Source organism: Anopheles marshallii, chromosome 2 (genome assembly GCF_943734725.1).
Source record: "Anopheles marshallii chromosome 2, idAnoMarsDA_429_01, whole genome shotgun sequence".
Classification (NCBI taxonomy): domain Eukaryota; kingdom Metazoa; phylum Arthropoda; class Insecta; order Diptera; family Culicidae; genus Anopheles; species Anopheles marshallii.
The window spans coordinates 79,831,538-79,956,364 of record NC_071326.1 but is presented as its reverse complement, the minus strand read 5'-3'; the positions used below and the strand labels follow the sequence as shown (position 1 = coordinate 79,956,364).

General features: G+C 43.8%; 1 protein-coding gene across 3 annotated transcripts; it reads right to left on the bottom strand.

Moving 5' to 3' along the window:
- Window positions 1–3,600: 3,600 nt before the first annotated feature.
- On the bottom strand, window positions 3,601–107,534 carry LOC128710217 (dystonin). Of its 3 annotated transcripts, XM_053805262.1 has the most exons (26): window positions 107,455–107,534; window positions 107,030–107,067; window positions 100,563–100,624; window positions 83,081–83,170; window positions 82,841–83,011; window positions 61,761–62,040; window positions 60,315–61,023; window positions 60,038–60,242; window positions 59,598–59,966; window positions 58,058–58,973; window positions 56,545–57,175; window positions 56,336–56,471; window positions 27,425–27,571; window positions 19,859–27,357; window positions 17,191–19,370; window positions 16,922–17,108; window positions 15,968–16,012; window positions 15,112–15,189; window positions 14,542–14,831; window positions 14,234–14,463; window positions 14,039–14,156; window positions 8,963–9,120; window positions 5,538–5,692; window positions 5,173–5,466; window positions 4,749–4,808; window positions 3,601–3,754 (listed from the first exon to the last, which is right to left on the bottom strand). In XM_053805262.1, the coding sequence occupies exons 1-26, from the start codon at window positions 107,532–107,534 to the stop codon at window positions 3,601–3,603; spliced, it is 15,282 nt and encodes a 5,093-aa protein (XP_053661237.1). The 3 variants fall into 3 exon arrangements, with proteins under 3 accessions (XP_053661237.1, XP_053661238.1, XP_053661239.1); XM_053805263.1 differs by lacking the exons at window positions 82,841–83,011; window positions 83,081–83,170; window positions 100,563–100,624; window positions 107,030–107,067; window positions 107,455–107,534 and adding an exon at window positions 66,094–66,462; XM_053805264.1 differs by lacking the exons at window positions 8,963–9,120; window positions 82,841–83,011; window positions 83,081–83,170; ... (1 more) ...; window positions 107,030–107,067; window positions 107,455–107,534 and adding exons at window positions 6,165–6,340; window positions 66,094–66,462.
- Window positions 107,535–124,827: the final 17,293 nt, after the last annotated feature.

Sequence of the window (124,827 nt, the reverse complement as noted above, 5' to 3'; positions counted from 1 at the left end):
TTGAATGTAAGCAGAGTAGATGTAGTAAAACAGCGTTATAAATTATGTTTCTGGTGGCGGAAGGATCGAAACGAAGGATGTTTCAGCGATACCAGAAGCACCAGCCGAAAAGAGATATGCTTCAAGTGGTCGAACAGTGGCCGTAAAACTGAAAGTCGAAAAAGAGCAGCATACAAAATAATAAATATACGAGAGAAATATCAAACCATAACACACGCTGGTCGTTGTTTTGTTTCAATACAAAAAGAAAGAAAAATAGTTAATAAAAAACTTATGGGAATATTAGTATGGGGAGTCCTATAATAGTCCTACAGAAATAGCTTATTTGAGCCGTCTGTTCGGAGCCGGTTCCAATCACTAGTAAACGCATTAGTGATGTGCACGATTATGCAGAATCGTTCTAGGGAGTGGGTTGATTCCATTCTTTAACTCTTTGCGATTTAACAAAGAATTAAAACATTCAAAATAATTATGATTTAACTCTCCACGGCGTCCTTCAACCCACGATTTAAATCGCGATTTAATTAACTCACGATTCAAATCGCGAGAAAACTCCCACAGGGTTTAAATCCTTGAATTAAAGAATTAAATTTCCCATCTCTACTACAGATAACAGTCCGATAAGAGCCCTTTAACAGTTCGAATACATGCTCGATAATTGCCCTACCACACATGCGGGTCAATATCTCCTTCATTACATCTGTTAACGATAAAAGTGTTTCGTTCCTGCTCCTGCGATTCTTAATCGTAGCAACCGAGGGAGGTTGTGATTGAAAAAAATTGTGTTGTCAAAGGAGACGAAAACGAAACTCCGCTCAACTGCAGCGTGTTGTATAAGCAGAAGACCATCATCCAAAGGGAATTTTTAAGTCTTATGGTTTTACAAAATTTGATAAAAAACAACCCCTTAAACCTCTAATGCAGTAAATAAAGAAAACACTATTTAAGTTTGATTAATAACTGTTGTTTCGTCTTTATTAATTTTTTTAGAACAGTTTGTCTTGCTGCAAACCTCTCTTCTTCGTTCGGGTTCGGTTTTCCTGGCCGATATTTTCCTTCCATTGTGAATTTTGTTTTCCCTGTTCTTCTGTTCAGAGTAATCGTTCCAGTTCATGCGCACTGTCGCTTTTTTCATTATTATTTGTTTCTATTGGAGAAGGGGGGCGAAAAAAACGAGTGTTTGTGTGTGCTGTTTATAATAGTTCAGTGCAAGTATCGTAATGAAGCAACCACGAAAACTATCCTACATAGCGCTTAACAGTCACAAAACGGAGAAGATTGTACCGGCACAAATAGAATTGAAACCCGTCGAATGAAGCTCGTGTTATTGCTAGCTGCTACTTCTGCTTCACACATTCGCATACTCTCACTCTCTCCATTTCTCGTCCATTTTCTCGCTATCTTTTCCTTAAATTCTGTTATTAATTAGTTACAAGTTACAAATAAGCTAGAGTTAATCGTTAATTAATTACCCCAATAATGCGGGGCCGCGCTTATCTCCTGCGGTATTTCTTCCGCCTCCTTTTTTTTTTGTCTAACTTTGTTTTTCATTCGTTTTATTAAAAAAAAACACCCTACTGATCTAGAAACTGAACAATGCCGCAAAAAACTAAGAGATTATCTACGACTTTTTTGTTGTTGTTATTAAATGTTTTGCCTTGTTTGTCTTGCTGCTTTTTTTGTTGTTGTTTTGTGTGTTTTATCATTGTTTTTTTTTACGTGTAGCTTTTATATTTATAATAATTACAATGGGCAAAACGTACGGGGCAACCCTTTTTACTTCCTTTTCCTCCATGTTTCATTTTTTTTTGTATGTTTTCAGCCCTGAATTTTAGTCTAGCAGGAATTATTGTATTAGCGCAAGAGATGACAACAATACACGTGGTATGTTTAGAAATATATATATAATAAATGAAGAAAAAAACAAATTAACTTGTAGAAGAACCAAAAACAAACAAAAAAAACGATCGATTTGCCACTAATATTGCTTCCCTTTCGCTCTTTTCTTCTTATCACTTATCGTTGTTCACTTCCTAGGCAAAACAAAAAGCGTCAAAAATAATATTCGAACACGACACGACGACGGGGGAGCTATTATTATGTGTGTGTGTGTGTTTTAATCGTTAATTCTTGCGCTAGTGTTCATCGTTCAAATCAAACGCTCCCCCGTTTATTTTGCTTAGACACTAAATGACTTTTTTCTCATCGTTTGTTTTGTTTTTGAAAGCGTTTTTATGCATAATTCAATTGGCAAAACAAAAAATAAACAGTATGCATGTGCTTCTCCGCACACCGTAACAACAAACTGACAAATTAAACGATACACCTGTTCAAAAACGTAAAAAGCGTTGTTGTAATTGTGAAATTTACGTTTTACACTTCCCTTAACGCACATTTTTCTGTGTGTGTGTGTGTGTGTGTGTGATTGTTTCGATAACAAACACACCGCGGGGTAAGGGTGGCTTTTTCCATAGAGATATGGAGATGTCTGTCCCGCACGGTAGCCCTTTCCCACCAAAACGTGCTAAAAGAAATATCAAGAAAGCAAAACTGGCGATTTTTCCCTTCCCTAACTTCTTGTCGCATTTTGTTTGCGTAGGAAAAAAAGCTACCGGCGAAAGAGAACATCTCGTGAATACTTTTCCGTTTTTTTTTTCATTCTTCACACACGCATGGTAGAATAGATGGTGATTGAATGGAAGGAAGTAAAAGCTGGCGATCTTTCACTACCACTCCATCTTCCACCTGGAAACAATGTTTAATTCGTTGTAAGTGACGAAAAAAAAACATAAATATATTAACAGAAAAAAAAGAAAGCGTGCTTGAAGAAGACGGTGATAATAAATAATATGTTAATCGATAAGAATATTGTAAAACTGAAGAGAACAAAGAAGAAAGTTCAATTTAAAGTGAAGATAAACTATAACAAAAGGAAGAAAAAAAACTCCCCATTTCTTCGAAAATAATTATAATAATCAACAAAAAGACACAAAAACAAAACGCAAGAAAGCACACAGATGGAGTGGTGCTTTCTATTTCCTATTGTTTGGACTTACTGCATGAAAAACCACTGTAAGGAAAAGGAGATAAAACTGGCGATTTTTATCCTCTTTCTTGCAGGTTTTTTTTTTTTTTTTGTAGTTCACAATTCATCATCGAATTCATAATTCTATTCGAGAGTTGTCCGTGATGTTTTATATGATTTGCATTTGGGGGTTTGCTGTCCCGTTTCCTTAACTTTTTCGCTTTAGCTCGACATCATTGTTCACTGGTGACAATTAATTCAATCGTTTTGCATCCATTCTAATTGCTGCTTAGAACGTTTTAACCTTTTCTTGGCTTTATCTTACAATTCTTTTGCTGTTGTTCATCCAAATACTTAATTCCTCTCTGTCGTTCTTATGCTGTTGATTCCCTTTTTTCTTGTCGAAAGTGTTTCGTATCGGTGTTTCGCTTTTTTTTCAAATGATGATTCGTTTCGTTTTGCTTACAGCAGCTTCGATTGGATAGCGAAACCTAATACGCGTGCTGCTCTTGCTGGTACACTTTCTGGCACTGGTTGCTCGCTCGCTCACGTAATATCACACAAACAACAACCGCCTACAGCCGGAACGGTGCCCGCTTTTCACTCGGCGTAGTGCCACGGGAATTGCGGCTTTCCGGGCGTTGCGGGACGGTACCGGGCGTGCCCGGCTCTACCGAGGTACGGCGCGGTGTCTGCATACCGGATGGTGTGGATGCACCGCTGGTTTTTCTGTTGTTTCGGGCGAATAGGAAAAAAACACACAATAAGTAAAAGGGTAATGATAACAATGAAAGCAAAACTATGCACAAACACACACGCACGCGTAGTGAAAAAAAAAAACAAACAAAACTGCTGTGGGTAAAAGAGTTGTAGAAAGTGAAAACGAATGTAAGCGGAACAGTGAAAATTTAAAAATAAACAGTAAATAAATTTTAAAAAGAAGTAAAACCATGCAGGCAAATTAAGGCAATAAATTTAAAACATGAAACAAACACAAAGAATCCAATATTTTAACAAGTATGATCAAACAAGTGAATTAAAAAAGTAGAAAAATCCAATTTCAATTAATAAGACAATAAGTTAGACTTAAAGAAATGATCCAATTTGACTATAAAGTAGGGAAAAATTTGAAAAAATAATAAAAAACGAATCCAATTCGTTGTAAGCGACGTTCATCAAGCGACATTAACACAGAAATCTACAAACTATTCTAAACTGGTGCTAGTACAAGTCTCAATTCCTGCTTTTGTTGCAAGCAGATCGAACAATTGAAACATAAAACCTTCACGCCGTAACGTTCACGACGCACAACAAGAACAAAAAAAAAAACACCGGTTTCAGTGTGTTTCATTTACCCCGTCGCTGATGAAGAGTTCGATACATTGGAAGTTTGACGGACGGGAATCCGTGAGCGAGGTTGGCTATAACAAGTTGCCCCATTCGGTTGGTTGAGGGGGGCGCGAGAGCATATTTGTGCATTTGCATTGTTTGTTGGTTTAACATTAGAAGTAGCGCAGTTAGTTAGTTTCGTGAACAGTTGGTGTTTGGTGTGAAAGGAAGAAAATAAAGTAGAATAGATATATTAATAGATGTTGTACAGGGGAGGAACATTTCCGAAGGTGGAAAAGCACCAATTGTCCCACTCCGAGTATGCATTCCTCCCACATCCATTTGCGTATTAAAGGTGCACCATTAGCAAAGCATGCACACCGCCGATATTTACCTGCTATTTGGTAATCCTATTAGTGTTGGTATGCTGGATGATCGACTCATGCCACCGTTTCTGTTCCACAAAAAGCCAGCCGGTTAGCGGTGTGATTATATTGGTTTGGTTGTGTAAGCGAGATGCAGTTGTTAAGGGTGGTTGCAATATATCGAGAGCAGGCGATTATAATTCAACGATGCAATATTTTCCGAACCGAATTTGTAGCAAACAATAATTCGAGTGAGTTTGTTGCAGTGTTTAATAATTATGATTATTTTGCAGGCATTGTTCATTGTTGGGTGTGAGAGAGAAAAAAAGAAGAGAGAATAAATATAAGTATGCATTAATATGTTCCTCTTGCATCATTATACTCTTGAAGGTGCACTATATCTGTTAAAGTTAGAGCGTTTAGTCGGGAAAGGTAAATGAAAAGATCGCTAACCTCGTCGGAGCAGGTGATGCTGCACCGGAAGCCGTTCGCGATGACACACCGTTGGTGGTGGTGGCGGTGGTTCCCGTTCGGCCGGAAACGGATCCGACTGACAGGCGCGATGGCCGCGGTGTCGATGTTTGCGTAAGCCGACGGGTAGGAATGCGCGATGGTGTCGCGTCGTCCGTGCTGTCCAGCGACAGTGTCGATCCGTGCCGGGACGGTGGTTTCGATCCGGCCCGGCTAGCCGGCCGTGAACTGGGTCGCGAGTTTGCCCTCGAACCGCCCGGTGTCATCTGAGATCGACTGTGAATTGAAGCGTGAGAGAATCATGTTGAAATCGGGAGTAGGAGACGAAAAAAACCACCACAACTTACCTGACTGGCACTGAAGATTTGCGGCTGGGCGTCTGGAAACGTCCGGGCGTTCCAATTCCGCTCTCATTATCGCTGAGTGAATCCGGTGTCGATGCGGACAGGGACGAGCGCGATGGTCTCGACATCGAAATTGACTTTGCCGAACGTTCGCGTACCTAAATTATTTGTTTTTTTTTTGGCATTCACACATTGATGACAGATGACAAAAATATATTAGTTGTTACGTACAGTAAAATTTATATCCAGAGGGAATGCTTGTTTTGCAAGCATCCAGAGGGTATGATTGATGGTAAATGAAAAAGATTATTTCCATACAGGCTGACTTCGGGATTGAGGAGAAAACCTTACAAATGTTTCATTAGAGGGGGAAAACAAAAACAGTGGCGCCATCTAGCCGCCAGTTTTCTCGATTTTCATTCAAAGCACAAACCACATTTAAATCTCGATCACTTGCATGATTAAGTTCACATGTAGATGGCGCTAACTAACCATCGCAAACAAACGACCCTCCAGAAGGAGGAGTACAACACCGGCCAGTAATTGTTTGCAACGAAATAAAAAAAACACACACACAGAAACAACGATGCACACCGGAAACAGAGGAACTGGAGAAAACGTTTCACTTACCCAATGCGTCGAGGGATGACAGTGAGGGGCATGCGGACTGAGCGGAGTGGAACGGGAACCGCCACGAATAAAGGCAGTCCCGCTGGAGGTGACGTGCAGCGGGTATGTGCAAGGGAGATTACCCTGCGCACGCAACTGCTCAAAGATTGGCATCAGTTCGGCCAAATGTTCGTCGGCTGGAAAATAAGTGAGGGCGGGGTTGCGGATAGTGGGAGATTCGTTGATGAAAATTTTAGCGACAAAAAAGGGGGGGGGGGGGGGCAGATAATCTTTTGTTTGCGTTGGTTCCCTATAGTTAGCTCGTTCCTTTCCGAAGTCTATAACAACTTTAGCTATTCGTTTTTTTTTGTTTAATTCTTTGTCTCACTATTTTATCTGCCTTCAGTGGTCGGTGGTTGGGGCAAAATTTTAATCGCTACTTCTGTAATGCTGCCACACACAGTACCCCAGCAGTTGTTTGAGATCGTTCTGTTTATTAACAAACCACATTTCGCCCTCTTTAGCGCTTTTTAAACGGGCTGTTATGTAGCGGCAGAAGAGAAAGTTCATACAATTGAGAAGACGGAATGTTTGTGCTTTCCACAATGCAACGGAAAATGCTTTCAGCATGAGCAGTAGGATTTAGTATTACAGTAATATACACATTCGTGCTGCGCAATCCGGTGTTCGATAATGAAAAACAGTGAAAGCAAAACACAAGACACGGACACACTACTTATGCGCGCCAGGGATGAATGATGCAGCCTGGTTGTCAGTATCACGTATCTCATAAGATGCACAGTGTGTTAGAGAGTTGAGCCCAACATTACGGCGAGCTTCCACCCGCCTGGTCTCGCCCGAGATGAAGTACACACATATATATATACCCGAGCCAAGAGGAGATGGAATGACACTCCCAGGATGAAGAAACAAAACAAAAAAAGTGGTAAAATGTTTCCATAGTACTATGAACGATGCGTGACAAAACATTCTTAAACTTATTCAAAAATAGATGAAAACACATGCAGTAAAACGAAAAATCAAAATTAAAGGGCAATAAAAACACGCATAAACATAAGAGAGGAAAAAGAATTAATAAAAAAACACATCCATTCTGACATTATCCTAAATACTACAAACAAAGTAAACACACACATTCATTAAAGGGAGAAACAAACAAAGTGGTATATCGTGAAACAGGCAAACAACTTAACAAAAAAAACACATTCTCTGCAAACACACACACACATTCGATAGTAGCAAACCGTCCCCACAAATAGGGCGGGCTAATAGTAAACAAATCAGAAAAGAAAAGAGGATACAACATCACAGCTCAATACTATCAAGAAACACATCGATTCAACACGTCTTTACCGCTACACGACAAATCATTTTGTGTACAGCGAAGGGGATCAATCAAGCACACATACGTACCTCTCTTGTCGCGAAGGTGGGTGGGGCTTGAGAGATAAAGGGGAGAATGAGGATTTTGGACAGAAAGGAATTCACAGTGGTACTGGTAACCGGATGAGATGATGCTTTTGGGCGGGAGGAAACCTTTGGAAAACCTGATTAATCTCTTCAAATTTCTCCCAAATAATCACTTAAAAACGATTTTGTTTTTTTTTTTGGGAATGGTTGTGTCGGCACATTTAATAAACGCCATTTTTAAAAAAAGGAATTCCAACATTAAAGTTTCAGGGAGCACATATTTCATGCCCGGTATAAGACAATTGACAAGGAAGAAATGCCTTGAGGAATTTTTACTCTCCGCAGTCAATATATGACTGATAATACGGTTAGGAGCCGTTATAATTGTATTAAATAAATATTTCAATACTCATCAAATTAGCTCGACGAGTAAGTTTGTTGAGATGTAAAGACATATAATTGAGAAACGATAGTAAAACCACATTGCGAAGAGAGAACCCCGTTTGCTACAATCGGTTAGGAAATAAAGGAAAAAATATTGATATTTACACTAGTCGGACCCCGAAAAAAACCAAACACTGGTACATTAGTGTCGTCATCCAGGGTTCCTTATGATACAAATGAGAAGAGCCAAGAACAGAAATAAAACAAAAAAAAACAAAACCCACACCAAAATGAGATCCAAGTGTTCCTGACGGTGGTGCAGACTCTCTCATTCGCTAAACCCCGTCCCCGTTTGAGAGATTCTAAACTATTGTTTTGCACACAAGTGATCGTGATCTAGAGTGGTATGCTATATATTGCGCTCTATAATGGTATAATAGGCTTTTTTCCAACTACGTAAACACAAAATTTACACACATCATGGGAAGTTGTAAACAGAAGTGTCCGAAAAAGGAGCTTCCTTCCCGTGAAGATAGGAAAGAAAAGGATGGAGAAGAGAAAGCAAATGGTTGAACAGTGAGTTCAGAGAAAGAAGTGGTCACACCATGGACTACTTAAACGTTAGGAGAAGATGATGGAGGTAGAGAGAAGAAACTTGTTCTAAACTATTTTTCATCTTCAGTGTAGTTTCTATATGGAAAGTTGGGAATTAAAGGATGTGGGAAATTGAATAAAAATCAATACTAACACACTTACATTCGGTCGCATGACACAAGAGGGAAATAGGAAAACAAAAGGACTGTAATAAAACTGTAGTATGATAACAGTTTTATCTTCACGGGAGGTAACAAAAAAAAAACCAGAGTAAAAATGAAAGTGAAAAAGTAAAACAAGAGACAGCCTGATAGAAAAGGGGAACACCGCTTAGGGGAAACAATAATGGGATGAAAGAATGTGAAGGAGGATGATAGAGAGAGAGAGAGATAGTGTTGGGAAATATTTACCTTCACAATAGGACCTTGTGTTGGTATCGGCGAGCTGGTTTGATTCGATCCGGAACCGGCCGAGCCAGACATACGCGGCTTAAAGGCGGCCATCGACTGCGACACACCGTCGGCCAGTATGAACTGCTCACGTAGTTCGATGTTTGTGCGTCCCTTGGCTGTGTGGTTTGATTTTTTTCCATCGTTTTGTTTTTTTTTTATAAATGATTGCAATTGTTCATTTTGTTACGAGGCAGGTGAAATTAATGCGTAATGCGTGAATTGTGAAAAGGGGGATGGGGGGGTCGTACGGAGAAAGGTTGTAGATTTTTGTAATGGAATGTGTGTGTGATGGTGTATGTTGATTTTGATAGAAAAAAAAAACACGTCATTAAGATGATGACACAGCACCAAAAAAACACACACACATTGTTCGTGTTCGATAGGGATGTGTCAATAAGGGTCAGTTTTTAATTGTATGATTTATATAGTTGGTGTTAAGGTCCATGTCAAAACCATCGGTCGTAGTGATGGAGAATTGATAAAAATGATGTAAAAGAAATAAAAAAAATGGTTTTGGTGGTGGTTTGGTAGAAAAGAAAACAAAGGAAGAAGAAGAAAAGAAATTTCGATTTGTGAAAGATTTTGAAAAGAGTTGAGGGGAATTGAAATTATAAATAAAGTTGATCAAATTCAAGGTAATAAAACCAAAAACCGAAAGTAAAAAAGTAACCCATCACCAAAAAACCGAATTGCATATAAATATTTTAAGTGTAATATGAATGCGAATCAAACCCAAGTATATTTTTTTTTTTGGAAAAGCAATGGGAAGAGGGAAATGATACATTGTGGTGGGGAAAAATGGAAGTTTTGGTGTACAAAAATAAAACATTTGAAAGAAAAAAAAAAACAAACAAACAAACAAATATAAAATGAAATACGTAAACCAAATGATACAAAACAAACTAAATCAAACTGTCAAACAACACTGAACTTAATGCTAAAATATAGAAAACATTGATGAAAAGTAGTACACAACACTGCTACATTGTCTAAATCGTTAGCAGTTCTGATATACGTTTCATCAACTGTTACACAATCTTAATTAAAATACCAAAACCAAACTTATACAAAAAGTAAAACTAATCAAAGCAAACAGTTTAGATGCGCAATAAATTTAAAAATTATGTGCTTTCCCAATCGGTGACAATCCGCGGACGATAATTGGACGAAACATAACGGGCTGCATGTAAATGGCCTTAACTTATAAACCAAACACATATAAAGTGCAGTACGATTGTTTTTGTTTAGCGTTTTGTCCATTCGTTTCTTCACTCTTTGGTTCACTATCGAATGCGAACGAAGTCGTATTTGTGTGTGTTAAATTGCCGTAAAAGAATGATGCTTTGTGTGAAAGCAGGGATGAAATTTCTTGTTTCGCTTCGCTTTTTGATTTGTTCTAACGGTGGAGAGCTTTCGCGCAAAATATTTGTTTCTTTTTTTCCAATTTTGTGTACGAGCCGAAGCGAAAATAATACGATAAGAAGGCTCACACGTTTCGTAAAACAAAAAACTAAATTAAATTTATGCAACGAAAGGTTAAAACGTAAAACAAAAGCACATAATTCCTAAGTTTCATAGAACGAATTATAACAAAATACACACTTGACAAAGTTGTGCTGTACAATCAATTGGGTTTCTAAATAAAGTGGCAAACTCTAAACAAAAAAGAAAAACAATCTTAACACACTAGCATAAATTAAAACTAATCGGAAAAGGAAAAACAAAAACAACAGCTACATATACAACCAAGATAAACAAAGTAAAACATCACGCAATAAAAATGAAAGTCAGATGCCAACAGCGATAAACGTAAAATAGCAAAACGTATTATGATAAGGGACGATTCAATAGTACAAAAAAAAAAACATAAACTTAATCTTACGACACATAACACAATAGAAAGATTGTGACAAATTGTTGGACGGACACTTGAGGCCACTTCGGCGTTCCCTTGTTAGTAGTTAGTAGTAGCTGTATTAGTGAGCTGAGACGGAAGTTGAAGTTGAGCGATTGATTGATGTGCGAGTTGAGAGGTTGTGATGCATAATGTAGAACAAGTGAACAGTGTACGATAGATGATTGGGTTGAAACAGTGTATGAAGAAGGCAGGTGCATATCCGCCAAACGTGAAATATGTGTGCCAGTAGTAGTGGTGGAAGTGATCGGAAGAAATTCTGAAGTAGAAGACAGTGCGACTTAAATTTGTCAAAAACATTTCTAAAACATTCAACACACATTCAAAGTACGGATCGCTTTTAACGATAACATTTACGATGTTAATAAAAAGACTGATATTGCATTTAATGGGAAAGTTAACTTTAAATATAAAAGCAAATGTTTAAAACGCACAATCAAGATACGATTAAATCAACAAGATTACAAACAGGGTACACTAAGCAAAAGGCATACTTTCTCAACTTTATTTGTTTGGTAGAGCTACAATTATTTATCATCGTATTCATGTACAAAACGAAATATTAATCAACATTCTCAGTACGACATTCCACGAATTTCAAAGTTTTAAATAATTCTAACTAAAGCATACCATCAAAAGATCTATAAACAATTTTGAAACAACGCAAAAATATTGAAACATAACCTAAAACAAAAACATTCATGTTCCCAAAAGAAAAGAAAAACAATTACACAACAAAGATATTCGAAGAAAACATCAGAATTGTGTAAGCCGAAAATGTAAATCATAATACGACAACGTGATAAGGATAGAAGATCTTAGTTAAAAAAAAACACGCACACAATAAACACACACAGAGAGAATGGTTTCAAAATCCTCGGCCCGCCATACACAACATTGGATTGAAGAAACAAATTGTTCCACAACGTAGCAGAACCCCTTTGTCGTCCCGGTCTCTGTGAGTAGGCGGCACTTTCAGTGGCCCTTTTCGTTGAGGAAAATGTAACGCGGCCCGCCACCGTGGTCGGCGAACTGAAATTTCTTCCTCTGCCACAGCAGCAACTGCCGTAGGCTAAGTAGCTCCGGTTGCTTACACAATGGACAGCACGCTTCGTGCTGGCGCGGATCGTTCGGGTTCGGTAGTGGTAAAACTAAGGCCACTGTTTATCAGGGTTATAGCATCATCGAGATCCATCAGAAAAAAAACCCAGTTGAACAAAACGTACCATTTTAATCAATCGAACAACATAACATAACGGATAAACCAAATCATCGAATGGCGTTTTAGAGTACCAAGCGTTTGATACAATGAGGTTTAGAAGGAAATTGTTCCGTACCAACAATTGGATCCCACGTTTCGCACGGAAAAGATGGTGGTCCCCACCCACGATCGGGTAAATCAGATAAACGATATGGGAATGGAATGTCACCCAAACGATCCAGAGATGATCGATTTGCATATGTGTGTGTGTGTAATGATGATGATGACGATGATGATGTTGATGACGTTGATGATGAGTTACCATCGGTGATTGTATGTAACGACAAGTGTACCCATGTGGAGATTGATGCACGATGTGTGTGTGTGTTTTGTTTTAATGTTGGGTTGATATGCGCGCACAACACACGCGATAGCGAAATGCGGACAGAACGGAATTTGTTTTTTGGGGTTTCAGTTTGTTAACGATTATCGTTTATGTTAGCGTTTAAAAAGAAAGAAAGAAGAAGGAAGAAATTGATTGATTAGTTTGTTAGAAATTACCACGGACGGATGGCGTACGAAACACAGCATGATGGTACACACGCAACGGCACAAAAACACACACGCAGAGAGGCACAACGTAGTGCCAAAACGTACACACACGCACAATAAATGGTAGGCACGGAAGGGGGTATTAAATGGAGGAAAAAGCAGCACCGGAAAACGACCGAACACGGACGATTACGGATTGCAACTCCCGCACAGCAAAGCGATTATGAACAGTGGGGATGGGAGAATGCATTGCGAAAGAACGAATTGCGCTGACGTTTGGGTGTGAGATGTGCAGTATTTTTAAAAACGAACATCGGTTTGTTTTTGCAGCATTGAAGCGCTTTCCAAGTAACATAAAGGCACAGTGAAGCATAGCCGCTTGCATTGAATCTATAAACCCCGAATCATTCAAAACACCAAGCACTTCATTGGGAAGCATTCTAAGAACGATAGCAACTCGTTAGATCTCGTTAGTTTTTTTTCTTCTAGTTTCTCAAACCAAAAAAGGGGAAATGGTAATATAAGCTCTCGCCCTATGTTATGTGACCAAGTAGTGACGTAATCAAGTATTTGTTAGTGTTTAACAAGGCATTCAAAAAGGAACCTTCCGGGAGAACACAGTTTCCAGCAGTATAGAGCATACTCGCATTCGAGGACACTTGTTGCGAAGTTGTTATTCAGTAAGAAAAGGCATGCATTTTGCTCACAAAATCATCGAAAACGGAGGGTGGCATTGTTAATAAACAGAAATTAGCATCTAGTTTTGGGGTACGGAATTGTTTGCGTGTTGTTTGCTTTAGCGGCAATATTAAGGTGGCCCACCGTATTAAAACTTTGCCCATTTGCACCGAAATTAATAGTCTTTGCTGAGTGTGTGGTAGCAACATACTGCCACACCATATTATCACTGCTTTACGTTATAATAATCTGGGGTTATAATAGTCTGGTTTTAATAACTTTAAAATAGCGAAGTGGCGCGCGCGAAAGAGTTAGAACAGTTCACCATTATCAATTGCTGTGTTTAGATTGGTATTACAAAACTGTTCACCTAGCAGCAGTCGGCAGGATTATAGTTAGATTTGGGACTATTGAAAAAAAAAAAAACCAGGTGAGAGCGTAAGAGTTTTGAACCTATTATTGGCAATCTTGCGATGGTTGAAACGTTGCTATCCTAGTTCAACGGCTTATGTATCCTATGCTTGCGCAAATGAAGAAAGCGAAGTTTCGTTGAACGGTTCTTGACATTTTTTTACCATTTATCTTTACTAAGCTTACTATTCGCTACACCTTACACTAACCTAACGGAACGGTAACGTAACGTATAGTAGATAGAGATTGGACAAATAGTAGGAAAAATAGTACATACCTCTGCAAGGATCGTTCTTGACCAGGAATTCGTCAAGTGCTACCCATCCACCTCCGACACGCACCATGACTGTGCTTCTCAAAATACGCACCAAGCGTAGCTTCTGAGAGTCACCGAACTGTACGTTGAGAAATGGTAAAAACATACATCAGTACCAAATATGCAAGCAACAGCCAGCTCATCAACTATACTTACCCGATATTTTCCTTCGCCGACCTGGAACACGCGGAACTTCTGTCGACACGTACACAGCATCACCAACCGTTTGACCTCGTCGTGTATCTTGTCCGCTTCAGTCTTCGGTTTGCGGTCCTGCCAGTCGGGTCGTAGCGCCGCGATGAACTCTTGCCAATCGATCAACCCTTCACCGTTGCGATCGAACAGATCGGCCACGGCGCTCATTTCCAGCTTGGACGTATCGAACTCTACGGAAACGGAACGTAAAACACAAAGCAATGAAAGCACCGTTCAAACGCCACGCAAGAGCAGTGGTTTGTGTGTACTTGTGCCAATAATTCCATCGATGAATACTTCGCGCGGTATCAGACCGTTGTTGTCCTTGTCCATCTTGCGGAACAGATCCGTCAGGCGCGATTTCTTGTGGTTCATGAACTTGAGGAAACGCTTACGCCACTCCTCCCAGCTGAACTGCCGGACGCGCTCCACATCCTGCAGGTAGAGCATGTGGTCGTGCAGACGGCGCTGACGTTCCCACGCCATCATCCACACGTAGCGCCACTTCTCCCACAGCAGTTTGGCACGTGGCGATCGGAGCTCCGTATCCGCTTGATTGCTACGAGAGAAGAAATTTAAACCAGCTAATTAGTTGCGTGTTCCTACAATGAGAGGTTGATTGTGTGCGGGTGCATTATGATACAAAATGTGTGGTGATATGGTAGTGTTTATGGTACAAAAACTCGATGATGATCGAAGTTTCTATTTCTACTACTACTGTTGATGCTCGATGATGATGATCGATGACTGATCGTGTGTCCGCATGAGCTGGTGTTAATGGGCGGGTACCGATAACACGGTGGCGTTCTAAAATGTGGTACAAAACCAAACTACAATACCTTGGCGAAAACCGTGGCCCATAATGTGGCAACCGATCACGTTCCGGTGTTTGCGTTTCACGTCCAGGACTCACGCGGCTGCTGGTTTGCGGTAGTTGATGTAGTAGTGGTGCGAAATATCGTACGAATGTGCGCATGAAGCAATGAAGAGGAATAACATTTCACGCAATGGAGATTTTATGGTTTTCGAAATTCATCATTTTATCAATTGGATAGTCCGATTCGCATATGCATGTAATGGTGCAGGAACGATGATGATGATAAGGCCAGGATACATAACGCAATATACACGGAAGGAAACATATACATATACACAGAGCCACACACATTGCGAGCATCGTGGTATGCGGGACGGTTGAAACGAATTGATACAGATGATAGCGCAACGTATGAACATAAATACAACCAAACAGCAACAGAGACCACACAGGCACAGCCGACCGGAATACATGAGAAAAGAAAAGAAAAATAACCAAAACAAAGATATATATAACCAGCATGCACAAACGATCACTACATATGAACATACAATTAACTCAAACAAACCGACGACAATTGCCCAAAAGGAATGTGAACAAAAAAGAACACAAATGGTGCAAATAGCTATACATGTAATGCTACCATTTCCATAATGAAACCATGTAAAATGTATTTTTTTTTAATGAATGGCACATTCATAGTTGGTTGTTTTCACATTTGTATTGAGGTGTGAAAACGTTTAATGATTTTAAAGTTTACAAAATATCAATGAACGGATGTATAACCTTTTTAATTATAAACCTTTATCACAGTCGAGACTTTTAAAAATGACACATGAAAAGTTGGAAAATTATAAGAACCGATAACCAATACACACCTTGTGCGACGTGAATTCAGGCCTTGATCACGCGATCCCTTAAAGCTGCACGTATTGCAAACAGTGACACAATAGAAAGCAAGAAAGAAAGATAACAGACACAAACACACATAATGAAGCATGGAACCAGAACACATAAATATGATGAAATGAAGAGAAAAAAGAATATATGTTTATGAGCATAGTTGTAAAACATCCATATCGGTCATGAACATTTCGTTTGGTTAGTGATGTGATAAAACAAAACATATGAAAGTAAGTATCTCTTGCAAACTAATGGGTATTGTGTTTTAGAGATTTTTGCTTATAATTGTTTTTTTTTTAATTATTAGGAAATCTCCAAAACAATCATCCATGTTAAATGTCAACAAAACAAACAAAGAAACAAATAAACAAATGATATGAAATAATAAAATAATATCAAAAAATATAACAAACCTCTGCTTGCGTCCTAAAGTGCCGTAGTCGGGTGAGTGCTCACGTAGATCGGCCTGAGATCCTTTACTGTTATTTGGACAATAGGGTAATGATGTGCGCGAGAGATGTTTGGTATTTTTTTTAACGACGGCCGACACAAACGTGAAACAAAAAAATGTTGGGTGAATAACAAAAGTATTAAACAGAAGTTAGAAATGTAATCGAAATGAATAAAACACACATTAACTGCACGTGCTGGGTAAGTTCATTGATGCTTGTTGTGTGTTGTGAATGTATTAAGTGAAACTAAAATTAACACGTATTGCAAAAACAGAAATGAAATAATATTGTTTGAAACAACACAAACGTTCGAAAACTCGTAACTATTCTAATGTGTACAGGTTTGGTTAAAATTAATCAAACAGAACGTCTAACAAACTGTGAAACACACGCACACACAGGACTTGATCCTTTGGAATAACTGCTCACAAACAATGCGATCTATGTTGGGTGTAAAAAGGTGTTGACAATACTTACATTGGTGTCTTTAGTACACCGCGGGAAGGTTTACGTGTTTCTTTGAGGCCTGGGGGTGGTTGTCGTGGTTTGCAAGCACGATCAACCTCACCCTGGCGGCGTGCAGTATTTTCCATGAATTCCTTGTGGTCCGCAATCAGCACCTCCAGTGGTGGAATTTCATCTGGCAGTGGTTCCGCTTCGAGATCTACAAAAGAAAGAAGGTGAAACGTATTAAAAACAATATGCTAAATCGAAATTTTTTTAACATAATAAGAAAAAAGGCTTACTTAGCAGCGTTGCTTCCAATCCAGCCAACCAAGCCAGCAACTCTTCGATCGAATCGTCCAAATCTTGGAGATCCTTCAAATGTTGCTCCAGCTTGGTCTGTCGACTGATGGCCCATTGAGAGATTTCGTCCCAGCGTGACTGTATGATGGAAATCCAGTTCTTGATGATGGGTATCGCATCGGGATGAGCCTTTCCCAGGATACTGTTGGCCAGCCCAATCGTATCCTCTTTGTCGTATTCTTTCTCGCGGAGTTCCTTCATGAACTTGGCATGGATATCGAGCAGATCCTTCGCCTGTGACTCATCATCCGGTGCGGCGGCTGCAAACCGAAGCTTCTGCTCCGCTTCCGACAGCCACTCTAGCAGCATGTGCACAGACTTGTGTAGTCGTTCCGCTTCCTTCAGAGCTACATCCAACCTGCTCTTGCGCCGGCTGCTCAGATCCTGTACGTCATCCCATAGTCGTTGCATTTCCTTAAGATTTTTGCTAGTTTCTCGTGACTCATCGGACCGTTCCAGCTCCAACCCAGTCTTCATCACACTTTGCATCTGCGCCGAACGTTTGTCCAGGTCTGATTCCAGTTGACGATGGTGCTCAACAAGCGTAGTTACTGTGTCGAGATCTCCGTGCACCGGTCCATCTTCGGCCAGGCGCGCTTTTGTCTTGCGCAACCAGTCGAGAAGGGCCTGCAGCGCATCGGCAAACTGTCCGGAAAGCAGCAGTGCCTCCTCAAACTTGCGCTGCCGCTCAACACTCTTCTGGCATACGCGCTTCCACGAATCCTTCAGCTCGCTCATCATCTTCGACAGCACCGGTTCGTCCGATTTCGGTGCACGATCCATCAAACCCTTACCGTTGCGCATCGTGCTATCGTAGAAGCTTTCCTTCGACTGCAAATTGCGCTGGATCTCACGAAGCTTCTCAAGATGCTTCTTGATTTTCACTGCATCGTTGCTTGTTTCCTCGGCCAGCGTGTCGAGAGTTTTCTCCGTCTCCTTCAACCAGCCGGTCAGCTGTACCCAAGCATCGTGGAACTCACGGGCCTCTTTGTAGCCATGGTCGAGCGCACGCGTACGCTCGGCGGCCTTTGCAACTACGCGCTCCCAGCGATGTTGTACGGAAACGAGCAAATTCTTGATCAGAATGACGTCCTGCTTCTGACTGAAGTACTTCAAATGAGTGCCCTTCTTGTCCAGCAGCAGCATCGATTCCCGGTGGATGGACACATCTTTCTGCAGCACCTTGTGCTCCTCCATCTGCTGTTGAATCATTTCCAAAACGCGCGAAACTGCCGAAGCGCTCGACAGTTGCTTCTCGGCCTGTGTCAACCATTCGACGAACGCTTGCAAAGCGTCGTGGAATTCGGTTGCTTCTTTGAGTGCAATTTCCAGCTTGATCTTCTTGTCTGATGCACGCGAAACAACTGCATCCCAACGTTGCTTCAATGTACGCAGCGTATGTTGCAGATTGCTGGCAGATACTTGCAGCTGCGTCTGCTTGCGCACGTACTCTTGTCCCTGAGCGATCAGCGTTTCCACCTTGGCACGGTTTTCTTCCAGCTCGTTGTAAACTTCCATGAATCGTTCGAGCTGCTCGGACGCTGTCTCCGGCAAACCACCAACCGGTTTGCTCGCACTGATCACGGCATCAACGTCACCCAGCCATCCCAGCAGATCCTGAATCTCGGCCGTAAACGCCTGCGCTTCACGCAATGATTCCTCCAGCTCGTGCTGGCGGTCGGCTGCCTTTTGCAGCAAATCGCGCCATTGCTTGTTCAGCTGCTGAAGTTTATCCTGTGTAGTGGATGCCTCCTGCGAACCACGATCGTTCTCGATCAGCTTGCGTCCCGCATCGTTCAGCGTGTCCACCGAACTCTGGTGAGCATGAATGTCATTTGCCAACACCTTCAGCTTCGCAAGCTCAACTTCCAAAAGTTGCGGATCGCCTGGAATCGGTTTCAACTCGTCCAAGTTTGCGTCGGTTTTGTTGATCCACACGAGCAGCTCATTCAACGCATGTTGGAACTGTCCGAGATGTAGCAGGGCATGTTCCAGCTGCTTCTGACGCTCGACCATACCGCGCAGGAGATTCTCCCATCGTCGATTGACGGCATTCAGTGGCTCACGTATGGCACCGGCCTGCTCGGCAGAAGTACGTTCCGTCAGCTCCACCGCTTGTCTGCAAGTGAACGAACAGTGGATTAATTCCATGGGGCAGTAACATTGGGTTAAACACATAAAAAGCGATACTCATGCGATCAGCTAGCTACATTTTTGGGAACATTAAATAATTTATCTAGATGATAAATGTTGCCCTCTTAAGGGTTTGGCAATAAAATATCTATTGGAGAAACATTTTAAACAACACAGAAGGCAACACTTTTCATCCCCATATCCGAATTAAATGCCAATATGGTCCCATTCGGTCTTCTCATGTTGCAGCATTCCGAGTGGAAGAAAGCTGTAAGCTACATAGACATTGCTAATAAAACTAGCAATTGTTAATGCTTTTTCATTCTTGCCTGTTTAGAGCTCTACACATAACCCATCCAATAAGACAGCATGAAAACGAGAGAAAAACAATGTTATATCATTCTGTTTCACTACCTTACACGGCGACGGTAAAGTACGTCTTAAAGTAGTTGATGAATAAATCCATCTACTCACCGGTTCAATGCCTCAACTTCCACCATGTGGGGATCGACGTCGTCCTTGAAGTGCTTCAGCTGTTCGATCTGCTTCTTCACAGCTTCAATGTCCGAACCGAGCGGTCCAAGTTTCTGGAACCGATCTTCGGCACGGGCCAAGAAGTTCAGCAGGTTCTGCAGTGTCTCGTGGAACTCCATTGCCTTCTCCATGGCATCGATAAGGTTCTCCTCGCGCTTAGCGTACAGCGCCGTAATGTTGTCCCACGCATGGTCCAAGTCCTCGATGTGTTTCTTTACCTCCGGCTTGTCCGGTTCACCGCACAGCGACATAAGATTGCTGCCCGTACGACGCACCTGCTCGACCTCCGGTTTGGTTTGGTCGATCTCCTGCCGTATCTCCTGCAGTGCAACCTGCTGCTTCTGGATGGCCTGCGGTTGTGCCGCTGGTGGTTCCTGCGTTTGGAGTGCATCCTGCAGTTCCTTCAACGTCTCCATCACAGCTTGCATTTCCTTCCAGAACTTCTCGGCGACGGCGAGCGTGTCGTTCAATGCAGCACCCCGTTTCGACGTCGTCTTCTGCAGATCGCCCCACAGAGCGTTCAACTTGTCCAGCTTCTTCTTGATATCGCGCACCGCTGGATCGGACTGATTGGTAGCCTTCGAGATGACATCACTAGCGGCACGTTGCACTGCGGCAAATGCTTCACCACGTTTATCGATGTCCTGTACCAGGGCAACATTTTCGTCGATTTGATCGCGTATCTTGGGCGGATGGGCAGAGATCGGATCGGCCTGGTTGGCCTGTTCGGCCGTGTTCTGTAGCGCACGTAACATACCTTCCAGCTTGTCCGAGAATTGGCTTGATTCCTGCAGCGCTTGATCGAGCGCGTTTTGTCGATCACGCAGCTCGGTTCGAAGGGCGGCATATCTGGCGTTATCTGAGTCCAAAATCTCGCCAATCTTGGCCGCATCATCATCGGCTACCAGTGCCATCAATGCCTCTCCAGTTTTGTTCAGCTTATCCAGCAACGGCTTATGCTCAGCGATCGACTGTGTTAACCGTTCGTTCTTATCCTGCTGAATAGCGATCTGATCCGGACGCAATGCTGGCATCGATAGCATCGAGATTTGATGTTCCATGTCGTTTAACCATGTCGCGAGTCCAGTGTGCGAGTCGGCAAAGTGTTCCGACAGAGGCAAGGCTTGCTCGAGCACCGAGAGACGGTTCGCGCATAGAGCAGCCACCGTTTCGACCACCTCCTTCAGATCCTCTAGTTTCTCGCGCAATGCAATCGTGTTGTCATTGGGTTGCGATTCGCGCAGGACCTTCTTAGCCGCTGCGGTAACATCACGCACACGACCCTTCTGGCTGGAGATATCGTCGTTGATCGAACGGTGCTCTTGTAGTTGGGTTCGCACCAGCTTCGGAGTCATTGCAGGAGGATCTGCATCACGCAGCGTGGCATCCATGTCGCGGAACCATTCCAACAGTTCATCGATGTCGGCCGTTACCTCGTTCGAGCGTTGTTTGCTCAGATGCAAGCGCTCTGCTTTACGTTGAATCTGTTCGACGATTGCCTCAAAGCGACGGTTATCTCTTGTCACGATACCTTCAATTGTGGACGCACCCTCTCCAGGCGAAATCTGACAAAGCTGAGGTCCGATCGAGTTCACCTGTTCCAGGAGCGGGCGAATGTCGGTCAGTTCGGCTTCCAGCCTGGCAATGTCATTCTCGTTAGCATCGCCCGTAGCGAGAGAGGATTCAGCAGCCTGCATCCAGTTGACCAAACGCATATGGCTGTCGTGGAATTGTTGCACCAGCGGAAGCGCATCCTGAGCGTGCTTGAGCAGATCTCCACCCTTCGTTGTTAGTTCGCCGTAGCGACGCTGGAGCGAATCGAGCTTATCCTTCAATTGCAAGGCTTCGTCTGAGGAAATGTGCTTCATCAACTCCGACCCAGCCTCTACCGTCGATTCAACGTTCGGTGAGCGGCTAGCAATTTCTTCGTTCAGCACCACCAACGCATCCATCTGTTCGAGCAATTTCTCCGTGTGAACCGGAATGATCTTGAAACGTTGCAACTTGTTTTCGGTCTTCTCCATCCACGAAACTAGATCCTGATAAGTGAGCACCAGGTGGCGCAATCCCTGTCGAGACTCGTTCAGTATGTGACCAATGTTTTCACTAGCCACCACCAGATCCGTGTACCGGTCGGTAGTATTTTTCACCTTTTCGCTCAGTGTAACCGCTTCATCGTCACCCACCAACTCCATCAACTGGGCGGCAATATCCGCCAACTCGGTAAAGTCGGGTTTCTTCGATAGAATTTCATCGTGCAACTGCTCATGTTCCCGGATGCGCGCCTGGATCTTCTCCTCATCTGTGGGCACCAATTCCATCGCTTTGACGGCACGTTCTGCACCATCCAACCACTTCGTCAACGGTATCAGCTGATCCTGGAATTGTTTCGCCACATGCATTGCCTGCTCCAGATCGTGTGTACGACGCTGGGCAGCATCGGTAAGATCGTCCAAACGACGCATCAATTCCTTCAGCTGCCGTTCGATGGCGGCCTTCTCGGATGCATCACATCCAGCGGCTACTTCCTGTCCGAGCTCGAACAATGAAGCCATCGTTTCTTGACGGTCGGACAGCATCTTCATGAGGAACGGCTGGTCTGCAAGTTGTGCTTTTACAACCTTATAGTCAGCTGACGGCGGTTTCTGGTTGGCAACCATCTCTTCCGTGACCTTCAACCACTCCGACAGACCATCGAGTGCTTCTTGGAACTTTCCAGACTGCAACAAACCTACGTCGAGACGACGTTCGCGTTCGTTTAGCTTTTCCTTCAGTTCGTTCCAGCGATCGTTGATCTTCTCTAGGTCCTTTTCAAGAGCGGTGGTTGGTACACCACCCTGAGCTGAGCGAATCAAGTCTTGTCCCAAGCGGTTCAGTTCCTCAATCTTGCCCGTTAGTGGTTCTACCACGCGTTGCCGGAATCGACGTAAGTCTTCCTGCTGATGGCGAATCTGTTCCAGCTCCGAACTGACTGGCTTCATCTTCTTCAACTGGTCACCTACTTCACCAAGATCTTCCTGAGTGTGCTGATGCAGGTCGTAGAATTTCTCCAAGGCTTTCAAAGCGCGTTGAAGAGCGTCATCATGGTCGCGAGCACGATTCTCCAAACGACCGAGCTGTTTGCGCAGCGTTCCGATCTGATCACGCGTTTGGGCAGTATCGGGAGCAAAGCCACAGTCCACGAGCTGCTCACCGGCACGCTCCACTTCGCTGACGTGCGACGCTACACGATCGATCTTGTTGAGAATACCGGTAACCTCATCCAATTGATTCAACACGACCTTGATCTCGCGTGCGGGTGGATGTAGCGAATCAACCTGTTGCTCCAGATCATTCAAATCAACACCAAGCAGTTTCACCTTATCGTTGAACTGTGACACTGCAGTAGCTGCCGATTGCAGCTCACCACACCGATCGTCCAGCCGTGCATGAAGATCTTCGATTCGATCCGAAATACCGTCCACTTCCGATTTTAGATGATCAGCATCTCCTCCAGCGGCACGCGCTTCTCCTGCAATTTCGCCGGCCAATTTGCGCACCGATTGAAGGGGTTTGCGAAGCGTGGTAGCATCATCCTTGATGGCACGTACGCGTTCCAATAGTTTCGGATCTTTGGCTGCGCCGCCCAGTGCGTCGTGCGCTGCAAGACGATCCTCACAGCGACCGACAGCGTGATCGAGATCGCGCAACTCTTCATTGAAGTCACCCAACCGTTTGGCACATGTTTCCAAGGTTTGTGCGCGGGCCAGCAGCTCATTGTTCAACCGTTCCCAGCGATCCTTCATATCCTGGAGCTCTGCTTTGATTGCCTCCTTATCGACATCACATGCACCAATGAACGTTTCACCAAGGGTGCGGCAAGTCTCATATTCTCCGGAGCGCTTCCACACGTCACTGCGGAAAGTCTGCAGGTCGCGTAGCTGCTGATCAAGCTGCTGCTTCTTCAACAGACCAGGTTTGAGCATGGACAGTTTGTCCTCTGCACCGCGCAACCACGACAAGAATGTTTCCGATGCCGCAGCATGCTTCTTGCAGTGCTCCATGCACGTCTGTAGACGCGAATGACGATCGACTGCCGCCGAACGAAGTCGGTCCCACTGCTGCGCAATCTTCTCCAAGTCGCGTTGCATAGCGCGATCGGTTGTCTGGCCAGGCTTATCCTGCAGGTCACGTCCCTTGTTTAATAGCATGATAACTTCATGCTCTCGGCCCATCACCTCACGATACACGGGTTCGTGCGTATCGATCTGATGTTGCAGCGTTGGTCGGTGTGCCGAAACAAGTAAGCGATCAGTCAAGTTGCCCAACTCTCCCGACAACCATCCCAACGTCTTAGCGCAAGTCTCAGCAAACTGGCGTCCGTCGCGTAGTGCCGCATCTGTCTCAGCCTTGCGCATATCGAGCTTCTTCTGCAGAGTCTGATACTGCTTACCGACCGCTGATACACGTGCATTAACGTCCGCACGTGACACCGGATCGCTCAGCACACGGCAAAGCGTTTCGGCTGCCGCTTCCGAATCGGCCAAAAGCGGTCGCTGACCCTCTAGCTGACGCTCGAGGTTCTCGATCTTACGCAACGTCTCTTGATGGTCACGATCCGTTGGCAATGCATCGAGATTATCGCTTATCGTTTGCAATGCCTCGCGCAAGCGGTTCAATCCGGCATCGAACTCCTTCGAACTGTCCGCAGCAGCACCAAGGCTTTGAGCTCGCTCGTCTAATCGGGCCACGAGTTCATCCCATTTCTTCTGAACGTTACGCAGCTTCGTTGAGACGGCCTGTCCTTCGGGCGATGATTCGCGCAATTGCTCCAACACGGCGCTTCCGACCTCTTGCAAGTGGTTAAGCTGAGGCTGTTGTCCACGGAACTCTTCACGCAGTACCTGCACTTGCTGAACCTGACTCTGCACCATACGTGGATCCGATGAGATCGGGCCAAGCACGGTCAACATACGTTCCTTCGCGGCCAGCCAAGTGTTTAGGTTGTCATGGGTATCGAGGAAATCACGCAGATGTTCGGAGAAAGTAATACGATCCTTGCACAGATCGTTCAGGTTCTTCCAGCGATCAGCAACCGCATCCAACTCAGAACGCAGGCGCTCAGCCCCCTGCACGTCCGGTTTACGCTTCAACAGATCCTTCACTTGCGCCTTCGTCGAGTCGAGCAGGCTTTGCCTCTCATACATTTCCTCGAGAATTTTACGAGCCTGCTTGTTACAGCGATCGGCTTCCTCTTTGTTTCCGATAACATCACGTGGCACCTGCCGATGGATTTTATCGAGGAAGCTAGCCAGTGTCTTCAGGTTATCCTGATGCTTGCGAACCTCGTCGCGCACCGAATCCAACTCATTTTGCCGATCATTCAGTCGAGCTCCAACCAAACTATAGCGGTTGTTGATTTCCGTAAGCTGCTGTTGAATCGGTGTCAGATCGGTTAGCTGGAAACCGTCTTGCGACGATCGCCGACTACCAAATCCGCTCGATCCGCTCGCGGGCGATAGTGGTGATGGTCCACCCTTGGTTGGGCTTGGAGAGCGTGCATCTCCCGAAAGTCGTCGCATCGGGCTAACGTTAGAACGCTTAATGGGACTGTACACCGAACGCTTGCGCGTTGGACTGTCCGGACGGATCAACGCATCATACTGTGCACCAAGATCGTTCACACGATCAATTGTTGCACCGTATTCACGATGCTCCTTGACAAGTGGACGAACTTCCTCGATCTGGTATTTGATCGCATCCACATCTACAGCGACCGGTGCGAGATTGTTCGTTCTCGTTTCGATGCTCGAAAGCCACACGAGCACTTGATCCTTCAAATTTTCGTAAGCATGCAACTGTTCGGCCTTCTGCTTTGACAACTTTAACTTCTCATCCAGCTTCGTGTCCATTGTCTTCCAGAGGTTCTCCAGTACCTTCACCAGATCGCGTACTACTCCCGTATCGGTCACGTCGCGCTTAGCGATGAGATCCTTGCCGAGCCGGACAGTAGCTTCGTATTGCGGACGTAGATCTTCCTTCAGGCGTGATAATTCCACCATACGCTGGGCAAGTACTTCTGCCGGAAGCGATACAAGTTCACGTCCTTCTAGCGCATCGTTCAGGGCCGTCAATTCTTGTTCCAGGTTGGACGAATCGTTCAAGAATTTCGACAGCTGCGATAGAGTGTCCTCAAGGAATTCACCGCGCTTCAGTGCCTTATCGAGCAGCTTCTCGAAGCGTCCCGTTACATCGCTAAGGTTGCTCTCGATGCGCTTGGCAAGACGCGTATTTGATGGGGTAGCCATCAACTCTTGCGCCGAAAGGGTTACACTTTCCAGACTCGTACGATGCGATTCCAAATCGTTTAATAGTCCGCGATGTTCGCGCACCTGCTCGTTCAGGCGATCCTTTATCAAGGATGCTGGTCGGTTCTGCAGCTTGAATTTCTCTTCCGATTGATTAATCCATACCGCAAGACCATCCAAGGCGTCCTGTACACCTTGCGATTGCACCAAAGCGGTATCCAACAGCTTCGAACGATCGCCCAGAGCTTCCAACAGTTGGCTGTATTTATCCTTCACCTCCTCTACCGGAATCTCTAGAGCAGACACTTCGGATGGGCTCAACCGTCCGGCCAATGACTTCAGCAGGGCATCTAGACAGTGCTGCACGTTATCGAGCAATCGTCCTTGCGAGAGGAACTCACTCTGCAGTGCCTTTGTCTGATTCATTTGATCCTGTACGGATTGCGGATCGGCGGCGATTGGATCCGAAAGCACACTGCTCACGCGTGGCTGTACATCACGCAACCAACTGCGCACCTTTTCCAACGACTCCTGATAGTCCCGTTGACGGTTGCCAAGCCCAGCCAGACGATCCAACAGGGCATTGGCACGGTTCAACAAATCGCGATACTGTGCCGTCACGAGCGAAACCTCCTGACGTATCGGGCTATCCGAGCTTGATATTTGCTCAATGTGTGGCAAACGGTCCGGTAGCGTAGTACGGAAATCATTCAGCACACCCAGATAGTCCTTGCACTCGTCGACAAACTTCTGCGCCGACATCGTGATGAAGCGTAGATCGGCTTGGTGTGCGATCACGTCACTGTGGAACTCCTTCACCGTGTCTGCCTGCGACGGTAAGTTGTGCAAATCGGACAGGGTGCTCTCCTTATCCTCCAGTGTGCGGCGCGACGACTGCAACCAGCTGGAGAAGGTATCCAATTCGGTGCGCAGTTTACCGAGCTCATCACGAGCAGCTCCCAAGCGACGCAACAATTTGCCGGTACGATCCTGCGCCTTATCGACACGTGCGCGAAGCTCACGGCCAGACGTCTCGAGAGCGGCTACCTCGGGTGCACTTAGCACATCCCCACCGGTCAGTACAAGCTGACGGACTTGATCCAAGCAGGAAGCAACTGGACGGCTCTGTCCATCGATGTCTTCCTTGATTTGCTGTAACAAAAGGAATTTGTGATTAACAAAATGTCCCAAATACAGTAAAGTCACCCCCGTTACACACCTTCAGCGAGTTGATCTGATTGCGCAGATCGTCGACACGTTCTTTGGGTCCTCCCACAGCGGCAATGTCTTGCTCGACACGAGTTATCCATTCCAGGAGCTTGGCCAGGTGGTCCTCACAGAGAGCGAATTTCTCGATCACTGCTTGCTGTAGTTGATTCGTTCGACGTAAACGAAATCGTGCCGTAAAGAGGGGAGGAAAGCAAACACAAAACGAACAGTTAATAGAGCTTTTGAAGCGAACACTATCAATACCTGTATGGTTTATCATCGTTTACAAACGAGATTACATGTTATGAATGTACACAAATGCAGTTCTTTTTTTTTGCTGTTTCATTACTTTAAAATATGATACACAAAATAGGAATAAAATTCATCAAACACAAGCCGATAAAACAGAAATCAATTGAAATAGCTGAAATATTAATGATGATGATAATTCACACGGTCAGAAAATAAGAAACATACAGCGGGAGAAGATGGAAGAGTATATATATATAGGTAGTACATACAAACGAACCAAACAGAAAACAAAACAAAACCAAAGTCATAATACAAAAAAAACACAAGTAGCATGTAAAAGAACGAATGAGAAGAGGGAAAAAAACAAAACAAACACACCGGCGAAATAAATCATATGCTGGAAAGAGGTGTACATTAGAATAAATGATACATATAACAGGATGGGGGTTTGCTTATGCACAATAGGAATGGAAACACCGGAAGTTCAATACACAGGTGAATAGATATATAGGGATAGGTACAAATCACAAACACACGCAAACGAAAGGAAACAATAACAATCAAACAACAGCAAAAACCAGGCAAACACAACAGAGAAAATGAAGCAATCAGAAAAAATCAGTCTCAAGATTCAGCCAAAAAGGTAAGATCCAAGCAATTTGGTCAATAGCAAGTGTTCCTGTTTGTGTCAAAAAATGTCCGCTTTAGTGCGGAGTTGTTTTTTTTTTAAATATCTGATACATGTGACAGATAACATGGAACATTGACACTAACGACTACTATCGTTACCCCACACCGAGCTAGCGTATTGGTTAGTGCGACTATCTACGGGTGTTGTATACAGCTAGAGACATTTAGTGTGGTATGTGTTAGTGGAGTTAGTGGATTCAATTCTTTTCTTCGTGACAAGGGTGAATATACGGTGGTGTGTTAGTACGCTTTGCTATTATTGTTTGCTCCGCATTGGATTAAACTAATTTGCTCGCTCTAAGTAACGGAATAGAAAACTATTTACAATCCTGAAAAATAGAATAGATAAGTTTGATTGGATAACACTTAATCTAACAAAGGATAAAAAAAAACTACTCAGTAAAGCAGTACGGCCAGGTCGTATTGCATCGAGTGTGAACGTAAACTAACTTAAACTATACAAAATTGGAAGAAAAAGTATTGAAGATTTTTGTCGCATATCTGGTAGCAGCGTATTTTGTTCATCCCTACTCTATAAATCATAACACCTGGAAGCTAGCTCTTGTTTCACAAACAATTGTGCTGCCTTGCTAAACCCTACTATCACTGAAAGCTTCTAACTTCTAACTGCTCTGTATCAATTTGTTTGTTTTTCAGAGTTTTTTTCTAATTACCTTTAAGTCTCCTAACGTATTCTTTAATGGCCCTACTGCACTAAATCAATCGTACATACAGAAGCACACACACACACACGCGCACACACACACACATGGTATTGATTTTGCAGTTTTATAGCTTATCCCCCACAAGGCACAGCGCATTCGCCTTTCCATTCCGCTTTTGTTCCATGCATGCAAATGTTTGTTGTTGTTTTTTTTTATGTTGTAGGTGTCATCACTCAGCGCAAACAATGCATGTGTAGTTTTGATTCGAGCGTATTGTATGTTATACACCACGATGTATGTAATGCCGATTGTGTCCAATGATAGAAAGAAAATATTCATGATGATTATATATGATCGGGTTGCTATAAACTTGTTGACAATCTAAATACCAACAAGGCTACACGGGTGGATGAGTTCGTGTATTTTGGGTGTACGGCTAAGGTTTTGTAACGTGTGATCTCTAGGCACGCAAATCAGACGCTCAGTGATTGAGGTGACCAGTCAACAGTTTGAATATTCTATGAACCAAATTCCGCATGCTCCATGAGCAATACTAATCGTTCAACGCGCAACCCACGTCCTTTGGAGGGTGTGCTGGCACAATGGAAAAGATTTCTAAACTCTTCCCGACAAACAGTAGAACCACCAGCATTGAGACAGTTAAGCAAACAAACAATTTCATACGGCAAAGTATAGACTAACGAAGCTAACAGAAAGGAAGTACAGTACAGGCTTATGAGTATGGGTTATGGCCATGTAATAAGTTATTAGTCATTACTTGATACAACAAAGAAAAGAAGTTCCTCTAATTTTGCATTTTGCAGACTTCAAAACACAAAAAATAAAACAAACAACAAAATTGAAAATTTAATTAAAAACAGTATAGAGAAAGAAAAAAGCATTGTCTTCTAAATGATGAACGACATTCTATAGAACACGAAACAAGAATTAGGATAAAAGGAACAGTTGAAGAGATTAGTAAGAGAAAGAATATTTGAAGAATGCTCGATATATTGAATTTGTATGTAGATACCAGAATTCAGAAAGCTAAAGGTTTAAATTGACATAATTTTTAATTATAGTAGCTTGTAAGATTCTAATTGTCTTGTTCCTTAAGGGATTTGCTTTAAGTATTTTTATCTTTAAAGTACCAATATTAGGGAATATTTGAGTCAAGTGCAATTGTATAAAATTATATTTTATTTAGTTTAATTAAATGCGCATATTGCTATTTTGACTAAAGTTATTAGTTGAATACAATCTAACTTGTGAAATTTATTTGCTTTGCTTAACCTGCTAAAAACTGGTCTATCAACATTCCAAGCTGAACTTATTCATTCAAGCTGAAACACATAAAAAATGAAAAAAAAAATACTGTTTCATTAGCAAAATGAAATGCAAAACAAGATTCATTCCAAATTTTGAAATTTTGCATGAACCAAACAGTTTCTTTCTGCCATAAAGTGCTATAAATTATTATTTTGCACTTATAACACAGTATGACAGAATTGATGAAAATTTGCAATACAAAACTGTTAGAGATAAAGCACAAAAAACATTTGTTTTAAAGATTTTAAGTAAAGTTAAACAAAAGAAGTAAAAGAAAACAATCAAGCGAAAATTACTGTTACACCGTTTTTTGGAGATTGAAGTATTCCAAAATAGGAAATAAGAAATGAGGTAATAACAAACATGAAATGAAGGAAAAAACATGAACATCCCGTCATAAGTTGGTTTTTTTAAACGATGATAAAAAGAAGGAAAAAAACAAAATAACTAAAACAGAAACACGAAACGCCCCACAGCAAGTGCCTAAAAGGGTCAGAGGGAGCGCGCGCAAGAGTTTAGGAACGGGGAGACAAGTGTGATTGTGTGAGAGCAGGAAAAAAAAACAGATGATCGTGCAGCACGGTCACTTACCCGTTGCTCCGCTAGCAATAGATATCCCTTCTCACGTGCCTGCACGAGATCGATCGGTTCGCGATCGTCCGCGTTGTAACGGCCGCGGGTGGCATCGACCAGCCCGCTACTGATGGCGGACGTGAGCGGCACTATTGCACTACCTTTACCAACACTGTCGCGCACGACCGTTGTCGACGGATCGACCAGGCCGGCCTCGATGGTTGCCGTTAGTGTACGGGCCGGTGCCGTATGGTGGAACGGATCGCGGAAGTTGCCCTCGGCTGGCATATACAGCTGATAGTCGAGCGCTTCGAACAGCCCGAACGAACGACGCGGGGTCGTGAGCAGCCCGGACTCGACGGCCGCCTGCAGCGGGACCAGCTTCGAGCTGGCCGTATCGAGTACGTTCGATTTTTCCGGCTCAATCAAACCCTTCCGGAAGGCTTCCGGCAGGTGCAGCAACTTGTGCTTTGCACCGTCCTTCAGTAGCACCGACTCGGGATCGATAAGACCCTGTACGATGGCGTCGCGTAGTGTGATGGCTGGCGGCAGGTTATCTCGATCGAGCGGGGTGGTGGATGACGGTGGCACGAACCGGCCGGTCGATAGGTCCAGCAGCTGCAACTCGACGGCACGATCGAAGCTGAGCGGTTCACGCACGTAAACCACACAATCGTTGCCGAAGGTGAAGAATAGAAGTTTTGGATCGATGGTAGCACGGGCACTGTCCTGCAGGACATCGTCGTGTAGCGCTTGTCGCAATGGCACAAACAACCCCGTACGTGGATCACGTACCACCGACATTTCGAGCGACAGCAGATCGTGCCGCAATGCATCCTGCAAGCTCATCTCTTTCGGGCCCTTGCCTACCGGTGACTCCTGGAGTAGGTTATCAATCGATTCCTTGCGCTCCAAGATTTTGCCCGTAATTGGACGATTGATAGTCACCAGCAGACCCTTGCTGAACGCTACATCAAAGTTGTACGCACGATCGTTCTTACGGTCGAGTACTTTCCCCTTGTCCACGTCTATATCGGCGTGATCCATAGCTGCCCGCAGGGGCTTGTCCTGCCCAGTCACTGCATCCTTGTACACGGTCGTCTCAAAATCGAGCAGACCAGCGTCAAGAGCTTCCTGCAGATTCAACAAATCGTCCGCGCTCGGGTCCACAAAACCACCAGCATCGGCTCGGTAAAGACCCATCTTGATGGCTTTCTCTAGCGATAGTAGCTTCTGGTTTGTTACTATTAAACCCCTGCGACGAGCTTCCTGCAGGTCGATCTTCCCATCCGAGAGTATGTACGTTCCTGCCTGGGCATCTATAACGCCCTGTTCGATTGCTTCGTCCAAACGCACGTATCGGCCCGTTTTCGCGAGCTTCACTATCGATGCTGCTGGACTAACGATATCCTCCGCGCAAGCCTCTTCGAGCGATATCTGCCTGCCTGTAATCGGATGAAGTATCTGTCCCGTTTGGGGACGGTAGAAACCCATGGCAAGCGTTTCGTACAGTCCAAAGCCTGCACTTTCAATGTCCACGATCAGCCCCAGTGCGAGCGCTTCACTGAGCGGGATAAACACCTCACTGCCCGGTTCACGGAACACTCCTTCCCGGCGATCAATTAGCTTCGCCCGACATGCCTCGAACAGGTTGAGCATGGTTTCGTCACGCTCGTTAAAGTAGCAGGGAAGCTGCGGGTTGATAATGAACTTACGCGTTGCTTCCTGCAACGTTATCTTACGGCCGGTGGACGGCTCTATAAACTTGCCCGTCTTATCGTCGTAGATGCCCTGATGGATTGCGCGTTGCAGGCTTACCGGTGCCTTCCGATCGTACAGCAAACCAATGTCAAATGCGTGCTTCAGCGTAATCCAACCCTCGCCGTGTTGTACCTTCGAGTTCTCCCCATCGATAAACTGTGTTCCAATGGCTTCGTTCAGATCCAAATCCTTATAGTACCCGGTAGTCGAATCGCGCACCTGTACCGAGTGCGGATCGATCAGCTTTCCAGCGATCGCTTGATGCAGGGTGAGCTTTTTACCCGTCTTCGGTTCGACAAATTTCCCATTACCCTCCCGATAGATACCCTTGAGCACGGCTTCACTCAGCCCGATCGGTTTGCGAACCTCCACCAGCAAACCACGATCGAACGCTTCACGGAAATCGATCCGTACCCCTTCGTCGTCGCGAATCGTTCCGCGACGCACATCCACGGTACCGTTCTCGATCGCAAGTTCGAACGGCACAATTTTCCCACCGACGGTCACGATCGTGGACTCCGGGTCTAATAAGCCACGGCGTATCGCTCGCTCCGTAGACATCCGCTCCGGTGTAGTGGTACTGCTGAACTGACCTGACTTGGGATCGTACAGCCCACGGTATACTGCGTCTGGTAGACTGCAGCGCCGTTTCGATGCCACGATCAGTCCCCGATCCATTGCTTCCCCAAGACCCATGCTCAAACCAGAGGCGGAGTCTACCACCGAACCCGCGCTAGGATCCACCAGCTCACTGCGAATTGCCTCAGCGAGACTAATCACTGTGCCACTCTTTGGATCGCGTACGATTAAATCGCTCGTAGATATTTCACCCTTCGCAATCGCTTGCTCGAGTGTAACGGGTGTGGTGGTATCTTCCAGCAACAATTTTCCTGTCGCAGGATCGTAAAAGCCACGCAACAGCGCATCGGCTAGAGAGATTGGTTTCTTGTTGCTGAGCACGTAACCCTTCTGGTAGGCGCGGTCCAGCGTAAGCTCTGGCCGAGTTAAAACGCCCCTTACGTCATCCACCAAACCACTAGCAATAGCATCCCGACACTTCACCACACTTTCGCGGGACTCGTCTCGAATCAGCACACTGTCGATCTCCACCAGCTGGGTATTGATCGCATCCTTCAGGTTGCTTTCATCACCATTGGCCGGGTCGAGAATTTTGCCAGTTGCCGGATTGTAGAACTCGCGGCTCAGCACATCAATCAAACTGTGCGTTACGTGCTTGGTGTCCATTAGGTTCTTTTCCACCGCCACGTCTAGCGGTACAAGCTCATCGGTGGCAGTGTCCTTTAGCTTGCCCGACTCTGCGTCGATCAGTTTCTTATCTAGCGCATCCTGCAACGGTACAAGCGTATTCTCCTTTGTATCCTTAACGTTGGAGATTTTCGGATCCACTATACCCTTATCCACGGATTGCTGTACGTCGACCATCTCCTCTGTGATCGTGTCGAGTATCAGACCCGACTCGGGATTGTACAAACCCTTGAGCACCGCTGCCTCCAAGGATATTGGTTTTCGCTTACCCTCAAGCATGTAACCCTTGACGTACGCTTCGTTCAGGTCGATCTCTTCCTGCGTGTCTTTGTTGAACAGTACACCGAGTTTCAGGTCGATGATGCCCTTTTCAATTGCTACCGCCAGCGGTACGATCTGCCCATCTGTAGGATCTCTCACAGAAAGTGAGTCGTTATCAATGAACCCAGCACGCAACGCTTCTGCGATGGGTATGCTCTCGTTGTTTTGTATAAACTCACCCGTCTGCGGGTTGATCTGACCTGCGTCAATTACCTCAGCCAGCGTTGGCGAAAGATCTTCATCGCCGGCTGGTTCACGCTGCACAATCCAACCGCGGCGACAACATTCGACAAACTTTACCTTCTTTCCCGTCTTATTGTCGAGCATGTGGCCTGTGTGCTTATCGATCAGATGCTTCTTCAACGCAGTATCCAACCGCTCAAAGCGATTTCTACCGAGATCCTTCACAAATATCGTACTCGGATCGATTAACGCGCCCGCATTGTAGATGAAGTCACGGAACGATACAGGCTCCCCGGTGGTTGGGTCGAGGAAGTACCCCTTCTCTACATCATACACACCCAACTCACCCAGACGCTGTTCGGTTAGTGCGGCGTCCAGCACGAGTGTATCGTCGCCTTCTTCACCTTCCACGAAGGAAATGCGGTCCTTCGATAGTACATCGACCACATCGTAAATGCGCACGTTCCCTTTGTTCAAACCCTCCTCCACGGTGTACGGCATCAGCTTGTCGTCTACCATGATGCGGCAGTGCTTGGGATCAATTTTACCCTGCGAAATCGCTTCACCTAAAGTCATTCGTTCGGGTCGCTCTGCTGGACGATCAACGAACGTGACATGACGTTCTGATGCTTCCGCGCCAGAAGTTGTAGCTTCATTGCCGGCAGCTGGTTGCTTATCAGACTTCAATGCATCCACCACTGCTTTTCCAGCTAGCAAAGGTGCACCCACGACAGCCATGAGACCCAGCTTGGCTGCATCCATTATTTTACTACCGGCACCACTGGTTGAAGAAGCGCCAGTAGTATTGAGAGCCTCATTAATCTGCTGACCGTTGAACGGTACATCCGTCATTGAGCGTGAAACAGTTTCTCCTACTGGAACACCTATTGGCACGTTGGAGGAATTAGCTATCACAGTATTCCCAATTTCTGAACTACTCTTTGTTGGATCTGACGTATTGTTTGATCCTAGCACATTCTCCGAAGAATCTGTGCTTGCAGCGGAGGCTTGAGAGCTCTGCTGATTGTCTTTTTCCAATGTTTTTGATGTTATTTCATCAGCCCTTGCACCGTCAACTTTTACCGGAGCGTCGGTAACTGATGTGAGTGTTTCCCCTTCGCTTTTAGCAATAGGAGTCTCAATATTTGAGCCAATATCCTTTTCCATTAGAGTTGCCGTTGCAGGTTGCTGCATAGGAATTGTTTCATCTACCATATCAGTGGATTTTTTAGCATCCTCAGCATACACCTGCTGCTTTGGTGTTTGTTGCAATTCGGCAAGCGAGTCACCAGGGAGTATAGTTTGAGCGGGTTTATCCGAAATTGATGCTACGCAAACATTAGCAGAAGCTCCATGTTCTGCCTTCGATAGCGTTTCTGCTTGATTAGTAGAATCTTCCAGCACCTGAGGTGCTTGAGGTACTAACGAAACAGATTTTTCTGATTCTAAAAATTGGCTCAACTTGTCTTTTTCTGCTTTCAGTTCTTTCTTTTCTCCCAGCAGTTGGTCTTCTGCGCTTGGAGTTACATTGTCTAAAGTAACCTGTTTATCGGTTTTGATGATATGCTCTTCCGATGGAATAGGTTTTGAAGCAGGCATATCTACTTTCTCAACAACCGATTGTTCATTGTTTTTGTTGGGTGGATCGAATGCTTCTAACGCCTCTGGTGCTTTCTCCGTTACGAGCTCAACGTCAACTTTAAGTGTACTATCTGACTTATGGGGCTGAGGTCTTTGGCCTACATCAGGAAGTGGCTCTACAATAGTGTCCGTTGCGAGATTGACAAACGGAACCGTTGGTTCCTCTATATTTCCTACAACTTCAAACCCTGCAGCACTAGCCGAATCATCCTTTTCTTTTTTCTCGAAAGCTTTCTTTACCGCACCAGCTATGGCCATACCGCCAAGTACCGGTGCACCAACGACCGCCATCAGTCCTAGTTTTGCTGCATCCTTGATATTGCTTCCAATATTACTTCCACCGCTTGGAACATTCGAACTGTTCGCCACGGACAAAGGTGCAATAGTTCCAATGTCTTTACGCTCTAGCATCTCAGCTACGGAAGGCTGTGACACTGACTTCGTTTCATTATTTGTCAGCTTTTTAGGCGAATCGGAAGGTGTGCTTTCGGACACTTCCAATTTCCCGATGGCTTTGTGGGACATCTCTGGGGATCGATTGAGTGTTTCCTCGCTTGAAGAGTGGGATCCAATGAAACCACGATCAACAGCGACAGAAATCGACATCACTTCACCAGTACTGGGATGGATAAAGGTACCCTTCGTTACATCTAACAGTCCTCGAAGTAAAGCCTCATTCAACCCAATTTTTACTTCTTGCTGCATGTGTTCTTCGCGCGTTTCTTCGGGCTTTGATATGATACCCTGCTTGTATGCCTCTTCAACAGACATGATTGCTCCGGTTTGCAAATCTTGCACCTCATTAACTGAGATCAACGCATAGCCGGATTGAATTTCAACCGTCTTTGTCGTGATGGTATGGAATGCTGCCACTGTTTCCTGTACCGATGTAACGGCATGGTTGGCTTGCAAATTTTGAATCAACTTTGGCAAAGGTTTAACGATGAGTTTTCCCGAATCGATTGCTTCTCGCAGAGGTATATCTACAACATCGGTCGTGCCCTTAAGAGGTGCTCTAAACGTGCCTTTAGTCGTATCAATTCGGCCTTGATCGATAGCGGCCGAGAGTGGTACTCCATCCACGTCCGGAGTGTAAGGAGTCGCCATGATGAAATCATTTTTCAATGCCACCTCCAATGCCATCGGCACGCGTGATATTGGATGCGTAACTTCTTTCTTCTCGATGTCTAGCAAACCACGTTCGACAACAACTGGCAGTGTCATTCCGATCGGAGGTATCTTAGACTCGTAGTTCGTACTGTGACACAGTCCTCGATCGATAGCATCAGTAATTTTCAAGTCACCAGCAACTGTGCACCGATCCTCATTAACCAAACCGGCAGCGATCGCTTGCTCCAGAGGCATCGAACGCTCAGCGATTGCTACTTCAGCTAAAGGATCGACGATTTCACACAACAACGCTTCACGGAGCGTTAATAATTGTCCAGATTCGGGATGGTATATTCTAGAGTCGGACGGATTCAGTAGGCCCTGTGTCTCCAGAGCTGGCAAACTGAGACAACGAGCGATAGGAATAAAGATCATGTTTGTACCGTGCAAATCAAGCATACCTCTCTGTATCGCTTGGTTCAAATTCAACACATGACCCCTTTGAGGATCGACTATTTTACCACCTTCGCCATTCAGCTGTCCAGTTTTTAGGACATCGGCGAGCGTAGTGTTAGGTTTTGAAAAGAGTGTTGGATCTTCTAACCTCTTTGCCGTTTCCTGATCAATTATGCCCTGATCGGCCGCATCCTTCGGTCGAAGGACACATTTGCGCATCTTTTGCAATTTTCTCGGTACCTGATCGTAGTCTTGCGGACCAGCTTTTGTCACCACTGTCGTTATACCTTCAGAAGACCGTCTGCTCTCAACGCTAGGCTTTTTCTTTAGCAACGCAGCCCGCTCGGGGCTTGGCAGCTGGCTGCGTGTAATTAACCCTCTTTCATAGGCTAATTCTATGGGCATTTCCTCACCCGTAATCGGATCGGTAAACAATTTCAGTGAGTCTATTGCGCCTGCGGCCGCAACTAATGGAACACCCGCTACTAACAATATACCGTTCCGAATGGCTTCGATCATACTAATCGGACCATTGGCAGTGCGTATTTCACCCGTCTGTTCATCGATAAGGCCACGCTGTATTGCATCCGCAATAGATAGTTTCTCTCCATGCACATTGCTAGGGTCAACTAGCTGTACCAAATTGGGATCGATCTTGCCACTAGCCACCGCACCCACTATGCTATCCGAGCGTCCCGTTTCAGCGAATATTACAAGCGCCGTACTGGGATCGTAAATAATGCCCGGCGCAAGTTGAAGCGGTTCCGGACTCAACAGCTCCGGAGTTGGAGCAATCTTTACCTCTACCATGCTAGAATTTTTGGCCGAAGAGGTGGAAATTTCCACTCGATCCGGTTGCCCTGTTTGCTTCGTGATCTGTATCGTACGATTATCCGACCCATCGGAAACCGTCGACGAACCAGGTAGGCACTGTTCAAAGATTATGTATTCCTGCTCTATTGCTTGCCGCATCGTTAACGGCTCTGCACCCTTACGCATGCAATATCGTCCAACGGGATCTAGTATCTTCTTGTCTAGCGCTCTATCGATTGTAACGCGACGTTCCGGATTTTTCGGATCGGACACAAATGCCGACTGCCGATTAATGATTTGTAACTTTATACACTCCTCGAAACTAACCATCCGATCCGTTCCAGGGATAACAAGCAACCCCGTATCCGGATTCAACAAATGACGATCGATTGCTTCGTTTAGCGGCCATCCATTAGCAGGCAGCTCAAACGTTTGCTTCTCGGCATCTGCCCGTTCAAGATATTCGGTCGTAATGTTAAGACTACCTCTGTTCGCTCCCTTTACTACCCGTGTTTCAAACTGGACCAACGGAATACCACCTGCGGTAGTAGCTTCCGAGTTGTTGGGCACTGCTTCCGTATCCGGTAGAAGTAACCCATGATTCAGTGCTTGCTGAATTGAGTAAAGGTTACCCGTTGCCGGATCTCGATAGGTACGCGTTTGCTCGTCAATCAAACCCTGTCGTACTGCCTCCGTAAACGAAAGCAATACCTGCGGTTGGCTTTCCGGTGCCTCCCCTGTGTGCGTTATAGTAACGTACCGCTTTATCGTCTTGGTAACTGTTTCGGTCGTGAGCGTAATATTGAGCAAACTGATCAAGAGCAATGCTCCTTCCGGTGTGATAAACTTCTGTTCGATTGCCGGTTCGAGAGGAAGTACTCGTCGAGCAGCGTCATGCAGAAAGCCCGTTTTTGGATCGATGTGATCGCGGCACACCAGTTCCAGTAACGTTAGTTCCCTTCCGGGGGTAGTTTCATCCTGTACACCTATTGCACGGTTAAACATCTCGTATACCTCGGGCCTTACCAGCCCTTGGCCCAACGCTTCGTCTAGCGATATGAAAACACCCTTACCACTATCTAACATAAACTGCCCATCGCGCTTGCGCAACACATTCTTCGCGAGTGCCATATTGAACGATACGAACTCTCCGCTGTGTGGATCCTTAAATCCGTGAATGTTGAATATTGATCGTATCGAAACGGATGATATAAGACCCCGATCAACCGCTTCCGGAATGGTCATCAGTTCACCTGTTTCGTAATGTTTGTAGCGATTCTCGAACGGAAGTATTATGGCCTGATCCATTGCCTCGGCTAGCGTGAGCAGTTCCGCTCCGCTCGATTTAAAGACCGATCGTACATGTTCCCCATCGAGTACCCCCAAACTGATCGCCCCGGGAATGTTGACGCGTTCGCGACGCGTCGGCGACGCGATACGCTCGTTCTGATCGTACAGCTGCAGATCGCACACGTCCTTTAGCGTGAGCGGTTTGCCGATCAGTTGCCGTTGCCGAGCTTCGGCAAACGTCAGCTTCTCCTTCGTCTGCGGGTTCATGTAGCGACCCGTGCGCGCATTGATGATGCCCTGCTCCAGTGCCTGTGCTACCGTTACCTTTGTGTCATGTTTTGTGTCCACTATTTCGCGTACATGCGGATCGATCAGCTGCCGCTCGATGGCCGAGTCCAGGCGGAACGTATCGCCAGTGTTACGGTCCGTCACCCAGCCACCGGTATCGACCAAACCCTGCGCCAGCGCATCGGCCAGACAGAGTGTGTGTGGTGCTATTTTGATCGCTTCGCTCCTAACCAAATACCCGCACTCGTACGCTTCGGCCAGCGAAAGCTCCCGGCCCGACGGCGTACGGTATAGCCCACCGCCGCCGGCCGTCGCATCCACCAGGCCCTGCTTGATTGCATCGACAATACTTTTTGCTTCCTTAGTGTTATACTTTACAGCGCGCTGCTGCGACGATGAGGAGGAGGACGCCGCCGCCGCAGCACCACCACTACCACCACCGCCACCATCATCGAACGCTGTTCTACTGTAACTGCTGCCGCTACGGTGCTGCTCGTTGATGCCTTCGGTCGTTACCTTTATGCGCTTCTCCGTACTTTCGTACGATCCACCGTTCTCGGCCTCGAGAATCTCTTTCTGAATCACCTCCAGCAGGCTCATCGGCCGTCCGTCCCGATCGACGGCTGCTCCCGGTCGCAATAGCTTTCCCACCAGCTCTGGATCGATCAGCTTCCGTAGCGCGGCTTCCTCCAGGCTAATGCGCTCACCGGTTGTGCTTACATTGAGCAGCCCGCTGCGTACGTCCAGCACACGCAACCGGATCGCCTCACCGACTGTTAACGTCCGACCGGTGGTCGGATCGATTATACCGGGCGTGTTCAGTATGTTATCGCCGCCGATTTCATCCTCGTCGGGACCATTGTTCGTACCGACCGCTTCGCTCGTGCGCTGAATTCGCTTCAGGCTGCGAATCTCCGTGAACTGCACCGAGGAAGCACCGTTGGTCGGGTAGCTGCCATCGGTGGGCTTTGCTTTGATGGGCGATCCGTTTTCGCGCGGCTGTGACGCAGTCGTCGGCTTGCCCACACCATTGTTATCGATGGTATCATAGATCAGCTTGTTGTTCGTGATCTTCGTTATCCTGGTAAAGACAAAATCATTCCATCAGTACAGATGCCCAATCATATCAAATATCGGTTCCTCTATACTTACTGCGATGTGCTATATGTTGAGGTGTAAATGTCCTCCTCGACCTCCTGGTGGCTCTCAGTGCCACCGTTTGTCGGGCGACCGAGATTGAACTCGACCCGATAGGTTCGAAGCGGTTTTTGAAGGCTTTCTGCGTAGCGCTGCATCAGTACGAAAGAGAATACATAACAAATTGTTATTAATAATTTGAATTGTAATTAGGAAAACAAAACATATACAGTACAGCAGTAAGTTTCTTTACAACGAATAATTGCTTTACCCGAAATTCGTACGAGAAGTCATACTCGTAAATATGTTCATCGATCTCTCGTAAACGCTTCGTCACGCTTGACGTGGATGATGCGGACGATGTGGTGGTAGTGGTGGCAGACGCAACCGATGCATTGCTGAAGATACCGGAATCTTTCCGTTTGGTTCTGGATTTGGATTTTTTCCCCGTTTTATGCTGTTGGTGGCTCATTTTCTTTGCATTTACCACACGCTCAGTTTAAAATCTGCAGCTTTTTTATCTCTCTCTCTGTCCCACGGTGGGAAAATTGTATTCCTTGATTTTACGCAACGACGTGCACGTGTTCATTCATCAAATCAATCACTAAATGCTCTAATGTACAATAAATTAAAATGTAAGTCTCGATTCAACAGGACTGTGGACAATGTTCCCTCTCATGCGGGGTGTAATGTTCCGTCAGAAGCTACAGATCTACCTTCCAAGTGGCCGCAAATTCATCCATGCATGTGAATAATCATCACCATATATCGCGCACCAATCAAACACGCGAACATCTAAATGGCGTTTTGGCACGCCAACGTATGTTTTCCTTCCTCCCCTTGGGCAATCGCATGGTTCGTAAATGAAGCATTTCGTTGCGATGAAATTGAAAATGGCATAACTAATTTAAACTCAGATATCGCAACGCACGCGGAGTGGCAATTGCTTAAAGTGTAGTTTGTGGTAAATTAATTAATTTCTTTTCGTTATAAAATCGCTGGTCCTGAGGTTGTCAGAATCCAAATGCTAGCATATAGTCCTTAAACGCGTTACGAAAACGATCAAACAATAACAACAAAACCCATGTTCTATGTGTTGAAAACAACATTGTGCTGAGATGCGCATAAAAATACGACAAATGCCATACAATCCCGCCCGCTGTCGCATTTTCTTCTCTACAAACGCGAGTTTATTTTAGGGAAGCCACGTTACGCTGCAAACGAAAGTGAAAATATACACCAAACGCACACGCTTTATTCATCGCCTGACAAAAAGAGGCGGTGGCGGCCACATCCACCATTGCCCTTTTTCCACCCGCTACCGGGAAAGGAGTGCGAAACAAAAAAAAAAAAAACGCACACCAAATGATGAAGTAATGAAACCATTTTCGCAACCATTACATAATCGTGACGGAAATATCAAAACCGTGCGAAAGCGCACGCAAATAAAATAAATTCTCTGCCGGCACCATCATCGGCACGCTGCAGACATTTCCATTACGCACGGTCAACTGTACGTCAACGACTGGGCGCCTCCATTCTTTGTTTTCCCAAGGAAATCTCTCCATTCCATATGGTTCCTTGCCCCCGTTTGATACAATGCAGACAGACATCGCCTGCAAAGTGCTCTTGCAGCCAACGGAATGGAATGTGGCCGCACACTTGCCGATATTATATCGATACGTTTATTTGCAGACAAATAATCAATGCCTTTTCCCACAGACACTTTAAACAATCTTTTCTCGCGGACGTTAATGGGTGGTGCATAAATCACAAATCTGCACTTGCTTGAACGGCTCCGGTCTGGTGCTTTGCCACAGATTTAACTGCAAACCAACATCTGCAGGCAATGCACTTATTGCACTTTGATACATCCGCAACCCTTAGAGGGCATTCCACTTAAAATCCAATATAGGTCCGTAATGCTTTTCGCGCATCCGAGGAGCACGCCCGTACGATGACTTGCTCGATTTGCTCCGGTTCCGGTTTACACGTAGGCATGTGACATGTGGCAATGTCGATGTCACATTCCGCCGGTAAAAACAGACCACCTTGCGCTTTGACAGTTCGACACACGAACACCAGCGAACGGAACAGCAGCTGCGCTACGAGCGGAAGACAACTCTCTTTATAAAATAAAGGTCTTTTTTGTTGCTTTCGCTTGTTGTGACACATGGGAAAGAATATAAACAACTTGTGCTCGTGAGTTCCGGAAAAGAGAACAGCTGAATCAGGTGACCCAAATTCAGAGCAATATGGCGATAACACTCATCTTCTCATCAATGATAACTGAGTGAAGATGGTATCATCAGCTGTTAAAGTGAGTTCTAAAAGAATATAAACGATTTCTTCAAGCAAAACCGCACTTACAAATACTGCATTATAATCAATCGCAAAAAATGTATCATTTTAATGGTTATGGTGAGAGGAAATTTTAATTTACAACTCAATATCGACTTGAAAAATCTTTTTTTGTATATCGCTGCTCTGGAGCAGCTTCATCAATTCTCAAATTTTAAGGAATTTCAAGGACCTTTTCTAACTTAAAAAAAATGGATCGATCATCCCCTATTCATCCACGAAATTTATCAAGGACAGCTTGTACGGTAATACTTCCCCCCTATGTTTTGACACGAACTTTAATCGCAACACAGAGTCACTCACTTTCACTTCCCCCGGTGGCGTCACCTGGCGGCAAAAACCTATTTTTAACGTGAACCCAACTCGATCATCATCCTCAACCGACTATAGTGACGATGATATCGATAGATGTAGACTCTTCCGTTGGCATCAACGATCAGCGAAGCTGCAGTGGCAAAGGTTGAACCGTCGCTTGGCTTGTAACAATACATGGCGCCGTTATGTTGTATCATTTACGAAATTTGCCCTCTCTTTGTGGTCTTGAGTTAATGGCATTTTCGGCGCAAAAAGTGACAGAGTAACACACTGCTCAGCATGACCTCCCGGTGCGGATATAAAGTCATAAACACTGGGCAAAAATGGCAGAGTACATTGGTACACAGCAGCAACAAAACAGTCCCAAACCTGTCGCAATCACAACCGACACTACCCCCCCAGGGTAAGACGATCTCGTGAGAATGTGAGAGCATTTTACGGTTAGACGCGTTGGCTGACCTCGGCGAAGGGCATCCATAAACAACCGTGACCGATCGCAGACATTACATGGCTACCGGGACGTGAAGCCGATAGCCGCACAGAACGCCGCTCGGCGAATGCGTCATCACTTACGGAGGGGTCGCCGAGAGACCAAGTTCTAACGATCGCACACGTAGCGCGATGCCTCTCCAAGTCCTCTTAACAACGTCCGTTAAGAAATTTACACAACCGAAACCACTCCACACAACCGGACCGGCTCGAAATGTGATACGCCGGACCAAAATGGAAGTGTAACATCCCCGTTCTGAGTCAAGCGTTGTGGGTAAGCAACACTGTTCGGTGCACAGCCCCAAAAGAAACAACAAACAACAAAAAAACACACCAAAGTAAAGTAAAAGCAGAGCCATAACAACCAGACGGAACAGTGCGGGACCGGCGTACTCGCACTCCGGGGAAAGGAACCATCAAGTCCGGGTGTGTGTTTCCGTGATAATTGAAATAGCACACAAGCCACCCATGTTACATAGGGGGGGGTCGTCATATATATATTTTTCATTGAGCGTAGACTGCCGGGGGAATTGTAGCAAAGCGAAAAGGCAACAGCGCAGCGCCACCGGCACGAAGAGAACGCAGTTAATCCAATTTGTTCTTACGCTTCGCTGGCAGTCTTGGCCGTCGAACGAAAAAATAGGCTGCCGAACTTTTGTCGGTACGATCGGGGTGTAAACAAGACAAGAGGCTTTTTTTTGTGTTTATGGCGGGGGTTTTTTTCCACATTTTGCTGTACACCTGTACGTGTAGTCGGCAGAATATTTTAAATCATCTTTAGCATACCAATGAGGGTGTTGTGCACCAATCTAAGGCTACAGCATAATGGCAAGCGGATCTTCATACAGCGGTTAGTGCGCACGAGAAGTAATCTCATGACCATAACCTCAAAACGACGGAAGATCCATGGAACTACTGGAACTCACTTCATGGCCTCTAGACAAACAATCGATCATTGTAACACACCGACAATTTGCTTGGGTTACAGTGTCACAGAGCCATTTTAATGGTTTGTACGTTGTTTGCGTTTATTATGATTATCATTTCGCGAAAATAATAGACCCTGGGGGGTGTACTACTGACACCATTTGCAGAGGAGTCGGCATCGCCGTTTATCACCTCAGACGACCTTTCTTCAAAGAAAGATCATCAGATATTAAAAGGGGAACTGGGTGGGTAACAATACTCGTCACCTTTGAAGTAGATGGAGTCATTTTTAATGTGCACTGCACGTGCAGCATTACAAATGACAATGAGATCAGCATTTGTGAGTTATCATCATCAACAGCGACTTCTTCCCATACAGACAACACTATAAACAGGCTCGTTAGAACGTGCGAAACAGTGTTTCCCAATCGTTATCTCATCAGTGGAGTTCATTGATGCAAAAAAACAAACGCCAATTCCAAGCTAAAATTAGTCAGCAAAACTGGAACTCTCACACATGTTCCGGTACGTTTTTATAGCTACACCGCACTAGAGTTCCATGTGCGGTGCTATAATAATCACTTGCGCGCGGCTACAAATCTGGACCCTTTCCATTATCAGCACCCATTCTGCATGAGCTCATCCTCCTTCGATAGCGACACGGCACATACACTTACGGACGAGAACGAGAGCTGCTAATGCAAGCGTAGAGCAATAATTGGCATAAATGGTCAACTCGCTCGGTCCACTTTACACGATTTGTTTACATTCCGTCGATAGCTTGTTGCGGTTGGGCAAGATTGTCGAGCCGCTGTTTCCAATCTTATCAACGAATGTGACTCTTCAGTTCCCTTGCGGTTTATTGGTTTCGGGCCCATCGTGGTCGGATGTGGCTTTATGGGTGATCTTAAATATCACAAACATATCTGCTCGTAAAGATACAGTTTTGTGGTTTAATTACATAAGGGATCAATATTTTGTTCACTAAACCGAGTTGTGAGTGAAGTTTGTAAGACATCGGACTAACTTCAAGCTAGTCTTGGTGGGGGACTCACATTGTCTGTTTGTTGTAGTATGAGTTTTTTACCACGCAGTCAGTAAAATAAAACATTTGACTTCATAGGAGACGATAACGCCCCATAGCAGTCGTTGAAAAATATTACTTTTTTCAGTTTACGACCTTACTGATAGTGTGACACAAAACACGTAACGTGCTTTTTTGAGCAACGGAACACCACTGCCCAGCGATGGATAAATAAAACAACTGTTCAATGTGATACATGTCCAATAAATGCTACATTTTCGACTTGAAATAAATGTGGTTCAATAAATAAGATCTTAACCACGAATAAAACTTCTCTTTACTCCCAAAAACGTGCTTCCTTGCATTCATGCTTAACTGATCTAGCGTGAAATTTACCAACGCATCAAAGTATGGCTGCTGCAAAGATTTATCATACAGCTAGAATTTCATTCCCGGCACATTTTTCCCATCCTACCGCGCGTGTCTTCAAATCGCATACAGCCAAAAAAAACCACAACCCCAAACAAACGACAGCACAGCAGATGGAGGAAGGTTGAATTAAATATTGTCGCCTTTCAAAATTGTCTACCACATACAAATCGGGTTTCTTTGTCAGCTGGTTGTGCTCTTCTTTATCACGCCCATGCGATATTAGAGCCACACTCGTCAAGCCGAGTGGGCCGGCACCCCACAATGCACGGAGATCAGAACCGGGGGTCTGGGTTTATGCAGATGTTTGATGCTTGATTAATTTATGATCATGCTGTTGACCAACGCCGTCCCATTGTGTGCGAAAGGTCACCGCAAAAGGAGACGAAAAAGACTGATTGGATCACATCGACGCACGGAAGAATGTTGATAGTATGTAAAAGAAGCTAAACAAAAGCGAAACGAAAACGTAAACTTTGCAAGAAATATCGTAAATTCGATATCGCCCACGGTCAGCTTGATTGTGTCATCGAAAGATCATCCTAAAATTCGTCCGCTTCCTTCTATTGCAAAAACAAAATTGCTTTGCAAAATACACACAGTTTGCACATCGACCAAACAACTTAAGCTCAACGAGCGAATAATTTCATCCAAGGTAAAGCATGGATCAATAACTACAGTGATGGGGCCTGACGCATATCAAACCCGATCTAGAAATAATATTCTCTCACCGGTGTAAAAACTAATCTTGACACTGACATTAATAAAGTGGCGAAGCATTAAAAAGAGGTGCTAAAACGGAACAGCACCCCATCAAACGTAGCGCGCACTGCCTATTGGCACATGCGATCATCCTCCCGCCATGGGGTGGGTAGCTGTGTTTTTATACGCGGGTGGAGCCGACACCAACGTTGCTTTTTACATATGTTTTTTTACATAAGGTTGATTAATGAAGACGTGTAAGATGAAGCAATGCTACATTTCACTGCTGCCGATCCATCGTGACCTTGCGTAAGTGTCATACTTCGCCCTTAAAAGTGTCACTCTTTCTCTATCTTTCTCTGTCGTGTTTCTTTTGGAGAAGATCCAAAACAGACGAAATAGGAACATCCGTTTACCATGCGGATAAGAGCACCACCCTTCCAAGAATAGCTCAAATTTGGGACACCCAACACACGATGTGATGGTGACATAAACAAATACCACCACCCCGCTCTCAAAGGTCGCTAGAGAACGCGTTTGTGGGGTGCGATGTTTGAAATGGTTAAATATTTTCTTCCACTATCATCTGGCGCAACGGCTAGTTGGCTTCCGTTCCAAATACTTAAGTGAAAATGAAAATTCACTTCAAACACTCATAATCCAGCTGATAAATCCAAGTTTGTGCTTGTTGGCGGTACAACAAGCGTTAGTAGCAGGTTATCGGCAATTTTCGATGCTCGTTGCAAGTTTGACCTTGATCGATTGTTTTCGTTTTCAATTTCCAACCGTATAAGTGCCCACTGTTGGTTGCGATAATGCGCCTGGTGACTTTTGTGGAGTCAAACGAGCTCGTACAATCTTTTCGGGGGCTTATTTCAATTTGTTTGAAGTGGAGAGTTTGACTTTCTTTACTGATGTTTGCACTCCAGGGCCTAAATTTATGACCGGAAATATGTACAGACAGTCCCCGAGATACGGTTATTGGAAATTTGACAGCTAAGTACATTGATAGCACAAAATCTAAGCAAAACAGGTGATATTAAACATTTGTTTTTTAATTGTTATTAATGTTTTCTATTACAAAATCGCTGGAATTGCTGAATGAATGAAGTGCAGAGAAAGAAAACAACTCTGTAACTTTGAAGTATAAACGATTTTACATCATTATTCGACATTAGCGGATCTTTTCCGGATTATAGCGGACTGCTATAATAACAGCGTATCTCGGGGACTGCCTGTACATGGCATTTACTCTATTCAGAGAATCAGCACCTCAGGAGAAGTTTGCCTTCCTCGTTTGCTGGATATTACAGACATTGTTAAATAAGTAAAATTGCATGAGAGAAAACAACGTTCCGGAATGGGATTTGATATCGTAACTGTCTTGTGATGATCGGCGGCACTGTCGTTGCGCCATCGAGCAGGTCCAGAGTTACACCGCTCAGTATGTAATATAATGAGAATTCCGGTGCTACAACAAAGACTTTCCAATAATGGCAACATAAAACAATTCTATTACACAAATTTCTATCTTTGGCTATTACAAATTGTTATAATTCACATCATTAAATCAAAAGTTAATATTCTAAAGTGCATTATCACACCGAAACATAAAACAAATCAGTTCCTCTTCCGCTCGAAATGCTACAATACACTGACAGAGCCGTGATCAACACGATAACAAATGTTATTCCAAAACGCATTTATTCATCGTTCCCGAGCCCGTTTACCAACGCAAATAGGGTTTTGAACAAAACTTTGTTTACATTCACCCAAACGATTGCAGAAACAGTGTGGTTCTCCCCTTTACTACTGTTTAGTGGTGGTTTGTACCGTCACAGCTAATACGCTTAATGCACCGACTACGCCGCTGTCGGTATGCGCTTGTCGGGGTGCAAGGTACAAAAATACGGCTTACTATCTCTGCTGCACTTCGTCAGACACGTAAAGCTGCTTGATGATGCCGAATGAAGTTGGAAGAAAAGCAAAATGAAACTATTTTTGCCCCAATTACTACACCTTTGCGTCGGGTTAGAGGGCTAAAATGATAATGTTTTTGTACAGGCCTGAACTATAGTGCAATACACCACCGGTCTGAAAGTATTGATTAGATTTCATGGACGAACGGGTCATGATATGGGTTCAAATATTTATATTTTCCGCTGTCTTTTTCTTCTTTACCAGTCACACTTCCCCTTATCTTTTGTGGCTGCTAAATGTCTACTTGAGTGGATTTAGGCTCAAACAGGGATTAAATTAAAAACATAAACGAAAACGAGGCTCCTCAAGGGCGATTGGAATCGATTTTGTTGGCTCCACACAGGGAGCAATGGTAGGTATTTTGTTACGTTTGTATCTGGCTTCTGACGGGAACATTCCACCCCGATTATGTTTGATAATGTTGATCGATTTTTGCGCTCCATTTTTTAAAAGCGCTCCTGTGTGATAGTCGTTTTTAATTTCCTTCTTTTCTCCAAGCTTGTTAAAGCACTTTGCTAGCCGAAATATGCTCTACCAACGATGCGAACAGTCGGGAAATAAGCACGTGCCCGTATCGAATCGACTGCATTCGCATAAAACACAAACAACCGAAACGTTTTGCACTCGAAGGAACAAACACTGCCAGCCGCCAGCGTGTGCGCGCACCAACCGAATTGCGAATATTCGAGCACGGCAGGCCACCAAATGGTGACTTGTCGGTCGTCTAGAATCACACTTTTCTTATGCCGCAAATGCTTCCGCCGCACTATTCGCTAGTCGAGGAGATCTAGGTAATTTATTTAGATTCTCTTTTTTGTGCACAATACGCGAAACAAGCCGCCACGGTTGGTGACCTTCACCGAAAATATATTCCATTTGGATGAAACGCTACACACCGTACTCGGTAACACCGGGTATTGGAGCTCTCGGTATCCTCATCACATCACAAAACACACGCAAGGTGGTGCGGGAAGATGACACAACGGGGCGGCCCCTGCTATGGCGGTGACTCTAGACATTTGAATAATTTTCTTCGAGACGTTCCACCCCACCGCGCTCTTTATTGATTGCCGAAAAGGATTAAGCCCACGAGGAGCACACGGCACACTAGATCACAAACTCATCACAGATACCTTTCGATTTTACTTGTGATCTTCGATCACTTTCTTTGCGTGTTAAAATCACGATCTTCACGACTTCTTCTGAACATTTCTTTACTAATGCGGTAAAAAAAATCACAAAAATCACTTCTCCGAGCAAAACTGAATGAGCAATAATATTCCGCGAGCGAGCACGCGCGCACGTCCAATCAGTTTCACTATCCCGACTAAAACTGAATGAACGAAACCGAACGGACCACGCGCTGAATGATGGTCAGTGTTCGCAACTCGTGAGTGCCCGAGCGGATGTGGCCGGTTAGCAGGGTAGTTTGGCGAGAACTCGCGAGAGATACCGACCCGGGTGGATGCGTTTGTACATGTGCACTAAGCGAAGAGAGTGTGCAACGGCAAACCACCCCTTTGCCTCGCTCTCACCATGGGCGAGCGTCATGGTTCGAGTGGACCCATGCCTATGACATCACAGTTGGCACCGCGCACCGGAGACCGGTTACAGTGCTGCCCGTAAAAAAAAAACCTTGAACAACAAACACAAATCTCCTTGCAAAAATTGCCTTTTCAACTATCGAGAGGCGGTTGAGCCTTTTTTTAACTCTTTTCTCAAAAAAAAAAAACCCATTTAATTCCACAAAAAAAGAGATAAAATTTTATGAATCGCAAAGCACTCAGCAGGAATGTGGCGGGTAAACAAATGGTCCGCCTGTTTTGCGATTCTTTGCCGGTTCCGAAGAAGTTCAGAGCGATCGTACCACACGGTGGAACCTTCCTTTAAGCTGACTGACCGTCCTTCGGCGGCATATGATGTCATGCCACTATAAATACACTTTATGCTTCGGTGCGCTTTTGAGCTTTTTAGGGTGTGTGGGACGATAGCGACACAGTGAGCTTTCGCTACGCACTCTGAAATTATAAAAACTTTCGGTTTTTTTTTCTCGTTCGACTCCCATTCATTCATGTACATTAGCTGATTGGTGTGTTGAGCTTCTTCCGATTGCTTAACAGATTGTGGAGAGTTATGTTTCTTACTTATGTTTTAATTAATTAAGTTAAGAGTTCTTTAATGTATCCTACCACATTAAACATCTCTTAACAGTGCTTCTGAACAGTTGGAAATAACTCTCAGAAATTGAAGTTAAACTTTCTGGTCTGGCGACCTATTAGGTCATGTCTGTCCAGGTAGCTAGTAACCTTCAAATTAGTATACATAAGCAGACTGAGCAACTCTAGCAAACTTACGTAACTTCTACAATCAAGGTACGTATGATTAAACCATAAACTATTGTTACTGACAGTTGGAGGTGAACTCGGGAAGATGTCGCACTTGGTTGTCAGTGTCGTCGGAGACTCGTTTTGAGAACTTCCAATAACGTCATGTTTTATAATAGCACCTACAACCGTCCTTACGAACCCACTTCGTGGTCAAGACAGGTGATGACGCAAGGCTCAATAAAATCCGAAATGAAACTCAACGTAATTGACTTCCGGACATTCATTCCTGCAATGTCTCCACCTCAGTGAGCCGGCTTGCACGATCCTACAGTACCTGTTTCTGCCGTCCATCTCAGTTTATGCTTCACTACACCTTAACGGACCATGCCAATTTGAACAGATTTGTCGTTTTCCACGCCAACAAGATAATAAACAGAAAATTGGACCCACTTTAGCTGGCGTGGCACATAGGCACGATGCTAATGAGGCTAAGCAGAAATTCATTGAGCCCGTCATCTTCGGGAGTAAAACCAGGAATTGAACAACTCGTCGATCACTCGTCGAATGTTGATTTTGCACTGGTGTTTATTGACGTAGAGTAGACAAAAATCGGCTTAAGTGTTACCGTGACAATTGCAAAGCCAAACATCGAGTTTAAGGAGCGCAGACGCCATCAACATACAATTTTAACACTTCAGCGACAGAGTATGTGAAGAAATGAGCAAAAAAAGCAACCGTTCAACAACCCGTGATGATTGGTTCCATTCAAGAGAAGCGTATCAAAACATTCGTACATCATCCATCTGCTGAGCCTTTGTGTACGGTAGCCACGCGTCGAAAGACAACTGACATCGAACCGAACGGTAATCACCTTTAGAAATAGCCGATGACGGAATGTCGCCTGGACTGGTGGTGCAGTGATCGCTATTTATGCGAAACGGTGCGTACCAGAATCAAATCGGACAAAAGGTAACGCGATGATGTCAGCACACCGTTGCACAGACAAAAATCACCCAATCTGGAGCTTTTTTTTGTTGCTGTTAGAGTCATTCAAAACAGGAATTTAGCTTGAAACTCGCACCGCAACGATCGACAATCACAGCAAGGTGGCATACCACACATTGTAGAATTATTTCCTTTAGCTGTTCGATGATCGAACAGAGATTTATTAGCTGAGAAATGGTCGAATACCCTACAACTTTGAAGAATAATATCACTTAGGTCTAAACAAAAATATAACTAACGATCGCCAGCAAATCACCAACTATGACTTTTCGTACGATTTTCGGGTATCATGTTACTTCTCTACCGTACGTATAGTAAATGCGATATATAGACAATTATTTTACTTACCAATCCGTCCGCGCCATTCACCTCAATAGCCGTCTTTAGCCGCTGGGTCAGCAGTTCAAGGAGCGTCTCGAAGCGACCGTTGAGCGTGTCGAGCCGCTTCGAGTACACTTCCGTCGCACCGGGATCGGCATTCGCCGGCCGGAGATCCTGCCGAGGAGGCGAAAAGCTGGGCCGCACTTCGCTCAACCAATCGATATAATGGACACATTTACCATCGTAGATCTGCGATACCGTAGCCCATCATAACAAGGTGATTTTTTTTTTGCATAAATAAGTTGTTATTTGTTTTATGGTTCGTTGCATTGTTCCGTTGATCCGTTGATGAACACCATTGGAAATTAGTGGACGTTGAGATAGAAGAGAACGCGCAACATCCGGCATGTTTTTTTTTTGTTTTTCGCCGAACGCAAGCAGATTTTGAATTCGATTTGATGTTACCGATGAGAAGATGTTACCATTTCGCCAACATGATGGGGTGACATCGTTGGTTCGGGACACAAATGTTACATTTTCGAAGGCGCAGGTAAGGTGCGTAAGAAGGTGTGGAAATCGTTTATGATGCGTTGCATATGTTGTTTAATTGTATAAAGTGTGTAAGAGTGTTTTCGTGTTGTTGAAATTGAAGTTATTATATTTGATTAGTATTCGCAATAAGTCGATACGCATTATAGATCGGGAATTGGATAACGTGGGGGGGTTCAATTTATTGATAAGTAGCGAGCACAGCTGGAGTTCGAAATGTGTGTTTAATTATTTTAATATTTCCAACATGGCCAATACCGTTTGTTCGCAATACAATTTTTACTCTCACCACTTATCAACGCGAAACGCTACAGGGACTCAGTAGGGAAATCGTTCAAAAATGTAAGATAGCACAAGTACAATAGGTGTGGCAGGAATTGGAATCGGAGGTAAGTGGATTTGCTCCCCTTTCGTAACAAATCTCACTCTCTGTACCACACGGAAATGGTGCTTCGCTACCGTACGGTTAGTCAATTCCGAGCTTAAACTTCATATCATCCGAGTGCGTCGAGTTGTCAATTGGGTGCTACTTGTTTTTGGGATTAATCACAACTACCGAATTAAGTTCCAGCGTGGTCGCAGAGAGTAAAACGAATTAAGTTAGCATGATGTTGAAGAAGAGCGATCAATTTCAAGAAGGTTGTTTTTGGTTGCACGCTGTAAAGCAAAACTGACTGAGCGGAGCTTTAATAGCAATCGTTTCTCTTCCAGTGCAGGAAGGTAGCGAAACAAAAAAAAATAAATAACGTACCAACACCAGGCGTGGTAGGTAGGTAGAAAGGAGAAAGGAAGAAATTGAACAGTGATGCCAAATTTGCTAATTTTAATGGATTAAGCTTTCCTTAAGCCTAAGGGAAAATGAAGTTCGAGTATAACCATTCACCAGCCAGGAATCTGCATGTGTATCGGAAGCTCGATACAATCCACACACACACATACATTCGTCAGGACACGCACTCGCACATATTCGAAAATACACACATTCCCAGCAACGACGCACACGACAAGGAGCTATAGTAACAGCAGCAATCGATGAAGCATATCTCATTTTCATACAATCGATTCACACATCGCATGGGAGGTGAAACAATTCACCACAAAATGTACAACGACAGGACACACACACAGCGAGACAACTCAACTTCAAAACGAAGAAAAACAAAAGAAAAATCCTTTTACCAGCAGAAACAGTAAGCTTGGAACGAAACACCGAAACAAACCGTGATAGCGACAGGAACAGACGGAGACGTAGAAATATATTCACACATTTCCTGCCAGGAAGCACCAGCGGCAGTCCACGGGGAAATATTGCACAGTGCGGACGCACACAGAAGGACTAGTTTCTTACACTTTTGTAGATTACAACGGGAGTGTTGGAAGGAAGTGTAAAACGATCGCGAATGATCTTTCGCTTCGGGAGCAGAAGGACGAAAAAGGACGAAACCACACACGCAATATTTTACGTACCTTAGCTTCACGGATCAAGCGGCCACCGGTGAGATTAACCTGTTCAACCTTCGGAATGCGTTCCACCGTTTCGCCGAGCATCGACTGTAGAAACGCATCCAACCGAAAATCGTTACAACCGTATTGGATACGACACGCACGTAAAAGGGCGACGAGAGAGAAGATAGTAATCGTGGCGTGTGGATAGGTGGTGTATTGTTGTTGTTGTTGTTTCGTGGTGGTGGTGATATTGTTGTTGTTGTGGTGGTGGGTTCACGGAGTAGTTTGCGATTGTTTTTTTTGTTGGTGTGTAAAATTTACGCAGGAATCAAATGGAGGGAAGGAGAAAGATAAATAAATTAATGCATTAGTATGTGGGTTATACACTGGAGACTAGCGATGCGAGCATCGCTAGCCCTTCGTGGGGTGCATTAAGGAAGCTACGGTGAGATATATGTATAGAATCTACAAAATTAACGGGTGCTACGCGACAATAACGCTACTGTCTAACGGCTACTACTGTGTTCTATTATACTGTGTTTAGCTACGATCGTGTCTACGGCACATATGACTCCTCTATACCTCAACCTTTGAATTCTGATAGCAAAAAGATGCATATCGTTATATTATGTTAAATGCTTTTTTCAGATACTAAATGGTAAAACGCTTTTCCACTGTGACCCTTTTCCATAGGCATGCAATGTGTCATTTGTTGTTAGAATTTATTTCTGAGTACTAGTGCTCAATGTTTCCATTGTAAAGAGTACACTTCTACTTCTGCTAACATTTTCTCATCACTATGATGTGCAGTTAGTCAATGGTAGTAGTTAAACCTCTTTATACTGCCTGTTCCTTTATGGTAGTTACGTTAACATAGTCTAGCTGGATGTGTATGTTTGTTTATTTGAAAAGAAACCTGATTATCCTGCTTCTCTCTGTGTTTGACAAAGTGTTTTTGGTTTGTTTTGTGTGTAACAGATATACACCACCGAGTGACTCTCGATCAGTGGGAAACGACGACGGATTGTTTCCTTTTCAGGGCAGAGTACCTTCCTATCGGAACCGTTTATCACAATTTCGTTTGTATGTATCATTCAATTTGCTGCTTGATTATCATCATCATTACTAAATACCGTATCACACGATGTCATTTCTGTACAGCTTCCTATACATTCTGGTCGATCGATATGATATTCTTTTGTTTTGCTATTCAAAGCTACTAAAAAAACAAAGGGCACTGCAAAGGAAATTATTGGTTAGCTGGTACTTACATCGAGCTCTCGCGCGGAAGTTGCCGTCGGAAGAGCCTGCAGCTTCTCCGTCTGTTTCTCCACCCAAGTCTCCTCCACGACAATGCTGGTTTGCAGGTTTTTCATCAATCCGATTGCCGTCTCAACACTGCGCATGCTGTAAAGTCGATAAACCGACAATAAAGCTAATGATTGCTGCATTGGTCTTTAATAACGCAAAATATATTTACCGCTCTGCCAATTGTCCGCAGATGTTGTTCCATCGCGAGTTCAACCGTTCCACGTTGGAGTGTAGGCGTTTTAGGTCGCCTAGCACTTTCGTTGGTACGCCCATACGGCCAAGCTGGTCCGCCGAATCATTCATTTTGTCCATTTCGGGTTGTTGGCTTGAAATAGTTTCCTGAATAGCGGTCAACCGTTTGTACACTTCATACAGCCCTTCCTGCGTTGATGGAAGTTCTAACTGACGAGACAGTTTGCTTTCCAAATCGGAAATAACCTGCTCATTGTCTTCCAGACCAGCTAGAGCACCTTCAAGAAGCTTCAATCGATCGCCATGCAGACCCGCTTGAGTGTTCAACTCCTTCCACAGGTCCATCAGATTGTCAAGGCTCTTTTTCAGTGCCGGTGTCTTCAACGTAATGGTGCGGAACGTTTCCTGCAGATGCTTTAGATCGGGTTCCAGTCCACCAAGGCGACGCTTGTAGTCTTCCAGTATCTGGACTGTATGTTCGAGCGAGTCTAGATCGCGTGGCATCGGTGACAGGATGATATGGTCCAGCTCGCGGGCCATCTCCTCCAGGCGTGTCTTCAGCGAAATGCATTGTTCAGTAAAGATACGGCTTGCCTGTTTACTCTCCTCTGTAGGATACATTATAAATAACACATCGTCACAACATTAGTAATTTTTCACAGTGACTATTTCTTAAAATCACAGTTCTCACTATTGCACACTACATAGAGAATGTCAAACCTTACCACGAAAAGAACGAAAGCGAAAGACGCCTTTCATTTTTCAAAAATTCTTTGTAAAAACTCAATTCTTCAAACAGGAAAACTCGAATATAATCACTTTTCAATATCAATAATATGTTTGCAAAAAGTAATCTATTCACTTCCTTTATCGATCCGCTTCGTACCAGAGCACAACTTCAACTGATCTGCAGCACGCCTGCAAGCGTCTAAGCTCATAGTGTGCTCACGCAACGAGCAGCTACTTCAACCAACATAAACCAAACGTATCTCAACACCTACTGTCGGTGATCTTAATAAATGTCACCTTCTTTGGAACAACAATTGGAAAATTAATATCTCGCTCGTGCAAACAATGGATAAAAAGTCCAATAGAGAGCATAAACTTGGTCGACCACTAACTAAAAAATGTTACTAAAATACCCAAAAATTTAAGCCTTCCAGTGTAACTACGTGAGCGCCTTTTATTTTGGACATTCGATTCCGTATTAATGCTTTACGCGAGGGCGATAATAGCCCAATCTATAATCGCTAACCTTCACGGGCATCCAAAACGGGTATTTCCAGTCGGGAATGAAGCGATCGACCAGTGATCACCCAATTATCCAATTATATTGCTGCACATGGTCTTCGTTTGGTGAGACTGTTATTTAATCGTTTTCAATTTATGATGCCAAGACACAGGTTAAGTGAAAGATTTCGCATTTTCCATAAACGGGATTTTCCATACAATTCGATGCTATGGTTGGCTATTGGCGATTGTGAACATACCTTCTGCTCTGGCACGTTTCTCGAATTCATCAAACAGCCGATTCACTTCGTCCATCTCGCGACGCAATCGACGAAGTTGTGGATCAGCTGGATCACCTTCCGCTAGCAACTTATCCGCATCATCGTTCAGTGCTCGTCGGATGGCCGTCCGCTGTTCAGCACCCATCGCGAGGAACTGTTCAAAGTCCCAACCCTTCACGACCTTGATTGTGGCGAAGATCATGTTTTGCCGTAGGCGGAGCTGCTTCTTCTGCCACAGGGCCACCGAGCGGTCAAACAATCGCTTCAGCCGTTCGGCCGCTTCAATCGCTTCCTGATCTGGTGGCGGTAACAGTAGGCACACACCATGGACGGAACCTTCGACGCCTTTAGATGTTTTCACACGCCATTTCACGCGTCCCGACGTATCCAGCAGGGTGCAGCTTTCGTTTTTGTCTAGGGAAATGTTACCCTGCTTGTACGAGCAGATCGATTGCACCGTGCACTGCCGGTTGACTGGTTGTTTGCGCTGTTTCAATGGCACGATCGCGGTTGCTTGGTGTTGCAGCTGAGCAATCGTTTCACCGAACGCGTTCAGCTCCTCGCGGATATCCTGCATGCCTCGCAGCAGTGATTCGCCCTGATCGAGCGTGAACTCTGACTGCGAGTACTTGCTGTTCAGAATTTCATCACGCTTAGTCAGCCAGTTCTCCGCTTCGCGTACCTCGTCGAAGAACGAATGGTAATCGGTAGCATGCTTCAGATGCACTTCCAGGCAGAGTGTTAGCTGCAATAGCCACGACCACTGCGACTGCAGCGCCTGCAGATGACCCTCAATACACTTGGACGCAGGATGCGACTGGACGAGCAGCGCTTCCCCACGGTCCAGGATGGTGGCGAAGTGCATTTCGCGTTTCTCCAGCTCGGACATGAGGTTCTGTGGAAAGGTTAAAACGTAAATTAATTTTTCATTTTTCCTCCAGAAAACTTATAACGAAAATTGCTATCTAAAGACATCTACTACAAATTCAACGCATAGCTATGAAACCTTTTATTACAAAATCAACTTTCAAGCGATGGAAATACGAAGACAAATTAACAACACAAACATAAATAATGGACAAAAGAGCAAATCAGGGGAATGGAATATTGTAACACTAGTCACAACAGAACACAAAACTAGTTATAATTCAATGCACAAGAAAAACAAATACAGTAGCAAACAGTACCACACAAAACGTTGAACAACGAAATACTTTTTCAACACGGAGTCGAAGAAAGAAATGAATATCGGTTACTTACTTCCTCACCATTTCCATACGTACGCTTGTAAGTAGACTTTTTTATTAGTATTGTGGCACAAGGACAGGTTAGAGTGTATTATAAACACATCAAAAAGTACCGAAACAAATGAAGAAAGAAAACACAAGAATGAGAATCGAAGAATGAAACGTACTTTGTTTGTTAAGAATAAAAAAAAACATAAAAGCACTTGCTACCATCATGTAAAGGCGAGTTACGTAACGTTTCCGTATTTCATTTCATCACATCATACACTTACCTCATAGTACCGATGGACCGCCGATAGGTCTAGGTTTTTATCTGCCCAATCGCGACTAACTTCGATCTGTTCGCGATCGTTCAACCAGCTCAGTTCAGCCGTAGCGGTAGCCAGGAAATCCACGAGCGCATCAAGATCTGACAATCGCTTGGTTGAGGTGCTCAGCAGCTCGGCATACACCTTCTGCAGCTGGCTCAATCGCTGCCGGTACAGCTGTAGCTCCTCACCCGTGAAGTTTGACGCGTGCCGTTCGCACTGTGCTATTTTAGAGTGGAACTGGTCGATCACTTTGTGCTCGTGCTGATGGCGCTCTAGTTCCACTTTAGCGGACGGAAGGTCAGAACCGTAGTCGGAGGTATGCAGTTGTTTCTAAGAAGAGCAACAAAAGATTGTTGTTTTGTAAGTTGAAAGTCTTTCAACGGAGTACAATCAAATCTTACCAGTTTCGATTGGCACCATTCAGTGTATTCTTGCACATCCCGGAAGTAAGGATTGGTACCGATCTGTCGCGTTTCCGTTACGACGCGCGTTTGCTTCGTTATCGTCGTCTCTTGCACCGGATAGCTCAGACCGGACAGTTTTTGTACTAGGCTAGTATGGAATGTAGTCCTTAGCTGGGACCAACGTTGGTGTAGCTTGGTGACTCTGGAATAAAGAAACGTCATGTTACGTAAGCGACATTTTCCATTTCGCTTTCAACCAACTTTCAAAACTTACTTCTTGTGAAGATCGCTGGCCTGCGGATAGCGACCATCCTTCAGGTTGTGACAATCATCATTCATCTCCTGCAACGGTTGTTCTAAATGCCGAATGTCCCCATCGAGCCCCTCGACGATGTTCTTCGCCTCGACCGGATGCAAGCGTTCGATGCGGCGACTTTCCTCTGAGATTCGCGTTTCGATCTTCGTGATAATCGTCTCCGTATGCTTGTACTCGCGCTGCACCTTTTCGGCAATCTTCTGCAGCCGCTCGAGCCGCTGCACTTCCTGCTGCAGTATCATGTCCCGATCGGCCAGCGCCGACATCAACCGATGCCAGGCCTTTTCGAGCGCTTCTGGACGGAGCTCAGTTTCTACATCCACCTCACCGATCGATTCGAAATACTTCTCCAGCTCCTTGTAGATCGAGAACAGGTGCTGCTTGTCACGCTGCCGCGGTGGTACCTCTTCGGTGCGGAATCGATTCAGGTCGGTGAGCAATCGTTTCAGCTCGATCAGCGTGGTCGGAAAGGCGCGCTCCTGAAGGAGTGAGGTCTTTTCGCGGCACCAGTACAGTAGCTGCTGGGCCTGTTCGCGATACTCCTGCACGCGTCGCTGTGAATCCATGTCGAACAGTGGATGCATCTGTGGCGGTTCCGGGAACACATCGTACAATGAGCTCAAGTAGGTTATCATGGACTTCTCATCCGGCTCGTTTGTGTCGACGTCTGTTGGAGGAGGGAAAAGAATCGAGGTATTATTATTCCATGGTTTAATTTATAGTTTCTTTTCCAAATTTTTTATCATTTTGCAACATTTTATAGCTTAACTAAAGAAGTGTTTGTAAAACAGACCTAAAGAAACAACAACAACTTCAAAATCAGTTATTCGCCAATTAAGGAAGAATATTTTTATCATTATTTTATGGCCATTTCTGTCATAAAACAGTGTTTTAGCAAACAAAAAAAAAACGCACAAAACAAATATATTTAAACGATTCTGTGCAACCATGTTAAGATTCCAGGTGAATGAAGCATCACACCGCTTACAGATAAAGCGTGAAAAATTGCCCCTAAGGGCACCCGCAGTAACGATGACATTTGAACGTCGTAAGCGTACCCCGTCCGCATTCTATCGAACCTTTTCCTTTTTCGGGCTAAACCTACACAGCGTGTCATCTAGCGTGTAAGTAGCCATGTTTGGGCGGTGTGTATCTGTACGCACAGTTGAGCTACTCTTTGATCCTACCGCCATACTGTTAGATACTCTGTCCAAATAGTTTTACTGCTGATCTGTTAGTATCGGGTCTGCAAAGGCTCATGTTTAATTGAGCCGAGCGTTAAAAGAGTCACCTGCAACGCTACGTTTTTCGGCCTTCTCTCACAACTTGCTCGTACGACTCAATCAATCACACTGCGGTGCAGAAGTCCACTCCGCAATGGCAACTCCCCACTGAGGGTCTTACCTTCGGGATCCAGCAACCGCGTTACGCCGTACTCCTTTTCGACCACGTGGAAAGCAACCTCGAGCCGTTCCCTCGGTCGACGCGATCGTGATTCTCGCCAGTCGATCAGATCGGGTCGATTCCGGTGGATGAGCGCTGAGAATGCTAAACCGTCGCGCCATGATGCGGTGAAGTCGTTTACCCGTACGCCCGGGTATTTGGCTGTCGAACGGCGGGCCCAACGGAGCAGTGCCTCTCGGGCGGTAAGATTGTCCTCTTGTCCAACGACAATGTCGGAAATCTGAAAGATGATAAAGCAAACGTATTGGATATAGGTCAAATTAGTTGTTAAAAATTATAAAACAGTTGTAAAACTTTCTTTATCATTGCAACCGGTATGATGTATAATTTCTGTAATGTTTTATGTACTGCAATATAGATAAAACCACTATCCGCCAGTCATATTTTATGTAAATGCACACGATATTATAAATCATTTATCGTAAGTTTTTATTTATTTCTATTAAACTACCAAAAAAACATGCACTACACAGTGAAAGCTTAACCATGAAAGCGGGTATAAAGGCATTTGGACAACGGAATAAATTTGAAATTCTTTTCCCATGACAAGAGTGGCATTGAAGAAAAAAAATTGAATCTGACAGCGAACCACATGGCCGGAACAAGCGTAGTACGCGCAGCCAGCTGTAACAATGTTGCATAAAAATGGCACATTTTATTCAGCACAAAACCGGTGCAAAGACGGAGATTGCACTGCAACAAAACACGGTGGCCGGACAATATCCAGCCATCGCACAATGTCGGGCCAATGTGGTTGCGCGCAGGTATTGTTCCCTGATTTGACTATGGCGTGACATTTTACCTTTCAATGCCATCCGCACACAAACACCGCGCATAATGCTTCATCGCATCGCAGAGCGTACGCAAATCGCAAATCACGGCTCATACGCGACGAGGCGCATCATCCCGTGTGCTGCTGTGTGTCGGAGCACATCGGGGCACAAATCGAGTTCACAATTAAGCTTTGCCTTCTGGTGTTGCCGCCGCCTAATGATTGGCAAAACATATGTGCCCTTTTGCTTTCCGTGCCACGATCAATCAATTGAAAGAGTTTGCTAATAGATACCACACAGGTCTCGTACAACTGGGAACCTGCGAATTTATCGCTGGCCAATAAACATTCAATAAGACTTATGTTTAAAATTGCCGCAATATACGCTCGGAATGGCCGGCTTTTAATTGAATTAGGGAAAACTAATTAATTCATTTTACCGTCAATCATGGCTTTCCACCATTCCATCGGGCGCCTTTTCGGGTGCGAGGCTTTCGTTAATCATCCCGTAAACGATTTATTTTCCTTCTTTGGGCAACTGTCTGTGTGTCCGTCTTGCGTCTGAGTCTTTCAGTCTTTCCCCACGGTAAAAACCCATTTATAATATCGGTTCGAGACAGGTAAGAAAATGTGCCACATCATGATCGTTTAATGTTGAACCCTATCGATCCAGTGCACCGTCATTTGTGCCAGTAAATAGTGGCTGCAATGCAAGGCAAGGCAAATCAGTTGCTTTGATTATGAATGGAGTTTACATTGTAGCCGTTTAAAACTCGACTTTAATAGACTTTAAACAGGTGTATTGTCCACCGATCGATAAGGATCTTCGGCGGGAATGTTGAGAAAATTGATTTTTAGTTTAAAGATTTTTGTTTCTTTTAATAAGAATTCCAAATGCAATTTCAAAGAACAAAATACCCCCCCAAAACCTCCTGCTCGGTGGTTCATTAGTGTAACGGATAGCCTTGCCACTACTACAACCTGCCATAGATTTTCTCGGACGCTTCGGAGCTGTCGCACCAAAAAGGGAAAAACACGAACAAAAACTAAACAAACAAACAAATGGTCGCGGCTTGGGCATAGAGCTCTACGATTCCTTAACCTCCCAGACAGTCGGGGTCAAATGTAATGTAATCAGTGGTGCCAAAGAAACACAAATATGAACCCCTCCGCGCTGAGATTGATGAAAGCGTCGATCACGAAAGGAATCAAACCGTTGCAAGACGAAAGCGATACAGCGGCTAATAGTTTGCTTTATTTTTTTGGGGGGGTGCTCGTTTGGTCAAGGATTTACATCCAATAAAACGCAGCCACCAGCTTGGAACCTAACCGAGCGCATATGATTGACAACATAACTCCGACTCATAATTATTAACGCCACCACGTTCGGGAGGGTTAATAAATCAATATGCATCACGCGCGCGGTCTTGGCGTGTGTGAGATGGCGTTAAGTCGATTTCAGTAGTTGGCAGGCGCCTTACACACCACCCGATACGTCGTTTAGCGTCCGTGTGCGTTTGTGATGATGGATTAGCCGTCCAAATGGTTACGGGTCCGAATGGTCCGTAATCAACACATGAGAGAAGGTGTGCATAACTCCCGCTCGGTAGGGAGTGCTGCTAAACAAACATCTTTATTTTTGGGAATATCTACACCCAGCCGTCATAAAGGGTCATAAAAGGGTGTCTGTTTACTTTATTCGAGCCCTTAGGCGATCTCAAAAAAGGGTATGCTAACATTCACACACCGCAAATTATATACGTCACCTACTTTATGCAAACAAAGGTTCTTCGCAGGTTTTCTTGCTGCTTACGATATGGAAATGTTTATGTTGTCCATTTCCCTAAAAAAAAATCATAACACCTATAGAACTGTTACCTCAAAATAAATACGCAGTAAAAGATTCTGCAAAACCAAATAAAAAATCATCAACCTCCATCTGATCTGCAAGGCGGAGTGGTGTGCTGTGTGTAGGCTACAATAATGCTTCGCCTCTCATCGGTATTTAACACTGTTTTATTAAGTCACTCCAAAAACGGCAACGGCAAGAGTGGGCGCCATCCGATTCCGGCATTTGTTGACCGAAGCGATTAATGAAGCTGGAATGGGAATTCTTTGGAGAACATAAAGAACCTTTTAAACATTCAATTATGGCATTCCTTCCGTGGCAACTCAACTGAACATTGCTTCCCGTCCAGCGCTATGGAATGTGCATTAAGAAATCGAACAAATCCTTGTTTTGGCCACCGGATTCATGGATTTATAATTGATTTTTCATCTGCGCTGTTGATTGGTTATAGACGAGCGATAAAAATTCAACGTTTTCCAGGAGAAAAACGACATTTTTCTCACAGCTGTTTCATCGACCGTCATCCATTGAGACACTGTTGGTTGGTTGGCTACTGATGTCGATTTTCAATTGAATCACCCCCAACACACTACCGACCGAGCACGGTGCACGGAGTACAAACAGCAGTACCCGGAGGGTTTCAAACGGGAATGGAATGTGTGCATGCCATTGTTGCTAAATTATTCACCCCTTCGAGATCATATCAAAAACCCTTCGTCAATGCACATTAAACCTGCTGATCCTCGTTATACGATGGCAATGTTCTGCGAGAGGAAATTACTGGGACGAACGAGCACTGCAAGCCCTTGTCCTATCACAACAACAAACAACACAGCTTGCAGAGAAGTACATACACACCCATACCGACGCCATTTGATACAAAAATATCAACATACAGGCTAATGATATTGCCCCGAGCAATTACGATCTCGGGCCGCACCGTCATTGGCTGCCGCTACGTTTGGTGATCGGTTTCATAAAGTAAATATCCTCCGTTTGCAGGCCCAAAATGCGCACCAACCGGGTAGGTGGTGTATCATGCCAAAACCGACAGCCACGACAAAACCAAGAGCCATAGATCATGTAACATGCTTGTAAACATTGAACGGTACAACACCATTACCAGTGTGCTAACTACCCCCCGCTGTCGTCGATAATGCTACTAGACACGCTGCATGCACACACAAACACATGCTCGCCTTGCCGGTATTTCTGTCGACGCTGGTGTGCGAGAGCAATGTGAGAGAGTGTCCGATGACGTTCGTCGCTTGATGTCGAAACATACGGTGTGCGCATGGCGTTGAAATCTTTCGTTCGATAGGTTGATGTAACGAACTTTTTGCACGAAATCTTCTTGATGGTTTTACGAAAGGTATTTAATTTAGTCACAGACAACTTTAATTTAACCTTCTAAAGGAAGGTATTCTAAGATTTGTTTCCTGCTCAATAAAGTAATGATCATTTATCAACAAAACGCCTTCACGCCCAGCAGAAAGTGACATATTAATATTCGTTATTTATAGCACCATTATAAAAATACTATAAAATAAATCCTTCATAACCTTACAGTAGCGAAACGTCAACAAAAACCGATCCATTTTCCACTGAAGTGAATTTGCTTCGACCACCCTTTCGAAACAAGGTGCTACTACCTTCGCCCGCTTGCTATCCATTCGGCCGGTGCGCATGTACCCGATCTCGGTCGTCTTCACGTCCCGGTTCTGCCGGATCATGCTGTCCGCCTGTTCCTGCTCTTCAGCCCGCGTCAGCGTCGTTATCTTCCGGACAATGTGGGTCGTCATCCGCCGATGACCATCCGCTGCCCGCTGCGAGCTTTTCGTCGTTTCGAGCGTGCTGCCGAGCACCTCGGTCGAGAGCCGCTTGTTCCGGGTCACTTCCGACACGACCGGGCCGCCACCGCCCGGATCGCCCCGCGGTGTCGCCACCACCAGCTCGTTGCCGTACGCGAGCGATGACGGCAGGGCCCGCCAGTGGTCCCGGTTCATGTCATCGATCACATCCGGCAACTCGGTAACGGTGGCTTCGATCACCTTCTCGTTGAGAATTTCGTGCCGAAAGCGTAGATTGCTATCGTCCAGATTGGTGGTGATGGCTGGACCGCGCCCAACACTGCCCCCACCCGCACTCGAGCGCGAGCTGGACCGGCTGACGATGGCGTACGAGCTTCCGCCGGGGTTGTTTTCGCGCTGTGCCTTCATAAACACCCGGCCCCGGGGTCGAAATTCGTCGTCGATTTTGTACATTGCACAAACACTTTCGGTGGTGTATTTATGGTGTTCGGGCGCACCAGTCGGTCGCGCAACCACAGTGGTGTCCGTTCCAACTAACGAAAGGAATGACCAACTTCAACTATTTAACACTAACACGCAACACTCGCAAGACGTACGCGATCTTTCTGGTTGGATTAGAAAAGGAGTATTGATTTCAATTGAAGGGGATGATGATACAACCAAACACTCCCAGAACAATATTCTGACGAAGAACACAAGTCGCCTTGTTCTGGAACGCACTGAACCTCACATTAAAGCATTAAAAATCTATTTTCCAAATCACTGGAACCACTACTCTTGAACTGCGAGGAGAAAGAGAGAAACGACCCGACATAGCAGACGTACAACAAGGTTCAAATCACCCCTTAAAACGGTTTCGATTACGGAAGAACCTCAAACATAAACTCGTAAAATAACAGAAAATTACCGTCCACAGTTGTACTTAAGCACTGCTGCTGCTCAGTTTAGCACAAAAGCAAAGGAGCAAAAAGAACCAAGTTTGAAAGGCAACGACCAGCTCGTCACCTTCTGTAACAAGCAGTAGCATTCTTTTTCTTCCCCCACAATTGGGCGAGCGTTGAAATGGGACGTTTAGTTGTCGGTGCACAGTTTTCCACCTGTTAGTTAGCACCGCGTCCAAAGGAAACCCCAAATTCAAACGTAAAAGAAGAGAAAGACGATACAGGCATAGAACGCACGTAAGTATGAATCACGTTTCGGTCGATCTCAGCCGGCAGTACATTGCTTCCAGTCCCGGAAGTAACGGAACCATGACGAGACACCCGTGACGGGAAGTTTCGCCCAAGAACCAGTAATGAGTCAAGTACCATTCTGACGAAATGGTGTTCAAAGGTCATTTCGGTTGAGGTACGTAGCTTAAAAGTGGATAATCATTAAACTTCCGTTAAATACCTCTCTGTAAAAAATAAATTTTACACTAAACCACACTTATGGAATGAAATAATTTATGCCGTAATTATCATTACATCATAAGCAATTTTGCACCCAACAAACTAGTGTGCTTTTTTATTGATTTTTTTCCGACTTCGCATTATTAATAATTCACTCAAGATCATAGATAAAACTACTAAAAGGTGTGTCAAGTAGGACACGCATTGCTTCCTTTCTTTAAAGATTGTTTATGAAAATATCTTCCCAAAAAGAAAGGACTAATTTTGCAAATTCATTACTCCATTTACTTTTCACTAATTAGCGAAGCAACAATTAACCGACCTATTATCAAGGTTGAGTAACGATTAATCACAGCCAGTTACAGTTACGCGCTGACATCAGACATAGCGGCGACATCAGCTAGGTTGGCCAGTGGAAAATGGATATGCGTGATATATTTTTCAAGTGAAAGGGACCTTCGCTTCTTATCAACCATTAAAATCGAGTGGCAGCTGTAAAAGATTACCCAAAAAACTGACAGGCGACGTCAGCTGATCTGGTCACTATCTTATAAAGGTGATGCGCATTCCAGGCGTACCATCATTAGCTTCATGTACGACACACGACTGCGACACGCTGCCTTAAGTGACTCCGCAGGAATTATGGCATAAAATTGATCGGTTTGTAATGGATAACGTTCGTTGTACTAATATTTTTTCTCCCTTCCTATTCCAATAAAATAAGGAAGGAGTGTAGGGAATACAGCATATCTATAAACCTCATGAATTGTTGAATAGCTCAAGGTATTTAGACTAAAATAAATGGCGTTAAGTACCGGAATTGCAAAACTCTCGCAAAACGTTATCATCAACACGCAGCAAGGAAGTTAGCAAAGTTGTGCAACCCCTGCTTTTGACATTATTTGTTGCCAATCTCTAATCGATCCACCCATACGCTGTCCATCGCCCAAAAATGGATCACCGCACACACAACAATTCAATAGGGGCGTACAATTTGGCCACCACCAATCATTCATCCGATGTTGGTGTGTTTTAGTTTTATTTCTATTACCGGACTCACTGAAAGTGACCCTCCAGTGGGGGGGGGGGGGTTGAAAGATTAAAAAAAAAAACAAAAACAACCCACACAAGATACACCCATCCAACCCGTGGTATTCGTGTGTACGTACGAGAGCTCGACCGGAACCGAACACACCGACCGGTGATGGGTTTTGCTTTTTTAGGTAGCGAATCCGCAAGCAAGTTGCAGTTTGTAAGCGATTCGCGTTGAAGCTCTTTTTTTGTTGTCCCCCAACTGGTGGGCGTAAGAGCAGCACCGGATGCGTGGTACCTGTGCGGAGGTTCTCCATAAAGATATTTAAATTGCTATATTTTCGCATTTGGCAAGAAGCACGGGAATGCTGGGCGCTGTGTGCTGTTGTCATTAAATCCGTTTCACTGCTGTCGTCTCAATTTGTTTTGCTGCGTTTAGAATTCGGTTCGACATTAACCGACGATAAACACGATGACATTGCCATTAAAACGGTGTAGGTAGGTGTGGGGCCATTCGGAACATGTCGATAAATACAAATATGGTCCCGGGGTTCGTCGCTTGACCATCTACAAATTCCGCATAATCTGAATACTTCCTCTAGCAATAAAGCAATATGATTTATTTTTATTCTTTACATAATTTTACTGATTGAATCGAACGGGAATTTAAAAAAAATAACACCCCTTCAGTATACTGTTTCCAGGTGCATGGCTCCAAAATCTCTGTGTGGGTTTCGTCTCTATTTCTACGCATTCTAACAGGCCCACTACCACTCAGACAACAGCGTTTCCTATTTAGAACACACAAAGAAGCGAGAACCGGTGCCCATTTAAGTTCCAAGCATTACGCCCGGTTCGTCGCTTTAAGGTTCTTTAATTCAATTAGTAACCGATCTGAGTGCGGTAACAGTGGCCGCCCCCAAAAACGCAACAGACAACAGCAAACGTGACGGCTATGCGAATGACACGAGACAAGTGCATGTCACTAACACAAAAGCGAAACGCGCACGGTGCGTCCTGGAAGACCGGGAGAATAGTTCCCGGGTTATAGACGCTCTCCGTCTATTTACAACCGATGCAGTACGTAATACAGTGTGGTTATCAAGTTTCGCACATGCAAGAATATTTTGTTTGTTTATAGAAAACATACAAAAATATCGTTATGCTTCCTTCATTCTTCGACGAACATTTGAAAAAAATAAAATAAAAAAAACTTCAAACCCCCCCCCCCCCCCCCCCTAAGTGTGCATCATTCTGTTTGTTTATTTAGCACTTCAAACTGTTCGGTGAATCGTGCGCGACAAAAAATAATGTCACGCAACCAACACCGACCACCCCGCATCACTCGCTCACGATCTCGTGGGCGCTGTGGAGCTTGAATGTGGATCACCAGCACAACACGTAGGAGGATGTGAACCGGACCGTGTGGGTGAACTCTCTGGCCGGGGTGTGGGAAGCAGGGAGAGGCAAGAGTTTGCTACTACCAGCTGCTACTACACCCTCCCATCCCTGTGCTTCACCTCACCAAGCACTACACAACAATGCCTGCCACATTAGCGATGATGAAGGTGTCGATGTTGAGCAAATCACCACCATCAACCGTTCGTTCGGCTACCTACACCACCCACCGGACCGAGTGTCTTATCGATAACAAATCGCCGATCGGTGTGTTGCCGATAAGGGATGGCTCGGAAGCCCTTGTGATGATATGGTGAAGGTACGTTTGCACCTCTTGCAACATCAACTACATCAACAACGGTCAACTCTCCATTGTCATTACAGCCTATTGTGGCCAATTTCGACCAGCATACTGGTCTGAGGTAAGGAAAATATTACTGCACTCTGAACCACCCGATCCAGTTCCCTACAGCCAGAGGTGAAATTTAATTAACGGTGACATCTGAACACCGTTTTACAGAAGTAGGGTTGATGTTAATTATAGGGTCAATATTGTCAAGACTTCTGTCCAATCTGCCTGCGCCTGTCGTTCTCTCTTGCTCTTCTTTATTGCCGCCGAACATTGGTGATACGGCTTCGTCTCATTGTCTTATAGCAACGCATACTGTACTAGCCACACAATGCACTTTAATTTGTTATCTTTCACATATTTTGTTTGGTTTGTTTTGTGTTTTTTTTTTTCATTCCATCGGCACAAGAAGATGCACCAGCTGCAGTAATTACGATGCCACACGCAAACCAAAGCACACATCCCCCACAATACACACCAAGGAGAAGGCGAGGTTATTGATATCAAATTTCACCGGTGCGAGAGCACTTATTCACTAGATGACACCTCGGCACACTGGCGATGCACTACACTGAAGCCAAAAATACACTCACATTCACAACTTAATCATGAAACATCGTTTTTTTCCCAGTCGGCTACAAAAACAAATAATACACAATTGGTCGCTTTCGTGGGTGCCGCGAGCGATGGGAAATGTGTACACAATGGGTCAAACTGGAGAAGAAAGTTTTGACAAATCACTGTGCCAAAAGTGTAGTACACACGTTCCGAATATTTCAGCAACAATGTGCCTGCTTCGTAAAGGCCTTTAGTTCCACTTTTGTCAGCAGAATTGCTGTTGAAAAGTTTACTAAAAAAGCACAATAGATAACACCAAACTACACAATATACTATCACTAAGTCAATCGCCGCAAAACACTGCGACAAAAGAACTGATGTACCACACGCGACAAACCTTTACTACCTTCTTATAGTGTAAATAATCCGTATAAATCTAGTTCGAAACACACGCGCATATTACTATTCGGAAATTTTAAACAATCTATACTAACGCAACGACACCACCATTAAAAACAAAACCAAAAAGGATAGATAAGAAATAGAAATTGTACAATACGATCGCGCACTCGATTCGAACCGTTCGTTGCGTTCGCTACCAATTGACTAAAGCCCAACTGTCAGACGCACACACGGTGGACATTGTTGCTTCCCTTCCGAAGCGTGTCACCGATCTCATCGTTCCCTCTCTGTCGTTGGCTCTCCCCTATGAAAGGTGTGTATCGAGTCGACGCCACCGCACAGCCGATGGTCGCGCTTAGTACGGGCGAACTGCTGTCGGTAGGTCACAAACCAGGCTCTCTGACACTTTGGCACTCTCCCGACGGTTCCGCACATCGGTGTGTAGGTTAGATTCTCTCTCTTTACTAGATTGCATTGCGTACGGTGTGTGTTGTTTTCCCGCTGCCCGCAGAGTCTAACTCCAACCAGAAGGGAGCACCATGAGATACGGCCCAATGGTGACACAAGTTGGCGGTTCGGTTCTCTATTTTTCCCCGGCAGTGTTCTCCCGTTGTTTTGGAGGTAGGTGCCGGTGTTAAGCTTTCTACGCGCGTACCCGGAACGGCAGAACCGTGCATCATATGCTCGTCACAATATTCGGGGTCCCCTCCTTCCGAACGACCACAAATGTCGACAAAGGTTTGGTTCGGTGCTTGCAACGCGCCAGCACGACCCTTCCCGGATGTCCGCTTGGAAAAATGGGCAAATAGAGCTTTAAAAGCGCTGGAAATGCTCTTATGCTTATAAAATAGTAGCCTTAAACGTTGGTTTTAAAGGTATTTAGACACTTTAAAATACAATATTACAGACAAAAACACAATAAAACTACCAAAAGCATTTGGAAGAGCAAATCCTAAATCGTCGATTCTACGCGCATCCATGCAGAACAACCGAAGCCATACCCAAAAAAAACATGAATGTTTCCAACACAAAGAAGAGGGGAACAAAATTATCAACAACTGATGCCAGCCGTACAGTAATGTACAGCACACATACACCAGGTGGCAGCAGCTGCTCTTTTCTTCAGGCAGGCAGGTCACCTCCCGCAAACAAAATTAAGCTTCTTCTGAAACGCTTCACCGTTCGTGTAGTTACTTTGCACAGCTTCGTTGCATGCCCAATTTCGGATGCCGCCAACAGCAAGACGTCATTCTCGGTGCGGCCCCGTAGGCAAACATTATTTTCAAACCCTGTTCAGCGCTTCTTGCCACGTTGTACAGCGGAGGACACACTGAGCGGTTGACTCGAAGCGTCTCCTAAATCTCTTTCTCATTGACGATTCGTGCGGAGCACACCGCGAATGCTTACAGCAGGTCATGGTTTGCAGTGGAACAATATTCGTGCACACGTCTCCTTGGGTGATGTACTCTCGCTACCGCCATTGCTTCACCGGTTGTGTATACTCTCTAAGATTTATGATCGGTGTAAGCAGCGCCGGACGAGACCCTTTTTTGAAAGGGCTCTCCATCCTTCCTCCGCACCCGATATGTACCGAACGCGCGCGTGTACTACAGATCCTCCGGATATGTAAGGCACCAGGCAGCTTCACCTCCTCCTCCTAACCAAAGCGCACCAAGCGCGTCTTGCAAACGTCGCCGCACGATCCTGACCAAAAATGGTACGATCAAGTTCAGCGCGTCTCAATCGGGGTGGATTGATTACGTCACGGATTGTCCAGATTGTCTGCCCCCGTGTGTATGGAAAGGAGGGGCTATGATTTGCTGCCCACATGCACGCAGCATACTGCCTTCTCGTGGGGCCAACATACATCAGCAACTCGCCGTGAAGATCACGTCTCGCGGTCTCCCGCTATTCAATGTTCAACTATACTTATAAAATCAGTTCCATCGCCGCGTAGGAGATTTCCGACAGTTGATAAGTCTCGGACATCAGCGTGCTGCGATCGTTAAGCGTGGGACACACGGTGGCATATGAAGATCACCACACCGTGCGCCAAGCTTCAACAGTCCCTACTATGAATTAGGGCAAGGACAAGGTTGCGTTGCGTTGGTGTAGATGTTCGAAGCACACTGGCTCAAGGTTATTTCGCCAACTTGTGATCCGGGCTCCCATCAGTAGGCCGGGGACTTTGTGTTCCCGCCTAACCACTTGTAGGCGCGCTTTTCAACTCCACCTCTCACCGGTGCGCGAGATACTTCTCAGCCGCCATGTCGCGCCTTTTATGCCTTCCGCAAGGGCAGGAATGTTTAGGGTAGCCTAAGCTGGAGGTCTATTAGCGACACGTCCTACGCGAAAACTGGGGTGCACATCGATGATCTTAGCGGCACATTATTTGATCAATCAATTTACGATCAATTTTCGGAGAAAGATATATATATTCGTTATAGATAGAATAACGAAATAGAAAGATATATATATATATATATATAAAACATTTCTTTAGCACACTGACATCATTTAACGTATACTCACTCATACCGGTTGAATTATACTTAACTATCACCATTGTGGTTTTGTGTACAACTTTGCTTACCTGAAATGAAAAGAATGAAAAAAAGAAACGTGTTAATTGATTCTTATTCAACACATACGTATTTGTTCCTAGATAAACATCCAAAAACAACAATTAAACATTGCAGAGGCTTAAATAGCTGCTATGGAATAGCATTTATGGCTTATTGGTAGCTAACGTCAAGAGCGTACAGTTCCATATTTGAATTCAATTTCGATTAGCACTAAATTAGCATCGTGAACAATTTGGTACCTTTCGGTTTCAAAACATGCATGCAAAATGATTTCATAAAACATAGTATGAGCTTGCCTTAAAGAAAGATCGCTTTAAAAAAAACCCTTTTCTTCACCGCCAAGGTGCTGCTAGACAGGGCAAGGTGATTAAATTATGTCTTCCTGCATTTAACAAAACACCCTTGGAGAAACCGTTGCACCACATCCGGTGCGGGAAACAGGTTCAGTTGTGCTCTCCATTCCTTAAAGTCTGCCAACACCCCCTCATGCTGACAGCAACGTACACCTCATAAGTCGCTTGGTTTATTTCTGCTTGATAGCTTGGAAGCATTCAGCAGCAGCACATTCACCCACTACAACACAATTTGCATCCATTTTTCATACCGTACCCCAACCCACGACACAGCCTTTCAACCTTACCGTTGAACTTTACGCTCGGATGACTTGGCCGGAGAAAGACCCCGAGGAGGGAGGCCGAGGACGCAGAAGAAACGAACAATCCACCACCGACCGAGACAAGCCTTTTGTTTCATGGGTCGTGTATTGCTTTAATTTTGATGCCATTTAATTGCATTCAACACTCACACATAACAGGTGAGGTGTGTGGTGAGTCGATCATGTTCCGGTCGAAAGAATCAGCTCACGTAAAATCAGCTGGTACAAGATGGCGAATGCATCACAAGTCATGCTAAAATATTTACATACATTCGAGCGAAACAGCGCTGAGCAGAAGCGAAAACGAATCCATTGTTTTTTTGTTGCTTCCATACAGCTGCGCGTTTGCGATAAAATTTGAGTGAAATTATCGTTCCTAAAAATGGACAGGAATTTATGACATAAGGAAAAATATTTTATCTAACAGCAAGGTTGCGCTTAAAGATTAATCATTATCGGTGCTCCGTTTTGTCAGTCTCATGTACGCTTCGCTACTGTTGTCGCACGTCGAAACGATACAAACATAATTTCCTAGACAAAACGTCACTAAAGCCGTTGAGCTTCTTTATCAAATTGTAGGATTTGCCTTATCATTCAAGTTCACAAAAGCAGTAGAGTTACCTGAACATTTTATGACCCACTGTTAGCCCTTGACTAGATTGAAATGGTTTGGATTGAAAAATTAAATTAAAAAAAGATCGTGAGAATCATACCACCACATCTGGACGAGATATAACAAACATTCTCTTGCACACGATCCAGACCAATCAACAATCAACCCAGTGACCTCCATGTCTCTTCTGCCTTCAAAAGCTGCAGATTGATGAGCGACTGGAGTTTGAGAAAATTTGCTGCTTCTCCGCCGAAATCAACACCCTTTCATTCATCCCAAAACAGATTATCACAAGCGGTACGCCACCAAAAAACAAAAGACTTCAACGCTCGCACACGCCAAAACAAGAGACGAACCCAAACCCAATAGTAAGCAACACGGCGCTCTTTTCTCCTACCCTCTTCATCGTTGCTAAACATAATTTCCTTTTCTTTAAATTGTTCCGCTTTTGGTGATACCGAATAGTGGTCATTGTCAGCGGTCTTTAGTTTTGTTTCTGCGCCGAATTCGTGTCACGGAGTTTTGTGGGACCCACAGTTTTGTTGGTAACAACGGAAATGAGTTTTCTTCTTCCCCCTAAAAAAAAGAAAACTTCAAAAACACACAAATGGCGGAATGAAACATCTCAATCGGAAAGATACTAACGCTCAGAAATTGGTGCAAACGAAAGTTTATGCCGGCGGAACGCTCAAACGCTTCGCGACGAAGGCACAAAAAACGTGAAAGCCCTGCCAAAAACAGTCCAATTAGTGACGATGCGAATTGGTTTAGCGATACCCGGAGGTGCTGCATCGTTAGAGCACATCGTGATGAACGTAAACATGTGATGAGCGAGTGTGTTTTTTTTTTTAAGGAATGACCATATGTGATGAATGAATGTCACAAACTGACGTTAATTTTTGTTTGTGTTGTTTGATCTAAAGCTAGCACAAGCAGTCAGCTGGAAATTTTGAATCTCCTTGCTTGTAGATTTGAATATTTGCAACACATTTAGCAAGGTGAAACACTTAAAGGTTATACGCTTCACTATTAACATACAGTAAGTTGGAACGATGCATATTTTAAATTAGCTTTTCGAGCTGCCTTCGTAATCAAACACTTTTTCCACCAATTTCTTAAGCAGAAGTATTTGCAAAGTATTGAACAAGCGTTGGGGGATAATGTGAGTAATTTACATCAACTTGACATATCGTGAACAGCACCTCAATTGCCCGATTACCTTATTTTCTTCATCAACTTTAATTGGATTCATGTAAATCCTTACCCCATGCGGGCCTTTAACGTCCACTAGCACATACCACCAACCAGCATCAGCTAATGGTTATATCAACCATCAGGCTTACTGCATTTAAATGTCGGTTGCGGTAAAGTACAAAAGAGACCACCAACCACACACTCGGTGACCACAAAGAGCATGGAGACGGTAGCGCAAAGCATTAGGCCCTGTTAGCAGATACAAGCAGCTGCTGCAATCAAGTATATGTATAACGATTTTATGCAAAATCAACGCGTTTAATGTGATTTTCTCGATTCAGCTCGATCCCAACTACGATGGATGATTTTTCAAACAACTTTTCACCTTCGACCATTGCATTCACTCAACACTCAAAGGAATCACAATACAACATTACACCATCGATTAATTAATAGCCGTGTGTCGGATATGCTTTTTACATACTTCTCTGTATAAATTGAATGGAAATTAATGGAAAAAATAATTACTCATGTTTGGTCTCGTTTAAAGTTCATGAAATATTCATTTTCTTATTAGCAAACGAACGAATAACGTAACATTTGTCACACCAAAGACAGATTGTCTGCTGATTCCCTTTAAAAGAGCGACGTCAACCAATGACACCTTGTTTTTGTTATTTAAAATCATTCAAATAAAACACGGTCAGCAACAGCCTTGCGGGCTCTTTTATGAATCTTCCTCCTATTGAAGATCAAGAAAATGATTGATTGTATAAGTAATTTAATTCTAATTAGCACTATATCATCATTTATATGCTCGCATATCGAGAGAAAAACCTCAATCGCTCAGCATAAATCAATCTTTAGAAAATTTAGATAACAGAATAGTTTCTTAACTTATTTGAACAAATAATTGCTATATATTTTCTACAAATACTGACATAGATTAAATACGAACATGCAATATAAATCAATTGCAAAATTTATTGATTATTTATCCACAATTGCTTTCAAAAGCTTTTGAGGGGAAGATAAATATTTACCAAGCCATGAGTTCGTCAATCAATCAAATCATTTAAGGACATTTCCACTGTTTGGAGTGGAATATTCGAATAGTTTAATAACGTTAGTTGATTGTTGATTCAATTTTAAATAAATTTAAACGAGAGTGACGATTGCGCACATTATTGTTCAGCAAATGCGAACAGTTGAATAGAAATACGCCTAAAAGTATGCAAGCGCGAGACACGGCCCAAACTTCGGAGCACAATGGTCGACGGTGATGCACACTTTAGGACAAATCGATTCAAGTTGGCGGTTCATCTAACGTCTGACTTCTCAAAAGATGATTTCCAGTAACTTTATGCCATTTTTATGCCTGACACAGATGACACAGTTGCATAATTTTATTATTGCGCCATTTTTCAGACCTTCGACTTTACAGGCCCAAGCTAGTCAGCAGGTTGTTTGCATTTCTAATGCAACTCACAGTTACCTTCACTAATGATATTCAACATCACGAACCAAAACTGCACGTGATCATTACGCATCGGAAGCAATGCTGGAAACGATTTGCCGTAATGGTTATTTTGATTAAAACTTTTATCGTGGCTGGACATCGAGGGGGGCTGGCTGCGCGCATTAGGAGGGATTGTTTTAATACCCTTTGGCAGCTGGCACCCGTACTATGACACAACACGTCTGGCGAACCAGCGTGCGTAGGATGAGCGGTCGCTATGGACAACGCTACAAGTAGGTAGCACCGAATGTCGAAGGATTTTGTTTTATCCCTCGGACACAACCCATAAAACTATTAGAGCAAACACATCGAACCGGACCGCTGAGTGGGACGAGATGCACCCGCATATATGGCCAATAATCCTTTCTCGATCGTTTGCACGGGGAGGTGCACGGATCCATAACCGTGACGCCTGCATACAAATTAATATGTGTATGCGCACCCCGACCACAGTGCGCTAAAAAAAAAAAAGGAGCGTGGTGCGGACACTGTCTGTTCCCCGTTGTCGATTTTATGACATATCTAGCTCAATGACAACCGCATCATCATCTGCTGGCATCCATACGCGTTGACAGATTTTGTGAATAATAATAACGTTTATGCGTGCCATGTGCAATCGTGGCAGATTGTGCGAAACTAAACCGCCTTAAGTATATACTCAACAGCAGCTCCCACGGTGGAAATGGAGGCTCAACATAATAATAAGGGCTTAAGCATATTGACTCGTATTGAATTATAAAAAGCACATCGTTGGAATAGAACGAAATTGATCAACGTTCACCAGCCATGTTGAAAGGGAACTGTTTACGCGTGGGAAGTAACTATTGACTTCAAGAAGCCCTTCAAGATAGTCCTTCAAATGTACTATACTGTCTAGTATTGGGCATCAGTAGCTGGGCTGGTAATTGTAGTCATTCATTGCACAATACTTCAAGCTCTAAAAGCAAATTATTATTACACAATATTTCGACGCCTGTAATATAGATTCAAATTTAAAGTTGAAATTTATTATTTCTAGGAGGAGAATGTTTAAGTATGTGTTTCATTTACAGCCCAATTTTAAGTTGTGGGTTTTGATAAAGAAGCGATATTTGTCAGTAAATTATATGATCTAATTTCTACCTAGCTACATAACCTCTGTGCGTAATAGTAACGACATTAATAGGATAAAAATAGATAACCTATCGGTCGCTTCACAGGTTCAAATTCGTTTTGTCCAATGCGCACCCAATTCGCCACTCATAAACGCCCTGCAAACCGTCGTCATCCGCTTCGAAACACGCTCGAGAAACTATTGAGGAAATGAGTCACCTTATCTTACCACAACAACATCACCCGCACGCACGCAATCTAACACATTTTATGGTCTCCCGCGTAAGATTGCCAATCGGCAAATATAAAGCGGGCTTATGTTCGATGTTGCGTGACTATGGATTGATTTGTCAAGCGCCCGAATCGATCCGATCTGTCGCTTCCGCTTGGGCAACAATGAAAAGTAAAGCAACGAAACGAGCGCACTGCAAAACCCTCTAACCGGGGTGGGTTGGGCCACTGGGGCAATTAGTTGCCCATCTGGGAAGCGTCATAAATTAACGTAAACACATTTGCCCGAAGATAAAACCGATAAAAAGGGGCAATTGATTTGCCTTCCAGGTGGCAGGGTCGCGTACGGCAAAATACAATTTAATTATTTAATCACAGGGTGTTGACTAACTATGGGCAGCCGCTCACAGCGAGGGGTGCTACGCGGTGGAAGATCAGTTACGGGAAAGAACAAAGAGAATCTTGCCCGGTTGCACAAAATCACTCAATTGATTTTCAGATCGGTTTGTAGCTAATTATTTGAAGTAGAGAAGACAAGGTCTCTCATCCGAACGAACATGTGCAGTGGGTGGTATAAACATGCCCACCAGCTTCAAAACAAACCCCGAAACAGCAACAACTCTTGTGGGCACAAGAATGTTGTGTTAAAAATTGATTCTTGCACAAACACAGTTGTCATAAATTGTTCGTGCCTTCGCAAAACTAGCTATTCCTACAGTTCATAAATTCAACGCCTCTGCACACCGGTTCTTTACTACCACCAACCAATCCATTCTCCATTTACGAACCCACTTGGTTTACGATCAATAAAAATATCGCACCCCCTGCGCGCTGCAGAACCGAGAAAAAAAATCACCCCACCCGCATGTTTTTTGAATGAACGTAACATAGAAAATTCATTCATAAAACTAAAGGTGAACAAGTTTCGCGGGCACTATTTTACCTCGAAAACAACCTATACACAGAGCACACACACACGCAGTGGTGGGCAAGCGAGAGAGTGGCGTGTTAAAAACATGCACACTGTTGCCAAACGAACAGCTGTGTGTGATTTTTTTTTGTTTCACCCTGCGCCGTGTTAGCAAACCCTGGGCAATCAAGTTCAACCGAACGATCGCGTGGGAGTGAGTGTTCTTGGAATTATAGATTCTTGCTTTTTGGAGAGCGAAAAAAAACGTTCAAGCTACTAAAAGTAAGCTACGGAGAAATCACCGCCAACGCGTGGTTCGCCCTCGCAACCGGATGTTCCGGCGACATTTTTAATCGACTGCGTCAGCCTGCTCCGGTTTGGTGTGCAGGGGTGATGTATTCGATCGATACTAATTCAATGCGACACGAACAACCTCCTCCCTGCATACCCGTGCTGCTCTAAAGAAACCCACTTGGAAGACAAAAGATTTGAATTCATTTTGCGGCGCTAAGCGACGAACCTTCCAAAATTGCACTAGTACTGCCATTCTGTCTCTAATGATCGTCAGCAGATTAATTAGTGACATACTGCGTAACAACTGCATAAACAATCTTTGCTTATGATGCCTTACTGACACGTACTGTAGCGCTTTAATAGACACCAGCAGTTTGGTTGCATATAAGCACCATTACTTCATTTGCAAAACGACCATTTGCCATTACAGTGTTTTGATTCGCGTGCCGAGTCGATTATACATTGACTGGTGTGCTGCTGCTACGGGTGCAACGCTGCCGTTACGGGGTAGCATGATTGATATGATAATAAATAGACAGAACATTGAATGGAACCGCTGAACACTATTCCAAAAACCGGTCCTGTTTAGATTAGCGTCTGAGTAAGCTCGTTTTGTAGCATAGCTAAGTGAAAGCTAAATGAATACACAATATATAACAATCACTCGTTGCAAAAAGAAACACAACGCGATTGGCACAACAATGTAAATATTTATCAAACCAGCAACAAACCCAACATTCAGTTTGTCTTGACAAACGAATAAACTTGAGTAGGTTTATAAGTGATTGTTTTTTTTTTACTAATGACAGAAGAAAAAAACCCCAACAACTTTTAGTTCTTGCCATTAATTTGTAGCTTGCAGCAAAAACCAGTACCACACTAATCGCGTCATCTGTGCGACTCTACAATAAACCAAACTCGTATGCGAACGCTAATCGCTGGCAATTTAAAACCACCAGAACCTTTTCTTGCAACTCATGCTCAATAATATGGCACCGCCTTTACAGACACCTACAGGAAACCAACCGGAATGCACATAAATCTCTTCATTAGTGAATTTCCGCCGGTTCGAATGTGTCGGTGGCGGGTTGCGTGGTAGCGCACGCCAAGGTAATGGCTATGGCTGCCGTTGCCACTAACCGATCAGCCTTAAAATCCGGTTTGATTGGATAGTCGGAATGCAAAATGCAGCGAAATAATTCGTCAACATCAATACGGATCGTGTAGGAAGTGAGTATCCTGCCCACACGCCCGTCTGCCCAAACGTTTGACAACCGAACACTCAAGCTAAGCAGTAAAAACACGCTTTAGTTAACGTGGTTTAAACGTTACCAAGCATTTGTAATATGTTCTAGTCTAGTTGATTTTATAGTCCGTAAAAATATGCAATTTTTTGTAATATTCAGGCATGTGAAAATGATTTTGTTTTTGCTTATACGTACAATGATGGACAATGATAGCACGATGAGCATGAATAAAAACGAATCAATCAGTACCATCGAAAAACAAATACAACACAAGCAAAATGCGCCGATGCCGAAAAGATACGTGGGGCGTTTGACCACTAGCGAAATCCTAGATACTAAACTTACCCGCCGTGTCCACTACATAGATCAATGGCGCAGATATTCGGTTGGGTACGATTAAATTTGTATCGAATGTTTCAAACACGGGTTGGGACCCGTTTTGTATGCGTAATGCATTTTAAGAGGACACCAATCACACACACACGTGTCGATTAAACATGCCGATTAGTCACCGTTACGACGATGCATGGCGGTGTTGGATGATGGTAAGAGTGAATTTTGGGTTGATTTCGTTTAGTAAACACATGCGCGATTGTAATGTAGTTGGTGGGTTGTGTTGCGTCATTAGGGTTTGTGTGTTGTGACAAAGTGAAAAAAGAGGTGATCAGTACGAATGCAAAACATTCTCAAAACTATTGACTAAAATAATTGAGTAATCTATTCTGGACAAGTGATTACGTGGTTCATTTCCTAATTCAATTGTAATAGCATAGTGAAAAATATTTCTTCAATATTTTGTTTTGATTATATTATGCTTTAGATTGAGCTTTCTTTTACAAATGATAAAATGCTAACGAGTAAAGAGCAAAAATTTACTGAAAAAAACTCTACCTCGATAGCTTTTCATATGTTGTGAAATTCATTCGTTAAAGTGTGAGCTACTACTTTCAAAAATAAACAAAACGTGTAAAACGGTTCCAATGTAGAATGTTGGTAAATCTTAATGTAACAAAACATTATAGCCTCGTGTAGAAGTATTTCCTGCATGCTTATAAAACAATCCGTACTGCAATGAATGTGTCTATTCCATTCAATATTTCGATCCTCCCATCACCTACCTGGAAGTGCAGAATGATGGTCCATATCAGACCGAGTGTTAGCTTCGGGTTGCCGTCTACGATGTCCTCCGCACGAATGTTGACTAATTTGATCTTTTTGTACCGCAGAAAATCCAGCGCCATCTGAGCGTTCTGCAGCATGTGGAAGCGCATTTTTCCTTTCTCCCTTGGCTAAAAAGAAGCAAGACACATATCCATTAATCTTTATTGTACTTCAATTCCTTCTCAAATCATACTTACAAGATGTTCGCCAGATAATACTTCCAAGAGGGAAAGAAGATTGTGTCCATCGCGCAGATCTTCGAACAGGTCATCGACACGACGGGAGGCCTGCAGGGTGTCAGAAACGAGAACAGTAATGGAGATTAGTTTTGTGGTAAGTAATAGTTCTACGTCGTATTGTATTCCATTGAACAGCTTGTCTGTATGTATGCTCGCAACACATGCAACAGTAAGATACCATATGCAATCAAGGATAAGCGAAAAGATCGAAGTGAAAACATTTAGTTTTTGTCGAATCATTCCTTTGATTAAAATCAACTTACAAATGTTATATGGATTAAGGGCTTACTTTACAATATTTAAGATATTTTTTTATCATAAGGATTTGCTTTAGATAACTTTAAATTAGTGCGTGAAAGATAAAGTCAACTTTGAAGCTTAATTTGATTTCTACGAAAGATACAGTTACACTAGCGTCCATTTGATAAGCGCACGTATTAAACATCAATAGTAGAATATCAAAACAAAGTACATCGAAGTAGTAAAATCAACGCATGTAAAACGAAAAATTATGTGTTAAAGACGAAATGGAACAATTCTGTGTGTGGAAAAAGTGAAATGTTTAACAAATATAAAAAAAACAAAAATCGGTTGAACAACAAATTTAACTTAACTATTGGGAAAAAGGTTGCATAAAAACAAACTTGTAATAAAAATATTAAAATGCATAAAGAATAGCTCCAGAAATAAGAAAATAAGAGTAACAATCAAAATATGACACCAGCACTCGAAGAAAAGAGAAGAATAAAAAAAACATAAAGAAAACCCATTCACACAACAGCAACAACAAAAGTGGAACACATTACAAAAAAAAACACCCCAAAAACGGTCGCCGAAGTTAAACAACATTCAAACGACATTTGGGTTATTTTCACATTGCAAACGAAAACGAAATCCTTTCGACTTACAGCTGGCGGACAACAGGGTAATCCGTTGATGATTACGCAAACATGTAAATGGGTGTAGGTCTGTAATAGAGGGCGGAAGAAAAATAGAAAATACGAAAATAACTCGTTTGAGTAATTGAGCACAACTGGGCAGCAGCGGGTGGCAATAGCAAACATGTTATCATTTATAAAACAAGCACACATTTTTAAGATAATTTAAAAAAAACTAAATATACCAATATACTGTTGGTATAAACAAACAGCTACTAGAACCATAATATAGTTGAATTACAAAACATAAGATAATAACAGAAAACAACAACCAATTGGCAGATAGGGCAAAATGATAAAAAAACCATAATGTTTTTGGCACACATTAATCAAACTACAACAACTTCAAAAGGGATATCAAGCATACCTTTAAGTATTTCCAATGCTTTTTATTTGCAACAATGTAGGGATGGCATAAAAGGGTACAAAAGATTAACATAGAATTTGGATAAATCATTGCAGAATCGGACGCGAATGATGATAACAACACAAGCACACACCAAGCGTGTGTTACGGGAGGCAAGATCAAGAAAAGGAATAAACGTCGTAAAACATCTAAAGGCAAACACTGAACAACGATCTGGAGAGTGAAGGAATGTATTACGAAAACTGAAGAGAGAAAAATTACCCAATGTCGCAGGATTTAACTTAAAAAAAACCTTTTCAAAACTTGCAACGAATTCTAATAAAGTTAACCGAAGTCAATAACAACTTTTATTATGAAAATAATTATGTCAACAAATACAAGAGCCCTCAATTCTGCACCTTCAAGAGAAAAAGAGTAAGCCTACAAAACTGTCTTATTTCCTACCATATTTGATAAGATACGAAAAGATATCGCTTTTCAAAGAACCGCTTCGTGCGGTGCTGATAGCGAACTGCCCAAGCGGATGACAATCCACGGGCAAGGTCGTTGAAGGTAACTACTTGCATGAGCGCACACGGCACAAAACAGTGTTGTAAGGATTCCACAAACTTATCTAGACCTGTTCCCAACTTTATGGAACACAGGTACATTTATCAAATTGCTTTTGCTGCCTTTATCTGCATTTTTTCGTGTGCGACACGAACACTGTCCGCAGCTGGTGTTGAATGTAGGCCTTTAGTTCCGTGACTTCTAACATGTTGGACAGCTGGCGGTGGGGGTGGATGAGTGTCGAAGGAATATCAAAATGCCATCAAACGCACCATTTCCACATCTCGCTGTATCTCCACTTAGGACTATATTCATCGAAGTTGATTGACCTCAGTAACTCTTGCAGGTCTCTCATTTCCCGCTCAATAAGAGGATCGTTAGCATGAAGGTACAAACGAGCATCTTCCCAATTTCGCATACTTAATTGGTTGAGCTTTCACCGAAACCGTCGGCTTCCGCGTCACTGGCTGGTACGAGACAGAGTATGGTGGCTGGGTGGTGCTGCTCTGTCCGGCAAAGGGTTCACATTTAGGGAAAGAAATCTTGCTCCCATCGCTGTACACTGTCAAAAGGTTAACATGCTGACGGCTAAACGTGCGCATAGGGGTATGCATACTACTGGGTCAATTGCCACTGTGGATTAGAAATCGGAGAAACAGCACTAACTACATCAAATTGCATACCTCCAGGCGTACTGGGATAGACGAAAGGCTCCCACACTATAGGAGACCAAAAAATTGGCCGATGGGAAGCAAAACCATTTTCGTTACTTTTCCACAAATCTTCAGAAGAATTACGAACGTAGTTACGCTAAATCACAACCATCAACTAATTTATTATTGTTTCTTAATGAACATGTTTATACTATTTCCGTTAAATTTAATAAACACGGTAAACGTTAAAGAACCTCCCATATCAACTTTAAAATGCTGTAAAATAAAAGCGCAACCTCCTTGCACCACCTAACACCTCGGTCACGGTGATTGGCACACACAACCACACCAAAGACTTCGCATTTTCTCCCGAACACCGCAAATCAAGTTTAACCTCCCAACACGTTTAAGCGACCATTGATTGATGTGTTGAAGCAGAAGGCAAAAGAAATAGGCAACAAAGCCACCTTCGAAAATGAGCAAACCGTATTGGCGTAAAACGTTCATTAATTTCGTTTACGCAAACGGAACGAGCCCGATTGATTTCTGATAGGATTAACTCCCGTGGTTTGATGAAAGCGCAAGACGGAACCGGCATCATCGCCGGCGGATTAGCTCGGCCGGTCAAACCATGCTGCTGTGTGGCTTTTCATCAGCAGTCAGGTGAAGTAGGGCGGAAACAGCAGCGATTGGATGATGCTTTGAAAATCAAAGGAAGATTGCGAGATATTGCGATTTTAAAGAAGAAGGGATTGAAGAGCTCATGTTCAATTAAGTTGATAGAATGTTGCGTTCTCCAGCAAATAGAATTATATTCTTCTTTATCGGCACAACAACCTCAAGAGGTCTAGGCCAGACATTTCGGGCTTACTTTGACTTAATTTACCCATAACTGGACAGTCTGTCCTGCTTACGGAATTTCTGAATTGCAAATTTTCTGACTTGCTAATTTATATTTCCCTTTTTTTTGAAATTTATACAATCTTATTTATATTCATTGAATCTATCGCAAAGGATATAATACTGATACAAACAATTTTATTGTCTTTACAAAGTTAAACATTGATTCGTGTGTATAGTTTAGTGACTGTTGTTTATACACGAGTTCAAGAGCTGAGATGTAAAATCAAGAGATTAACAAATTTCCAAATAGGAAATAAAAATATGTCCTACTGCAGTTAACACCAAACATGCGAATTAATTTCCATCAAATTTAGATTAAAAAATTAATAGTATAATAGCTTAACGAATGAAAGACAACACGAAAATTTGATTGAATGTTTGACATTCAAAAACGCAAAACTGTGTTAAAAAATCAGTATCTAATCAGTTGTCTTATTGCATTTCGTTTTGATCTTCTATTTTGTAAGAACCGTAAAACTACTTCTCCCTATCGCCCAAATTGCAAAATAGTTCGTAAGTAATACTCTTTCCTGCCGTGTATTAAATTATTTCAGGCGACACGACGCGTGCGTAATACATTTTGACACTCGAAACCCTATCGGATTACGGAAACATCGGCAAGGATTAGGATGCTGACAAAGCATTCTGAGGCAGAGACACTTTCACTTCGCAATGATTCTACTTGAATCCATCAAATCTCACGCCCCAGTTGTTTATGGCATCGTTTATCGTCGAAATGGCTTTAAGACGACGTTTCGCACGCGGATGTTTATAGCACATCCGCGTTCTTACGCTCTAGCTATTTCCGGTGGATGCCATTCGTGATGCATGTGTCCTCATTAAAGCCACAGTAAAATAATTACAAATAGAAAAAAAAGAGCCGTGAAGAGAAGAAGTTGATAAAAATATTTGTTACATAAAGTTCATCATTTATAACACTTTCGCATTGAGACTTCTTCGCTTTGATCTTCACTTTCTAAAGCATATTTCAGTCAACGATCGGCAACGTTGGTTCGCTTCACATTCCTCTAAACACATTAGGGCCATAAAAGCAAAACAAACGACTTTGCATATCGGTGGTGCACTTACGGTACATAGTGTGCAACCTTTTCGAACCATAAGACGATACCGAGCGGTTCTCACCCCTTGCAACTACGTCCCATTTAAAACTACAATAATGAATGCCATACGTTTATGCGGTTGCATTCATCTTCGAACGCAAATAATGCAGGCGAAAAATAGATTTCATTTCCTGCAAAATACACCCATTTGCGGATGGCGATGGTACGGCAGCGTCGCGGCCTGGGCAAATGCACCCAGACTCAGGCCCGAAAAAGATGCATAAAGCAAAGCAACACGCGGCTGCACACGGTAGGCATGCGGCGGGATGCTGTGTATCCATCATCGCCAATGCGCACAGTTAGCCGCTCTAAACAGTGGGAAACCCATCCACAACGCGGCATCACTGCAGACCTCAGACATATGGTGCACGTTCGAGCCGCGTGTCACGTGCAGGTCATTGTACCACGAGATGAGACCGCCACTCGATGTCTAATGTGTGTCTGCTGCCTGCTCTTCGCAGCAGGCAAGCTGCGATGTATGCAATTTCCCTACCGAAGCAGAGCTTCTTTGCAACAAAGTGAGCCAAAACGTGGTAAAACACATCTGCACGGGAAACCTAAGGCAACGTTACCGTCATCATAAGTTTGGAGCTCGAGAGACTGCGCTCCATACGGTTCGCTTGATACTGAACGGTTCATGGGTTGCGATTTTGTGTGACGAATTGATGGTATATTTTATAATTCGCCTTCAGTCACTTTACACGTTTTCTTACTGCTTTCCATCACATTCTGGGTTCGCACGTGAATAAGAGATGGCAGATATAAATCTGCACAGACAAAACCGCCCATCTAATGGCAGATGTGATGGATTATTACCCTCGCATACCTAGCAAAAGGCATCAAAAAACACCAAAACCGAGAACATGTGTGTGTTTTCCTGGCTTTTCCACACCATGTCCGTTGATTCATGTCAAAATAACAAAACATTGAAAGTTAGTTTGTGTGCTGTTTGATGTTTGTTTTCCAGTGTCAACAAACAAAACTAAATTCGCTTGTTTTTAACAAAAAAAAAAAACAAAAAATAAAGTCTTTTCAACACAAAATAAAAAAACACTGTTCATTTAAATGATTTCCCCCATTTTCGTCTAAAACACGTGTAATATAGTAGTATTATTTTGAATTTAAGTAAATAAATAACATCACTTTATGGAGATGGTCCCATGGTCTTGAGGTTCGGCGATCGCTCTATTGCTCCCGAGGATCGTGGTTCAAATCTCATCTGATCTTTAAGACCTCTGAATTTTAGTGATAAAAAAAAGAAAATTTTGGTCATCAAACTACTGTAGGAAATAACTTGTTTGGAACACATCCGTGATTAATCAACACTGAAAAGATCAGTTCACTATACTAATATAACAAGAAGTGACATCTCATAACAGGGGGACATCTCATAAGCCAGCCGTACACACCCAATCAAATGTCAATGAGCAGCTGTCACAGCCAATTATAAATCAAGCGTGCATTCTGCATCAACTGCACCAGTAATGAAAAAAAAACACCCAGAGAGATGATCGTTACCAATCGTTACGAATGAATTAATCAACTATCAATTCTCAAACCCTTAATGGGTCTTTTATACCATGCCGTCCTTCTTCCCTCAAATATCCTCTCCCCATCTTTCTGACGAGTGCTCAGTGCACTTATAGGGGATTGAAGTTATTGAGGCAAATTAAATGGTGCACTTCCACCATCGATTATGGGACAATTCCGTTTGAAGCGCCCTCGTCTCGTCAACCATTTCACACATGGCAGTTTGGGCTTGGAAACAAGACCTGCTCTAACTCCCTTGACAACTCGTGTCTCACTCGATCTTCCAAACAGTTCGCATAGCTTCCGGCGCATCTTGAACGCACTGCTACGGGACGTATTTTTAATCACCGATCCACCTCCCAAATGGATATTAATTGTTGGCTTCACGCGTTCGCTTGATGGATTTGAGTGTGTGCGACGTTGTGACTTGGTTGCTGTTTCTGCTGCCGAATCACAGATGGTGATCTTCTTTGGCCACACGCTAATGTACTTCATACTCGCTTTTTCTATTTGCTATTTTCTTTATTTCTTCGCTCCTGTTTTGCAATGCTTCCATACGCAATTTATGCATCACATTTGGATGCACATGCGAGTGACACACATGCGAAAACGACCCTTTACACCCGGAGGTCCATAATTCATACAATCAACCATCACCATATCACACACATTTAGCGAAGAAACAGCGACGGACGCGCGTACGAAAAAAAAACCAGTCCGCCCGTTTTGCCGGTTGCAGATCGCACGGGCAAAAGATTTATGTGCACTCCAATTTCGTACGTTTCGGCGGGGACGGACCACACGTCGTTACGCTATTGGCGCCCTCGCTGTTTAAGAGCCATCTGACGCACGACGCACACACGGAAGGCTCCGGAGAGCCCCCCACCTAGACACAGAGATTCACTGCTGAAGTGATGAAATTTATGCGAAACAAATAAATGCATCATACACGACAGATGGAGGCAGATTGTGTTCCAGGCACCAAGGGAAGGATCTTACTCACCCTACCGAAGTTCGAATAAAGGCCGGCAGGATTGTCAATCATGTTTTAACTATTAACTATTGTGGTTAGGCTGTGTCGCACCACGACCAGGCGGCGACAATGGTGCGAATACGCGTCACGATGGGAGTATCGATTTCAATCCTGCCATCTACGGGCGGAGATGACTCTGCTGCATCTAATAACACCCAAGTACGTACCGGGGGGGGGGTTCTGAATAATAGCCTCCATATAGGCGAACAGAATCTGTTCCAGTGTAAAGCGTGGTGTGAAACACTGATCGTTTAAATCGGTTTGGTACAACGGTTGGCCACCTAGAGTTCGTACCAGCCGGTTGGATATACCGCGCACCTCCAAAGCAATCAATAACACGTGTTTGTCGTGGGTAGGCCGTACCAACCCCGCGGTGCAGGCACTTGGTTATGCGCTGATTTAATTAAATCCTTTCCCGTTGAGGGCTGTTGTATTTGGTGCGCGACATCGATCCACACCGGTGTGTGCAAAAGGGCGTAAAAACCGAGAACCTTCCACGGTGTTGTTTTTGGCACGGCACCTACATGTCGAACCGCTCACCCCGCTCGGGTCGGGTATCCGACCGACCGTGGTTGACGCCTGCCTGCAGCTAATTGGGTTGTTAGCGTGGAACGCAAAACTTCCCTTCGGAAGCGCTTGCATTACATTCTCGACCGGTGCGATACAGCGAGCCGCATCCTTTTAAGGAAAGTCGTGTCGGGCAGCTGTTGATAGCCATCTTCGTGTCTGACCTATTTGTATGCTGTACACTGGAATTTAACTAGAAGCTCATGTAGAACATACAAGAGGGGGACCACCACTGTACCACTGTACCTTATCCATCTTAAACCTTCAACTGAATGGAACGATAATGAAAGTGAGTTTTAGACTTGTTCTACTATATTGCTTGTCTGGACATCACACCATAAGGGTTAACATTAGTGTTGGATTGAGTTTGATTCAAATTTATGAATCTGAATGAATCGTTGAACTGAATGAATGTATATGAGTCTCTATTTCAAAAATTATAACCTCCACCTATACCTGTTTTTGAAAGATTCACTAACAAAATCGTTGTAGAGTGAGGAGTAGATTGCGATAGTTGATTTATCGCACTAGTTCCAAGCAATATAAAGGTATATTTACTCGGTTTACATTAGACTTATAGGTTTATGTAAAGATTTTGATTATCTTGTTGTTGTTTTATCAATATTGATCTGAGTTTAGGACAAGTTCAATAAACGGTTGACAGATTTTAGAAACTAGTACTAAAAAATTTAGCACAAGGGTTAAGTGAAACACTAGTTAAACTGTGTGTAAACCTATCTCTTTGAAATGAAAAACATAATTTTACAATAAGCCTTACTCATCAACATAACTTAAACGCCAATCAGGCGCTATTTCGACACTTTCTTCTCCACGTCGATGACCTTTAATTTCTTGCATGAACGTGAAAAATCTTTACATTCCACAATCATCCACAACATTGCAACTTGCTAGCCACGGTCTTGATGAAACATTCCTAGCGAAAAAGAAATCATGAAACAGATAAACGAGTCGCGCATCGCGACTGCTTACCTCCCCCTGCATTACAATCAATTAATCCTGCCTGTTTGCTTGAACCAAAAGCTTAACCGTCGCCCCGGCATTACCACTCCAACCCGAAACGCATTTACAAAAACTCCCGGGAGGAGAAACACAATGGAACTGATTCAGTGAAAAATATTTTTCGCGAAATGATACCATCTTCACCGCTCTGGCGACTCTCCGGATTGGAGGTAACTTACCTCTCCTCTTCCAACGTCGCCATTCGTAGAACGAGTCGTGAGAGGTACACCAGACGCCGACCGGTTGGGTTTATCTTGGCGCAGCACTAGCAGCCAGTACCAGTTTTGCTCTGGTTTTGCCCTTTTCGAACGTGAGCGGGTTGCAGTCCAATCACAAATCTGTGCGCGCTCCGACTGTTACACCACCACCCCTACCAGCGAGCGACTTTTAGAGATGTCTAGGTCGGGTAATGTTAGGCATCGCTGTACACGTAGACAACGTGTACCGGAGATCGGTGTATAATTGTGTGAGCGAAAGGGAAAAACCCTCCCTGCACCCAAGGAATGTGCAGCAACTTCCGAGAGAAAAGTGGTACAGAATGCACACGAGACTGGCCACTAATTGGCCCGAAAGCCGGTACGCAAAGGCACGTGTCCACAACAAAGTGGTCTCTTAGGAGCACATGCAACGCCGGTAAAGAGCCAATCATTAGCGGACGAACAAACCCGAGATTGTGGCACAAATTCTCACGATACTTCACGCACCAAACAATGCAACTAAAACAACTGATAATCAACCGCTGGCCTTTAAAGCATAATTTGTTAACAGAAGGAAAGAGTGATGATTATAAGATCTGTTTCAGACTGTTTAGTACACTGTGTACTAAAACGCGTAAAAATTTAACGTTTAGTACATTCATTTAATTTATGAACTTAGATGTCAAACCTGCATATTATTGTTACCTCGATCGTTTTTTATGGTGTGATAAATCAACGTATTGAAATTTAGCAATAGCTTCTTGGCAGTAATCAACGAGCTACGCATGTAGCAGCAACTTGTGGACAACATTGCAGCATCAGATCACTGCTACTACTCCGAGCGACGCGCGGACAGCAACCTACCGAATGATTGCTGCCAAAGGTCAGTGATCATAAAACAACACAATTTACGATCAATAACTCAATTTAATAATCAATAATTGCACTGAAACCGTGCTGCTGCTACTGCCGGTAGTCTCACTCCACTCACAGGGTGATAAAGCTGACAACCAGAATCGTCGACGGGCAACACACACGGGGTTTATTTTTTCATACGGTCCATACAGATGCTACTGGCAATCGATAGACATGCGCTCGATTCAGTGGTTGGTTTGATAGGGGAGAGAACATCAATTTGCTACGCGCTGGCACTATAAAGCCTGTTTTATAACGTTGCGCCACATCCACCATCGCGGACGCATTCTTGCGGTTTACTTTTCTAATTGATTTTGAGGTTATGGGTTGTGTACTGCTGCAGATGAATGGATGCATTCATTTCGCTCCCGCTGCTATAAAGCGTTTATTTACTAGCAATATATCTCTGACAACATCATCGTAATATTGCATCCAAAACTGTTGTACTAAAACAAAATAATTAGAACACACCATCATCCCTTACCTTGCAATTGACCTAAATCCTCCTCTTAATCCACTTCCACAGCGGTAAGAGCTCACCTAACGCGAGCTATTCGAAACCATCGTTTCCCACATTCCAAGGGCATCCCATAACGGCTTCCCAAGTGATCGTCAGCCGTCAAAAAGGAAACCTGCCAAGCATCGGGCGCAGATAACAACACCGTTTCACCGGAACGTTTTTCTGTTTGCACCTCCGCGAGCGTGCAACACCGCATCCGTGACAGAACCATTACCGGCGCGAATGGGTGAAACAAGCCCCAAAACCGATCCGAAGTGATCGATCGGTCGATGATAAATAAGTGTCTAAGCCTGTCGTTTCGTCGCTGCATGATATTCTTCCTACCGCACAGGGTTTGTCTGCATCGAGTGGCCAACACCGTTATGAGTCGAACTCTTGAAAGTGGAGTTTCAAAACCAAACCAACAAAAAAAAAACACATAGAAGCACGGATGTAAAAGTGTCAGACACCCGCCATTTGTGGCTTCTCATCGAATCCAGGGTTTACAGTCCTCCTCCTATCCATAGATTCATATTGCACGTTTTTCGCGAACACCCGACTACTAATGAATAGTTAACAACCGGATCATCGATCGTTGTGCCGGCTCGCGGTAATCCAATCCTCAACACAGCAAATACACCCCTATTTGTCCGGACGAAACTACTTCAGGTGGTAATCGCCGAACTGAAGAGGTTTCGATGGTTTGTCTGTTCATGGTGGAACCAACCTTTTGTTTTGACACCCGCTGTTTACACGGTTGTCAGTCAAGCAGTGATGTGTGCAAAGGAAAGGTAATCTTGGAAGCGATTTGATAGATTTCTCTCGATAATTGATCTTCAAGATTCAGCCAACACTTCTCTAAATCACCGTGATTAGGGTGTCTGGGATGATGATTGGGAAAAAGTATTATAACTCTGTACTAAAGTTAATTGGAAGTTAAAAAATGAAATTTCAATAACGTTGAAGTATGACTAAAATTTTGAGAAATAACTATAAAGTGGGAGGAGTATTTATTGAGCAGCAAGATACAGGGTTTTTGGGTATATTTGGGGGGTAGTCAAGTTTAGCGAGATTTTGATATGTTCGGGCACGTAATTGACTTGTCAAACAATTTAAAGAATTGAACACAAGATGGCGTTGACATGTTCGGCAGAACTATTGAGCGACGGTAGATTGTTGTTGTTGGCAACGCGGTTGCTATGGATTTGGCAGAAGCTGTGTTGCTATTCGCGGTACACTTTGCTAGAAGCAGTGTTGCCAGCATTGACTATTGTGTTATTCAATTGGCCAGAATAGCTTACACCATCTGACGTGCGAATAAGTGGTAGACATAGATGACTAATCAAAGAGTCGATTGTTATAGTTATTGTGGGCAGTTGATTACTAGACTGATAAACCCTGTATTTGCCGGAACAAAACAACATCTCACTGACCTTGTCAATATAATGCTCGGAAAACCTGTAATACAGTGATTTTTAATATAACACAGTCTAATACAGTAGAATAAATGAGTAGAATGAGTAATTAGTTAAGCGTATTTAATATTACGATTAATGGAGGATATCAAATTCCAATAATACAGTTCAAATAATTTTTAGTACAAAACTTCAATTTAGAACACAAATTGCAATATTCGTTCAAGTACACCGATGATTGTGGATGGACTCTAATTTCGACTAATCCTCCATATGAAAAATCGATTACAGAAATACAAAGTATAGACAAATCTTTGCAGATTTGCTAAAGAAAAAGGCACTGCAGCTTATTTTTAATTGTTCATTGCAGTTACGATTTTTCCCAGTGTAAACCAACGCAAATCATGAAGAACTAACCGGATCTCGGTACAAGGCAGTAAGCAATACCATCAGCACCACCAAACAACGGACCCATATGACCATCGCTCGTGAGAAAATAAACATTAACCCAATCCTACCGTCGGGGTTTTGGTCGAATCTCAGGGACACCTTTATTCGCACACACTCACTTACTCACCCCCGCCCTCCGGGGTCCGTCGGCCCATTGTATGCAAATGGGTTTGAATTGTACAAAGCCAAAACCAAAAAAATCCGAAAACGCTAAGATGATAAAATATCGAGGGCCACCGGGAATTTAAATTGATTCCCAACTCCGCCATACCACCGGGCGGTAAAAAGCAGCCGGACAAACGAACGGAGAGACAGTAAGGCGGCTTCTTCTTGCATGATGGTCTTGGCTACTTGTAGCGTCTGTGCGCGCACGCCTTGTAAGGAAGATATGACCAAAAACCTTTACGGGCGCGAACGCACACACACACACACGTTACAACAACTCCTTATCGAATGCGCAACCAAGGATCGGTAGACGCAACGGAGAACCCTTGACAGGGCCGTACACTCTTGCATTGTGTTTCGTTCCCGTCGTGTAACGGGGGTTGGAAACGAAAGTAAATAAAAGTGAAACCATAGCAGTGACTCAGAGGAGGGGCTGGATAAAGCAAAAGTGATGAAATAAATCCTTGCTTTCTACTTGATAAACGCTTGTTTCTTTTTAGTACTGAGAAGCCACTACGTGAGGGTAACGTCTTTGATATTTATACTGTGTGAAGTTATTGGTCTTACTTTAATCAAGGCTTTTAAGAATTCGTCTCCTACACTAGATCACCATCATAGACGTGACTATCGATGACTCCTCAATTGTCTGGTGTATTATTAAAAGAAGCTTCAAACTGCACTCTCTTTAATCGCGGTACTTGAATGATGCAGGCGCAACCATTCTCCGCCTTCACTGCGATTACTAGCACTCAAACGTCTGACCTATGCGCCACTAAAGCACCGAAGTGTTGCAAATATATCGATTCATCACTTTCCCGAGCAAAACCAAGCGCTGCTACTCCCCTTCCGGGCGTGGAAGTGAATGTGGGGACTGGGAGCAAACTGCACGCATAACAAACTGCATTCATTAACGCTCCATCCCGTCGAGATGTTCGGAGGAAATCACCGTGTAACTGAAGGGTGACTATAACGATGGGCGGATTGCGAAGAATCAGTGTGACTTGCAGGCACTCGCCATGGTGCGCGAAATCGTGGAATGTCGTCTCGGACCGGTCGGCGATCATCAGCGCGCCAAGTACCATCGTCTCCCACAAAAGGGGGACATCGAAATAAAAGGGAGTTGTTTTGTTTGCAGTGACTTCTTGGCCTGGTATGTGCCTGGTTTATTACGCACGGTCGGCGACGCTTCGCGTGGTTTTTTTTTTACAGTGACCTTCTTCTGTACACTATCGTCCCGCCTTGTACATCCGCACCCTCTGAACTGTTTTTACTACATCTCGTTTTCTTGCAAAGAGTCATTGCATTACGTACGCGCGGCCCAAAAGGCACGGTAATGTATGTCAGCAGGGCTCGGAAGCTTCCGGCGCACCGGGTGTACTACTGAGTGCGGAGCGGTGGAGGAAGGTAGCTTTATGCGACCAGCAGTGCGCATGTGTGTCGGACAAGTTTGAAGAGGCGAGCAGTCGTCTACGTGATCGTTTCAGAGAATCTGACCCAATCTGACCCGGCGACGAACAGGCGCCATTCGCGCACGCGATCTTCACATCATCAGCTACTCGAATCTGCTCGAATAACACGTTTCGTTATTTTTGCTACATCTCGCGTAAAGCTCATGATGGAGAGCTCTAGTGCCAAATATTTACAAGCAACTCGCAGAACTCATCCTGTCCCGCAAGGCTATGGAAGCAGACAACGGCAAAAAGGCCTGTTCGTGTTGTCCATCCATCAACTGCTAATGAGTTCCCACATTAATATACACTTATTTTACATTAGCGCTCGAATTATTTACCATTTCCATCACGCTCGTACGACAAAAGATCAAATTCTTTTCAAATTTTTATTTCTCCGCACTTAAGTTCCGCAACCATTGGGGGCATAATGCAGGGAGATTATAGTGTTCCAAGGTCGATTCAGCCAAAAAAAAAATAATAAAAAGCAAATACATAAACATTCGAGATTCGTTTAATTAGCATACAAATTGATAATTTGACTCTACAATGATGATCACCTTCAACAGCCACTGCCTACAAGGCGTGATTACACCCTAATGAATGTGCTATTTGCCAGCTACCTGGCGGATTGTTGTACGACAATGAGCGTTTATGGGCTTGCTAACCATTGTCAAATAAATCACGCCTCTCGGGACAACCGTTTAAATTAAACATGTTTTCTTGTTTTTTTCCAGACACATCAACTAAAACACACCCGCCGTACCGTGGTTGACATAAAGTTATTGTTTGACACGTTCCGAAGCAGTCGCGGACCACTTGTTATTTTCTTAAACGCAACATGTTTGTATTTTTATCCCTTAAAATAACAAACAGGCTCAAACAATTGAACGTCTCTTGCAGGCCGATATTAGAAGGTACTGTAGAACAGTGAATTTGCAAATCAGTTCCCTCACACTGCTCACCTTCGGGCGACTAAATTTGTCGCCTTTCACCACAAAAGCCCACTCGCTCACGGGAAACCTCCGTACCATTTGGGGAAATCAGAGCACGCATTCGCGCCGACAGAGAGATCATACGCATATCAGACGTGCGTAACGTAACTCGAACCGATCGTACCACGAACCGGAGGGACAACGTGCTTTCTAGAGCAGATACGTCCACAAAAACGGACCCGGTGTGGACGTTCCTTCCCATACGGCAAAAGCAGCGCAAGTAGGCGAAGAGTAAATCATTCACATGAGTCACAGAGATGCATGGCATGCATACTTAACAAGTCGCGAAACAGCCTACCAGACCTAATTCCTGCGAATTCCCCCCCCTCACTCTTTTCCATCTGGGGGAATGGAAGGTGAGGTAGGGGGCGGGATATTTGCGGTATCGGATTTTTCCATACAACCACCAACGTTTTTCTCTTTCTTGTGGGCAGTCGCGTTCAGATACGTTCCGCTAAAGATTTATTGCCCCGGGCCGATAGTGGCCGGGGTTCGCGCTGTCGTGGCCGTGTGTACACCACAAGCTACCGGACTTGAACAGACTTTTTTTTGCGGGCGGTTTCTTTAATCGAAACTAGGGGGGGAGAGGAAAATGTTGCGATATCATGATCGGTCCATGATCGGTAGGGCTGCTGTGAGTATACTATGTGCCGCAGAGGGCAGTAACCAGCACGACACAAAATTCATTCAAACGTAGCCGAAACGGCCAATGCGAAAGTTTGAAACAGAGTCCCAAGCTGTAGAACAACTACGCAACTCTTCAGGGGGGGGGCACGGTGGGAAAGCAGTAAAAGGATAGGAGAAAGCTGAAGTATTTCTTCCAAAATTATAAACTTCAATCTTGATGTAGTGATGCACTCAAAGTGCAGTTCAATTTCACAAAGATTACTCATCAATACATCGAGTCTCACTGTGTACAGCAAGGAAAACAAAGTTTAAAACAAAGACTTTGTCTGACCTTCCCGCATGAGTGCCCTCTCGATTGACCGGCAAAAGAATAAATCTCTATTGAAGCATTGATTGAATGACACTCCCAATTAAGCAGCTTAACCGTCGTGTCTGCATTCACCAGCCGTCGCTCGGATGCCTCAGCTCCACACGCAGGAAGATCTACACGCTTGAGCACAGCAGGAGTGGTTGTGATTTGTATCCCCAATTGCTTCCTGCTTTACAACAAACGCTCGACCTACATTCTGCCAGCCTGTAGACTGTAGACACTTTGGTAGCAATATCTTACAGACGCGCGAGAACTTCAAAGACAAAACACTGCACACCACAGCGCGAGAGCATCGATTAATCATGAGCCTCGTTTTGGTGGAGGGGGTTCGTTTAATTGCTCCAATGGTTGGGTTGTTCCAAATACGGTATGAACAAGCCTACATTTCTGATAGCCTCATGAATGTCGGTCAATGTCCCTTGAAGAATGAAAACCAAAATTAACAAATAGCTTCTCTAAGCCCAACTTCACAAAAGTGCGGCAGTTAAGATTAAAACACATAGCAATACGACAATTAAGATTTAAGTTTCTTATGGCCGATTTATGAATGAGAGATGCGAATGGATCTCTGAATTATAAAAACACATTTATCGGTGTACTTTATAATTACTTTAAAGTAGTGATGTGCACAACGATTCAGAATGAATGAATGATTAAAATCTTTCTAAGGAGTGAAGTAAATCTCCAAGAAGAGTATTTATAACTCTTTGTAATTTATCTCCCTCACAAAGAATTTAATCCCTGAAAATAATTAAAATTTAACTTTTCACGGACACTTCAACTCCCGTACCTTCAACTGCCGATTTAAATCGCAAGTTAACTCCCACAAGAATCCTTCACGGCGACCTTCAACTCACGATTCAAATCGCGAGTTGACTCGCACAAGAGGTAACTCACGAGTCAAATAGTGGGATGAAAACCACAGCCGCCTCCCCCCTCCCGGCGCTTATTTCAAATTATTGAAATTGTAAAGAGTGTAGTTTAAGACACAAATAATCATTCTAACTCTTCAAATCGGTTATTCATTTAAATCAATGATCAGAATTAAATTTCCTATCTTTTTTTTTTTTTATTTAAACAAAACATAATGCTGATTGTTTTGTTGTTTGATTGCAAGTAATACTAACACATGTTTTTTTAAAAAAGAAAATAAAATATTTTCAAATTCGATCAAAAGACTTCATTGTGCAAACAAGCAACGAACATTGTGAGTTTCTCTCATATTAAGAAACAACAAATTAAAAAAGAGCTCTTCATCTTTTCATCTTAAATAACATGATTTGTAGCGATGTTATAAACATGCTACAAAAGGCCAAACTTACCAAACAAAAAGCAAAATCTCTAACAGCTAAACAAAATCATAAAACTGCGACATCGAGTTCAAAAATCGAGTTCCGCGGGTGGGAGGAAAAAAAAACACGTAAACCAATGTTGCGAATTCAAAAAGAAATGAGAGTGAAAGGCGAACTGTTCATGCGCAACGGGTTGCGGGTCTCCCTCCTTTGTATGTGTGTTTTGTACTCGTGTGTAGGTGGACCGTGTGTAACAACGGTCATGAGAGTATAGAAATGATCACCGTCTCATTCGACAGCATCATTATGATGCCGATCATCATCATCATCATCGTCGTCTTTCGATCGTTACGAAAACAACGTAATTGGCCATGTCCGTGTCTTACCTTTTTCAGATGTTTGTTGACCCACTTTGTGAAAGTTTTCTTCTGTATGGCATCTCGCTCATCTGTGCGCGAGTTCGTTGACGTTGATGCGATGCGGCAGCAGCAGCACCGTCGGGAGACAGTTGGAGTTGATCCACGTTTCGTAGGCGCCACCCGGGAGAAGAAGATCCGCACAGATCAACCGTTTCGTTTCCATTCGATTCCCATTATTATCATTTTTTGTCGGTTCAAAATTCCATCAAACGGTGACGCATGGGTGGGCACAAAACGTTCAGATGCAGGAGAAAGGAAGATGAGAGAGAAATATTAGTACATTTATCTAATTATGATAAATTGCGATTTTAATCAACGAGCGGCATGCTGAACGAACGTACAAGAAAACGTTTATTAGGCAGATTTATGTTGATAAAACGATCGCAAAACCGCACACATTTCGCTTTTCATGGGGCGGAGGCTTGTTAGGTGTTTTTTTTTTTTTCGTTAGAGATCTTATAATAACACTGGTAGGCACGCGCAAAAAAGCTTCGTTCGAATTCGCGTTTTGCTTTCTGCTTCCCTGTCCCAGCAGCAATCGTAATGGAACATCTTAATCACCGCTTTTAGCCAGTGTCTTTTAAATTGATTGAACAAGGAAATTATAACTGCGACTGCGATGGAAACATTTGTTGCTCGTTGACCGTTTTATTACGCATCGACGTAAGATATACTACTGCACACTTTCGCCAGGAAATAGGTAGTTGACTACCGGGCACAGGATGAGGTGGTACGGTCACATTTCCGGTCACAGAAAATCGGGCAGACAAAAATTACATCTAGCAAAATTACTAAATTCCACAAAATTCCCATGATAAATTAAATAAGTTTAGTTGTTTATTATTAAACTGACTTTAAATTGTATTAATGAAAAATATAACAATTTCATACAACTTAAAATAAAATGAAATAAGTGCAGAGAATAATAACAACCGTGACATACAATGTCAAATTTGACAGCTGTCAAATGATTGAAATGACGTTTATTTTTCTGTTTCTGGATCGAATTATCTTCAAGAATACAGAAATCTTTGTATATGCTGTACAAATTACTCACGTTCACGTTTAATGACACCGTTTACTTCTTGAAGTTACATTATAAAGAAGCTTCATTCAAATACTATTCTTACAATGCCCTTGAATTACCACTCGATCGTCATCTACCGTCATACACACAACAACAAAACATGTTTTGACAGTTAAATTAATGCAATTATTATTATAACACGACTCTCCCTCGCACAGTCGGCACAAATTTGCTTATTAAATTCAATACAACTTCTGTTGGCTATTTATTTTCTGTTTTTTTCCCCCTGCTTGACACACATCTTCTAACGCCCTTAAGAAAGGGCTATTGATGGTGAGTAGCTGTAATGGAATTCACCAGCATAACAGCATCGAAACCGTACCTTTATGGTGCTTTATAATGAGCTACGATGTCGCTTCGCGATGCGACGGCAAGGAGATAGTAATGACGTGAGGTATCACAAACGAACGCCAAAGCGTCTACACAAAAGGTATCGCAACCACTTTTTCAAGGTCTAGAAAAAGTGACAAAAAAAAACCCACGGCAAGGTGTTGCCCACCGTTCCCCCATCGTGCCGGCTTCAATCCCCTGCCCCGACCGCTTCGTTTCTTGCCAGCTGTGCCGATACGATGATAAAGCGGACAAATTTGTTTACTTCCTCCATTGTCACTTAAGCGTACGGTTTTTTTAAGACAAGAAGGATCAGGGAATGCGTGAGCACCGCAAAGTTTGGGTATCACCTAGAGAGTGTCCCCCTCACCTGCGTGTCGTGCCACATGTACGCGACATGTTTGACACTCATTAGCATAAGTTTCCTGCAGTCACACTCATCGAATGCTGTCGATCCCTTTCATACGCAAGACGTTATCACCGACCGAATGTGTTTTATTTTCATTTTTCTTCAACGCGCGCATAGACACACAGGGGGTCCCAACAGGTAATTTAGCTAGTAACCTAAAAACGGACCGCGGCCCCCTAGGCACCGAGCCTCTCTCGACATTTCGGGGCCCAACATACAGACCCTTTTTAACATGCCGGTTGCCTTGAGGTTGATTGTCAACGACTGGATGAAAGGCGAACCGCCTCACGACACCTCGCGGAACGGAAACATTATAAACATGCGACACGAGCCCTTTTAATGTTAGGCGGGAACACACTGGAAAAAAAAACGTCTCCGTCATCTCGTCAACTTGCTATCAACTTGTTTACACTCTAATGCTGATTATAATGAAGGCTGATATCGAATGATATGCAAAGAGGCTATCAATATGGTTCATGCAAGAGCTATGTGTTTAGTTTTAAAGAAACAAATGTGCTATAAAAAACACTAAAACTAATAGCTAGTGGTTACAACCAATAATGGAGTTCATAATGGAGGTTTTCTTGAAATATCTTAAAATTTCACATATGAAGAGTGTCAAATGAGTTTAAAGCTTTTAAAAAAATACCAATTATATTAAGTTTTAATTTTAACTCAAAACCCTTGAATATTCGAAAATAATTGTGAATGATAATCAATTATCTGGTCCTGATCATACATGTTCCAAGTGAAAGTTTCTAAGCTATCCTCAACAATTTTTCTCCATTATCGGAAAGATAGCAATCTACTCTTAAAAATAAAACATTCACCTAGATCGCACGATAACGGAGTCCCGATCGTTGTCAATGAAGTCAAAAAGAGAAAGAACCCCTTCAAAGCGAGCCTGTTTTATCGACCATAGCAGCATGGAAGTCATATTCGCGTGTGATCGCATGTCCCACAAGCGAAAACCCTGCAGCTCGCACTAGTCTCTAGGGCTAATAATCAAATCCTACCTTGATGTCAGCACTATCTCGGAAACAACCATCACGGGAAAGATAAATCAACGGAACGGAACAATCCAAGAAATGAGTTGCTGATTTCTTCCTTTCTTTCGCACAAATTCAATTACCACCACGTCCTCCGAGAGGGCTTCACCCGCTGGCAGCATGGAAACCGGTTCCGGAATCCATCAAAAGACCGACTCATCCATCTGTGGGTGGCTGCGCGAAAAGGGTGACGGAGATTGTGCTGCTCCTTACCACAGCGGCAACAAACACACACGCACATCGGGAGATCGTAGTGGCGGAAGATGAATGGCCAACGGAACGTACCACAGCAACACAGCATGCGAATAGCCGGAACAGCAAAAGCCGTTGAAGACAGATGATCCCGTCCACAGTCAGTCATCGTCATCGTCCAAATGGCAGTGGAGTTGTTGCTTAGTAGACACGTTTCGTGGTTCATTCATACATCGTAAAGCGTTTTATTTTTTGGTGGATTGCTTCTACGGCCACCTAATTCTTTACAGTACATAGTTAAACAGGAACAAAATAATAATTCCAGTCTATTCCTTCAATTTGTTCATGATATCATCGAATAATTTCCATACCGAAGATGTGACCAGAATTAAAATTTCTCTTTACCCGTAAGGAAAAAACCCGAAAAATTCAAAAATAAAACGACTTTTGGGCGCCATTAGCCACTATTTTTAGCACTCAAACAACAACCTTGCTTAACATTCCGCCGGCGACGGACCGATCACGGTCACGAATGCATGAGACAGCGAGAACAAATCTACCAATTGACAAGTGACAATATTTTAGGCAACACTCCACCACAAAAAAAAACTCTCCGCACAGGTACGAGGAGTTCCAGGAAAAAGCTATCAACCCCCTCGAAATTACAAGTCTTGGATGTCAAAAATGCGATCGATCGATCAAAGGGCATCGTGCGTGAGTCGCATGGGCAACGAACGCACACGTGTGTCGATGCGATGATAAAAAAGGCGTGATGTGAACGAGCTAAACCAGCTCGGCGGTGTTTACTGTCCCAATTTCTTACTCACCTCTCCTCGGGCGTCTTCGATCTTTAACAACGACAACGTTTAATACTCGCAATCATATCTCTGTTCTGCCGTTCAGTCCAGTAATTTCTTTACATGTTTTGGACGGTTTTGATGTCTGATTGGCGAACGATTGATCGGTTCTTAGCGCAACCGGAACATGTATTAATAGTAATGTTTCCTTTCCCAAACCTAATCAATCATTTTGCACTTGCTGGTAGACGATGGGAGTGAAGGTGATGCTACTAAACAACCAACACGCTTATCACAGCAATAAAATAGTCCAATCCACCAACATGCTTTAAGTGAAGTACATTATATTACCGCTCCCAAAACAAACGTTTCCTTAGCTATGGGTTGCTTTTGACCAGTGAGAAATTGTGCTGATGGTTCACTTGTACCACCAGCGAACACATTCAACACCTCTAGCCGAAATCGTGCCCGAGCTTGTGCCAGTTGAAACGGAAATACCAATATTTGAATTGCTGTCAATGTCATCCGGGGCCGGGTCTGTCCATTAGCGTATGAACCACAATGCAAGCGAATTACTCATTGATGACACTGGCGGGAATTTGGGAACTGCGTCGTGACGTTACCGCTCGCCACCGAAAACCGAACCGGTCGCTACTGGAGTGAAATTGTTAATTCAATTATATCTCATTACCATCGTTACCAAGGCAGCGTACGCTTTCGGTTGTGCACAGTTAACGAAGACACGCGTAGGAACAGCAGAGCGCATGGTAATCTAATCAATCATGTACCATCACGATAAGGGATATCGAAAGATTCATACCAGTTTTGCAACTAGCTTTCAGATGCGATTACAACATCAAACGATACCGCGCACTGTCCCCAGCAAGCATCGAGTATAGATATTGTTTCCATTCTTCTGCGCAACACAAGAAACCCAAATCTGATCATGGTGACGCGCCACCTGACAATGACGGGCTTAACTTGACGATAGATAAACAAACGTGTGCTTTGGTGACGTCAACGCCGAACACAATTGCACTGACGCACGTGATTTATCGATAAATACCCGACGAGTGCGCGAATAAAGATGGCAAAATGCAATTAAGCTCGGGATGGTCATCGGAAGACTTCGACAACCTATTAGCAGATTCGGTGAGTAGTCCGTTTCATCCGGTGACCAATCCTTTCTTTGCTTCACTAACTAGAAGCATGTACCAACACACCGATTGTACACAGCATTATCGAGGGGAACGTGACTCACGGTTGCATATGCCGCAGCACAATCGGCATCGAATGGCACGAATCGTAATTTAAGACACCGCTCTTCACACATTCACACAAAGTAGCTTTTTCGTAGACGACAAAGAAGGGACAATAAGAAGGAAAAAAATGGCATACCCTTACGGAATGCACTGGAGGCGATAAATCAGACAGTGTTCCATTATCGAAATGAACAACTCTTGTTCATAAGCGAGATAACAAACACACCTTGGATACGGTAGCAAGTTGACCGTATTTAAATTTGGGTCAAATAGCTTGGATCTAAGCAGAAAGTAATTTTAAAAATTTTAAAACGCTTGAAATAACGTTCAAAATATGAAAACTAATCTATAACACAGACTTGAACAAAGGATGGTACGCTATAAAATGTAATTGAACATAAATTAAAGAAAGAAAGCATAATTTAACAGGCAAAAACAGAAGCTCAACAATCAAAAACATTAAAAAACACAAGTGGCAAAATAAATAAACAAAAATAAAATAGATAAATAGTAAAAAACTTTGATTAACAAACGAAATGAAAACAAGAAAGGAAACTTTTACAATACATGTACAAAAAAAAAATGCATAAAAATGAATACAAAGATCAAAAGTGCATAGATATAATATTGAAAAAAGGAAAATATACAAATGAAAGCTGTAAAAGTGTAATAAATACAATCTTTCAGGGTAAAGAATGCCTGAGCTGTCTCCTTCCACAATTAATGCCTTAACAAACAGGATGTCAAAGTTTCTATTGACTTTGCGTGACCGTCAACTTCCCTAGCGGTTGTTTGCCAAACTACGGCTCTTTTTATCTCACGGTTTGTCAAAATGTTTACCAAAAATCATCAAGTTAGTAAAGGTGTTTGTTTCGGGATCAAGGACATAAAACAAATAGAGAAATCAGACCAAACAAAACGCAATTTAAAAACCGGATGCAGAAACACAGCGAGAAGTTAGCAATATTGAGGAACCTTAGAGCAGCGAGAAGTTAGCAATATTGAGGAACCTTAAGCGGGCCATGTCTTTGTTAATTTCGAGCAGGAAGTTCTCGTCTCTCTCGACTCTCGGAACAGCTGTAGCGACACTAAAACAGGACACCATCTTGGTCGCTGTCAAACAGGAAATCGCATGCATCGAGCCTTGCATATGACCACACACGCACAACAATATCCTTCGCAACATTGAAAACACGACACACGGCACACAGAGAGACAGGCTTACCGACGTTGGTACGAGACCCCACCGCCAAGACATACCTATAATATCCCAAACAAAATGTTCCCATATCGTCATCAATTCAGTACCTTTAAACTGTGTCAGTGCATCCTCGTAGCCGCCCTGGCTGGTAACGTTCAGGGACGATCCGGTCGCCGGTGACGTCGCCGTAAACGATTGCCGGTGACGTTTGGCCGGTGTCGTGTGATAGTACTCGCCGTTGTTGTGATGGTGATGGTGGCTACCGTTGTGCGGGCTGCTGCTGCTGCTGGCACCACCGACCGCCACGTTACCATTGCCCGGCCCCGGGCTACCACCACCGCCACCATTGTTGTAGTAGTGGTGATGTTTGCCCACTATTGTTCCACCGCTCGTACCACCACCACCACTACCACCGATGCTGTGCCGGTGTGTGGTGGTGGTCGTGATCGTTTGATGGTACTGCTGCTGTTGCTGCTGGTGATGGTGATTGTTGTTGATGCTGGTCGTGCTGCTGGTGTGGTGTTGTTGCGACACCTCGCCATTATTGTTGTCGTACAGGGCCTCCCGCGGATCGAACCCGAGCCGGTCCTTGTAATATGATTGCGTCGACATGATGGCAAACACGGTTTGACGCAAGCTAGCCAAACTTTCGTACAGTGTTTTGTGTTTGCTTTTCTTTTTTCGTTAATTTTCGCTTCTTTTCGTTTCGTTTTCCTTCGCTTTACTTCGTTGTGGTTATGGGTTGCGATTTTATTTTTATTTTTGCGATTCTCTTGCCTCTACATCGATCGAAGCTGATTTGTTGATTACTATTTATTTGTTTTATATTTTTTACTTGACGCGTTTTGCTGGTAGTGGTGTTAAACGATGTAAACAAGCGGACGTTTATATGCTGTGGTTGATTACTGTAAAAAGCTTCGCTTTCTCGGCGTGTAAGTAAACAAAACGTTGAAAACGGTTGCGATTTGTTGTTAATGGCACTTTAGTTGAGTAATTAATGGTATAAAAATTTAAAAAAAAAAACGCACACACACACAATATATATAAAACACTTTTCACTCGCGACTCGCCGTATCGTTGAATGGTTTGCCTCAAAAGCGGAAGAAGCACACATTCGCGCACTCGTTTCGCGCGTTCGGTCGTTCGATAGGTCGCTTCCGAAAAAAAACACTCCCAGCTCGGATGTGAAGGGATCTAAAGTTGGGCAATTCTTTTCCGTCACTCGTCTCCACTGCGCTTCAAAAGCACTGAGAATACGGTGTGAGTGATTTTTACTTTTCTATTTCGATGTCGAATTCATCCTTCACTCACGGTGTACTGCTCACTACACACTCGTACACATGCGTGCTTTAGATAACTTTTCTCACACACTTGCACACATACTGCTTGCTAATTTTCTTCCAGAGAAAATTGTGTGTTTTTTTTTGCTTCACTCACAATTGTATGCTGCTGTGCCGGTGATTTTTTTTTCGATCGATATGCTTTCGTTTTTACTGGGGGCCTGCTGCACAAGGAGGATTAAAACACTTGCTTTATTAATTCACACACCTTTTAACATCAATTTAGCTTTGAATTGAGATCACTTTCCACAACTGAATATAAATTTTACGCTCTTGTATCTTTTGCACATAGTTCTAGAGAGTCCAACAATATTCACTTGATGAATTGCTTCATGAAACTTGACTTCAAAATACGAATCGTCTCTCCCGTTCGAAAGTAAATATTATTTAATAAAACATCTTTACATTCGTGCCATTTTTAACAGCAACCTTCCGCTTCAAAACAGTCGTTTCCTAACACACCTTCGCTTAGGTGTTTGAAGCACCGTTTGACTATTCGCCATACCATTCCGGCGGACCAGGAAACCCCAACACTGCGCAGTCTAACCACATTCGCGACACCCAAAGACCGGTTTTCCGAAACCAACGAAGCAGACAACATAGAAACCACCGAGAAATACCTCCGCGACCATCCATCCAGGTCACCACTTTCGCTGCGATCGCACGGTGAAACATTAACCGTCTTCGCCCGGGCAGGAAGAACGCACCCGCAAATGCAAAACTCCTTCCCGCGCGGGCATCGCTGAGATTGAGCTTCGCGCAAGCTCAGGGATAGGGACAAAAAGCCGATGGCTTCCCGCAGGAAATCGCACGCAAAAGCAGCAAAATCTCGAGTCCCACTCTAGGCAACCTTCAACACAAACAATAAAACTGGTGCTGCCCAAACGAAGGGGTAGAAAGAAATATGAAAGAATTCCTTCGGTTCGAAAAGTGCCACTTTTTGTTGTTGTTGTTGTGGTATGATACGCTCAACACACGCATCCACACATACACAGCCAAAGAGAGAATTCTGGAACGCAAACACACGAAACTATATTTATGGAAAGTCCCGCGATCTGCGGGGCACCCAACACAACAGGTACACGCTGCCGTGCAGGAAGGCTTAATATTAGTCAGGCGGAAGTTTCTTAGACACTTTTGACGAAAAGCAAAGCAATTCCAGCAATTCTTGGAACCTAGCGGCCGGTAGATGTGTGCTCTTTTAGTATGACGAGCTTCTAATTTATGCTTCCAGTTTATATCTTTAAATATGCAATTCTTCTTGGAGGAATACACGATGATCACTACTGAAGGTACATGAGCAAGCACTCACCAATGTTAATCATTTGAACTCTTCCATCTGTGAGGTACTTTAGTTGTGTAGGAATACCAATAGCTGTAACAATCCAGCTTCCTGGGAATTCCCTAACTGATCTTCAAAAACTCAAGGTTCTTGGACTCAAGAACCAAAACCTCAAGGTATTCGATCCCGGTAACTTAAGCCATACGTCGCAAAGATATCACTTAACGTTTAAACTAATCTTATAATAATTTGTTTACTTCCCTACACATCAACTGATCAACAACTCCGTCTCGCAAAAGGAGTTTGAGATAAAATTCTAAGCTACCTGGAAAATTCCAGGTCATATTCCAAAGGTAATAGCGGGTACTGCCGTACTTCTTTAATGAGTTCAAAATTCTTCAGGGCAAAGATCTCATTAGTTAATGCCGACAAACTGGCGCACTTTACTCATTACCCAAGATACGGGTGACTGCCGTGGTAGTTCAATCATACCAGCAATACATTCTCCAAGCGCCAACAAATATTTCGCCTTTTGGCAATATACATAAAACCATATTATCACGATTTAGCCAATTTTTCAGCCGTTCTGACTTCTCTTTCATATTTAGTGTGACCGTTGTCTGGAATCGTTTTACATTCGATTTGCATAATCGGGCCCCGTTCTGAGAAGTTATCACATGGTGCGGATTTAACAGAACCGGATTCTTTAAACGAACTCAACGGTTCCCATAAAACCGAAGGCGCACAGCGCATGGCAGAACAATGCCACACAGCGCAAAAACCGATAAGAAAACATCAATAAATATTGTCACTGCTTGTGGTTATTCGGCCTCTTTTCTTTCGCTCTCTGTCGGAAGAAAATGGCATTCGAATATGTTCCCAGGAATGCAACAGTTTAATCGTTTTCCTACTTTGTTATTCCTTCCAAATTTCCAAACCGCAACTTCTGATCTGATCTGATCGTGCCTCGCCAGGCTCACAAATTCATGCGCTGTTCGTAATTAAATGCCAATAAATGTGGCGAAGGCTGCCGATTAGATTTACATTTTTATCACATTCAAATTTCAGTGGTGCCCACACATTCGCTGATCGCCTGAAACACGATCCAAAACAAGAGCATATAAACCAATGTTCGAAACTGCGAACAACAAAGCCAACACACCTGGTTGGACGATTTCGCGTCTGAAAAGCCAGATAAACGAACAATAAAGATGACCACCAGTGTAACATCATAATCACCGATCGCGGCTAAAAAGCTTTATCGAACCGAACCAACTTTACATCATTACATTTCGCAATACTAGCTCACTTCTTTCGGTAACTCTCTTTCTAATCGAAAGCACTAATAAACATTATTCCCAAAAAAAAAAGGCAACTCTTATTTTCCACGTACCACGATTTATACTTGCCGCTTCAAAATAAAGCTTCAAATTACTTTTTCCTTCCAAACCAAACGACCGGAACGCAATTATACCGTCATCGCCACACCGTTTCGGGTGAGAAAATGGGTAAGATAAGACACCCCTAACTCCCCCAATCACCCCAACTCCCCTCACACACACATACACAAAATGCATCCATAATTCATCATCCAACCAGGCACGGGTGGGTTGTAAGGGGGACCACCACCCCCCGTGTAGAAGTCATCTCCTTTTCATTTCCCGCAAAACGAAAGGGAGTTTGTAAATGGTTTTTCACGCAAAATTACCACCCCCATCGCCAGCAATCGATGTAGTTGAAAGGTAAAAAGAAGAAACAACTGTTACATAACAATTTCCACCAAAAAGCGAAAAAAGCAAACGATCACTTTGGGTCACTTTGGATCACACTTTGGAGAAAGATTGGAGATAAAAAAAAGGTTATCCAACGTCGAAAGTGAACCTGGGTCCAGCAAAAAGCCGATGATAACTGCAATGTGATGGTGGTCTCTTTTGATTCAGCCCAATTGCAGCACAGAACGAGCTAGTGCTGTTTTATTGGAGCTTTGAACGGTGGTTGTAAACGATTTTTTTATTTGTTTTTGATTTTTTTTGGGGATACTCCGTCTGATTGCTTGTGTAATCGGTCCAATAAAGCCGAACGTTAAGTGAGTGATTGTTTTGTTATGATTTCTTACTTTTTTCTTTGTATTTCTGGGTTTGTGCTGTTGCTGTGTTTCTGTGATAGTTAATTAATTCTTAATTTTCTAATTGTTTTTGATTTTGTATCTATTTTTTCCTAGTTTTTGACGTTTTGAGCTATATTTTTTATCATTTTCTTGTTTTTTAACCATCTGTTCTTAGATTGTAAAGATTTCATTGAAACTTATCTTCATTATTTTCATAATTACAAAAAATGACGAACGAAACTTTATAAAAGTTAACAATGAATTGTAAAACACAAAAGAATACCGGACATTTTTCCAAAAAAAAAAGCACAATAAAACACTAAACGTCAAGCAAAGAATGCAAAGGCATTTGTGACAAGACGTAAATTAATCAATGCAGCAGAACACAGTTTCGTTTGCTTGTTTCTCATCTTTCTCGTTCGCTTCTTTTCCACTCCATCTTGCCGAGCGCCTCTCATCGCCTTTCCCAAACTTCCATCTCCCGTTAAAGGGACCTAGCGGATTGAGAAAAACCAGAATTTAAAGCCCCTTTTTCGGGCCTTCCCATGTGAATATTTCAAAACACTACCGAGGTCCGAAGGAGAAAAAAACAAACGGAAAGCACTTGAAGCGAGCACCCGTCTCGCTCGGATATCGCTATCGCTCGCTTTTCTTTTATATGCCTCCCATTACGCTGCGTTATTCAGGCAGCGTACAACAACAACAAAAAGCGTCGCTATCGCACGAAACCGTACGTGAATCGTGCACCAGTGCGGTGGACGCAAAAGAGGCAGCCCCAACGGTGTACTTGCCCAACGAAACGCACCAAACAACATCCCGCTATCGCACTCTTGCCCGTGAACGATCGCCATATGAACGTCTTTTGCTGGTCTGCTGTGTCCGGGCCGATTTTCTTCCGGCCAGACACATTTCTGTTACTTTTCTTCTACCCTCGCCAAGCAGTCGGACCACGGAGAGTAAAACAAAATAAGAAACCTCCGATATAGAATTACGCTTCTTTTGACTAATTCATGTCCACCAAGCACTCCACAAAACTGTCTCTTGCATTGTACAGGTGAGTACGTTCAGGCACTTTCAAACACCTTGCCGCTTCGCACAGGCATTCCATTTCCTTTTCATTGATAGATTTATCTTTCGGCTTGCATGTGGATGTCGTCTCGTCGCACGATCCCGCACAAGAAATGGCCTGTGTTGGAATTAATTCCGCTTCATGTTGGGAAAGCTTTCCTTAACGCATCTTTCCCCGATCTTCAACAGATCTCTTCACCACTGGGCACACAACACTCACATTCTCGCTCATAAAAACATTAAACACGCACACACACATACACGCACCGCTGTGCACATACGGAGGAAAACACAACCAAAAGATGACACACGGCACAGGGAAATTAGACACAAGAAAACCTCAACCTTCTAACTAACTTGAAAAACGGATGCACAGACGACGAACGTTGAGAAGAAGATAAAAACACACACAACACAAACACTGGTATTTGCAAGGAGGAAACGCTTCTTTACAATCGCCTTCGCGTAGCGGCAAGGCAACCGTACGCAACGAATTTCAGCTAAGTACTGAGAAATTCCAACCGTCGCGAGGTGAACGTTATGTTAAGCGGCGAAACCACTCTCGCACCGCTGAATGGAGTTTCTCTATTTTCGCTCTCTATCCCTCTCTCTCTCTCTCTTCTGAGAATTCGCCCCCGCGCATATAAACCTCTCACACACACATATAACCTCGCGCACGCACACATCCGCGAACAGCGCGATGCGGGGCGAAAAGATATCTTTTCATATTTCTCACAACCTCACGCAGGTTCTTTGCAGTGTTTTCTTGTGTTCTCCCCCCCATTCAGCCAACGCGCACCTGACGTGTAAACATATTGTTGTCTTATGTTGTTGCACGTTTCGTGCACGTGTATGTATGCGTGGAAGTGCGCGGGCGACTTTATCCTGCTGATTCCACATTTTTGCTCACAGCGGTGCATTGCTGTCCGAAATCTCACTCTCCGGAAGGCAGAGAGAATCATCATTGCTCAGATGATGATCTCTTTTCGTACATTTGTAGGAAACAAAACAGCTAGGGCTTTCTTGGAACAGGTTTTCTTCCTTGCTTTTACGTGGAGAAGACGGAGAAAAGTGAAGTCACTATTGGTGGTATCCAATAGAGTTGCAGAGTTAAACTATTACACAAACAATTCTAAATATGCCTGGATATTTTAATGCAATTTTTCACTCAGTTTGATCCCCAATTGATGTCGAATTCTTAAGAAAATCTTTAAAGTTACAAAGTGATCGCAAAAAATTTTTATAAACATGCGCAAATTATAAAAAATGTTGAAATATTAACGTAAAATATTATTTAATCTTAAATACTAACTGAAATAAGCATATTCGTTAGCATACCTGAATAAATAAAATAAAAGAAGTAGCTTATTCTATCACAAATTTTTTGGAAGCAACTAACGGTGAGGTCTACTGTTCCAGAACACTTCTCTACTACGTCTGCAAAAGATGAAAACGTGACGTCATCGGCACGCGCACATAAGTTGGAAGACATCAGAGAGTCGTCGAAGTTATCTATGCTAAACAGTGATATAATTCAGAATTGGAATTAATTATTAAAAACGAATGTCTAATTCTATAATTATATTGAGATGCAAGCTTTTATACCCATTCTCACCTGCCATTCTTACAAAATTATTCTTGCAACACTCAATTTTCAACTCAGCAACTTAAAATTAGACATTAGACATCAAATATATTAAAGATTACTTCGCATTTCTTAAACCTGTGTTAGGATATAAAGGTGGAGCTTATCATCAGCTGAAATCAGAATTGTAATTCATAGACTTTCACCAATCCGAATAACCGAACTTCGTTTGAAAAACAACCCGTCCTCCGCAGACACTTAATGTTCAATCGAAGAATCAACTAACAGCAAAACTGCCGGAAAGAAAAACTGCAAACAATTTTCTCTGTTTTCCTTCTTTTTTCCTGCCATATCGTGTAAAGATTGTTTCGAAAAGCAAAACACCCAAAAACGAAGGCGACGGCGAAGGCGCTACACATAACACGCCACGCTCCGAAGTTTGCCCCGAACCGCGCGGATCTATCGCGCATTGCGTAATCGGTGTCCGCGCAGTAGCCCATCGCCGAACGCGTCTCCTCCCCCCGCGAGGATCTCCGCCCGGTCGCATTTAAATGGGATATTTGTTTTAACACTCCGGTTTCTTCTCGGATGGTGCCGGTGATTGAAATAGATTAAACACCACCGCTGCACGCGATGTACTTACACGTACGTCCGTAAGCTGTCTCCGCACCAAAGACGCACCAAATTCCGTCCGTAGATAGCAAAAACAAAAAACAACTGTTTACGAGTACGTGTGCCAAAGTACCTGTGGGCTGCACGTTAGTTGCATCCACAGCGTCGTCCGGGGGGGTACTTTCCGAAAGCATCTTGATAAAAGAAGGCCCCAACAGTTAAGCCGAACACACGTGTAGCTATAGCGAGGCTCTCCACCGCGGAATGTCTTTCACGGTGGCTAAACAATGAAAATCGAGCCACTTTCACCCCGGTACGTGCAATTGAATGTGCCAACACCTACGCTCACTTGGCCGCTCTTTACGGCGGTCGAAGTTTCCTCTCGGAGGGTTGGGCAAGACATCGCGCTGCTCCACGCACCACGATAAGAAGTGATGCATCTCGCCGAGAAGCTATTGTGATGGGGTCTTCACGACCCCCCCTTCAGGTAAGCTGCCGCCCATCAATGTCTGAAGTTCCCAGCGGCATATATTCCACACGAATGCCATCAGGAATGACCTCTCCGGTGCAGAGCGACATCGGCCGCCGCTGTCAATCGGATGATGGATCACGCCCCGGTCGGATTGCATTTGTTTGTGCATTGTCTTCGATTCGAGCACCGCTAACAAGAAGCTGCAGCATCCGTTGTTGTCTGGACCGAGATATAGTCAAGCCTCCTTTCGGAAGCATTCTGTCACCGTAGTAGATCACCTCCACAATGCTTCTTACCAATCGTTCACTTTCGGTGCAGGATAAATCTCTTTCGACGAAAGTGTCCTTCTGGAGCTCGAGCTTGGTCACAACACGAGATGGAAAGACAAAACAAACCCATCTGTATCCAGGTCGAGGCTAATTCGGTGACTTGTTCACAATGCAACTTTCAACTCGAAATGATGCGCGTAGGAGTTTTTCCCGCATGGAAGCTTCGCTACTGCCAGAATACCCGCCCTCCGGGGATCGTTTCCGGACAATCGGTACGTGTGGCTGGCGCCTCTCAATCCACAGCGCCAATTGGGATGCGAGTTTTGTTTCGGTTTCATTTGGCAACCGTCGGGACGGACTTCGCCCGCGAGTCTCCATAACTGTAAGTGATTTCGTTGTGTACGGGGACCTCGGTCTACACCAACGATCACTTGTGCGCGCGTAGGAGGCCCAGTCCTCCGCGAATATTGATGCTGTGTGCAATAGTTACACGGTTTACTTGTGCTGCGGATGGAAAACCGATATGCCGAAACCGCCACAATCGGAGCGAAAGTTGCAACCAGTTATTAACTTCGCAGCGACGACCAATCCAAATCGGGATGCGCTGCAATTGTAAATAATTCAACGGTGCAAGGTACACCACAACACCACAGCAGATGATATATTGCCGTACTTCTTGGCATAAATTATTAGGTTTCGGTTTCAGCAGAATATCGGCAGTATCAGACACTGTTACTGCAAAGTACAATAAGGAAGCGCCATACGTCTAAATAGCTCCAAGTTCCTCCATTTTCGGTGAAGAATTTTAACGACAGCTATTAACATCCAGTCTTGTTTGGTAAGTTTATTCTTCAACGCATCTTTTTGCTCTCTCCCTCTCTCTCCTTCTCTCTTTCTATCTTTTTCTTACATGTTAATGTGTTGCGAAATGATTCAACAGTAGATCATCGCCAGCACATGCAAACAGACGACAGAAAATCCTCCGCACTCACATGGCAAACCTGATTCTACCCTTCGGCTTTAATCCGGACAGTAGTAGTTTAACACCAGACAAAAGGTTAATATATGCACACACAAATTTTCAAACAGCTGGTGCAACATTCTGAGCGAACCACTTTATCTCCTTCCCGGTTGGAACCACCAACAAAAAAAAACTTGTTTCAGAACGCTACTATTGAGGGAGATAATAAAACAGTGAAGAGAAAAAGACACAAACAAAACCCATTCTAGCCGGTTCCAATAAATGCTCTGATGCGAAGGCGACGATTTTGGCATATTTATATGCCATTCTCCCATTTCGTGGACGACCACTCCCTTGATATGGTTATCAAAATTTATTCAAATCAGTTCAATGGTTTCGGTTTTATATAGTCTACCGTCCTATACGGGGATTGATATTTTCATTATGCATGTGGGTAAACTGTAGGCAAAACAACAGATGGTTCCAAAATACAATATGTGATTAAAAGGTGGAAGAAAAAAAAACATCAAGCGACGAACCCCTTTCTAATGCAACAACAAGGGTTCATCGCTTAAGTCTTTTGATTGAGTTAGTTTTTCGTTTCAGCTCTAATCACTGGACAGTGGGCAGTGTTTCGAACAAATGTCGGGCGAAAACTACCGCTCAAGGTGGAATATTTTGCATGTTGAAACATATTTTATAACTTCATTATGATTTCTTCCGTTAGAGGGCAATTCGGGAACATATTATACTATAAATTTTACAGTATATGGACTGTCGTTTTTTTTTGCAATTCATTTCAAAATTTGGAAGAATAGGTAATAGCAACGTTCTAATGATTCGTGTGACTCTTTTTTTTCAACCGGAACATTATCATTTTTGTCGAAATACTCAACTTGATGAGCGTCTTTACCTCACAACGTAGACGGCCAAAAATTGTTTTCCTTTGGGGTTTTATTTTAGTTTTATCTTCTAATTTCAAAAGCTGTCTTTGGTTTTACAAAAAAAAAATAAGATATTGAGTTTGGATAGTTCTCGCCGGGTAACTGCCCACTGTGCACTGGGGAAATAAAAAGGAGGCAACACATGCTGCTGATGTATTAGAAGGATTACAGCAAAGGTCAATTTCACAACAAATCCTTTATTGCCATTTGTGTGTAGAACAATTTACGCAAATGTGGTGTTATTTTTATTCGTTTATTATGTTGTGAACCGTAGGCCGAAATGTCACTATTTCCTTGGGATACAACAGAAAGGAAAGAATTGAAAATCAAATTGAATTCCTCCTTTTTTGTCATACCGATACTTTTAGTCAAATGTTGTGTACGCAAAGTGCCACAGTGCCACAAGACCAGTGGGTGCAAAGCACATTTTTCACCTTCACCATTCCATCAAGCACGCACCACATTGTTGGCCATTCTCGATCTAATAGTGGTTGCTCATAGCATTTGTGGCCCCAGGCCTGCTTGCACACGGTGGAATGTAGGTGACATAATTTTACACCCACACCGTACGATTATAGCCTTCAACCTTCGCGCTAAAATAAAAAAAAGGACATATATGCACCACGCCACCATTTCTTTCTCTTCCAGCCCCGGCATCCCGTTGGCGAGCGTATAATTGCCAAGCCGTGCGGGAAAGCACCCACGATAATATCCGATCCGGTTAACCATACATCGCTTCCGCGTGTGGGATTTTTTTTTTCTTCTCGTCCAGCTCGATTTGTCATAAGCTCGATAGTCAAAATTTGGACGCCGCAAGCAAAAGCAGTTCAAAAGGAGATGCAAATTAGGAAAGTGATGGATCACGACAGCAAGCAGACGACCACACGACCCCACAGATGTGCGTGTGCGTAAAGTTGGCGACGGTAAACCATCGTTAGCGTTTTTTTCAGTCACGGTCACGCCAGAAAACCTTGACCGACGATACCAACACACACCATCGTTGGAACGATGTTTGACTTAGGCGCGGAAAGGAACCGGTTGCACTAACCCTGCCGAAAAAAAATCCCCCACAGAGACTCCCGCCGAAATCGAGAAATGTTTCCCCAAGCAATGTTTGAGTGCTCGCGAAAAATGCCATCACAAAAACCAAGCCCATTAAAAAAAAAAAACCTTTTCGAACTTGTGTACCGGGTGGTGCGCCAAATAGCCCGTAAGCGCGTCCCCAGAGAGCGGAGAGAAAGTTAAGGTTAAGGTGGTGGTCTCCGTTTGACCTTCTGGTAGTGATGCCCGCCCCGTGGGACACGGATATCGCGCATGAATGTGACGTGGGATTGGAGTTTGTGTGCAATTTTGTGCGTTGGCCGGTGAGTGCTTTAGGTTTCTCGGAGTTTTTTTTTCTTTTTGTCGCAAATTGTTTCCGATCACCTTCGATTAATTAGACACCTCGATGTGAAACCGATTTCGCACACCTACGGGTTCAGTTGCAGCACTTGCAAAGCAAACCGCTTCCCTGCTTAGACATCGTTGCCATTTCGAGCACGGTGACTAATTGCACAAATAGGCATTACACACCAGGGTGATCCAAGGCAGACTGGCCCGGCGGTGACGTATGGGAGACGGAAGCAGAACTACCGGCACAAACACCGCTAAAACTGGTAGCGAACAGAGAATTAATCCCTCCCATTTCACATACCTTCGGACATAAACCAAATTTTACGACCCTAAAACAAAGATTAGCAGATAGAATTTCGCGAATATAGCATCCATTATGGTTAAGTGACCTTTCGCCATCCACACGGTTCACCACCATGACATTGACATTACGAAAAATTCAATTTGTGACGCGAATTAATTGGTGGCCCAGCTCAGATAAAAAAAACTACGTCCACCTTAGAACAAGCTAAAGCTATCTGAAGTTCAACCCAAAAATGGTCTACGGCTATTAAACTGTGGTGATCGATTAGGAACGATTAAAATGAAGCACGTACCACTTCCGTGGCTTCAAGCGGAAGAAGCCTGCACACGGTGCAGCTCATGTGCAGTTTGGGCAAATAATTAATTGCTCTTTCGTATGCGATTTATTGGAACTCACAGAAAAAAAACCCGCTACTGAAATCAGTTTTGGGACGCTCTTGTTTGTTGCTTTCGATGGGAACATAAATTGAAATCCCGACACCGTTAATTCGTTATCCCAAAATGGAATTTTGCCATTCATCACCGCATGATGCCCAATAAATCTGACCGCAAAGGACATTGCAACCTGCTCGCTTGGAGATCCGAATGTTAACCGTTGTTTTAAGCGAGGCCGCGCGAGATCAGTAGATGAGGTCCAGTGTTGACGTCTCTAGTTGAGAATTACCTTACGGAAGAGCCATCATAAGTGTCGCACAGTGCTTGACACGGGCCTAGAGGTGCCATACTCTCGTAAAACTCCAAAAACTCCCCTCAATGGCTATACCAGCGATCAGTCGAACCGTTACTTCTCACACAGCACACTTGACACAGCGAACAGTGGACGGCAATCTGATGGTGTCCGACCATCTTTGTTTGCTCTTCCGTGTCGTCCAACCGATCCGCTTCTTTATTTTCAATTTTCTTCTTTCTCGCTTTACTCACTCATACACTGCCGAGGGTCTAAAATTAGCCACCATAGTCATGCTGCCTCTTAAGCTTAGATCTTCACAACAACAGGAACGGCCCAACCCCCGTCCGGGGCGTGGGCGCGCAGGTGTCGCATTCACATATGCCCCCCAAAAAAAAAACCTCAGGCACAATTGTGCGTGAGTGGCGTTTTATGAATAGTGCTTTAATTTTGTCCGATCGCCTGTGCGGCTCGGGTCCATTTCTGCACAAAAACCGATCCACTTCCGATCCGCGTGCGGAGGTTGTACGCATCGTACACAGGCGAATGAATCCATTCGGGTGGTGGTGTTGTCCCGCACGGTTACAAATATGGTCAACTGTAGGTAAGGAGAATAATGTGCCACAGCAACCAGCGTAGGTTTAACTGGTGTCCTTTAGTAGCAACTGTGCGTATGCGGCCCAGATGTGTTTTTGCAGCACACCACAAATATTCACCGGTCATCCAAATAAATATGACCAAGCTGGATTGTGCCTAGCGATATCTCAATTAACTGCCGTTTATTCCTTTTTTCTGTTAAGAAATAGAATGATCACTATTTTATCGCAACAGGCACACTTCAATGCAAGCGTACCTCACCACAAAACCCATACGACGGTATCAGCCTAGTACGATCCGAGCAGTATAAACGGGCAGTGGGAAGAGAATTTTGACAACCAAAAGATGTTTGTTTTGATCCGAAGAAATATTTACTGCATTTATGGAATTTAAAATGGTTTATTTCATCAAAAATACAGTAAATGTTACTAACAATCAACGTCTGACTGCGAAAATCCATCCTAGGACACGTTTATACTTCACGGATCGTACTTCACTTCTACCGTCGTACTGAAGTTGTGGTAAGCTGCGCTGCGATTGTGATATCATGTGCTTGCATTGAAGCATGCCTGCTGCAGTTGTGGAGTCTTCTGATGCCGTTGAAATGTCATGTGCTGTGCTTGTCTTGATAGGTGCTTGTGTTTGTCTGTCATCTCAAAAACTCTGTTTTATATAAAAAAATGTTCTTCTTTCTATTTTATTGACACTTACATCAACTAAAACCCAGTAGATATAGAACGATGGCAACTTTTAACAACAAATCTGCTCTTCTTTCCACCTGTGCGCTTGGTTTATACTCTTCATTCCCGCTACCAACTATTTTCACACTGCTGCCCCAACTTTCACACTTTCGTTGGCAAAAATTTCGCATAACCCATCCCGACTGCAAATGCAGCTACGTAAACGATGCATCTCAGCACATTCACCTCTCACGTAATCTCACGCCACATGCCACCACAAAATGTGGTCTGGGATGAAGGAAAAGTGGTTGGTGATGATGCCGTTGCCATTTTTCGTTTTTCACTCGAGTAACTTCTCGCATCATACTGTCCGCGGATGTTTCAACCGGCACCACAATGCGACCGCAGTCGAGTGGAAATAAAAAATGCACATCCTAAAACACTTACACTTCCATCCGGACACTATGCCCCCGGACAGCAAAGCGGCACACGATTTTGGCATGTGCAAAACACACGAACACGCGTTGCTAGCGTATCAACACGGCTTTGCAGCTCGCAGCAACCATCCATAACACACCAATAAATCATACCGACCGCAAGTTCCAGCGAAGTGACGCGTGTTTGGTGGTCGCAGCGCGAACATAAATTGGCGCTTCCATTTGAGGCGATGAAGTCGATCGTTAAAAAACCATTAATTTGCAAGAGAATTAGGAAGTTAACTTTAAAATAAAAGCTCCCCATCTGCTTAATACTGCAACTGCTTAAAAGCTAACAGTATCTCAAAGTCATCGGTGGATTATCTACTGACATAGGGCCATCAATGATTCTATCCTTGAACACCATCCACAGTTCCCCTGAGTGAACACTTATCAAGAGAAATCAGGTTTCCAGCGACCTTAAACACCAATTTCCCGCTAGAAACCACAAAATCTTGAACGACTCATCCATAAATTTAAATCTTTTCGAACACTGACGTCATAGTCTCCAGCATCTCTGACATCATCGTGCAAGCTGGGCAAGGGATTGAAAGAAAAGAGGAAAAGAAAAAAGCTCAACACAAGATGCAAATTCTTTGGCTTTGGTACAATGGAATGCATTGAGGGATGTCTGTTCCCAGAGTTTCACACACGCAACTACTTGCAAGCAATTAATGCGCATTTGCCTACATCTCTTGCCCCGGTATCTCTATACCGCTTCGATAAATGAAACATTTGCAATCTTTGCATGCACTCGAATAAACTCCAAGTACACTCAACCTTCGCACCGACACATTCAGGGTCAGTTTCTGCAACAGGTGCTCAAGACGCCAGGACGGACGTCAGTTTTTGCAGTGAACAGATATCCACCCCCTCGCTAGCCGAAACGATGACGCCATCGGAAACCGACCGAGCGGCACTCCGTCGTTAATCATCCTCAACCTACGCCACACGCGCCGCACCTTCGAACGTGACAAATTCTGAGAGTGAGAGAGAGCAACGTGCAGTGAAATCTTGGGGTTTCGCAGCCGCAGGGTTGCAAATGATCTACTCAATGTCCACGTAGGCGCGCTAGACATATTCAGGCTTGTCTAAACACCAACCTCCACCAGGCGTAGAACAGGCAATAAACTATAAAACTGTACACACTATCAGTCCAAGCGGATCATCTCCGCCAACTGACACGAGGCACTCCTCCCTTTGCGTGTGGACTAATGTGGACTAATTAGCATCCAAGCTAGAACCCTACTAGCATTTGAATCACACTCATTTGTCCGGTGTAAAATACGACCGTTGGGCGGACTTCCTTCACAGTCCATAACAAACATTGAAACATTCTTTCCGCACATCCAAACCGTCCCATGACAGTTGGCGCCCACCTGATTCGGAAGTGAGCAAAGGCAAAGAACTTGAGCGCCAAATTGGAAATCTTACAGGGACAACTGGTACGGTGGGGCGCGTGCAAGCGTTGGTTTGCCGAAATTGGCTCACTGGAGATACGACTCCCACGAGGGCTACAGAAAGATCCGCCCGTATATGGGCAACGGGCCAGTAAATATGCGTTACTATACCCAACTTCTTCGGACTGTGCAGTTAAATCATTTGCCGAAGAAAGAGATGATGTCACTGTCAACTTTGGATGTCGAGAAATGTTAGGTTAGAACTTCACGTGCAGTTGAAGCAGTACTTGCAGATGACGTCAAATGTGCTCGTAGTTCCACCAAGAGGACTATGTCTATAAAGAAAACATTCCCCATCGTATGGCAAAGGTGTAACAAAATTTAAAATTTAATTGAGGAACCAATTCCAGCCAGCTTTATAAACCTGCATTTTTGTTCCCTCCAGACGAAACGACCAAACGATGAGGTAATCTCTTCGTCTCCTTACTTTACGAGATGCGATAAGACGCTGTTCAAAAACAAACCGACCGATCCGTGCTCGGTGCTATAATCGACAAACGAAATCGGCTTTTAAATTTTTACGACCACGTCTCCAATCATTACTGCATACTGCATCAATAACAGGCAATACCAACTGTAGGTTGAACAAATTACCACCACACCAAACAATCGTTGTCACCATCATCATCTGCCCAGCGATCGACCCATAAAAATGGGTGAATTATTTTCCGATGTCAAGATGTCAAACGCATTTTTCGATGGACGCCACAAAAAAACAAACACTTGCAACAGCTCGTTCGATCGGGTGTGAGAAATTACAACTGCACCCACGTCACTGAGTTCGCGTGAGGAGAGTCCACAGACTTTCGGACGTAGTCCGATGAACAAAACCCCACTTTACCTAACACATTTTTATTGACATCCTATTAAGCACATCTGGTTTTCGCTTCAGGTATCTAGTTTTCCGATAAAAAAAACCCCTCATCGAGTTCCATCGGATGTTGTGGCGCTTAAGATGTAACCGCAAGATATTAGCCCCATAAAACAGGGGCGGCGGGGTGTGGTCTGAGTGACCTCTCGGAATCGATCGATCGAGGCGATGTAAAATCCAACTCGACCGCTGCTGCATGATGTAATGCAAGCCGACGAGGGTGTGATCTGATGTACGTCGACAAAACAGCGACAGTTTGCGCTATAACTGATAAAACTTTCTCCCACGAAACGTCAACACGATTAGCATAAAGCAATCCAACGCGCCGTGACGTTTGAGCTTGTTTTAGATAAAGCGTGATCGATCGTAACAATCAAGATAACAAAAAGCATCGTTTTACTGCAATGAGTGCAAAAACAAAACCCCTGCAAGCAATACTTTTAATTTATGCCACACCAAATGTCCAATGTCCAAACTCACTCAGGAATCTGCAAATTCCATCACCGACCGTAAGGCGACATCTCAACCGAATCCAATTCGGTAAATCCAAATCCACCTTTCGCTTTCGGTAGTTAACAGTGGAAAACGATCGCCAGACATAAGCCCCGATTTAGTGCTAAGTGTGTCTGCTCCACCTACACACGATCGGTGTGTGCTCGTAGTACCCCATCTAGCGGACGGCTTCTTTCCTATGGCACCATCGATCATCTCGCGCCGACCTGACGCAGAGTGACTATGTCTGGTAACTGCAGCTAGGCTCTAAGCTGGCGCCTGTTGACTCTCCGTCCGTCTCATATTACACTTCAAGCAGCATCAAGA

Coding starts and splice junctions, on each gene's coding strand:
- LOC128710217 (XM_053805262.1), bottom strand. CDS start 107,534: ATGTCGACGCAATCATATTACAAGGACCGGCTCGGGTTCGATCCGCGG. Junction 57,176..58,057: donor GAAACGTGCCAGAGCAGAAG/GTATGTTCACAA, acceptor TGTATCCTACAG/AGGAGAGTAAACAGGCAAGC. Junction 5,467..5,537: donor AAATCTTCAGTGCCAGTCAG/GTAAGTTGTGGT, acceptor TTCAATTCACAG/TCGATCTCAGATGACACCGG.